This window comes from Musca vetustissima, unplaced genomic scaffold (genome assembly GCF_032173495.1).
Source record: "Musca vetustissima isolate MV318-11 ecotype Yass unplaced genomic scaffold, APGP_CSIRO_Mvet_v1 utg3141, whole genome shotgun sequence".
In the NCBI taxonomy this organism is placed as follows: Eukaryota; Metazoa; Arthropoda; class Insecta; order Diptera; family Muscidae; genus Musca; species Musca vetustissima.
The window spans coordinates 226,148-370,326 of NW_026886665.1; the positions used below are offsets into that span (position 1 = coordinate 226,148).

The window sequence follows — 144,179 nt, forward strand, 5'->3', positions numbered from 1 at the left end:
ATAATAAGGGTTAAATTCTGAATGTAAGGTGTACTGTACAATTTTTTTGCCGATTTTGATAGATTTTACAGTTTTTTTCAAAAATTTTTATCAGTAAATGATTTTATCGGTGCATAGTTTACATAATTTAACTAAATTAAAGAGTTTTTTTTTAAAAATTTTTTTAAAAAATGCAGTAAATTAAAAAATCACACAATGTTTTAATTATATGGCCACTTCAAAGTCGATGTATTTTCATAAAAACCGTTATTTATGGAAAAATTGCATGTAATAATTTTCCATTTTCACACTACATCTCTTAAGTGCAGTATATCGAAGTGTTCTGAATTAAAAAATTTTCAAAAATACTTCAAACGAATCGAGGGCTGATCAAAAAATGTTTACCATAGTAAATGTTTTAATTCTGTGACCACCACTGTATATATAATTAGAACTAAAGTAATTTTTATATAAATAATTAGAACTAAAGTAATTTTTAGTACTTTTAGTACACTTATAGGTCAAATTTCCAAAAACCCTTTTGTACATCTTTCTCACTTTCCATCAGTGACCCACATTCCAAATTTCAGACTTCTAGCTCTTCGCGTTCACATAATACAAATGGTACCATATTTGGTACATTTTAGTACATTTCGTACCCTTCTAGTTCTAATTTCCAAAAACCCAGCCTTATCTCACGCCTACACACCAACAACAACCCACACTCAAAATTTCAAGGTTCTAGCTTCAGCCGTTTCGTCTGGGCGATGATCTGTCAGTCAGTCACTCACTCACTCACTTAACACTAAGCTCTTTTACATACATATATAGATTTTTTCAACACAAAACTAAAAACGCGAAAAATGAATGAGTGGTTATGATTTCTTCCAAAAATCCAGTAGGGAATACCATAAAATGTTTGTTTCATTCATAACAAAGTAATTACTTCCTGACGAACGTGTTAAAAACTTAATTTCCATTTCAATTAAACTTGAATATATTTCAATTTATTTTGAATTTATTTGACATTATATTCAAAACAATACACACACATAAACAAAATATGTATTTGGATTTGATGTAACAAGCCACTTGAGAAAAAATTGTAATCAGTTGGTAGATGTGCCCTACCTTGTAATAATTATACCATGTAAGCATTTTTATTTCAAATTGTAATTGTACTACGTTAAATCGTGGACTAATGTGATTAATCTTCGAACAAAACAAGAACATGTGTACTTTATAGGACATTAACTGATTGTTTTGAGGATTTATCTACGGAATGACAAGCGTAATATATGATTAATACTATTACGGAAGGCATAAAACCACAATCACATCGAATACAATATTTATTTTTTCTTCTTAAAAATTTCAAATAAAAATGCTCTCACAGTTTAAAGACAGACAGCCCAGATTTAATGCAACCATGGCTGTTGCTCTAGCATAAGTGTGTGTGTGACAAATTTGACAAACACCACGTTTTGGTCTGAGATCGTTATATTGAGTACAACTGAGTACCATCGTTATATAAGATACATAGCGTAATCGCAAAATCGATTAATCGTTAGATTTGTTTGAAAAATATACCACATATATAAACCGAACACCAATATATTTTAAACGGAGATAATGTTCGGTGAATATTTAGCTGATCGAAAGATCAAGGCTTTTGTGCGGAAATTTAAAAGACGAAATATTATTATAGAATGAAACCAAAAACACGAAATGTTTAAAAAGAGTGCTAGGTGCTAGATTAGAAAATCGATCGCCGACACATAATAGAAAACACATATAATTTCTATTTTGAATACTATATAGGAAACCACAAAAAATAACGCAATCTTCTGCACATATATAAGGATAAAGGACTTTGGGTATTGTGGACTAATTTTTTTTTTTTTTGATATTGTCGACGTAACAACGGTAGAAATAAAAACAAAATATAAAAACAGGATATGGATTGCTTCGGATTTCTATTTACTTAAATCTTGGGTAGCAAATAAATACAAATGCATTTAAGGATACCGTCCCATTTACGGCATTTTAATGGTCCTAGCTTCATTTTCCAATGGAACCAGCTGTAACTTCGCATATCGAGTTTTCAGAAGACAGATAAGTTTTTAATATGAGCTCACGTTTCCAACTAGTCCCCATGAAAAGGTCCCGCTTTTTATATTAGTCCACAATACCCTACATTGAATCGTTTTTATTCAAAAATAATGTCCGGCTTAAAAATAAATAAACAGTAAAACTCACCGATTCTAATTACATCTACACGTATATTTTTGTTATAGAAAATAAAGAACCAGATAACTTATTTATATATTGCTACAATAATTTTCAAATCACACCTTTACAATCAGTTTGTTTTCTCTAATTAGTCTTGGCTCTTGGATCCCAGCACTTTTCACAGTAAAGAAAACTAGTAAAAATGTCAAAATAAGATTACAATACTTCAAATCAATCAAATCGATTTTGACCCACTCTAATATCTGAACTATGACAATTATATATAGTGAGCAGTGTCACTCAATAATTAATTATAATAAATATTTTTCAAAATTGTTACTTCGTTATTTTTGCCCAAATTTAATACTCCCGATACTCGACTTTAACTAAATTTACAGAAAAATTGGCTAATGTTAACCACCAAGTAATGTCTTCCAATAGCAATAACTACGAATCGACGGAACCCTCAACCTACAGATGCAACCGAAGTCCGATGCCACAGTATCAATTTGGCAGTCGACAACAGGTTACTAAAACAAGCAGGAGTACAGACTTCAATAAACCAAGTTATATTTTTCAGATATGTCGTCAATACAGCCGACAAGGAAGGGCCTTTGATCCAAATCTTGATTTGGATGCTTACAGCAATTATCAACGAATTCCGACACAATCAAACTTAATGGGTCGGCCGTTCGATGTATTCGAAGAGGTTGAACGAGATAAACTGATAACATTACAACGAGCCAGAGCGGCCAGTACAAGCAGAAATCCTCCGCAAACCATGGAGCGACCAAGTTTGAAAGTGGGTTACGATAAGGCGACAACAAGGTGTCCTCGAAATAATTATCATCGTTTATCCGATGCCAGAGTAAGAAACGTTAAATGAATTTAGTTACTATACTCATATTACCAGATGACATGTAATTGCACAGACTAGACATATGCCTGGCTTCCATACTGGTGCGGACAGAGATATTCGGCCAAGTGTGGCAGATTTATCAATATCGCAGTCTACGAAGCGACCCTCTGATGCACGTCGTATTAATTCCAATGCACACGCCCTACAATCTCCAGAAGTGGCAAGGCGTCGAGTTAGCAGCCTACCACATTTCTCACCAACAGCTTTCCGGCACCCGTCACATTCATTTGGGAAAACGGTAATAGTTGAACAAGCCATCGCCGCGTCTTTTAACCTCGAAGCTTCTATATTGTTCCTATAGATATTTGGTAAACAACCACCACCCACCTCCGATAGGGCTGAGGACAGTTTTTTACATCTGATCGACGAAAAGATACCCCCGTCACAAGATACCGCGCCATTGCAACCTTCGGTGAGTACCGTTGCAGCTAATTGTACTTCTCAAGGATGTAATGTATTCTTTCCCAATGTCCGATAAGGTCAATACAAAGGCAACGGGGTTCGGAGAAGCGCCTATGAAAGTAGTGAGTGTGCAGTTAGAATCACTTGAAAAATGTATTTGATCTTTGATTTTCAGAATATGGACGACACCAGTGTCAGCGATCTAACATTCGACGCTCCGAACGCGGATTCCACGCATTACCCCAACCTTTATGAGCTAGATACCAAATCGAAATCGAGACCCGAGAATTACCATACACTACCACCAGTAATATGTCGTTTTGTTTGTCTTTCTAGATTATTGTGTTTCGGTTTATGATTGTTTATGATTTCCACCGATATTATGAAACTGTAAGCGTCATTAAATGTTTTTTTTTTATTCAGGACCAGTTGACCGAGCTGAAAACTGTGCACTTGCCACAATTCCCTACTGTCCACAGTGGAAGACAACAACATCGGGCCGATAACAATGAATCAGTAATAAACGATGTAGGTAAAAGACCCAATGACGGCTAAAATTTTTGATTTTCCTCCATAGATAGGGACGCCATCACGACCCAAAGCCCAACAATTCCACTTTTAAAGCTTTAACTTGACATTTAAGATGTGGAAATATGGCAATTGTAGAACGAATATTTACCTCGAAACGACATTCTTCTTTGAATTCTAGATATGTTCTTATATTGTTGCAGAGCCCCAAGGAAACCGGAGCCAATGCTTCAGTACCCGATAAATCAATGTGGCCAAGAAATAACCGAACTTCGGCGGTTCCAGATATGGTAAGTGGAAAAAACCATTATAAACAAATGCCTTGTGCAATTATTTTCGCCGACACTTATTGCAACTGAACCATTTCATAGGGTAACTGTCCTGGAGTTTTGTGTATGAACAGGCATTGTTTGTCATTGTCTGAGGTGGTCCTTCAGAAACAGTGACAAAATAGCTTTTTGCATTAATCAATTTGGAAATTACGTATACTTTACTCAAATCCATATCAATTTCAAAATTTTCTTTTCAAAAAAGGTTTAGATTTTTATCAGTTCTAGTAATGATTACAAATAATATATATTCATGAAAATAACTGTAAATGTTGATAGTATTGAAATAAATGACGTTTACTACATTTTTTACATTTTATACAGGTATATGACATTTCCGACGTTTACACAGGTAGTCGAAAGCCTAAAAATTCGTCACACGGACCATCTCTGGTCATTATATTAAAATATATGCTTTATTTAAATATATACTAAAGTAAAGAAGGCGTAAAGTTCGACCAGGCCGAATATGTGCACTGACAACAACCCGGAAAAGGTTTACAAAACTCACAGGACAAAATACTACTGCGGCTAAACAGCAAACGAAACCACAATGGCAAATTATGCCGATAAAACATTCAAAATGCCACAAATATATTATATATGTTTGGCAACCTACAAAACCCCGCAATGCGGAATCACAGAAAATGTTACTGAAACCTTTAAAATACCGAAAATGGAGTGGTAATCATGGATGCTACACCCCGAAACACGAAGCAATATTGATACTTTTTGTAGAGGGATTTTGTACCCAATGAGAATATAAAATATCAGATTGGTGCCAATTCGGTTGGAAAACGTTCCCAAACTTCCCATTATTCATCGTTTTCGGTAGCAAGATTCGCTACCCAATGGGACCAGAAAATCCAAATTAAAATCGGTTGAAAACGGAGCAACATTCCATATATTAATATTGACATTCCGTTTGTAACCCATTGAAATAATCGATACCCAACATTTTCGGTATTTTGAACATGTTTTAAGTAAATTATGGTGGAGGGTATAAAACATAATATTTTTTACACTTGTTTTTTATATCTTCTCAGAAGTTTGTAATCATTATTTATTTATTTATTTTTTTAATAGCTGAATTGGTTTTCTATATTATTTAAAACAATTTATGCCTGTAGTTTGCACTCAAACAAATATTTTGTATTATTTGTTGAGTGAAAAAACTGTATAACAGAAATGTTTCCTTTACAGATGTCCGATGGTATGAATGGTGGGACCTCCTTGCGTTTTCACCGTGAATCTGATTGGCATAAATCGCCTAACCCAAATTCATTTATGGATTGCTCCAAGTCAAAACGATGCAGCAGGGTGCAGTTTGGAATTTCCATTCCCGTGGACGGTAATATGTTGTCCTTCAATTAGTATAGACATATGTTTGGTGTTATGTAATTAAAGTAAAACAAACGAGCCACAAATTTTGACTTTACAAATTTGATTCGGCCTTTTGCGTTCATCGACATTTCCTAATTTTGGGTCGTAGTCATCATGTTTCCCAATTTGTTGTTAAATTTCTTGGCCTATCCTTTTATAATTATGTTGACTATCGTATCCTTTTGTGTTATTATAGAATTATGAGAAATGTTGATTTACCACTGTGTAGTAGGTTTGTGATGTGTAGATCCTCTCGGAACCCTCAGTTGTTGTATCCGAGGTTTTCGTCTGCAATTTGTGAAAGATCATTTGTAGTTAGAGTCGTAAGATCGTTGAATCAGCTCCCTTTGAGCCTTCGTAAGTTTACCTCTTCCACTTTTGCTTATAGGAGGGAATTGTTTGTGCATTTGTCTCGTATTTGATGAAGTTGGCTTTGAAGAAATCGCTGATTACAGGTTGCATAATGTTACTTCGTTTTTTTTTTAATTTTTGGCTAGGGAGCCATTTTTATTGAAGTTCGTTAGCATTTATGTTGCATAATGTTACTTTGTTTTTTTTTTTAATTTTTGGCTAGGGAGCCATTTTTATTTAAGTTCGTTAGCATTTATGTTATAGATTTATACATATGGAATTTAATGTCTGTGGTTCTGATATTGCTCTTGGGCTCGAGAGGAATATATAGTATATTTATATGTATGATTCCTTAAGCTTCTTTTCCCCTCCACTTTGTTGTTTGGAATCTGTTATGTTAGGGGTTTGCATTAAATTTCATTATGTAGAATTTTTTTTTACTGTTATGTATTTTTAATTTATTTAGTTTATTCTTTGTTTGGATTTTTATTTTTTTATATATAAGTTAATATAAGTTATTGGCCATGCTGGCTTTTTTATATTACATTGTATGAAATAAATGAAATGAAATAATCATAAGTATTTTTTGCTTAAAAACTCGCCTAGCTCGTAATCCCCAAAAAGCGCAACTTCTTAAGAACCAAACCGAAAATTTGGTTGATGATTCATACTGCCCAGGCATAATGCAAGCAACAATCGATGGCTTAGAGAACTTTAACGAGCACTCTTGGAATATAACATTGAAAAATGCCGAAACATTTTCTGGCCTTGATGAAACCTATGAAGGTATGGTGGATCAAGATCCCATGACATTGCTTGAAGCATTCGCAATACGAGTTGATAACGATCGTTCTAGGACTACACACAATGATGACCCCAATGTCAGGTATGTAAGCGAGATGTGTTTACGTTATTGGAATAATATTCATATGTTTTTCATTTAAGTATCCAAAACTATTTTTCTGCAAAATTGCCGACAGAGTTGAATCGGTCAGTTAAAAGTCTGCTACTATCAGAATCCCTTGCGCACCTCCACAATTTGGAGAAATCCAATGCGTCATTGTTAGAGATACAAATTCAGAAATATGAACACAAGTTGCTAGCATTCAGCCCCGAAATTCTGTGCGTCTCCTACATAGGGCATACCGACTCAAAAGACGAAGGCCAGATCAGCAAGTAATGTTCGACTCGGTCATAAATTAAATATTATAGCATCTTATCATAAAAAAATCAGTTACTTCTCAAAGCACAATAACCTGGAATGGAAAATAAAAGCTACATTAAAAAATATATGTTTAAAGGTAAATTTTATTTGAATTTTGTCTGTAATGATCGAAGTTTTTGCAATGAAAGGGAAAGCCAAGAGAAAAACCTACGTACCCGCCATTATTTGATTTGATTCCAATCTATAATTTATACATATGACAAGTTATGTTTTTAAAAAAGATCCAACAGGAATATTTAGTACGCCTACAATTCGAAATTGTTCTTTAATTAATGTCCTCCTGTATTCAATTGACTCAATCTGCCTGCTGGGAAAGTTTTGAGAAAACAAACCATTCTTTATGGCATGACCCGCAATTTCCAGCATTTTCATAGGTGTTGTACATGTAAGTGACAATGGCTCAGTTAGAGGAAATATGTAGTAGCGATAGAAAAATAAATTTTATAGATTTTCATTCATATTTTTTAATTTTTTTTTTTTTTGAGCATTCCAAAATATTTCCTTTTTAAAAAATATTTTTATGTAATTTATATGTTCTGTTTACATTTTTCTGTCAAATGACGTTGACACTAGTATAACTTACAACAACAAATTTCCATGTGGTTGTTGTGTCGTTTATTGTACAACAACACTTGCTGTTACCTTCTATTGTTAGTCCTGATTTATATTAGTCGAGTTTACATTCGGCAATTTTTATCGTTCTCTTTTATTGAAGGTAACAGCAAGTGTTGTTGTACAACTTGAAATTTGTTTTTGTAAGTTATACTAGTGTCAACGTCATTTGACAGCAAAATGTAAACAAACAAATAAATTATATTGAAGCAATCCACTATTCTAAAACAAACTATGAATTGATGTAAACCTCATTTACCTTATTTATCCAACTAGATTTAAGTCTATAAATGCAACTCTAGTTTGAATTTATAATGACAACAATGTAAATAATCTTAGAATCTTATCGATCTTTTAAGAATGTTATCGATAACGATTAACATATTTTGTAACCCAGAAAAGGGTATAAAAGAGCGAAGGAAATACTAGAAGTCGCTCATTAAGCAATCTCCATTCAAACACGATACATCGTATCCATCTGATAAGATTGCTTAAGAATAAATACCCTAAACCAACTCATTCCGCAATCTCCATTCAAACACGATACATTGCAGTATCCATCTGATAAGGTTGCGCTGAATAGTAATAAAGTCGGTCTTTAAAAATAATCAAGTCGTGTATTCATTTATGAATCGCTACAAATTGCGTAGCAAGGTATTGCAGCCCAACGTTTCATCGCTCAACGAAAGGTCTTCTACATTGACGCCCAACGAGAGGCCTGTTTCAGTGACGCCCTACGATAGGTGTGTTACATTGGCGCAAAACGTTGGACCTGTTTCATTGACAGTCAAAGAGGACTCTTCTACAATATTTATTTTGAAAATAATATATTTTCGAATCCTCAAAATATAATTTGAAAAACATGAATGAAAATCTTTCAAATTTATATTTCTATCGCTTCCAAAACTTTCCTATAATAGAGCTATTGACACTGATTTTTGTAACTTATATGAAAATGCATTGAATTGCGAGTTATTCAATGAAGAACGATTTGCTTCCCCAAACTTTCCCAACAGGCAGATTGAGTAAAATGAATACGGGAGGACATTTAATAAAGAACAATTTCGAATTGTATGCGTTCCCAATTTTCCTGTTGGGTGATTTTTAAAAACATAATTTGTCAAATTCATATTGACACTAGTATTACGTTGGAATCAAATCAGCTGGGACTTGCTGTTACCTTTTATAATTGTACCATGACTAGGCAATTTGATTTCAAAAATAGTATTTTTTTTTTTTTTTTGACAATATTCTGAAATTACTGACACTACAAACAAAATTCACAAAACGAATTGCCAGAAAATTGTCGGTACGAGCATTCCCCTTGGCCCTCTACCCTTCAAACAAAGACTTGCCGCAATTAAACTCGCCTAATATAAATTGGGACTTATACCCAAGGTGTATTTAATAATATTTAATAAGTCTTGATTTATATTAGGCGAGTTTACTTGCGGCAAGTCTTTGTTTGTAGGAGAGAGGGGCAAGGGGAATAGAAATGAAAAAAAATTGCTCGTACCGACAATTATCTGGCAATTCGTTTTGTGTATTTCGTATTTGTTGACATTTTATATAGTTTTTAATGTGAAAAAACAACAAATAGAAAAATATTTTGGAAACCGAATTTCCTTGTATAAACGCATGAAGCAAGTTCAAAAGAGAACGACAAGAATTGCCGCAAGTAAACTCGTCTAATCTAAATCAAGACTAAGAGACAATCATATGGTTTTAAACTTTTTTCTTTATTGTTTGTAAAGTAAATTGTCAAAAACATTTTAAATATTAGTCCCAATTTAGATTAGGCGAGTTTACTTGCGGCAAGTCTTTGACTTTAGGAGAGAGGTGCAATAGAAATGGAAAAAAATTGCTCGTACCGACAATTTTCTGGCAATTCGTTTTGTGTATTCGTATTTGTTGACATTATATATTTATTTAAATGTGAAAAAAACTATTGACATCAAATGAAAACAAAAATATTCTTGAAACCGAATTGCCTTGTATAGACGCATGAAGCGAGTTCAAAAGGGAACCATAATAATTGCCGCAAGTAAACTCGCCTAATATAAATCAGGACTTACATTTCGATTTCAAAAGTTGCCCTTAACTTTAGTCTTTTTTAATAATAAAAAATCAATAAATCTACATTCATGAGGCGAACGGAAAGAAAACCTAGGCTTAAATCAGTTATAACCCCGTTCGTCGAATGATCCACATATTTATTGTTATGTGTGGAAATCTGTCCATAAATTCCTGATACTCATAAAATGGAGGAGATTATGTTAGCCTATTGGAATCGGTCCATTGGTGGTTGTTACAATTCTCGGCGAAGGTTAAATACGCCTATGGAAAGCTTTTATACGGTCAACACAATTTCCATGATTTAGTCTTTGGCCGGGGATTTATGTCTCTCAATTTTCTTTAAGAAGGCAACAAGATTGAAAGACACTACTCCATAGAAAAATAGATTGTAATTCACAATATAAACAACATCACAAGGAGCCATGAGCTGCATGTGGGAAACTTATTTTTCACTGACCTAAAACCGCCAGTAACCCAAGAATACACAAAATCATTAATTATTCCTCAAAGAACATTTCTTGACAAAAATAAATTAATAATTGTTTTTGTTTATTTTTGTCAAAAACCGATTGTCAGCATGACTATTTAATTTCTATAACAACAATGTTGTTTTTGTAAAATATTTGTTGTTGTATCTGATGCATACACCTTATTAAATACACCTTGGTTATACCCAAGGTGTATGCATCAGATACAACAACAAATATTTTACAAAAACAACATTGTTGTTATAGAAATTAAATAGTCATGCTGACAATCGGTTTTTGACAAAAATAAACAAAAACAATTATTAATTTATTTTTGTCAAGAAATGTTCTTTGAGGAATAATTAATGATTTTGTGTATTCTTGGGTTACTGGCGGTTTTAGGTCAGTGAAAAATAAGTTTCCCACATGCAGCTCATGGCTCCTTGTGATGTTGTTTATATTGTGAATTACAATCTATTTTTCTATGGAGTAGTGTCTTTCAATCTTGTTGCCTTCTTCAAGAAAATTGAGAGACATAAATCCCCGGCCAAAGACTAAATCATGGAAATTGTGTTGACCGTATAAAAGCTTTCCATAGGCGTATTTAACCTTCGCCGAGAATTGTAACAACCACCAATGGACCGAATGGAGGAGATTATGTTAGCCTATTGGAATCGGTCCATTGGTGGTTGTTACAATTCTCGGCGAAGGTTAAATACGCCTATGGAAAGCTTTTATACGGTCAACACAATTTCCATGATTTAGTCTTGGCCGGGGATTTATGTCTCTCAATTTTCTTGAAGAAGGCAACAAGATTGAAAGACACTACTCCATAGAAAAATAGATTGTAATTCACAATATAAACAACATCACAAGGAGCCATGAGCTGCATGTGGGAAACTTATTTTTCACTGACCTAAAACCGCCAGTAACCCAAGAATACACAAAATCATTAATTATTCCTCAAAGAACATTTCTTGACAAAAATAAATTAATAATTGTTTTTGTTTATTTTTGTCAAAAACCGATTGTCAGCATGACTATTTAATTTCTATAACAACAATGTTGTTTTTGTAAAATATTTGTTGTTGTATCTGATGCATACACCTTATTAAATACACCTTGGTTATACCCAAGGTGTATGCATCAGATACAACAACAAATATTTTACAAAACCAACATTGTTGTTATAGAAATTAAATTGTCATGCTGACAATAAGTTTTTGACAAAAATAAACAATAACAATTATTAATTTATTTTTGTCAAGAATTATTCTTTGAAGAATAAATAATGAATTTGTGTATTCTTGGGTTATTGGCGGTTTTAGGTCAGTGAAAATTAAAGTTTTAAGTTAGTTTTAAGTTTCCCACAATTAGCCCATGGTTCCTTGTGATGTTGTTGATATTGTGGATTACAATCTATTTTTTCTATGGAGTGGCTTCAAATCTTGTCTTCTTAAAGAAAATTGAAGGACATAAATCCCCGGCCAAAAACAAAATCATGGAAATTGTGTTGGCCGAATAAAATCTTTCCATAGGCACAAGCACCAAGGGGCTGATTCCAATATAGGCTAACATAATCTCCTCGATTTTATGAGTAGCTGGGAGTAGCAGACTTCCACACATAACATAAAATATGTGGACCAATCGGCGAACGGGGTTATAACTGAGCCTAAATTTCGTTTCCGTCCCCCTCTATGAATGTAGCTTTCTTGAATTTTTATTATTAAAAAAGCCTAAATTTAAAGACCATTTTTGAAATCGAAATGTAATATTGAAAATGTTTTTGACAATTGACTTTACAAACAATAAAAAAAAAGTTTGAAACCATATGATTGTCACTTACACCTTATTAAATACACCTTGGTTATACCATGAGTCTATGGTTGGTGAAGGTCTTCGAAATTACACACATGTATTGGATATTGGATTTTAAATATTGAAAATTTTCCACATTTGTGGGATATAAACCCAAAGAAGTGGGACAATCGGTCCCATCTTCAGACTTGATCTAGGCTTGTTAATGGCAATAGGTTGTACAAAGTTTGTTTCACATCGGAAAGTCCGTTCGTATGATATTACAAAACTACTTTTTAGCACTCTCCAAATTGTCTGAAACGTATTTGGCCCAGAGTAACGTGGGGTCTAAAACCAGTACAGTAGATATCGGATATAAGCACATCTCATATAAGAAGAAATCGCATATAAGAACGATTATCAAAAGCACCGAACTTATACTTTCTTATATCCGATAATTCCATATAAGAAAAAAACGCATATAAGAAAGAAATCTCCGGCTTTTTTTGAGTTTCTTATATCCGATATCTACTGTATTCCGATGAGACACATTTTTCCTGTAGCAAAGTGTATGTACCCTCATCATCCATAAGGCTGAAGGTTTATTTATCAAAAAAATATATATATTTTGAATTTATCTCTTAACTTTTCAAATTTATTAGCGTTGCTTAAAAATAGTGGTGTGCAAAATAAAGAGTAAATGCTCTTAGAGTAAATGAGAAGCCGCCATATGAAATGACTTACTAAAAGAGAACGCAGAGAACGACCTTATTGATACATGTAAACAAGGGCACCAGTTCCCATGCTTGTCCAGCATTACTTAAAAAGCACAACTACAATTTTCAGTTTAAAATAATCAAACTTCTTATACAACAAAAACATTAAGAACTACACAAAAACAGAAAATACACATTAACTTCAAATTGAACATTGCAAATTAAAAAAAATGTTTTGAATAATTTGTGTGTTTGGTCATAAAACAGCTGATCCAAAAATGGCTGAGTTTGCAAAATCTTACTGCATACAATTCTTTCAGTAAACTCCAGTAAGTTTGTTGTTGTTCAACTGTTAAACTTGCTCTATCACTTGACTCTCTTTTACTGGATTTTTTTGGGTAAACAGACAACATTTAGTAACATTTGGTAACAATTGTTACCAAATATCGAGTAAACAGTCAGAGCTATTGAGTAACAAAGAAGATCAGGAAAACGCGAGAATAAAACTAGTCTCTCTAATTGACGACCAACAAACTTGAGTATAAAGATTAAAAACGGCACCCAACATCTAATTTACGAAATAAAAATAATAAGCTGACCGAAAAATTATACGATATGAACATCCTAAATGTATATGAGAAGAACAAAATAATGACATGCACAGCAATTGCGCCACGAATTTACGGACTACCCAAAATACATAAGTACATACATGTTAGACCAATATGCTCATCCATTAACTCTCCAACGTATGAGCTCTCAAAATACATGGTGGATATTTTAAAGAATTTAACTAAAAATTCTATATACAACACTAAAGACGCCGTGGAAATGAAAAGAAAAATTAAAGACATTAAGATTGATAAAGACGAAGTTATATTATCCTTTGACGTTATCTCGCTATTTCCTACTTTACCTATAATACTTAAATTTTACTCTAAGCATCCTAGACGAAAAAAAATAAATACAGCCACAAATTTATTCAACAAAGTACTTAATATAAGCGACGAACAATTCCACCAAAAGAACAAAGAAAGCATACGCAATATACTGAGGCAAAATGATTTCCGACAGAGAACTATTGACGAACTACTAAAAACACCCAAGCACAAGAACGAAAAGAAGAAAGAAGAGGAAAAATCATACAAAACATTGACTTATATACCTGGACTGTCTGAGAGATTACGTAATTCGAATATTTAAAACAAGAATAATTATCAATTAGCCTTAAAATCTAAGAATACCGTCAATAGCCTGTTCAGCAAAACAAAATCAAAAAGGAAGACAATTGCAATGTAGTATATAAGATAAAATATAATGGGACAAATCCAACGTATGCCAAAAGGTATATGTTGGTACAACAAAAACTAAACTTAAGACGAGACTTTCTGGATATAAGTCAGATCAAAACTCAGACAAAGGCGTAGACATATTGACACAGGAAAAAAATATAAACGACGGTTCACCCTAGAAATGTTAAACATAATAAATTCACCTAACGATAAGAGAATTTTTTTAAAAATCGTTTATTAACAAAATTATTTACAGTGCAAAATATTAAAGCAGCTTGGACAAAAATAGTGGGTTTTCTGAGATTTGCTCGTGCCTTTGATCGTTCCAGTTCTTCTCTTTTATTTGCGTAATAGATCGTAATAGATATCGGGGTGAGAGTACCGAAAGAAATGTAAACAGACATGCGGTAGCAGAGCACGCATCTTACAGTGGCACGGGTGACCTGACGAGGATTTTGCTGTAAACACGCGTGACAGTCAACGTGTTAATAGAGAAATGTTTAATTTCAATTGAGAAACAATTGTAATCAGTCGGCAGCAATGCCCTAATAATTATACCATCTACCGCATTAAATAAATCAAGGCCCATGCAAAGTCGAACTGTAAGAAACGTTAAGGTGTGATCAAAGAAATTAACCGTTTCATGTAACCTCGCCAAATATAGCACATATATGGCAGCGTTTTTCTAATTCCCGAAACACTCCTGAAACATTTGATTTTTTACGGTAGAAGAAAATTATTATTGGTCGACTTCGACTTTTAAAGTGGGTTTATATCTTACATTTGCAGTTGTGTAACAAGTGATGATCGGACGTACGAAAAGGCTCTAATTTGGCATTTTGAAAATTTGGAGGCTGACATATTTCTGCGCAAAAATGTAGAGTGAGTTGTGTATTTCCTGAAAATTTATTAACAGCATTTTTAACAATTGTTGTTAAAACTTTTATAGAATTGCAATACAGTAGAGTCTCGCTAATCAAATATAAAATGGGGAACAACTCTAGTTTAGTAAAAACGATCAGACTTTTCTAAATTTTTTCCAGAGGTAGGTATTTTTACCCTAATTATGGGTTTTTTTTGGGGGCGTACCCGGTTACCCGGTTATTTGACCCGGAAGTTCGGGTACGGGTACCCGGTTATATCCGGTTTATATAATATGGGTATCATTTTAAAGGTTATAAAATACCTTTCCATTGAGTGGTAATATGATGGGGTTATCTCAAACCATTTTGGAGATATATTCAAAAAACTAGGTTTTGGTCCCCGATTTTTTTGAGAAACTCCCTAAAAGTCGAACTTGGGTCCATTGTAGTCCCTCTCCATCCCAGACTCAAATGATAGACCACGATTTGCCCTTTCCAAAACGGTGCGATATGTGGCTCTATCTGTTGTGGATCAAAAGATATGAACCTTAGAACCCTACAAAAACAAGAAAATTCTGTCGCGTAGCCGGTGTTGGTATCTGTCCATAGGAGAAAGTCTTAAATCCCCGGCCGAAGGCCGGCTACACAAAAAATATTCTATTTAGAAGGAGTTTCTGTTGCGTAGCCGGTGTTGGCATCTGTCCGGTGATTTACGACTTTCTCGGTTATATCCGTAGAACCGGATATAACCGGGTACCCGTACCCGAACTTCCGGGTCAAATAACCGGGTAACCTGGTACGTCCCCCAAGTAAAAAAGATATCCCCATAATTAGAGTAAAAATACCTACCTCTGGAAAAAATTTCAGAAAAATCTGATCGTTTTTACTAAACTAGAGTTAAGCCTAAAAGGGTAATTTTTTTACTAAAATAGGTCAAATGTTAAATGATCTCTTTACTGACGGCGTCGCGAAAAAATACTACACTGCACTATAGGTAATTTGCCCTGTTTTTGAGTCAAAAATTAATAACAGCGGTTTTAAACGATTTTTTGACTTTTTAAATGATGCATATGTACAAGAAAGATAAAACGCAGATTTCCACAGTAAAAACCGGATATAACGAACAACGGTTATAAGCAACTACACATATAAGGAACAAAGCAATTTCTTTCTCAGATATTTTTATTTGTTGTCTTATACACAACAATCGGTTGAAAACGATTAGGGTAGTAAGTTAACAAAATTTCGACACCGCGGTTAGATTTTTAAAGGAATAATTATTACAATGTCGTATGTTTTTGCAGAATGCATTAATAACGATTAATACAGTACCCATTTATACTCCTTAAGGACATTAATATGTAAAAGTGAGATAAAACCATGCTTGCTACAGTCGAACACGATTATAGTAAACACTGGATATACTGAACAACAATTTTTTCATATGCCACTTTTTTATTTTTAATCAATCCTGAAAAAAGTAACTTTTTGATGGTTTATATTCTAAGATGAACTCAAGCCCGCCATTTCCTGTTCTCCACTATTTAGATTTTTTCTCATAATCTTTCCTTCGACAACCTATTTGCGGTTTAAGAGTCACGTTATTTATTTTGTAATCAAAATTCGTGTGTATTTTTTCGCGGAAAAGTTCTATCTTCCTATGACATTTGGTCCATCTTGACAAATGCATGCAAAATAACCAATTTTCCTATTTTAATTTGACGTCCATATTGTTGTTATTGGCAATTTTACTTGCGAGGACGTTGTCAACATCAATATGTTTCCTTGCTTTTATTTATTTTATCGAACCAAATATTAAAAATATTATTGTTTTTTATTCTGAAGTTCCCTACAAAAAACTGATATATCTTGAAAAACGCAAAAAATCGCAATTTGAGACCTATTGGAATCAATTTAGAAGGCTTTCATTAATATATTTCTGTTGTCAAAAGATCAGACAAATTTAAACATTTTAGTAAAGGTCTATCTAAAATGACTTATGTGTAAAAAATAGACACATATCTTTTATTATAGTCAACTATGTAAATTTTGAATCGCTACACAAACGTATTAACAAATATTATATATTAAATAAACAGCACACACCACCGTTAAAACTCTCCATGTTTAATTTTTATGTTTGTGATTTGAATTTAGCGGTTTTAACCGTTTTAAAATACGCTTGATTTTTTAATTTTTTTTATTTCTTAAATTTTATTTTCAAAGTTTAGAGTTTGGCAACGATTTTCACCGCTTTTAAGACACTTTTACGCAAAAAATCTTGCAGATTCATAAAATTTGTCATGATTTCTTTATAATGACATCAAAAAAAGACTTTATTTTCCAAAATTGAAAAAATGCATTTTTGCCCAAAAAACTGTCCAAATTACCTACAGTGCACTGATAAGCAAAGCAGTCAATGCTCATAATTCTAAATGTTGGTTCGTGCAAGTCTACAATACTTATACAAGAAAAAAACCCATAAAAAATAATGTCTCATCATAATCCGAATTTCATAGTCAAATAGAGACAAACAGTCCGGATTATAGAATACACAATGAGTTGTGAAATGCAGACCGGATTAGCGGATCCAGATTATCCGGTTTTTGTTTGTTATGTGTGATCATTAATACACAATCAAAATCGTGTACAAAACCTGAAGGAAATCTGGGTATGGTCTACGGTGACTTTTGTCTACAAGTATGGTCCCCATGATGCAATAATAAGGTGATGCACCAAAACAAAAACATTTGTTTTTGTCTCGACCATCTGTCAAATTTGTCCATATAATATTTCACATGGTTGGCAACATTGCACATCGAAGTAAGTATATTTATTGAGTCTTCTTCTTTCTATAATAAAGATTTACAAAGCGAATGGTTAACAGGGTATGCTTAGAACTATTGTTGTCTTGTTCTAACTTAATGTTGGCTAATATGAATACGCTACTTGCGTGAATGACGAGTAGAATGCTAAGAATAGCAAAATAATGAAAGCAAAAACAAGAGGCTTGCTCCCGGCCTCAACTATTACGAACAGAGCGAGAATGTCTGTAGATGGATAAATAATAAAATAAAAACAAACATAAAAACTAAATAACATAATATCATAAATATATGAAAAAATTTTAAATATGAAAAAATTTTAAATATTACGTTAATTAAAATATCACAGTTGTGTTGTACTAAGTTATTAATTCGAACGCTCAGGTACATTATTAGAGCTTATATTTTAATGATATTTATATTAAAAAACATTATCCTCCGTGATTTCCAGGTGCAGATTTTTTGTAGAAATTTTGCAGTGAGTAGTCGTCGGAGTGATCATCCGGGGGTTCATTTAATATCCCGACTGGAGATAAATATGATGTTTCTGCCCACGATATATGCTTTTCCGATTGGTATATATTGTTCATTAGTACGTTTTCTTGTATTTCCAGTTTTTCAACAAACCTCCTTTAAAGATTTTGGACATAATTGCAAAACGGAACAACCCGAGCAGTGTTGTATATGATGGTATTGGAATATTTTTTTTCATGACTGCTGTAATATTTGTTGACACATTTTCTTAAGATCTTTCTTTCTAGAATTTCCAACTCTTTGGCCACTATTGGTGAAATAGAGAACCAGATTGGGAATCCGTACACATTTTCTTAAGATCTTTCTTTCTAGAATTTCCAACTCTTTGGCCACTATTGGTGAAATAGAGAACCAGATTGGGAATCCGTACACTAAGACAGATCTTATTGCAACCTTGTAGAGCAGTAACTTCGTATTTTGCGGTAGATATTTGCTGTTTAAATAGTCGAAAATCTTGGCTGTTGAACTTCATGAGATTGGTGAAATGAATACCCAAGTATTTCAAGGAGTTTTTAAAAGGTATTTCTATTCCATCTAATGACAACTTCAGTAATTTACTCTCTGGGACTACGTATCTAGGGCATTTACCAGAGACGTTTCGAAAACATATTGCCACGGATTTTTCAGCATTGATTTTGATACCCCATTTCTTGTAGTATTCATTGATGAGTTGGAGATGAGCATTCGCGCTTTGCAAGGCATTTATAGGCGATTTGTCATGGGCGTATATTAAGCAGTCGTCAGCGTATAATATTGCCTGGGAATTTAGGTTTATATGAGGGAAATCATATAGAAATATATTAAAAAGGTATGGAGCCAAGATACTTACTTGCGGCACCCCACTTTGTACTGTACCCATAGAAGATGATGTGTTATCAATGTTTACTAAAAACCTTCGTGATGTGAAGTAGCTTTTAATCAATTTGACAATATATGGGTCTATACCAATTTCAATTAACTTATACAAGATACCGACATGCCATACAGAATCAAATTCTTTCTGAATATCTAAGGAGATTGCGACTGTGGATACTTGGTTCCTTAAATTTGATGTTATATCACTGTGAAATTTCAGTAATGCATGTTGAGTGGAATGAGCAGATTTGAACCAAAATTGGTAATTTGAAGTTGGGCTTACTGTGAGTCCGATTTCCATGTTTTCCTTCAGAACTGATTCAAATAACTTCCCGACGTTAGAAAGCAGTGATATTGGCCGAAAGTTATCCAAGGTGTTGGCATTTTTTATGTTCTTCTTTATGGGCATAATTTTTGCTAATTTCCATTTGTTCGGGAAATAATGCAATTATTAAAAAGGCATGCAAGGAGATTAATATTAGAATCCGGGAATTTTTTGATAAGGAAATTAGAAATTTCGTCTGGACCACTTGACTTTTTTCGGTTAGCAATCGCAATAATGCTTTTTATCTTTTCAGGTGACGTGAAATGGAACGAATTTGGATTATTCAATGAATTAAAATGATCATCAAAGGAGTAGATATGCGGTGAAGTGGAATTGGTACAGGATAATACTCTAGAGTTAATATCATCTACAGGATTTGTTGGTAAAACTTCTTGGAAGATTGCAGAATAAAAATTTTGAAATTTATAAGCAATTTCGGAGTTGTTTGTTATGGTGTCATTACCAATTTGGAGTTTTTGGCAAAATGATGATTTGCTTTTTCCAGTGATTAGATCAACTTTTTTAAATGCGGATGGTCCTGGCCTAATGCTTTTCAATTTGTCAGCAAACGATTGTGCAGATTCAATATTAATAATTTCTTTGATGATAACTCTGAGTAGTTGTATTTGTTTTGAGAGAATTGAATATTCGGCGCTGATCCTATTTCCTGTGCGGTGGAAAATCTTCTTTAACTCCTTCTGCCACCTATGTTTAATTTTAAGAAAATGTTTTGCTCTATCGGATAGAGGCGGTTTGTTGATCTTTATGGCAATTTTTTGAGAATGGTTATTATGAATTCTCAAAACTTCGCTGTTAAAGTCTTCTATGACCGAGTCTATTTCTGCATTTTCAAGGTTTCTATTGATTGAAGGCATTGCATATGATGTGAAATTGTCTAGGTCTGTACGAAAATCATTCCAATTTGTGTTTTTATACGAGGTGAAAACCTTTGGTTGTCTCGAAATCAGATTTGTGTAATCAAATGATAAAGTTAGTTTTATTGGGAAGTGATCTGAGAATGTTGGAAGTGTTTGTATGCTGTAATTTTGGATCGTATTATCGATCAAATTTGAAGAGATTAAGAAATGGTCCAAGAAGGAGGGACCGTTAGGATACGATGGTGATGTGTCACAGAGACGAGTGACATCCAACAAATTGTCTGCTAACCATAATCTTAAGGTCTTACCATTTGAATTCTCATATGAATCACCCCACAATGCGCTTTTGGAGTTAAGATCTCCACCAAGAATAAATCCATCGAATTTATTGCAATGTTGAAGCAACTTATTCAAGTCAGAGGTTAATCTGTTCACAGGAAAACTACAGGGTATGTACACAGAGCCAATTATGTACTTTGAGGTGTTGTTGTTTCTGTTTAATTCTATTTGAATTAACAACGTACTAATTCCCGTGTCATTTAAAATGATTCTAGAAAATTGGATATTCTTCTTTGCAAGTACAGCCACCCCAACAGGAGAGTTGTCGTAGATAAAATTGTATCCATTAATCCATACCTTTTTGTTGGATCTTAAATGACATTCTTGGACAAAAGCAAAATCGATTTTCTCGCAATGGAGCATATTTTCCAATTCAATTCGCCTACTTGCATCAATAAGTGAGCGCACATTGAAAGTAAGGAATTTTAAGCACCTATGGTCCATAAGTAGCTTTTACTTTGCCAGCGTCATAAGCTTTATATGCCGGGCAGCCTTTCCAGTTAGCTGGATGACCTGGTTTGCCGCAATTCACACAGAACGGATCCGACGTATCTTCAGCAGTCCGCTGGCATTCTCCGGGTTGATGTTTTTTTATCGCATTTTACGCAGTTATACTGAAAATTACAGTTTCTGGAGATGTGTCCCCAATTTTGACATCTGTGGCATTGAATGTCACCACCTTTTTTCTTCGGCTTTTCCCAGCTGACAACTTGTCTATTTAATAGTGTTATGTGAGTAAGTTCACCAACTTTTTTCCCTGGTAATAAATACACCAAGAACAGGCCAGTATCATAGTTTTTCTTGATAGACATTGGGGTTTTGAATTTTGTGACATTTGCAACTGTGTTTGGAGCCAGTATGTCCAATTCCTGTTTGACTTCCTCAGGGTCCGAGTTTATATGGAGTTTTCGAATTAGAACCGACTCTTGTTTCTGATCTTTTGGTGTAAAAGAGTATGAATTAATATTTTTCGATCTCAGGATGGCCATCATGGAGGAATGTACAGCTGGATCTCTAAGATATATCTTGCTTTTTGTCTTATTTACGCGAGGCCTTCAGCGACTCAATCAGCACGTTTATGTTCACATTAAACACAAAAATGGGGGGGCACCAAGAAGTTTTGGTATTGGGTTTTCCATCTCTGGATTTGTTTGAATTGGAATTTTCAACAACAGCAGGCTGTTCTATGTCAGCATCTGCTAGAGCACCTAGAATTCCAAATCGGTTTTCATCCTCAGGATTGTGGTTTATTAAACGTTCCTTCAAGTCGGAAAAGTTTATATTGACAGGCGATAAAGCAAGTCGTTGTCTTTTGCGCTCATTTTGATTGCATTGTTTCGATGTATGTTGTGTTTTTGTTGTTGCCAACGCCGGTGAAGAGGTATTGGCCTCAGCTCTATCTGTTCACTAAACTGTACCATATTTGGTACCATTCTGTACTTTTCCTACACTCCCAGAGTAACCTAAGTTGCAACATTCAGGATTCGAGTTCTACCCGTTCACCAAAGTCCAAATTGTACCAAATTTTTTGGTTGTCGTACCCAAAGTACAAATTTTCAAAAATACCTCAGTCATGCCCTCCAATAACAACCTTAGGTCCACATTTAAAGATTCCATCTCTATTCGTTCAGATCCAAATAGATCCAATTTGTACCATATTTAGTACTTTTCGTACTCATGAGTTCGAATTTCCAACACTGTCTCAATCCTTTGCTATAAGAGTAATTTTATTTTCAAATCCATCCATCTCTATCCTTTCACTCAAATCTAAATTGTACTAAACTTAGCACCATTTAGTACAGATAATTACGTATTTTTAAAACTACCTCATCCTACACTCCAACCTTATTTTTAAGTCCAAATATTAGGATTCCCGCCCACACAAAAAGAATTGTACCATATTTAGTACCAATTAGGTCTTCTCGTATCCATAAGTACGAAATTCCAATACTTCCTTAATCTTGTAATTTTAATTCCAAATTTACGTTTACTATCTCTATCCGTTAACTCGAATCAAACTTGTACAATTTTTTTACCATTTAGTACACATAATGACGAATTTTAAAAAATTACCGACATATCTCAATTCTGCACTCAAACTGTAATATTAATTCAAAATTTCAGAATACAGCCCTATCCGTTCACACATTTGTAAGCTTTTCGGTACCATTTAGTACTTTTTGTTTCTATAATTAAACATTTCCTAAACTATGTCAATCCTACACTCCAACAGTAATTTTAATTAAACAATTCGGGAGTCCAGCACTATCCGTTCACACGTAATCAAGTTGTACCAAATATAGTACTATTTAGTAGTAGGTAGGTGACATGCTTCCATATCTCAATTCTATATTCAAACATCAACCATTAGTCCAAATTATTGGTTTCCAGCTCTCTCCGTTCACCCAAATCATAGTGCCCAAGTATATTCACACGCATTGTTATGCTCTTTCAGTCAGTCGTTGTTTCAACGAATGAACACTCTCCGCACTCTAGAAAATCAACGAAATAACACTTAGGGATAAAAGTGTTTCAGTATATTTTGGATTTTTATTTTATTATTTAAAATCCATGTTTAAAAAATTTTAAAAACAACTGAAAAATTGCTGTTTTTTTAAGAATTAAATATTTGATAATTATCGTAATATTTAATATTATAATATGATTATTATCTGGGTATATGCTACTTTATAAACTTTATTTGATGTTTGTGACATATACAATTTGTAATTCATATAAAAACATTTTTAATAATGCTTTTAATTTATATAATAACAAAAATTACATCAATAATTTTTCCGACCCCAAAAATGTACACACAATTTTGTTCAGTACTGTTCTGTTTTCTCTCACACATACTAACGCATTTTAATTTTGGGCACCTATGACCCAAATCCATCTAGTGCCGTTTAGTACTTTTCGTACACATAAATACGATTTTCCAAAGATGTCTCTATAGCTCAATCTACAACAGAAATCTTAATTCCAAATTTCAGGTTTTCAGTTCTATCCTTTCAATCAACATCCAAATTGTACTAAATTTAGTACCATATATACCTTTCGTACCAAAAAGTACGACTATACTCCAACAGTCATTTTAATTCCCAATTTGAAGACTTCAGCTCTATCTGTTCACCTAAATCCAACTTCCACCAAATTTAGTACCAATTAAGTACTTGTCATACAAATAAGTACGATTTTTTAAAGCTAATTCCGATTATCAAGATTCCATCTCTACACACTCAACTGAAGGTAAATAGTACGGAATTTAGTACCATTTTACACTTTTTATACACATAAGTACGAATGTCTTAAACTATTTCCGTACATCAACACCACTTCCCAACATGTATTCCATTTAAAATGTCAAGATTTCAGCTATATATGTTCAATATATATACAATAGGAACTAAATTCAGTAAAGTTTAGTACCTTTAGTACACTTATATGTCGAATTTCCAAAAACCCTTTTGCATATCTTTCTAACTTTCCATCAGTGACCAACATTCCAAATTTCAGAATTTTAGCTCTTTCCGTTCGCTAATAAAAAGGGTACCATATTTGGTATATTTTAGTACTTTTCGTATCCTTCTACTTCCAACAAAACTTCCGGCATACCCTGATCCTACACCCCCATAATGATTCCAAATTTAAATGTACTAAATTTAGTACACGGTAGTACGAATTTCCAATACTTCTCACTAAACCCACACCCCCACAGTTATCCTAAATCCAAGTTTCAGAATTCCAACTCTATCGGTTCATCCACAATTCAATTTGTACCAAATTTCGTACACTGTAGTACGAATTTCCAAAACTTCCTACTTAACCCAAGCCTACACTCCACAGTGATCCTAATTCCAAGTTTCAGAATTCCAACGCTATCGGTTCACTCACAATCCAAATTGTACCAAATTTAGTACACAGTAGTATGAATTTCCAAAACCTCCTACTTACCCTAACCCTACAACCCCACAGTGACCCTAAATCCAAGTTTCAGTATTACAACTCTATCGGTTCACTCACAATCCAAATTGTGCCAAATTTAGTACACAGTAGTATGAATTTCCAAAACCTCCAACTTACCCTAACCCTACAACCCCACAGTGACCCTAAATCCAAGTTTCAGGATTACAACTCTATCGGTTCACTCACAATTCAATTTGTACCAAATTTAGTACACTGCAGTACGAATTTCCAAAACTTCCTACATACCCCAATCCTACACCGCCACAGTGATCCTAACTCAAAGTTTCAGCATTCCAGCTCTATTGGTTCACCCACAATTCAAATTGTACCAAATTTAGTACATAGTAGTACCAATTTCCAAAACTTCCTAAATATCCCAATCCTACACCCCCACAGTGATCCTAAATCCAAGTTTCAGGATTCCAACTCTATCGGTTCAACTACAGTTCAAATTGTACGATATTAAGTACACAGTAGTACGAATTTCGAAAACTTCTTACTTACCCCAAACAGAGATGCTAAATACAACTTTCAGGATTACAACTCTTTCGGTTCACTCACAATTCAAATTGTACCAAATTTAGTACACAGTAGTACGAATTTCCAAAACGTCCCACTTAACCCAAAATTTCACCCCCAGAGTGATCCTAAATCCATGATTTAAGATTCCAACTCTATCGGTTCACCCACAATTCAAATTGTACCAAATTTAGTACACATTAGTAAAAAATTTTAAAACTTCCTACATATCTCGATCTTACACCCCAACACTGATCCTGACTCCAAATTTCATGATTCTAGCTCTATTGGTTCGCATAAAATTCAAAGTGTACCAAATTTAGTACCATTTAGTACCCATGAATATAAATTACTGAAACTGGGTAAAAAAATTCCAAAACTACGTACATTCCCAATCCTATACTCCGACGGTAATGTTAATTTCAAATTTCAGGATTCCAGCTCGATTTGTATCTCCAAATTAAATTTGTACCAAATATAGTATCATATAGTACTTTTCGTACACATGAGTACACGCTTTCAAAACCATCTCCTTAAATAGACTCTACATCTCATCCCTAATTCGCATTCCAAATTTCAAGTTTTTAGCTCCATCAATTCACATGCTACGAAATTGTACCAAATTAAGTACATTTTAGTACTTTTCGGATATTTATAGTTCGAATTTCCAAAAACCCTTTGGTACATATATCCTACATTCAGCGACCACCAATCCAAATTTCAGAGTTCTAGCTCTACCGGTTCGCCAAATACAAATGGTATGACATTTAGTACTTTTTAGTACTTTTCGTACCGTTCTAGTACGAATTTCCAAAAACCCTTTTGTACAGCTTTCTAACTTTCCATCAGTGACCCACATTCCAAATTTCAGAATTCTAGCTCTTCCCGTTCGCCTAATACAAAGGGTACCATATTTGGTACATTTTAGTACTTTTCGTACCCTTCTAGTTCGAATTTCCAAAAACCCAGCCTTATCTCACGCCTACACACCAACAAAAACCCACACTCAAAATTTCAAGCTTCTAGCTTTAGCCGTTTCGTCTGGGCGATGATCTGTCAGTCACTCACTCACTCACCCACTCACTTAACACTAAGCTCTTTTATATATATAGATAAAACTAGTTAATAAAATTTTTAAACCAATTTATAATATTAACCGGAAATTTTGGAAATCCAGATTAACGACATATTAATGTATTTTGTTTATACATCTATGAAATATGTATCCAAGGGCTTTAAAACATGTTTCGAGACATGGTGTATTAGTGATGCTCACCAGAACTTCCTAATCAATAACTGATAAATTTATTAAAATTAGATCATGTTTATAACATACGTATATTAGGTACTTGTAATTGTACAGATACCAAATATGTTACATTTGCAAAAAAAATAAACTTCAATATGATGCTGAATGCATATATTACTTTATTATTGTCTAAAAAAGAGGAGCAGTAGAGAGGTATACTTACAAATAATGCGTATGCAATATATAGTCCCACCACCACATATGGAAGTATAATCATTAATGATATTCTAAAATATATTACAGAACTCCATCATTCGATATAGATCACTGAAGTAGAAAACTATTAGCACATGATTACAGACTCCCATGTACACACATTTGTATGGAAATTCAAACCCGTGTTGGCAAATATGTGGTAAAATATGCAAAAATTCTGTCGTTTATTAGTTTTTGAATTGTTCTTCGGACTGTTACCAATAGATAATGAAATGCATTCCCACCGGCAATAACTTCCCGCTACCTTTTTAGACGCCAACACTATCAAATGGTTAACTAGAACTAACTGCAAAACAATCCAATACAGATTTGATAAGGTAGCCGCATCGACACAGCTGTTGATACAATTAGCTGTCAAAAATGTTGTAATTGTGGAATGTGGATTTACGAAATCCTGAAAATGAAATATGGTTTTTTACACTGACTTTGAGATCATTTCAAATGACTGTCAGCTAGTATTCTTTTACATTACACATGTCTTAAGTAGCTGCGATTTATGGACAGATTTCCACACATAACATTAAATATGTGGCCCAATCGGCGAACGGGGTTCTAACTGATTTAAGTCTAGGTTTCCTTTCCGTCCGCCTCTATGAATGTAGTTTTTTTTGAATTTTTATGATTAAAAATCCTAAATTTAAAGACAATTTTGAAATCGAAATGTAGTATTGAAAATGTTTTTGATAATTTGCTTTAGAAACAATCAAGAAAAAAGTTTGAAACCATATGCTTGTCATTTACACCTTATTAAATACACCTTCATCAAAACCATGGCATAATTATTGAAGGTATTCTCATGTCTTAATATATATAGTCCGTTTGTTTTACTATTCTTTGTCCTGAGTAAAGCTTTCATTGAGGATGTCTAAAGATAGTACATTGAAAGCCATTAATCAACGATGATTCTGTTTTATTCATACTTGCTTCCCTGCGTATTATTAAAAAAAGCACCAACATGTTTGAAGTTGGACTTTATAAAAGCCCCATACAACTCACTTTCTGATTTTAGATCTTCCGAAAATTTTAAATGTACGAAGTGATTATTATATTGCCATCGGAAGAACGTATCTATCCAAGGCAGAAATAAAAATTATAAATTTTGAAAATAAAAGTACAACAAGAAAAAAATGTAACATATGATAGCATGAGATTCAGCGTAGAACTATCAAACTAGTTCTCTCCATTCGTTCTCTTTTACTGGACGTAGGGGTAAACAGGCAATATCCAGTATCATCTGGTAACTATTTTAACAAATATCGAGTAAACAGACACAGCTTATGTATCCATACTGAGTAGTTTCGTAGTAGTTGCGTACATGGCACAATGAATAGGTAGTCCATTTAGCACAGCTGATGGCTCGATTAACTGTCAAAATTCGCAATTTCTATTTGAATTCCATGTGCAATGTTGCCAACCATGTGAAATATTATAATGAAAAATTTGACAGCTGGTCGAGACAAAAACAAAGGTTTTTGTTTTGATACATCAACTTATTATTGCATCATGGGTAGTCCATTTAGCGCAGTTGATGTCTTGATTAAATGTCGAAGTGGGTAATTTCTACTTGAATTCGATGTGCAGTGTTGCCAACTATTTGAAATATTATATGGAAAATTTTGACAGATAATCGAGACAAAAACAAAGGTTTTGACAGAAGGTCGAGGCCATGATGCAATAATAACAAAACAAAAACCTTTGTCTTTGTCTCGATTATCTGTCAATTTTTTCCATATAATATTTCAAATGGTTGGCAACACTGCACATGGAATTCAAGTAGAAATTACCCACTTTGACATTTAATCGAGTCATTAGTCTCGACCATGGCACAATAAATAGGTAGTCCATTTGGCGCAGCTGATGTCTCGATTAACTGTCCAAATGCATAATTTCTACTTGAATTCGATGTGCCAACCATATGAAATATTATAAGGAACAATTTGACAGATAATCGAGACAAAAACAAAGGTTTTTGTTGTGATTGCACATCGAATTCAAGTAGAAATTACCCACTTTGACAGTTAATCAAGACATCAGCTGCGCTAAATGGACTACCTATTCATTGTGCCATGGTCTCGACCAACAATAAATAGGTAGTCCATTTAGCGCAGCTGATTTTTGTTTTGACACATCAGCTGTGTTCCCAAACCTGCAATATAGTACTATATTGTACTAGTTTTGCAATTGTTGCTAGAAAAGCGTTACTTTACGCCGAAAAGTAGGAAAAATTGAAGTTAAATTTAAGAGAGTTAAAACCAAAATGGCGTTCTCTTCTCCTATTTTCTGCAAGACCAATTTGACCTAGCACGAAATAGTAAATGTAGTAAATTATGAATTTGACATTTGATTGCCAGAGATATACAGTCCGAAATAAAGCATATGAAAGTTAGGGCTTCAACAAAAGGGACACACGCATAGACTAGTCCTCGGTGAACTGATTACAGTGATATGGGGAGAAATTCATACTTCCCGAGATATGGACCTTGAATGTTCGGAGAGTATGTTGTTTTAATTAGCCGTATCATTTTAAAGGTTATGGTTTGTGTTATATAAGTAGATGAATATATTGCGTAGCCATGTATGAGCCTGTCCATATGTGAAAGTGTTATTCTTAAGTTCTCTTAAAAAAATACCCGTTATAACCTTTTAATGATACCCATATTGCCTTGGTGTAATAGAAAAAGGGTTGTTTTAAACAAAATATGTTCCGAAATTTTAAGGCCAATATCTCGGGAATTATGCATTTTCCCACATGAAATGTATATCACTGTAATCCGCACAAGGAGGGCTACTTACGGTAATCATTTCAAAATGATCCGAATGGAGCCCTTAAACTTGTTCTAGTTCGCAAAATATCTACCAATTTCAATAGCATTAACATTATGGGAGCGTCCAGCCATGTAAGTCTTTCCGGGCTTGGAGTCGTCGGAAACTCCACTTCCGAATATTCGATAAGATTTTCCTCTAAATTATACAAATAAAAAATAAACAATAAATATTTATATTATCAAAATCAGGCAATGGACTCCGTTTAACTTTTTTTTTTTTTTTTTTTGTGCATTAGGTTTCTGTAGTCTTTTTTTTTTTTTTTTTTTTTGTCCTTAACAAATGAAATTTTTGATTTTGAGGTTTCTTCATGTTTTAACTATTTTCCGTTCCTTTACTTTTTGCGCAAATCTTGTATGTGAGAGTAATTTTTGATAGTTCGCTCTTTTACTAGCTTTACTATCAAAAAGTACGGGAACGAACCTATCACCTTATTATTGCATCGTGATATATATTTTCGTCCATGTTTGATAAAACATAATCGAATACATCTTGGTTCACACCACCAGTTGTGGGTAGATATTTGCTTTTGTACCGAAGTACCGATTATCAAATACAGTACGAAGAAAAAACTCAGAAAGTATTAGAAGGAAATACGAGCGTGCGAATAGAACTAAAAAATTAATTGCATAAATCAAACCACAAAACAATGGTAGATGCAGCCAGGCAGATGTTGGACGAGTTAATGGGAAGGAACAGAAATTTGCACCCATCAGAGGCTCCGAAGGTAAAACTTAAATAACACGTCAATCAACATTTTACAATTCCAAATCGACGCCTAGACTGCATCGATTCTAAGTTTGCAATACATACCTACATCATGTCAGGGCTTCATGGGAAGACAAAAAGGGCACAACGTTCGTTTTGTTTTTAAGAAACGTGTAGCAATGCAGACGCGTTTTCTATCTTCAGGTCTACTTATTTCATAATATTCATATATGTGTATTACCGCAGTGCATTTCCATTTTTAATCAATCGCCTTTTTAAAACTCTATTCCAGGCAGTCAACTGGGAGGATCCTGATGTAAGTTTGAGAATATAGCTAAGTTAAATGGAATTAGACATTGTGCGCTTTTGTATCATTTGCAGCTTTGTCAGTATTTTTTGGTGAAATTTTGCCCGCACGAGCTATTTGTTAATACTAGAGCCGATTTAGGTCCATGCGATCGCATTCACGACGAGGAAGCTAAACGCCAGTACGAAAAAGCTAAGCCTTCCATTATCAAAAAACAGTACGAAGATGAGTTTCTATATTTCTGCAATTCAATGCTCAACGACGTGGACCGTAAAATACTGAAAGGTAAACAGCGTTTGGCATTAATACAGAAAGATCACGGACCTTCGTCTCACTATTCTCGATATCGTGAACAGCTGAATAATTTAAATGCCCGAATAAAAAAACTTCTTGCGGAAGCAGAGGAGGCAGGCACGAGAGGTGACGTTGATCAGGCGAAGGATTTAATGATATTGTGTGAACAGTTGAAAGACGAAAGAGACCAATTGATGTCACAACAGGAGAATAGCGAAAAGGAAGACAAGTCCGAGACATCGGAATCGGACCCAAACAAGGCATCTTCTCAATCGCCTCCCAGGGATTTGAATGGCACAGATAAATGTGCGACCACTGATGCCCACAGTGCAATTGACGACGAGTCATCATCGAATGCTGCTAGTCAGAATAATTTGAGAGCATGGATTAAAGATATAGGCCATTTGCCTGAAAAACAAATGGAAGTGTGCGAAGTGTGTGGTGCCTTTCTGATTGTAGGAGATGCTCAGCAACGGATTGAAGATCACCTAATGGGAAAACAACATCTTGGATATTCCAAACTGCGGAAGGCCGTCGAAGAAATTCATTTAAAGCGGCAAATGGAACGGGCTGCTGATGATGATCGTAGAATACGCGATGAACGTTCCCATTCTTATCGTGGATTCGATAGCGATAAAAGACGGTAATATCGATCTATAATATATGTTGAACTACTCTAGTAAAATCAAACTTATATTTGGTTTATAATTTTGATATTTCTAGAGAGCGTGATGTAGATCGGGAACGTGATTTCAATCGCGGTAGTCGACGACAAAGCGATCGCCATCGACGTAAGTCTAAATGTCCCCACTTATCACGGTGGTCGTTGTCTTGACAAAAATAGTGAGTGTAACGCCGTGTTCCTAGTAGATTAAAATTGATATTTATTAAATTTAGCTTAGTCGTTAATGTTGATAACACAGAGAGAAATGACAACGTCTACCGTAATAAGGATGACTGTTTCATGTGTAAGATGAGTACAATATGCTATGTTTTAGGTCATCACAAATCTCACCGTCGCCGTTCCCATTCGCGTGACCGCCATGACCGACGATACAGCCGAAGTCGCAGCCGCAGCCGATACTAATAACTTTGGAGAAGAATTCCCTAACACCTGAGGTACACTTCCCTTATCTTATATCAAAAATAATACCAATATGATTTCAAACAAATCATAAAACCAAAATAAGAAAACAAAACATTTAATAATCTAATATCACAGATTAAGAATATCGATGTAACACATCATAGAAGGTGAGTGTAAATATATTAATACTGTATATCAAACATGCTCCCCTTTTACACAGGCATAAACATTTACAACATATATATATAGGCGTTGTAGTGCCGGTTTTGATAATAGAGCCGGTGCGTGAAATGTTATTTTTTAGTAGGGGGAGTAAATTTTTTCATAGGTCAATATAAACTCCCACAAGGGAATTTTTCATTTGACAATGTATGTCTCTTATACTTACCAAGTTCTTCGTTCTGCATTTTGCGTGTATGGCGGAAAAACGGCACCTTTTCAAAGAAGTAGCAATGTAGGCATTTATGCTTTCAAATCAAACGGGAAATTGTATGCCCGATGTTATAGTAAAATTTTCCAACAACACAGTGAAAAAAGGCACCTTTCCAAACAAATAATGTAGGCAATTAAGCTTCAAAACCAAACGGGAAATTGTATGCCCAATGTTATATCATATATTTTACCAACGACGTTTAGTGTTCCTAAAAGGTACATTGAACTGGCTCTTGTACCAATATGACGATTTACAGAATGTATTATTTTTAACTGAGTAAACAAGATCGTGAAAAATAAGGTAATTAAATGTTGAACTAATATTTGTCATTTTTGAACATTTTTGGAAGCAATTATTTAGGTATTTAAAAGGATATCATATATGTATATATAAATACTGAGGGAATCATTACCAAATTTGAGAGAGAAAATGTTGTATATTTATCTTCTCCACATACTACAACGATGTGAAGGTAACAAACATGTTATTCTTAAAGTCCCATATTCTAAACCCTGACTACACATTTTTGTTAATAATGTATTCCATATTGATCGACAAATTATTGGAATTATAAAAAATTAATGGATTGACGGTTTCAAAGCAGCAACATTACATGTGGTCTGCAATCATATACGAATCTATTATTATTTAAATTCCAATAATGAGAATTTAAGAATTATTGAAATTGAGTTAATTTTGTTGATGACAACACTAATGGATTTGTATCAAATTTTAGTTCGGATTTATCTCAAGAAAATAATATATTGTGAAGCTGCGTTTTGGATACATAAACAAAGAACATGTGCGCCTTTGAACTAGCGAATGTCTTATCCTCGACATAAATGCACGGACACCGCACAGGTAACTTTCAATAGAATATAATTTGCCACTCAAATAAACGATGATAAAATAAACATGAAGAGATTTGAAACGAAATCGTCTCTACGGACTGGACTAATTAAGAGGTGAATGCTTTATTTGTATTGCTTTTCTCGTTAGCATTTTGTAAAGTTGAATTGATATTAAAACACTTCTGTAAATGAAAAAAAATAAATAAATAAGAGAATAAATACATATTACATTATACTTAAATATAACTAAACGTAGCCTGTGCATTGTGGCTGGATACAACGTCATTAACAGAATGTAAGTAATATCTGTTGTTTTGTGGCCAAAAGTTTTATCTCTGTCTGTTTACACATTGTTTGGTAGCAATTTTTCTCAATATTACAGCATTTTGCTGTTTACTCCCAAGTCCAGTAAAAAATCGGAATTAAGGGGCTATTTTGAAAGTTTGAACTTATTTGTTAAATTTTTTCTAGTAAGATATTTCCCATACAAATTGAGGCATTTTAATCAATTGTTAATTTTAAATATGGGCCGATTTCAATAAACTTTTTTTGTTTATAATTGTTAAAAGAATAATATTTAAAGGTAAATTACGTGTAATTTTACGAAACCTTACTATACTTTACGATATACTTTGAATATTTTGCCACCATCAATCAAGGCAATCAAAGAAGAATATTTAATAATAAAGTAGGGTAAGTGTACCTGTCGTCGGTGCTTTGGGGTTTAAGTATATCCAACTTTGTTGCACATATTTGCATTATATTGCATTAAGGTTCTGTTTCCAAAAGTTGGTGACTTATCGATGCAATAAACAATCTTTGAATAATTTTGTATTAAACAACTTAAATGCAGAATTATTCAAAAATCTCAAGAACTCTTGAAGATATAGCCGATTTATTGTGTCAGCAAGAGTGATTCCCAAACTTTAAACGCATTTTTCTCGAAGCAGTGTTTTTACGAATGGCGGGCACGATAACTCAACAACTAATAATCCAATCGGTTCCAAATTTTTACATCTTTTTCTGGGAGTGTATAGCTATCGTATGAACTAGGATAACGCCAATCGGCGAAGAACTTCCTTTTTTAACTTAGTTTGTGGTAAAAAATAGGCGAATTTAAAAAAATCAAAGGTCCGCCATTTTGTTAATTTTCGAACGAAGCCAATAATCCTTTGAATATTTTGCCACCATCAATCAAGGCAATCAAAGAAGAATATTTAATAATAAAGTAGGGTAAGTGTACCTGTCGTCGGTGCTTTGGGGTTTAAGTATATCCAACTTTGTTGCACATATTTGCATTATATTGCATTAAGGTTCTGTTTCCAAAAGTTGGTGACTTATCGATGCAATAAACAATCTTTGAATAATTTTGTATTAAACAACTTAAATGCAGAATTATTCAAAAATCTCAAGAACTCTTGAAGATATAGCCGATTTATTGTGTCAGCATCAAGTGACAGCAAGAGTGATTCCCAAACTTTAAACGCATTTTTCTCGAAGCAGTGTTTTTACGAATGGCGGGCACGATAACTCAACAACTAATAATCCAATCGGTTCCAAATTTTTACATCTTTCTCTGGGAGTGTATAGCTATCGTATGAACTAGGATAAAGCCAATCGGCGAAGAACTTCCTTTTTTAACTTAGTTTGTGGTCAAAAATAGGCGAATTTAAAAAAATAAAAGGTCCGCCATTTTGTTAATTTTCGAACGAAGCCAATAATCCTAGTTCATACGAGAGCCAGACATATAATATTTCTAACACCCTTGGAATTTTCGGATTCCATATTCCAGTGAGGAGATATCATGCCCGCCATCAAAAATAAGGATTTTTCTTTAATCACCGAAAACAAAACACCAACAACCAAATTTTGCAAATTATTTTTCTTCTTTCAAGATTTTTCAAGATTTTCAATGGGCTCAAATCAATACCAATGCTTGTTAAGGTTTGTAACTTTGCACATATATAATTGAAGATTTAAAATAGAAGAAAAATAATTTACCAAAAAATTTGTTTATTGTTTTGTTGTTGTTCTTTGTAATTAAAGAAAGGTCCTTATTTTTGATGGCGGGCATGATAACTCCGCACTGGAAGATCGGAATCCGATGTTACAGTGCGGCTCTCGTATGAACTAGGATTATTGACTTCGCTCTAAAATTAACAAAATGGTAGACCTTTGAAAAAATATTTTTGGAAAATCGCCGATTTTTGACCAAAAACCAGGTTAAAAATAAGGAAGATCTTCACCGATTGGCTTTATCCTAGTTCATACGATAGCTATACACTCACAGAAAAACGTGTAAAAATTTGAAATCGATTGGGTTATTAGTTTTTGAGTTATCGTGCCCGCCATTCGCAAAAAAACAAAATGTTGAGAGAAAAACGCGTTTAAAGTTTGAGAAGCCCTTCAGCCGTCACTTGATGCTGACACAATAAATCGGCTATATCCTCAAGAGTTCTTGAGATTTTCACTTGAAATTTTTTAGGGACATTTATTAACTAGTGTATATTCGAATTATATCAACAAAATTTTCGACCCCGAGAATGGGGGGGTCCCCTTAAGAGATTTGGTATGAAAATAGAAAATTATAGCATACTTTACTGCAGTTTTTTTGAAAATTATTTTTAAAAACTAATTAAATTTGTTAAAATAATTAAACTAATCGCCGATAAAATCATTTACTGATAAAAAATTTTACAAAAATCTGTAAAATCTATCAATATTGGCAACAATTTGTACAGTACACCTAACATTCGGAAAATCACACATAATATAGAAAATAAAGGTCCGAATGAAACAGAAATTGCTAGAATTAGTAGAAAACAAACTTATTAAAATAAATAAATAAAATAATAAAAACTTAAAAAATTTGGAATAAACCTAAAGGAGCGATTCGATTTCGAAAGTCTTTATTGAAGAAGGCCGCAATATGTTTGCTGGTCAAAAAATGTTTGCCGTAGAAAATGTTTTAATTATGTGGCCACCACTGTATATATTATCTAGTTCTTAATAAAACTATGCAGAAAATAAAAAAAAACAAACAGAAATCCCAAAAACACGGAAATAAATCGTATACACTCACTTTTGCACGTCTGGGTTTTATGAATAACTTGACGAAAAGAAATACAAAAATACACTTTTTTGGTTTTTATTAATTTCAAATTAAAGACAAAGTGTAAGACACGCTTCTAAGTTGTATATAAAGTAAATTGATACGTTTAAACACCGAACTATGCTTCGTTAGTACTCGTCAAACCTGTTAGTCGGTGGACGGCGTGAAAAGCCCTTCCCAACATTGATTATAGACCCAGCCAAAAAAAAAACCTGTATTATCGAAAAAAAAATTCAAAAATAAAAAAATCTGGATAAACCTAAAGTTGAACAGTGGTAGACAGGAAACGTATGATCGATGAAAACTAATTCAAAGGCGCAATGTGAAGCCGATGTAAAAAAATTGACAATCACCCTTATTACGGTTGGCGTAGTCGTGTTTAAAATTTGGCACTGTCGTATTTATACGGTATTATGATAGTCGTTACAATACCCCAAATTTGTCGTGAAAGATTCTGTTGACGACAGCATTAAAAAAAACTATGAAAATAATTTTAACAATATTTACTGATTAACTGTTACATTAGAATTTATTTTATTGCATTTCTCAATTTTCATAAGAATTGCACTTGCAAATTTTTGGGGACGAACTAATTTTTTGTACTGAGGACTTCAACCGCTTTAAATTTATACCCATATTGTCTTAGTAAATTTTAAACATCATGAGAAAATACAAGGGTCATAGTGTCATTTTGAGGCCCATTCTTATCGAGCTCGCGGCGTAATGTTCTACCTAACTAGAATAAAAACATGTTGTCATGTAAAATAAGATACCTTTTATTTAAGTTTACTCAATTAACCCATGTGTATATTTAATATGGTAGCGTATCGCTTCCCGTGGGTTTCGCTTAAAGTCCGGGTCTTTCAATAGTTTTTCAAATGCTTTAACTTGACGGGCAAACTTTTCCTTCTTCGTTTTTATCTTTTTCTTCGTGCTTAACTGTTTTGGGTCCTTCGATGTTGCATCCACTGCCTGAATGCCTGTTTTCAAATGAGACTTTTCTTTGGACAGCTTCATTATTTCCTCTAATGATGGCAAGGCATCCTTAAGAACCTTCAAATCGCCGACTATTGCCGTTTTCTCCCGTCTCCTTCTCTCTGCGTCCTCCTTCTGTTGTTGTTTCAACAAAGCAAATTTGTTCAGTAATTTGTGGCGCTTCTGACTAAATTTCTCCTTTTTAGATATTGTGTTTTTAAGCAAACCTTTCCTCTTCTCTGCAGCTGCTGGCCCAGCTTCCTCCATCTTTTGTCTTACTTTTGTTTCTTTAAGTTTCTTGTTCGTGGGTTTGCCCATGATTTTCAGAAATCCACTCTTATCCAAAGATGCAGGTGAATTTGTTTGCACGTTATTTTTCCGATATACCCAAAACACATTGAAATGTATTTAGAATGTCACTAGAAAGAATATTTAAGAGCATTCACTGAAAAATGTGGCCCGCGAAAGACCGGAGAATGAAGGAATTTAAGTAATGTAAATAAGTGAAATGTAAGTTGACATACATGGCCCAATAATAGCTGTGTCTGTTTACTCGATATTTGACTGGATGTTGTCTGTTTACTCCAAAGTGTAGAAAAAGAGAGAAGTAGTTTAACAGGGGGGTTACTCTGTATTGCGTTGCGAAAGCAAGTGCGATGCGAAAGCTAAATGCGTTAAGAGTACAATTTGGTACTCTGTAACGTTCACGCAAACGCATTCGCAAACTAAATTGAAAATAGGGCAACACTGTCGCCACAAAGTAAACAATAACGAAGAATGACAAAAGGAAACGTCAAAAAATTGTAAATGAAAACATATTTTTGTGTGGTACGAGTGTTTTTTTTAAACAAAAATGATGAACGAATTAAAAGAAAAGAATTTTATGAGATCTATCAAATATACTCTCCGTAAGTGACCACGGGTATGAAAATATAAGTACGAATTATGTGACGAATGTTTTCAAATATTTAATTTTTATAGATTTATATAAAATGTCTCAATAAAGATTCGTTTATGTATTTTTTAAACGCTCGTCGTTTCAAATAGATCCACAACAATTCCAACTCCAATAAAAGAGGCCGCTGCTTTGAAATTGCTTGGACAATGTGGTTATCAACACCAACCTATAAATATGCACACATAGTTTCACATTCTATATAAAAAAATAATATATTACTTTTTCCAACCACCGACATCTTTTACAGGAGGTCAATTTGAATTGAGGTCATCAGACAGTTTTGTCCACAAATTGTTGGCGCGTTGTTTCGCATTTGAACTCTGAAACTGTCCATTTGCCAAATCACTGTGTTGCCCCATAAAATCTACTGAAGTTAGGAACTGACGTTGCTGAGCCTGTAACTGTGATTTTTTTGCATTTTACTTAAAATAATTTACAATTTATATATAAATAAAACGTTTAATGGAGCTTACTTATATGTTTCGCTTCCTATGCGTTTGCTATTTTGTTAACGCAAGATATTTGCGCTTAACGAACGAGTTTGACATTCGTTTTCGTATTACAGAGTGCAGTGATGCTACATTTGCGTAAAGTAGATGCGAAAGGAGATACGAAAACGAATTAGAGAGTACCAATTACGCGATGCGTTACAATTTTTCTCACGCATCGCAATACAGAGTAGCCCCCCAGTTCTACACTGAGAAATTACTGATGTTATAGTACGTTTACATTTAACCAGATTTCGTTAACCCAGTGGGTTTCAATTGTCATTTCCTTTGCATATATGTCAAATAAATCCTCATAAAGTAGGTTAACCCGGTAAAAAAGTTCTAATGTACAAGGAGTTTTACTGGGTAAAATTCTTCCAGTAAGATTTATCCAGAACACAAACTTACTGAGTAAAACGACATTTACATTAGAACTTTTTACCGGGTTAACTTTACTTAGTTGGCTTGTTACAGAACGGCTGTTCCATAAGTCGAGCTTAAAAAAGATTACCAGATGTTGTTTTCTACTTGGTCTTTCCATCTAATTCGTGGCCTTCCCCTTCTACGGGAACCATCAGTAGGCTCATTTTTATATGCCTTTTGAGCTGGGGCATTTTCATTCATCCGCACAACATGGCCTAGCCACCATAGTCGCTGCAGCTCAATACGACTGACTATGTCGATGTCCGCGTATAAATTGTAAAGCTCGTGGTTGATTCGACGCCGATATTCACCGTCGACGCAGATCGGTACGTAGATCTTTCAGAGAATTTTTCTCTCAAACACCCCAAGAGCTGCCTCATCTGCTTGCGCAAGTACCCATGCCTCAGATCCATATAATAGCACGGGTAGTATCAGCGTCTTGTAAAGTGTGAGTTTGGTCTGGCGGTAGCTGGCCTTGTTTCTAAACTGCTTACTTATACCATAGTAGCATCTGTTGGCCATCACAATCCTTCTCCGAATTTTAAAACTGATGTCATTCGTTTTATTTATGGCGGTACAAAGGTATATAAAGTCTTTAACTACCTCGAACCTGCAGTTCTCAAGTTCCACAGTTGGTCCGAGTCTACTGGACGTCTTGCGCGTTTATACCATCAGCTTGGTCTTCTCGCCGTTTACTGCCAGACCCACTTTGGTAGACTCCTTTTAGATTTGTTCAAAGGTGGTTGTTACCGCTCGCAATGTTCGACCCATTATATCAATGTCATCGGCGTAGGCGAGTAACATGTGTTGTTTGGTGAACAGAGTGCCATTTCTGTTCAAATTCGCGTCTCGTATGACCTTTTCCAGTAGGATGTTAAAAAGATCACACGACAAACTGTCACCTTGTCTGAATCCTCGTTCGGTATTGAAGGGCTCCGATAGGTCCTTTCCTAATTTCACTGCTGACCTTGTGCCACTTAAAATTATCCTGCATAGCCGTATTAATTTTGCAGGAATACCGAACGCAGACATAGCTTTAAACACCTCTGAACGGATAGGGCTGTCGAATGCGGCTTTATAGTCGACAAATAGGTGGTATGTGTCGATGTGTTTTCGTGAGTCTTTTCCAGGATTTGGCGCAGAGTGAAAATCTGGTCAATGGCGGATTTGCCAGGTCTGAAGCCACATTGGTATGGTCCGATGATGTCCTTGACCATTGGCTTCAATCGTTCACACAGCACACTGGATAGCACTTTATATGCAATGGGAAGGAGACTTATTCCTCTATAGTTGGCACATATCGTCTTGTCTCCTTTTTTGTGCACGGGACACAGGATGCTGAGGTTCCAATCATTGGGCATGCATTCATTTAGCCAAATTGTGCTAATCAACTGGTGCATGCTCCTGAACAGCATCTGGCCACCATTCTTGAATAGTTCGGCTGGTAACCCATCAGCTCCTGCTGCTTTGTTGTTCTTGAGCCGATTAATTGCTTTTATGACCTCATCTTGGCTAGGTGGTATACACTCTATACCATCATCTCTTATTGGTTCTGGGCTATATTCTTCATCGCCACTATTTGATACTAGAAGCTTTTCGAAATGCTCCTTCCAGATCCTCAACACGCTGTCTGTATCTGTCACCAGGTTTCCTTCTTCATCTCTACAGGAGGATGTGCCTGCACCAAAGCCTTCGGTTTGGTGTTTTATTCGTTGGTAAAATCTCCGGACTTCATTCTGCCTCCTGTACATCTCGATTTGCTCACGCTCACGTTTTTCTTGTTCTTTCTTCTTTTTTCTGAAAATACGTTTCTCATCTCTCCTTTTCTCCCGATAATTCTCCATCACGTTACGTGTTGCTACTGTCTGCAGGGTTGCCCTATACGCTGCGTTTTTCACATCAATAGCATTACGACACTCCTGATCGTACCATGGGTTTCTTGGTGGTGGTTTTTGGTACCCAATTGTTCTTTTTGCTGCAGTTTGTAGGGAGTGGGCAATTCTTTGCCATTGTGCTTCAATACTATTATCGGGACAAGAAGTGCTTTCTTCATGCAGATGGGTAAGTTGAACGGAGTAGGCCTCGGCTACCTGTTGTGTTTGCAGCTTTTCGACGTCGAGTTTGCGTGTTGTATTAGATCGCACCTTTGTTGCAACATTAAGACGGGTGCGTACCTTGGCTGCCACAAGGTAATGGTCCGAATCGATATTCGCTCCTCGTATCGATCGGACGTCTAAAACACTGGATGAATGCCTCCCGTCTATCACAACATGATCAATTGGATTTCTCGTTACTTGATCAGGAGAGATCCAGGTGGCCTTGTGTATATCGAGATGCTTGAATCTGGTGCTGCTAACTACCATGTTTTTTGCTGCCGCGAAGTCAATCAACCTCATGCAGTTGTCGGATGTTTCTTCATGAAGGCTGAATTTTTCGGCTTGCGCCTGTTCTGTACAACGTGCGCACATTCCAAGTGCAGATTCGCAGATTGTGGTCCTTTATACGTTCGCGGGGGTCGTCAACATTAGGGGGTTTGGTTTTCTTTTTCTTAGCTTTTTCATAGTAGATTGGGTTTTCCGAGAGTGGGCAACTAACCCGATGCCTCAACCCATTTTTTATAGTTCTTATGGGCGAAGCGGCACATATTAGCTCACTATTTCGTCGGGTGATGAGAATAGCTCCCCAGGTGGCACCGCGGGGAGGTTGGTGTCCACAATTGAGATGAAAGAGGGACCAAGATAAGCCTGGACTTCGCCATGTTAAAGCCAATCAGAGCCGTTGCTTGGTATCTATCATCCCCTACGCCACCCGGGTTAACCATGGTACAATAATACAAGGTAGGGTAGCTTGAGGTGAATAACAAAAAAAAAACTATGTACGTGTGGCCTATTCTGCCAAAAATAAAATAAATATACGCAACAAGTGTTTGTGTTTATTTGACATTTTTTCAACACAAAACTAAAAACGCGAAAAATGAATGAAAGGTTATGATTTCTTTCCAAAATCCAGTAGGGAATACCATAAAATGTTTGTTTTAATCCATACAAAGTAATTACTTCCAGACGAACGTGTTAAAAACTGTATTTTCATTTCAATTTAACTTGAATATATTTCAATTTATTTTGAATTTCAAAACAATACACACACATGCACAAAATATGTATTTTGATTTGATGCGTTAACTGCAAGGAACCAGCCACTTACAACTCATATAAACTTAATGATCCTTGCAGTGCTTTTCAGGCAATAACGAAAGCGGCTATGATATACGACGGTTAGTTAAATTATGTTGGGTTCCAGGAAATAGCAGTATAGAAGGGCAGGAGTTGTGGCAATCACTAAAGCCGCTGAGATATACGATGGATAGTTAAATTATGTTGGGTTCCAGGACATAGGAGCATAGAAGGGTATATGATAGCCGATGAGCTTGCTCGTGGGTTTTCGCAGTCGTCCAATTTACCGTTGAGTGGATTAATGCCGTCTCTGTGTGTGGTGGAAAAATCACAAATACTCTGTAGGTGTCAATCGCTAAGTGGCAGAATGCACTTTCACTATCTTTCCTCTACTACTTTCTAGGATGAGCACAATAGGCAAACTTAACCTATTTTAGTCAGATTTCAAGTCAGTGGTCTCCCGACGATGCTACGTTTATTCTTTCGACAGGTTATTGTAAAAATAAGACCAAGATAAGCATAGAAGAACGTATGATACAATTATTCAAGGTAGACCATAGCAACCTATAAATTAGAATTTGTCATACTGTGGCTTGTTATGCCAAAGTCATATACAAAATGTGTGACTGTGTGTGTAATGTTTTATAAAATATAACAAAATAAATTCGAAAATCGCTTTGTTTGAAGATGAATTTTAGAACAGTTGTAAGAAATGTATGATTTGTGAATGAATCAACATGTAAATCATATCCCAAACTCGATATTGAAAAGAAAACCTGACATTTCATTCAGTTTTTTCGTTTTTGGTAAAATGTTACAAATATGTCAAATGTAAAAAAAATCGCTTTCACATTCTCGCCTTATTCTGAATGCATAGGGTGGCGCAAAAAATGCGAGATGGTGGTTCATGGTACAATTATAAAAGGTAACAGCAAATCCCAGCTGATTTGATTCCAACGTAATACTAGTGTCAATATGCATTTGACAAATTATGTTTTTAAAAATCACCCAACAGGAAAATTGGGAACTTATTGAATTCGAAATTGTTCTTTATTAAATGTCCTCCCGCATTCAATTTACTCAATCTGCCTGCTGGGATCATTTGAGGAAGCAAATCTTTCTTCAAGGAACAACTCGCTATTCCCAGCATTTGCATATGTGTTACACCTATATATGGCAATGGCTCAATTATAGTAAAGATGTGGAAGCGATAGAAATATAAATTTGATATATTTTCATTCATGTTTTTCAATTTTTATTTTATGGATTCAAAAATATTTCATTTTCAAAATAAAAATAATTTGATGATAATTTGTTTGTTTGTTTACATTTTTCTGTCAAAAGAGTTGACACTAGTAGAACTTACAATAACAAATTTCCATGTGGTTGTTGTATCGTTTGTTGTACAACAACACTTGCTGTTACCTTTTATTATTATACCATGATGGTGGTTGAAAAAAAGATTTGTGTTGCCATATTGTAATTTAAGTTTCCCCATTGTAATTTAATTGTGTAATATTTTTCAATATTTTATTTTTTGATTTTTTTATTAAAAATGTTTACTTTTTATAGTTATTTAAATGCTTGGTAATTAAATGAAAATAAATTAAAGTTTAAAAATATGGCAACCTACAATATGGCATGTGAAACAGCTGTTCATTGTTTTGATGCAATTTGGTGTAACAACTACAATAGACTACAAATAAAAGAACTTTTTTTATGATGGCAAAAACACAACGAATAATGGGAAGAAATCTGCGATTGAATTAATTAATTCACAGTTAATTTTTTCACTATATAATTGTGTGCTTCTTTTATTTAATTTCGATATTTATTTCCCCAAATTCTTAAAGTGGCCAGTTATGTTATGATTTGCTCCTACTCCTTTATTTCTTCTTTCAAATCATGCACACGATAATTTAAAAAATATATATATATTTTGTAGCTTTATTTTTGTTTTTGTTTTCATTCATTTTCGCTTTTTCCAATTGGCACAGATGCAGATACGTTCCTTGCGTATTTGTTTATTAGATAAAATGATGACCAATCATATTCTGAATATTGCATAGGGAGATTTATCGCATGTAAAAATGTTTCGCTTTCACATTCTCACCTTATTCTGAATGAATAGGGAGAAGCAAAAAATGCGGATTCAAGTTTTCGAAAATGGTGGTTGAAAAAAGATTCGTGTTGCCATATCGTAATTTAAGTTCAAATTTGTGTTGCCCCGTTGTAATTTCATTTTGTGATATATTATATATAGTTTCACTACATAATTGTGTGCCGTCTCATTTAATTTCGATATTTTATCTATCCAAATTCTTAAAGCGGCAAATTATGTTATGATATGCTCCTTCTTCTTGATCTTGTCCTTCAAATCATATTCAGGCTAACCAGGCAAATATGGATATGTGCTTTTTCCATATATATATATATATGTCCACCACGCAAATATGGCTATACAATACACAATTTTGTGACACCATTTTTGGCATGAGAATTTCCATTAAACATTTTCAAATCAAAGAAATCACTACCCATGGATGTAGTGGAAACATTGGGTACAGCTCTTGTTTGACATTCCTACTAAATTAACTGCTAAACACAACAAAGAAAATAATATGTAAAATTTAATGCATTTTATTTAAAAAAGTCCGATTACAACATTGTATTGAATTAGAGAAAAGAAAAACAGTAATGGTGTTTACCAATAGAGAACTTTTTCGCTACGAACATGAAAGATATTGCGATATATTTTATGACATAATGAAACATTATACATTTCTTTCTAAAATATCATTTGAGTCCGAATTTAACACGGGTTTATGTTTGAATGAGATAAAGTAAAGGTAGATGCAAACATATTTTAATTGAACTACATCATATTAACATTAAATATAGCATATCTTAAAAGTATACATATTGGTGTTGTCCTTACAGTGTTTGTGGTTTTCCAAGAAAAAATGTTTCCATTAAGAATAAACACACTATATAATACTATATACTCGAATTGTGTAGCAGTTCACCACACATTCACTACATTGTTTTTTAAGTTTGTCATTGCTGTATGAAGTAAAATATTTGGTTAGCTTTGTATTTTTATCAGTTATATTGCATATAAACACTAATAATTATAAGTGGGTACGTTCTGTAGTGAGAATTTGAGATCTATTATAAACATATATGATTTCTTGTGTGTTTATTTAACAGTTAAAACTCATAAATCTACTAGAAATTTACGTCCTTGGTAATAAGTTCTCTATTAGCAAGTAAAACACACTACTAAAATCGTTATCTCGTCTCGTGTAATTACTGTTGATATTGCAAAGTGACTACATGATGAATATTTTTCCATTCAGCCGGTTATATATTCATAGCCTTTTCGGAACAAATTTTATTATTACGCGATATTTTTTGAAAGGTCAACAGCATCTTATTCTACTGATGTTATAAATTTGAATTTGTTTTTTTTTTAAAATACTTAAAATAGGATGTTATGAGAATAAAACTAATTAAACACGAACGACTCATGTAGTATTGGATTCCAAAGCAAAGTCCTTATTTGTTAAGCAAGAACATCAAGAGACTGTAACGAAAAAAAAAACACACACACACAAATTTGAATCAATATCAAAGGCCAATATACTTTTATTTTACCGGAAATTAATGCCTTTATTGGACAATAGGCGGTTACATTCGTTGCTATCAGGCAAAGGTAAAAGGTAATAATCACTCTCTGTACTCTGTAAAGCTCATATATTATTATAATCGGCAGATTAGTTACAATCATATTTTTACCTGTTCTGTAAAATCATGTTTATATATTTGAGTTCCAACTTTCATGTCAGAAAAGGGTCCCTTTAGAGCAAAGAAATGTATACTCATTGGAGTACTAGTTTTTGATTTCAAAATAAGCTAAAATATATACAGGTTGAATAGCATAGGTCTTAAATGGTCATTGAAATTTGTTACCTGATAAGTAATATTACGTTCATTGGATTGATGGGGATCCCGTTGACTATTATTGATTCGTGCCTTCACCACCCACTGATGATTGAATGCAGAGAAGCGAGCGGTTTCATAAAAAAGTTTATGGACGTACTCGTCCGTACGATAGGGTTTCATTTGCAAATCTAAAAAGGTAGATATACTGTGGGTGTTTTAACGTGTTACACATTTTGTAGTTATTATTTACCGTTGAATATAATTTTTTCATAGCTTAAGAGATCAATAAGCGTGTTGAACATTTTCTTTTCCTCTTTTATTTTGGCATCGTGGGACTCAAGTGCTGATATTACTTCATATCCAGATTTATTTGGGTGCAAGCAATTTCGCTCGTGCTCAGTAGCTGGCGGAGAAAAATATAAATTGATTTTCAAATTAATAATATATATTTGCATACAAAATGTAAAATTGGTCTGAAAGTAAATAAATTAAATCAATTTGAGTATTTTTGGACTGAGAAGAACTGGAACCAATGTATCTAATTGGAAATAATAGGCCCACATTAGACGCATAGTCCACATTATCCAAAGTTACTCTAATATTTTGTCAACATTCAATTCAATTTTAATTTATATCGTCTTTGTGAAGAACATTTGGACTATTTCAAGATTTTAAAGAACATTTCCAAGTAATTTATCTTAACAAATATTAATTGTGTTGTGTTTTTAAGGCCAAGGTTTATTCATGAGGTTAACAGGCAGACCTTAGTCTTCTCTTACTGTCAATAATTTAATCGCGAATTACAAACCAGAACAGGACAAAGACTCAAAATGTCTTTCAGGAAAACGTAATGATAGTAATGTAAAGACTTCGAATTCGCTTCCCCGTCAACCTTATGAACAATGGTCCAAATATCAGGTTATCCAAAATGCGAATTCGTTCATCTATTATCAAAAGTTGTACTTGGAGCGAAAATCGTATTTGGAAATTATTTTTTATTTTTCCCATTGTTAAGCGCGCACAACACAAATTGGTCACCTCACAATATTTTCAATTGTTTTTTTTTCAGATTTGAAATACATTTTTCATATTTTAACAAATTTATTTATAGGCATTGTTATGAATAAACCTTGGGACAGCTGTTGGTAACATTATATGTTACAGCTCAAAATGTAAAGGACAAAAATTAAAACATTCAAAATGAGGAGGACTAAAAAATTCTCAAAATGAGGAGAATTAAACATTTGGAGGACTTTTATGGCAAGATTTATGATTGAAAATTATTGACTCGTCTTCTATAAAAAAATGCCGCTCTAAAAAATGATGTTAGTCCTTTGTTATGTAACGGGAATTTCAACCAAGAGATTTTGAAAAATTAAGGTCTTGATATACATTAGAATACTAAATAGCTAAGATTATATTTTCCGTTCTATAAAAAATATATATTGGGCTTCTACAAGAGGACATTTTAGTTTTTATGTAAGAAGTTCCTTTGGTATAATATAAAAAGGAATTTGGTTTTAATATAAGAATAATCGCAATGATATCTAAACGTTGGCCCGTAATAACACATTTTTGGCTAATAAGTGTCCCATTGAAATTCTCAGACGGCAGTTTTTTTTTTTTTTTTTTTTGGACTGCCGTTCTAATGACAGACATATATTCTTGTTTAGAGTAATTCTGAAAGAGACAATGCCTGGCTCTTTTCCTAAGGGTTTGGTATTGATCGTGTGATTTGGTTTGCCACAGTCCCATGTGTATTAGTCTCAATTTAGATTGGGCGAGTTTACTTGCGGCAAGTCTTTGTTTGTTGGAGAGAGGGGCAAGGGGAATAGAATTTCAAAAAAATTGCCCGTACCGACAATTTTCTGGCAATTCGTTTTGTGTATTTTGTTTGTAGTGTCAGTAATTTGAAATACCAATCCAGAACATCGTCACAAAATGTAAAAAAAATATTTCAAAAGAGAACGATAATAATTTCCGCAAATAAACTCGCCTAATCTAAATCAGGAATTAGTGATTTCTATACAATTTATAGGATTTTTGTAGTTTGGTGATTTGTTGGTATGATTCATGTTTCGGTCTAGACGTCAATAACGACAGCTTGAACACAATTTATTCTTCAAACAATAAATTTAACAGTCAATGAAGACATCGAATTCGCCTCCTTGTTACCTTATGAATATACCATTAGATATATTAATAAAACAATAATGGGGCGTCTTTCAGAAACCCAAAATCTTCGACAAATCTTCTATAAATACGAAACATTCGACAGGCTTCGACAGCTTGAACCCATCTCTCTCTTCTAATTAAATTCGACAGAAGATCTAATCGTCTAAAAAGTTATGGTTCCATCCCAATGGCCAATTTCGATGTCGATTATTTTTCTCCTTTTTTTATTTTTTCAATTCTATTTTTTTAATTTTTACTGCGATTTAAAATTGTTGTGACATTTAATGTTACAATCACCGGGTTTGATACGGTTACCTTACTAATATACCTTGGAATAAACCTTGGAGAACAATTTGCTTCAAAATGTACATGACAAGGCGAACCAATTTGAATTCGCCTTGTGTATGAAATTCAACATTACTGCATTCGAAATTAACACTTTTTATTTCAGCAAATTTTTTGGTACCTATTATATTCAAAGTTCATATTTTTGAAATGAATAATTTTCATTTTTTATAAAAACATAAAAATAATTAAATTATCACCAAATTAATATAAATTTAAACCAATTATTATAATCATAATTGTAATCCGGTATTGTGAAAAATTTGCATTCCATTCATTTTCGCTACATTTCCCTTATTTAATAAAATTATAAATTGGAACCGATTAGATTAATAGTTCTTGCCGTAGCTTGATGCAGACACAATAAATGAATTAAAATATAAATATCGATTTTGTTTAAACCGAGAATGGGTGATCTCCCATTCTCTTTTACAATTTGAAATATATGTCGGTTTGCACTCACTCTCATGATTAGGTCCTCGCCATTGACAGCCAATACGTGAATATTTGCAGTTAGTCGGGCGTTCGCAGCATTCGTATTGTTCATGACGATCCAAAGACTTGTAAGGAAACTCCTTATTGCAATACTACAAAATATAAAATTAATTAAAGAAATTATTAACTGCCAAACATTTTTAGCAATACAAACCTGACACTCGCTCGGAAGTTCAGATGCCGCCTTTTCCACTGCCAAATTACGAGATGCTGTGCTTTTAGATATTTCAACGCGGCAGTTGGGACAAGTAGCAATTTGTTCTCTTAAACTGCATTTGAAAAGTGTTAATATATGAGGAAAGGTATAATCTTAAATCACTGAAATAAATTACCGAGCATCTGCCAATAAATGGGTGAAACAAGCTGCGCACATAAGATGACCCATTTGACACTGAAACATACGAATAAATTGAATAATTAAAAATATAGTAATAACATTTTATATCGGTATACAAATTAAAAATACCTGCAATTGAAAGAGAAGAAAAAATATGATATTAATTAAAATGGTTATCATTACTGTAATAAAGAACACAATATGTGCCCCAAGGCTTGCGTACAGTGAGAAGGAAGGAATAAAAAAACACAGGTTTCAGATTTCACAGAACAAATTTGGTTCTATGTATTTATTGATATTAATAAAAAGTACAGTGTAATACAACAACAGCGTACAAGGCATACAAATAGGATCGAATTGTATACTAAAACTAATAACATACTTATTATCAATTGTTGGTTTATTTTACAGATACTCGATTTAAATTTGATCATTGATGAAATAATTCATAATTTTATTTATAGTGCATTATATCTTCAATACACATATATAATAAATTTAATATATATAATCTATAATATACAAACACCACCCATCATTATTAAATTAAAACAATGCTTCCAAAACAATAATCTGTTACATTTTTTATTTTCGCTCCCTTTGTCAGCTAATAATACGATCTTTACACACAATGAACATACTACGTTAGCGATACACTAATGTTGAACCTCTTCACTACGGTTAAAGATTTTGTTCTGTCGTATAACTTAGTCAGTGTTTCAAAATAAACGCTAATCTCAGGTACACTCAAATATTGAATCGTTATTTAGTATTATTCATTTAACTTTTTATTTAAATATATTTTTATTTGCCTTAGCCTTTAGAATTATAAAATAAATGTATTTAATAATTTCTTGTATTTAATATTATCTCAGTTTTTATTTATGCTGCATTTTTATATTTCTTTCCCGATAAATATCAACGATTTCATATTTTCTTATAATTCATAAAACCACCCGCACAGAACAGTTACAACACTAAAGTATTCCGATTGTAGTGTACCTGGGTTGTGAATAGTACATTTTAGAAATCAACTGTTATATTTACTCATAGTTTATTTCGGAACAGACTTACCATAACAAAACCTATTAACAAGATAGCAAACCCCTATTGAATTCATATTAAAGGCCCGAAGAAAGGCCAGACATTAACCCGCGTAGACAACCTGGGTATACAAACAAAAACAATGTTTCTTTTTATTTATTACGAATGAGGAACAGGCATAACCCAAAGCAAGTAAACGAAGAAAGAGATAGAGCTAGAATAACAAGACCCAACACATACATCACAAATACCATATGTTTTAACATCGCCCTTGCCCCAGCTGTGCTGCTGCATTCTATTCTATATTTACGATACTATTCTGTTTTGTTGTTTTCCTCAATTGTCGTACCTATTCGTAAGTATAGGAAGATAAACGTTGGCGATTGTAGATGTAGTGGTAGATGCATTACTGTCGTCGACATACTCAATGGAGGAGATTGTTAATGGAAAATTCAATAGCTACTACATACATCAACCCAACCAATATACATACGACGTAATACAAAATAGGCTGGTACAGAACTGCAATGGAACAGGCGAGGAATCCCTTTGTGTGTATATTTGTCGATTCAGTATCAATGCGATGTATTTGTAGAACATTTATACCTACTGCAAGATTAGAACACAAAGAATATGTGGCCATATTATTCCCTACCCTTTTGCCCATGCTGAGATTTACAGTTTCAAGGAAATTATGTAATGAAATGAACCTTTCACAAGTCATTGAGTTTAACTTAACCCACATATGCCGATTGTATTACACGTAGTACGGCCGTCATGCTAAGGGTTTACGGTTTGTTAATTTTTCTAATGAGCTTGCTGAGGGTCTGCAGACCATACCGCGTTGTTGACCATTAAGATCTGCGGAGCCTTAGAACTCTGATTAACAAATCTAACGTGCAGTAAACACAGTAGCTTTACAATAACAGGTTCACTGCATGCTCTATCCTCGGCATATTCGGGTTAAACAAAACGTATCTCACAAATATGTTTATAAAAACGCATCTGGGATCAGAAGTTCAAAACTTACCTGATACATTGCAGTTTTTGGCAAATCCAAACAGACGGCACAGCATAAAATTCCGCCTAAACGACTTTCAAGTTTCTCACAAACCGCTGATGGGGGTACCGACATCGAGGAGGAAGTCGATGGATTATCTAGCATTTGTTTTTTAGTTGGGGGTTCATCAGAGGGTGTGTTAGAGGCACCGCCACTGTTTGATGCACTATTCGACTGCATATTTGCCTGTTGTGACAAATTGGATGTCGAAGCGGTAGTGCTGTTATCACTTAGAATCTCCGCAGCAGCTAAAAGAGGAATAATGTTGGTAGTCGAAGATGGTGGCTGCTGTTGGACAGCACTTGATGATTCGACATCGGCCATTTTTAACTAAAGGAAAAACTCAAAATCTCCACCCAATAACTGGCCCCTGCGCTTTGTAGTTGTTGCTGTTGATGGTCTTTTGTTCTTCACTATTACGAACAATTTTCTTCGCTTCTTTTCTGACCTTTATTGCTCTGTAAATCAAAATCGATTTTCCTAAATTTCACACAATAACAAAACCACCACGAATATTATCTCCCTTTATGCACCTATTAAAATCCCACGGGCTAATTGATTCACGAGCAAATTAGAAGCCAAGTTTATAATCTGAAGTGTTATTCCTAACTACCCGTCCGTTTCGACAAACGATTTAACTTCGTTCTATTGCGTTTGAATCACACCTAGAACGATGCCGTTCGAAAATGACTCTGACGGCGGCATTTCTTTTTTAGTATAGTGAACGCTGCGAATAGGGAAGACAGGAGAGAATAGACGATGAAAGCCAGACCGAAACGAAGTTTACGAACAGAACAGACCAAGTATGAAGCAAAACGCCATTGCACTCGGCATGTTTAGAATGAAGGCAAAGACGAAAGAACAAAAAAATCATAATTAACAGCGTTACCTAAAATTCAACGAACTCTGTCCCATTTCCTTGTAACAGGAGTAACAGCGATAAATAAATATGTTCTGTCATAGTTGAATAATTTCAACTTTGTTTTACTTTTGTGGTGAAAAACGTCGAACGGGTAGATGAATTTTAAATGACATTTATATTAGGATTTGTTTGACAAATAAGTAATGGAATTGACAATTAAAACCCACTGGGTTAACGTAAAATGTAAACGTAATATTAAACTCCTTGTACATTAGAACTTTTCACTGGGTTAACCTACTTTATGAAGATTTATTTGACGTATATGCAAAGGAATTGACAATTGAAACCCACTGGGTTAACGTAATCCGGTTAAATGTAAACGTACTATTAGGTAAAGCTGTTAAACACATGTGTTCATATGAATGTGAAAACGGGTTTAGTTTTACGAAATCCACTCGACGTCGAATGTCAATTCCATAGCGTATACATCAAATAGAATCCACTGGTTTTGTGAACAGGACTAATAGTACGTTTACATATAACCGGATTTCGTTAACCCAGTGGGTTTCAATTGTCAATTCCTTTGCATATATGTCAAATAAATCCTCATAAAGTCGGTTAACCCAATAAAAAGTTCTAATGTATATGCCGTTTAACGTGCCGTATACGCTATGTAATTAACGTTTAAAATTGGGTGCATTTAGTAGTCTAAACTCGCTATAAAAGTACATTTACACATGGTACAGTATTTTTCGGTTAATTGCACATCAAAATTTGCACACATTTTTGTTCAATTAACCGAGGAACCAATTATCTGAACCCGCTTAATTGAATAGTTTGTTCAATTACTAATATTTGGAACTACTAATGGTTAAAAAAAAGTCCAATATCAAATACAAATTACGCTTTTTCGCAATTTTTCCTTAGCCATAAACATATCTTTTGAATTAGTAGAGATACCACCTAGTCTTTTTCACAAAATATGTCAAATATGTATGTAAAAAAATGGCAGATTATTTTTCAATTATTATTATGCAATTAACCGGTGAAAAGTAAAAGGAAATTTATTTTTGATGACATGAATTTTAAACCAATTAAGCGGGAAAATCAATTAACAGGGTTTAATTATTGTCCTATGAAATATTTTTTGCCCCAGCATGTGGTTCAATTAAGCGTGGAAACCAATTAACCGTAGGGTCAATTAACCGAAAAATACTGTACAATTATTTAAGGTAGGCCACAGTAACTTTTAAATTAAAATTTTTCCATACTTCGGCTTGTTATGCCAAAGTCGTATACAAAATGTGTGACTGTGTATGTAATGTTTTGAAAAATATAAACAAATATTTTCTAAAATGGCATGTACATTAGAACTTTTTACCAAGTTAACCTCCTTTATACGGCATTTACATTAGAACTTTTTACCGGGTTAACCCACTTTATGAGGATTTATTTGGCATATATTCAAAGGAATTGAAAATTTAAACCCACTGGGTTAACCAAATCCGGTTTAATGTAAACGACCTTTTATGAGGATTTATTTGACGTATTTTTTTTTTATTTATTTCATCAGATAATACTAAAGCCTCCAAGGCCAATGAACAGTATTAACATCATAACATAATCCTAAGTAGTAAATTATAACTTAACTAACAAATTTTCAAATATATATCATATAGGCTCCCCAGCCATAACTACAGATAAAAAAATAATAATACAAATAATGGACATAATAGCAACAACATAGCCAAAACTTAAGTATCAGAAGCTTAAAAAACGGAATAATATGATTAAAGAACCAGTACTAAGATATGATAGGACCAAAGTGATTCAAAAGTTTTAAACGAAATGCATTATTGGTTTGTGAAAATGTTTTTAGTTCAATAGGCAGATAATTCCATATACGGGCAACACGAACAATAAATGATTTCTCAAAAGTGGAATTGTATATTCTAGGTATAAAAAGCTGAGTATTTCTCGTGGACATACCAAACCTGAACATATTCGCCAATAAAAGAGGTACACCCATTTTTACTATTTTGTAAAAGGCATATACAACCCTAATTGAAACAAATTGTTCAAAGTTCACACCCAAGAGGCTCTCCACATAACTTGAAATGTGCTTATGACGTCTAACTACATAGACAAAACGAGTTATAGTATTGACCACACGTTTTAACTTTGAAGAAACCCGTTCTATTGTGCCAGACATAACTTCGACACCAAAATAAATATGAGGCATTAATAGAGCATATGCCAGCCTTCTTTTAACCCAAGTAGGAGGGAATATATTCGTAGAATATAATCTACGAATGATGCTACAGATTCTCCTTTGGACCAAATCTACATGAGTCTCAAACAAAAGCTTGTCATCCACTAATACACCTAACATTTTGTGACAATTAACGAAACCGATTCTTTGTTGACCAATAAATATATTGGGTTCATACAAAGCATTACCAAAACTGATTGCTTTAGTTTTCGATGGATTAAAACAAAGCATGTTCTCAGAGCACCACTGTTCGAATTGAGCAAGGGATACATTGATTTTACGTTCAAATGATAAAGGCGAATCATTAATGCAACTAAAGACAAGAAAGACATCATCAGCAAACAAGAGTGGTTTACAATAAACATCACAAAAACACTCCTGTAAACTATTCACATATAGAATAAAAAGTAGAGGACCTAACACAGAACCCTGTGGTACACCACTTGTAAGTGAAAGCTCATTCGAAACATTTCCATTAAGAGATACAAATTGAGATCTATCACGCAGATAAGATCCAACAAGTCTACACGCAGTAGCAGAGAAATTGAACTCTGAATTAAGTTTATGTAACAACAAAGGATGAGAAATTGAGTTGAATGCCTTCGTAAGATCCAATGACACAACTATAGAATTAACATTTAAGTTATTTCTAATAACATCCGTCACATATAGTAGTAACCCTGTGGTATTGTGATTTTTACGGAAAGCAAACTTACCATTATAAATGAATCTGCTCACATTTGTCAATATTTGCTCTTTCATAATATGTTCACATATTTTCGATAATACCGGGAGAATTGAAATAGGCCTTAAATCATCAGGACTTTTGACAAGATGGCACTTTGGCAATGGTACGACTCGAGCTTTTTTCCAGAGTAGCGGAAATATAGAAGAAGTCAGTACAGAATTTATCAAATCAAGGAGAATGTCAGAAATGTAAGGAAAGATTAACCTTAAAAAATCAATAGTAATGCCATCAACACCAATAGATTTTGATTTAATTTTGTTTAGGACCATAGCAATGTCATTAACATAAACACAATTAAAAGAAAAACTATTCTCCGAATCACTGAAAATTTGTGAATTGAAATCAACAAAAGATGAGTTATCAAAAACAAAAGATCGATTTACAACATTAACGTCAAGCTTACCAACAATGTCATCATCTCCCATAAATCCAGATCGTTTCAAAAATGTCCACAGAACAGTTGAACCCATAGTGTTAAATTTCTTCGAATAATACCTTCTTTGCACCCTTCGAATGATAGATTTCGCTTTATTCCGATATTTACAAAAAATTGTGTTCATTAACATAAACACAATTAAAAGAAAAACTATTTTCCGAATCACTGAAAACTTGTGAATCGAAATCAACAAAAGATGAATTATCAAAAACAAAAGATCGATTTACAACATTAACGCCAAGGTTACCAACAATGTCATCATCTCCCATAAATCCAGATCGTTTCAAAAATGTCCACAGAACAGTTGAACCCATAGTGTTAAATTTCTTCGAATAACACCTTCTTTGCACCCTTCGAATGATAGATTTCGCTTTATTCCGATATTTACAAAAAATTTTCCAATTTTCGGAAGTTTTATCTCGCTGGTATGCTGTAAAAGCCAAATTACGAAGAGACTGAGCCAAAGTAATCTCATTAGACTTCATCCAATCATCACCAGCGCTTATTTTCTTACGAACTATGGGAACAAATTGAAACAAATCAAAAATCAGAGAAGATATAACAGAACACTTAACATCAACGTCAGCAACAGTCAGCAGATTAAATCAAAAGCAGATAAATGCATAAAAAAGCCATCTCAATCAATACGGCTAAAGTCACGATATTCAACATAATTACAAAGCGCACTTACACTGAAGTTTAATGAGGCAAAAATTAACGAATGATCAGAGATTGCAGGACAAATAGCCTGATCCGAAAGATGAACCATAGAACTATTACTAACTAACATAAAATCAATCAAGGAAGACGAAGCATGCGAAACATCATAGTGTGTTGGTTTAGAATTGTGTAAAATTGGCAGATTTAAACGAAAACACGCTGAACGGCTTATCAGGGATTTTTGACTGTCAAACAAATTACAATTAAAATCGCCAACAATAACTATATTAGAATACCTTAATAGCAAATCAATATGAAGTTGTTCAAACGCAACAAAATCACCAGGAGGAGGAAGATACACAACACCGAATAAGATTTTGACATCACCTGAGAGAAATTCAATAAATAACGATTCGCATTTCCCTATTTCACAACATTTAAATACAATTCTATGCTTTAAGCCATTTACAATATAAAGACCAACACCACCACCTTTTATATTCCTACGATCACACCTCACGAATTTATACCCAGGTATATCAACCACACGACTAGAAATATCAGACTTAAGCCACGTTTCAGAGACACCAAAAACATTCACACAAGAACCAGAGATAACGGACTTAAGCTCACAACATTTAGTAGAATTCATAGAAGGCCATAAACTTCGGCAATTTAAATGAGCCACATTGAGCTTCCCATCACAAGATTTCAAAACCGAGTTTATATACACATTGTTGCTTATCACTGTTCCAAAGTTTGTATTAGAAGACATCAAAAGTGGAAAAAGTAGTTAAAGCGGGGAACACTATATATAAAAATAACACATTATTACTACTATTTAAAAATTTAAAATTCATTAAAATCATTTTCTTCAACACAGCTGATCAAAAATTCAATAAAAAAATGAGATCTGGTTAAAAAAGTAAACTAAACTACAAATACAATACATGAATATCCGGAACTATCAGGAACTCAATTCTGCACTCGGCTTGCATCACAAAGTAAAGTTTCGCATTGATTAGCATCATATGTAAGATTCCTGCCATCCGGAAACATAAGCCAAGCTCTAAGCTTGTCAGCATTCAAAATTTTGAATTTCGTAACCACATTTTGATGACGAAGTTTCTTGCAAATATAGTTTAAATGTGCAGCTGCAGGAGTGAAGTGGTCATTAAGGTACACACGATTGCTCAAGTTACCCCCTAGTCCATCAAGTATATCAGATCGGTTTAATCTCTTATGCAAAATATTGCCTTAATTTTCAAGAGCAACAAATTTGGTTGCAGCAGACTCTTTAAAACGTTGAACATTCTCATTGCATTTCTGAATATCCGACCGCATCTCTGCAACACAAGAAGTCACTTCATTCTTTAAATCTTCCAGTACTACTATCATGGCGTTTTGCTGGGTTTCATAGCTAAGCACAAAATTATCCAGTTTTTCGTTCAAACTATTTATCTTCTCAATTACACCAGAATTGTTTGCATTGTTACTGAGGTTAGGTTCACAAGAGGCACAAATGTAGGCAAACGATTTTACAGATTTTAAAACATGTAGAAATTTGTCATAAATATCTGCACATGATGCATGAATCCAGTTTACAGGCTTTACATAAAACGCTGGCTTGTGTCTTGGTAATAGATTCATCACAAGTTTTACGAACGTCTACTCAGGCATAGGGTTCACTAGTCCAAACACTAGTCACTACAATAGAATAGACACTTTAAACCCACTGGATTAATGAAATCCGGTTTAATGTAGACGTACTATAAAATAGATTTGGTTATAGATGAATTTTACATCATTGGTAAGAAGAAATTTGTGATTTGTGGATGAGTCAATATCTAAAACATATTCCCAAATCGATTTTGAAACCCTGACATTCCATTCATACATCCCAAGGTGTATTTAATAAGGTGTATGCATCAGATACAACAACAAATATTTTACAAAAACAACATTGTTGTTAGAGAAATTAAATTGTCATGCTGACAATAAGTTTTTGACAAAAGTAAACAAAAACAATTATTAATTTATTTTTGTCAAGAACTATTCTTTTAGGAATAATTAAAAAAATTGTGTATTCTTGGGTTATTGGCGGTTTTTAGGTGAATGAAAAATGAAGTTTAGAATAGAATAGACACTTTAAACCCACTGGATTAATGAAATCCGGTTTAATGTAGACGTACTATAAAATAGATTTGGTTATAGATGAATTTTGCATCATTGGTAAGAAGAAATTTGTGATTTGTGGATGAGTCAATATCTAAAACATATTCCCAAATCTATTTTGAAACCCTGACATTCCATTCATACATCCCAAGGTGTATTTAATAAGGTGTATGCATCAGATACAACAACAAATATTTTACAAAAACAACATTGTTGTTAGAGAAATTAAATTGTCATGCTGACAATAAGTTTTTGACAAAATAAACAAAAACAATTATTAATTTATTTTTGTCAAGAACTATTCTTTTAGGAATAATTAAAAAAATTGTGTATTCTTGGGTTATTGGCGGTTTTTAGGTGAATGAAAAATGAAGTTTAGAATAGAATAGACACTTTAAACCCACTGGATTAATGAAATCCGGTTTAATGTAGACGTACTATAAAATAGATTTGGTTATAGATGAATTTTACATCATTGGTAAGAAGAAATTTTTGATTTGTGGATGAGTCAATATCTAAAACATATTCCCAAATCGATTTTGAAACCCTGACATTCCATTCATACATCCCAAGGTGTATTTAATAAGGTGTATGCATCAGATACAACAACAAATATTTTACAAAAACAACATTGTTGTTAGAGAAATTAAATTGTCATGCTGACAATAAGTTTTTGACAAAAGTAAACAAAAACAATTATTAATTTATTTTTGTCAAGAACTATTCTTTTAGGAATAATTAAAAAAATTGTGTATTCTTGGGTTATTGGCGGTTTTTAGGTGAATGAAAAATGAAGTTTAAGACCTGGTCGCGATTAATTTTAAGTTTCCCTCATGCAGCCCATGGCTCCTTGTGATGTTGTTTATATGGTGAATTACAATCTATTTTTTCTATGGAGTGGCTTCAAATTTTGCCTTCTTAAAGAAAATTGTATGTCCTTCAATTCAATCCCCGGCCAAAGACAAAATCATGGAAATTATGTTAACCGTATAAAATCTTTCTATAGGCGTATTTAACCTCCGCCGAGGATTGTGACAAGCACCAAGGGGCCGATTCCAATATAGGCTAACATAATCTCCTCGATTTCATGAGTAGCTGGGATTTATGGTCAGATTTCCACACATAACATAAAATATGTGGACCAATCGGCGAACGGGGTTATAACTGAGTTAAGCATAGGTTTCCTTTCCGTCCGCCTCTATGAATGTATTTTCTTTAATTTTGTTATTAAAAAATACTACATTTTAAGACCATTTTTGAAATCGAAATGTACTACTTTACAAACAATAAGGAAAAAAGTTTGAAACCATATGATTGTCACTTACACCTTATTAAATACGCCTTGATCAGGGATGGTCCGTGTGACGAATTTTTAGGTTTTCGACTGTCAAAAAGGTGTAAACGTCGAAAACGTCATATACCTGTATAAAATGTAATAAACGTAGTAAACGTCATTTATATCAATATTATCATCATATACAGTTATTTTCAAGAATATATATTATTTTTACATATATCTGACTATTCCTTACAAGAACTGATAAAAATTTCTAAATTTTTTTGAGAAGAAAATTTTGAAATTTTATATCGATTTGAGTAAAGCATAAAAGTAAAAAAGTAAAAGCGTAATTCCCAAATTGATTAATGGAAATAGCTATTTTGTCAAAACCCTAATGGATTTAGGTAGGTTTCCGACGTTTCTGACGTATGTATTATACGTCGGAAATGTATGTCATTTACGTCACTGTTTCTGACAGGCCATCTCTGGCCTTGATACACCCTATTTGTTTGCACATACCCTTATACCATGTTCTGACGAGCATTCGAACAACGTAGTTCGCTCTCAGAATTACCTGCATGAATTAACCCGTTCATACAACACTATTCTTAATTCATGTCATCAGAATTTTTTTTTTTTTCAAATATGTTTTTTTCTCCTTTTACACCGAAATCTCAAATGTCACACATAAAAATTTGGAGAATTTTTTGTTTGAGTTTCCACACATTTGTTTCTTGTTTTGTACGATAATTAGAACCAATGGGAAGGAAATGCATATTGCATTATGTAGAAAACAAAATTTACATCCTGCTGCATATATAAAAACTATAGAATTTTTTACTTTTCATTCATCATTTTCCATTTTACTGAAAAAGTTTGAAAATTTTATAAATATTTTCATGCTTTCAAAATTAATTTATTTTCGATAAATACATTCAATTGTTAGGGATGGGACATATTTCTTCGTTATTTAAAGAGTGATTCGAATTGAACAATGTACATGTTCGCTCAGACAATTTTGTATGGGGAACTAAGTAATTACTTCATAATTAAGGGTCGAGCAACCAGTGAGAGAGCGAACAACGCTCGTCTGTACATGGCATTAATCACGATCTAAATCTCAATCAGCTGACGTTTGAAATCTTTTTATAATTTGAAAAAAAAAATAAATAAATACTTGGTAAACACAACTATATTATTAATATTTTTATTTTCTTTAATTATTCATTGACGTTGCATCTCATTGGTGTCATGATTTGGTTCATGAAATTAAATAAATCCTGATTTATGATGGTTTAAATTTGTATGATAAATAATGGTAAAATTTGCTGATAAATTGTCAATTCGATTGCACATATGTCAAATAAATCCTCATAACCATGATATAACAATATTGTTACGTTCTTGGATTTTACTTAATCCCGTGTAGACGTTGTTTTATTTTCCCAGTAAAACGCGGGTTCTTTCTGATTACGATTATTACAATGAGTTTATTGACACACTTTACCTTGCACTTCACTTTACAGCTTTACGTTACTTGACGGTTTCAATTCGCGATCTGATTCACAACTGACTAACTGCCTTGCCATTCCCCCTATTTATATGAGCCCTGCCTGTCGCTACAGAAGTTTCTAGACGATCTGGTAACACCTAGACTTCGAACAATCTACCAATGGAACAAACACATACAAACTTACATTGAGTGAACAATAACAACAACACATATACAGGCGAGGGAGTAACGAAGAAAGAGGAATTAAGCGAGCATCAATGATGACGTTTAACAAGAATTGTACGTCAACAACAAAATAGAAAATGAAAGAGGAAATGGAAGGATGTAGAAAAATCTATACAGTAGTTGTTGTTCTAATAAACTGCGTAGTAGAAATTTACGTTACAATTCAAATTCTTAAATTAACGGAATTCATCTAAATTAACTTAAATCTAAAGTTATATTCGTAACAATATTTTTTTATTTATTAAAGATTCATATTATTAAAGATTCGTTAGCTAAAATGCAAAAAGGCGTAACTAACAAAAAATTTAAAATTGACTTTTTGAATGAATATTGTGAATGTCAATAAACTACATGTGTTGACAAAGTTTTACACGTCTGCGGCCAAAAACCAAAAAGACGTAACTACAAGGTTTATTTAATAAATGCAAAAATGCGTAACTAATATAACATTATTTATAGGCCATGGAAACAACCACCTTATTAATAGATCCTGGATACAACCATGGCACAATCCAAGATCTATTAATAAGGTCACCAAGATAGCAATCGAAATCGGAAAACAGCTGTTTTTTCTCAAGTCTAATGTCAAAAATTTCGACTTTGTTTACGTTTTCATAATGGAAGTCAATTCACAATAATGCATTTTGACAGCAAACTTGAGAGGTATCGATAATCAGCTGGTCTCCCTTGGTGACCTTATTTAAAAACTGCTGTTTTCCGATTTCGATTGCTATCTTGGTGACCTTAGGTTCGTTCGTTTACTCAATAATTTGTACGAATTTGTACAAATTATTACAAAATGTTGTTCGTTTACCCAAAAGTCCAGTAAAAGAGAGTGAATTGAGAGAGCAGATTTGACAGTTGTGTTACTGAGTATTTGCAAATTCTTACAAGGAAAATTTACTCAGTAAGAATTTTCTTGTACCATCAGCTGATATTTAATCAGCTGTTTTGTTATGTTTTGTAAACAAACAAAAAATTGTTCTCAAGAAAATTGATTGTTTTGTGAATTTTATTTTGATTTTGTATCATTAAATACCAAAATGGATGAAGAAAACGCAAGTATTTAAAAATAAGAGTAATAAGAGTAATTGGCGAACGATTTTTTAGGTTCCAAATCGAAACAAAAAAGTGTGCATCCCTAACATGTCTGGAACACCATCGGTTATGTCCACCCCCATATCAATTGCAGATACAGGAATAACAGGTCACAACCCTTTTAAATGTTTATGGGGAACAAACAACATCAATTTTCCGCTTGTTATCCATTTTTCTAATAAAAATGCTGTCTTATAGTTTGCGCCAATTTGTTTGTTGTTTTAATCAGCTGTGTCGAAACAATCTTTTTACTGGATGTTGTTCGTTTACTTTTTGCAGTTTTCTCTCTTGAAAAGGAAAAATTCGTATTTACTCTCTGCAAATTCTTACTGAGTAAATATTACTGGGAAAGTAAACGAACGAACCTCTTATTAATAGATCTTGGGGTCTACGATCCGAAACGACCCGAGTCTTACTCGGCCAACGTCTGTCACCTCAGCCCATTGTGTAAACACAATAAGGCTGCTACAACAACAACCATGGTACAATTACTCAAGGAAGGTTATCTTTTTAAAACAGCTCCAAATTTTATAAAATTTAAAATTTTGCCTTTAGTTGTACTTTTTATTTTCATAAACTTAAGCAAATTTGACAACAATCAATTTATTTTGTTTGGGTTTATACATTCAACTTTTGCAAGAAAGTCTGATGAGGGGAAGGAAAGAAATTCAAAATAGAATCGAAGAGAGCAGCATTTGCTTCACTTACTATAATCAGAATATTTTAATTTTTGGAGATATTAAGCAATATGCGATATATAATAGCATGAAATATGTTTATTAAAATTTATTATTTTGTATCTGATTTCTTAACTCCAAATTGTGAAACATATATTTGATTTCTAGTGTATTTTACTGGATATTGTTCGATATTTTCAATTTTTACTCAGTAACCTATTAATAATTTTTCTGATGTATTTATAGAACTGGAGTTAAGTTCGTTCTCACTTTATTTTCATTTGCTAAAGGTATAGCAAAGCAATACTAAACCCATGAAAGTTAATTAATAGACCCGTATATATGTTACCTTCTCCTAAAAATGCCACCATATTCTCCCATTCTCTGTAATCCTGAATAACTAATTTTTTCCCATAGCGACTTTCTTCGCTTTCAAAATTTATTCAGAATAAGGAAAAAGGAATGCGAAAAAATCACTGCAAGTTGTTTTTCAGAATAAGTTTTAAGGAAAGAGCGAATAAATTCACCGGGAATTGATGTCGATTTATTAATTTTTAAATTGAATTTGCTTGACATAGAATTAGCAACATTGCACGCATATGCACAAAACATCCCAATTAATAATGAAGTCAGTGAATGAAGTTCTAACACATATGTATATAGCAAAATGACGAAATTAAGAGTGTACCGTCAAATATTTGGGTAATGTATCCTTTAGGTTTAGGAATATCCGTCAATGGAAGCCGAATATTCTCTCACAATTCGACACATGGTATTCAAACATTAAGAATTTGTCTGCACAGAAAACTCATGTTGGAAAAATAAGAAAATAAAATATCCGAAATACAGAAATTGGCCTAGTGGTACATAATACAATTTTTTGCAATTTTTGGCGAACAAAGCCAACCTGAATAAATTCGTATACCCGATATGAAATTGTTTCGTTTTTCAACATTTTTGAAAGAAAGTACCGCATTCATTTCTTTCAAAAATGTCCAAAAATAAATAGGCGTTATAGCGTTTGTGCGAATAGTTTATATCGTTCGGAATGAAATGAACCACGCTTATAGCGTTTTTTATAGGATTGGAGAAGGAAACTGCAGACCTGCAACAGAGCCTACATTACATTATCAACCAATTTGTAATTAATCAAGCAAACTTATACCTATCGTTAATAAAACGCCTTTTAGGTACTTATATTAGCTTTATTTTGAGTTCAGTTTTCTATTGCAAATGAAATCAAATTAAGCTAACAACGGTACGAAGGGAAACCAAAAATATTACATAGAATTACAGTATTTTAAAATTAAAGATGTTTTGACGACGAATTTAAGCTTTCATGCCTTTATTAAACGTAGTAAAACGTATAGTTTCTTCGTTCTTGCTATTTTTATATTAATGTAGGTATGAAATATGTATTATCTTCAATTAAGATAAAACGTAAATGCGAACGCTGCAAAAAGTAAACCAATAGTCTTCAACCTTACAGATAAAATTGAAAATCGTCAATTCTAGTGGGAAATAATATAAATATATTCATGGTGAATTGGAAATGTCCATGTTGTCCGATTTTTCGACGCTGTCTGATTTGCGAATCTTTGAGTCAACACTTGATCTTGTGCTCTTCACATCGTCTTCGATAATAGTTTTCAACTTGCGATCAGCAGGAGTGCGTGAGCGACGTTTCGACGAATTATTATTATGAGATGCTTTGGAGGTAGGAGGCCCAATATCTTTGCTGCGGCTAGAACGAGAGCGCACTGAAGCTGGTGATGGTGAAATAGAGCAACGTTTACTGTGGGATCGGGAAGACCGCGATGTCCGTTTCTCTTCGCGTGTGCGATGGGATCGTTTACGGTCACGAGAACGTGAACGTTTTGTGCGCGAACGTGAACGTCGTGAACGTGACGAACTACGACGATGGCGAGAACGTGATCTTTTGCTACGACGATCGCGAGATCTTGATCGTCGTTTCGATCTAGAACGCGAACGGCTCTTGCGCCTAGAACGGGAACGCTTATGAGATCGTGATCGCTTACGGGAACGGGACCGTCTTGAACGTGAACGTGATCGTCGTTTAGATTTACTTCGTGAACGCCTTCGCGTACGAGAACGCGAGCGTTTTCGTGATCGTGAGCGATGTGAACGCGAGCGGCTTGTACGGCGATCCCTGGATCGTGACCGGGAGCGGGACCTACGTCTTTTGTCCTTTGCCAACATACCGATTACAGGATCTATTGCAGCTGATATCATGTTTTGCGCTTCTTTCACAATTGTCATAGCTTCTTCTATCTCCTTCTGAGCTGCTTCATTCGACTTGGCTTCTGGTTTTACAATAGCGTCTGTCGAGTGATACACACTAAGATACCCACCCTTAAATTCGTGGCCGTGCATCTTCAAAGCGTTGATGATGCTAGGTTGATCGCAGAATTCTATCATGCAGTAGGTCTTGTTGTCCTTTTCAGCCCAGCGAGCATATTTAACCTCCCCTGCTCGTTGGAAATAATCCATGAGGTCATCTAAACGCCACTCGTTTTTAACATCACAAACCAAAATGGTACGTCTTATTTCTTCAATTTTGCGCGAATCATAAAATGATGGCAGAGCGGGATATTCCGGCAAGTTATTCTCCACCAGTTTGGGATCGTATGTTTTTATAACCTAATGATACAATGCCGTTTTACTACATATTAAGAAAATATACATAATTCCTAACATACCTGCTGAGGCGACTGCCCCTCAATTCGGTTCACTACTTCTGGAGGAAGCTTGGAATCGGGCTTTTGCAGACCTGGAACTATAGTCCCATTCTTTGACATTTCCAGTGCCCTATATTCCTCCGGAATAGCCAATACTGGTATGACGATCAGAGCACGGTCAATAAAAACCGTGTTCGTCAAATGTTGTGCCACCGCAACACAGCTACTCTCGAAATATTTCACATAGCATATGCGTGATTGCACAGGGCATGAGACATCGCGCACAGTTGGATAGAGACGGATTTCCTCGATTTTCCCAATGTTTCCAAACAGCGCCTGCATCTGATCCTTTGTTGCTTGTGGTGCTATATTTGTGACTTGTATCACGCATGGCCCATTGCCACCAGCCATGTTGGCTTGTTCCTTTCTATCGCACCAGAACTGAAAATTATTATTCAAGCGTCACCAGAGGAAAAAGTTTCCGACGCGGTAATTTCATAGAATCTTCTTTTTTCAAAAAAATCTGATTTTCTTTTTCAATCGGCGTATATCGACATGTACTCTTTCTTCACTCGTGCAAAAAAACTAATAACGCCATCTTGCCATCTTATTAGTAGCAGGGATGGAAAATTCAGCACAATAGTAATTTTTTCAGTACCTTTATACCCAAAAAATTACAGTAGTAACACCGTGACCATTTCAGTACCATTCCAATCCTTATTAAACCATGATTTTATTTTTTTGTATTAGAATTTGTTATGGATTTAACCGACAAAAGTATGCAGATAAAGATATTGATGTGATTGTAATGTTTCTCTTGAAAAAAAATGAACAGGTTTTCGACTGATAATTGTTAAGTTATGATTAAACTTACAAACATTACGAGTTCCAATTTTATATATATATATGTTTGTCAGATACCCAATTTGGCATACTCTGTGCTACCTCCTGAGGTAGGCAAATTGATGACATTCCTAGTCGTCGAGATTACTTCAATAATTTCAAGAGCACTTTGGAACTGAAATTCATGTTAGTTTGGGGTATATCGACGTTTGAGAAAGAGGTAGTGAAATTAAAATTAGTCAATAGCATAAATATTCAAATGCAATCGAAAGAAGCAAGAATTTTCACGTTATTACCATCACAAAGATACACTAAGTGATATCTTGAAAATCGATCTTTATGAAACTGAATAAAATGTTTTTTTTTTTTGTATTTTCTTGAAAAAAGTACTATTTTATTAAAAAAAGTATTCTTTTGGTACCTTTTCACATTTTTTATTTTCCATCCCTGATTAGTAGGGATCTATAAAATACAGGGTGCTCAAAAATCGATTAATAGTTAATAGCAAAGAAACATCGATAACTTACATATGGTGTGGTCGCGCACAAAAATGGTAATTTCATAGAATCTTTTTTCCAAAAAATCTGATTTTCCTTTTTCAATCGGCGAATATCGACATGTACTTTTTCTTCACTCGTGCAAAAAACTAATAACGCCATCTTATTAGTAGGGATCTATAAAATACAGGATGCTAAAAAAATCGATTAATAGTTAATAGCAAAGAAACATCGGAAACTTACATATGGTGTGGTCGCGTACAAAAAAGAGAGAACATTCTGCGAGTACTCGCTAGACCGTTTAAATGTGTTTATTAAGGGCTACGCAGAATGTTTGCATTGAGCGGTTTTTGTTATCGCGTTAACGCACTCAAAAAGTTAAAATATATTTAACTCTCAAGGGCTAAGCAGAATGCTCGCGTTGAGCCATCCGTCGCGTTATATGTTATCGAAAATACAACAACCACAAGGAAACGATAACACAAACGCATATGTTTCCTTGTGGTTGTTGTATTTTTGATAACATAAAACGCGACGGATGGCTTAACGCGAGCATTTTGCTTAGCCCTTCATTACTGATAATGATCTCTCACTTTTAATTTTTCAAGATTTTCAAAGTGCTGTTAAATCAATACCAATGCTTGTTAAGGCATGTAACTTTGCATATATATATTTGAAGATGTAAAAGAGAAAAAAATAATTTACAAAAAAATTTTGTTATTGTTGTTGTTTTTTGTAATTAAAGGGCATAACTCCTCACTGGAACATCGGAATCCGAAAACTCCAACGGTGTTAGAAAGAGTACATGTCTGGCTCTCGTATGAACTGATTATTGATTGATGATTATTAACTTCGCTCTAAAATTAACAAAATGGCGGACTTTTAAAAAAATATTTTTGGAAATTCGCCGATTTTTGACCAAAAACCAAGTTAAAAAATAAGGAAGTTATTCACCGATTCGATTATCGTTATCGATTGGGTCAATAATTTTTGAGTTATCGTGCCCGCCATTCGTTTAGAGAAAAACGCGTTTAAAGTTTGAGAAGCCCTTCAACCGTCACTTGATGCTGGCAGAATAAATCAGCTATATCTTCAAGAGTTCTTGAGATTTTCACTTGAAATTTTGTAGGGACATTCTTAAATTAGTGTAGATTCGAATTAAGTCAAAAATGTTTTATGTTTTCAATTTACTCACACTTTATATGGGACAGAGGAACGTGTACAGCTTCTCAATTAGAGTGTGTAAGAGATATTCATATGAATTTTTTACACAACATGAGGTCTATTATAGCGAACAATCGTGCATCATTAACTCGAAAATCACGTTTTTTGAGCTATGCCTGTCTTGTAGCCACGGTATAATAATAGAAGGTAACAGCAAGTGTTGTTGTACAACAAACGATACAACAACCACATGGAAATTTGTTTTGTAAGTTATACTAGTGTCAACGTCATTTGACAGAAAAATGTAAACAAACATAAATTATATTTATTTTGAAAATTAAATATTTTCGGATCCTCAAAATAAAATTTGGAAAACATGAATGAAAATCTATCAAATTTATATTTCTATCGCTTCCAAATCTTTCCTATAATTGAGCCATTGCAACATATAAGTGTAACACATATCAAAATGCAGGGAATTGCGAGTTATTCAATGAAGAAAGATTTGTTTCCTCAAACTTTCCCAACAGGCAGATTGAGTAAAATGAATACGGGAGGACATTTAATAAGTGTGGTTTTATATTTGTCTGGATCGGGATCGGTGTTGAGAGTTTCTCTCTCTTGAGAGAGTAATTAAAAAAACAAATTGTGTTTAAGCACCCTTAATTGTACCAACAAATGTTCTGATGCGGCTACCTTATTAAATATGCCGTGCACCACTGGGGCTTTTTGATTTATCGTTCAATGTTATCAATACAAAAATCGATTAATCGAGTATTCGAATTTGCCTAAACCTCATTCGTAAACAACACGGTTTTTCTCTCTCCCACAGCATTCGTAAACTTTCCCTTATACCACTTTGAGCTCTTCTTTATTGGCAATTTTGTCTTCTCCTCCCATTCGTAGCAGGTGGAACGTTTTTCATTTTTGCTTCTGACACGACCCATTCTGTATCTGATTGATTGACGGATAAATTTTTCATTATTTCAAGTAAAAAGAAAACATATAAGTAAATAACTAGAATAAATGTAAGTACAACACACGATTTTTACATTTTCGCACGTATTATAGTGCACAAATTAATTTAAGTTATTTACGCACTATAAATGGGTCGTGAGAATTTTTTATTACAATGGGTCGTTTTAGAAAATAGAAAAAAAAATATAATTGTACTCTTTCCAATAATATCTGGTAAATATCGGGACTCGACTCTGGCGTATCCAAAAGAAAGAAAAGAAAATATTACGTCCTTGACACATTTGAGAAAAATTCGTTAATTAGAGTATTCGCGAAGCAAACATCGCCAATACATAAAAAAATCTAGATAGATATTTTTTCGTTCAAGTGTTGAACAGCCTGAGAAGACATGGATTAATTGTTTCAACTGGGGCTTATGCCATACTAGTACCAAATCCAATTGGAGTATTTAATTAATTGGCATTTCAGAAGAAAATAAAAAAACCAAATATTTGCTGCGACAAACCGGACAATGTCGGACAATGTAGCCAAACGTATGTCGAAGAGTTTGACTATTAAAACAGCATCCCCATCCACGTCAACAACAGATCGAACGATGTCACAACTAGAAACAAGGGACATAGCCGTAAGCGATGGTGGTGGCGCTGGCATCAATAAAACAAAATTTGTTACAATGAGAAAATTAAAAACCATTCATTCTCATGGTCAGCAAGAAGTTCCTGCACCGTCTACTCTAAGCACTTCCTCACTAACAAATGATTCGGGAAATCCCACATCACCCAGTTCTCTGTCGTCGACATCACCAACATCGCCTACAACTCAAGATTTGCAGGGTTCGGCTGATTTACGGCAAATGAAAAAGGATTGTGACCCACAGTTTTCTCGATTCGCTGATTACTTTGTGATATGTGGTTTAGATTTGGATACTGGTTTAGAGCCGGATAGATTTGCTGGTAAGATACGAGACTGACGACGTGCCCTTTGGTGGACAAATAATAATCCTGTTTTTTTAGGTGATAATTTGCAGTGCTCCCCACTAGATCGAGCATATAAGAGTAAGCCGTTGGCACATTACCCGGAGAATGTGCCATGGAATCCCTTTGATTCACACGGAATTTGTATGGTAAGTTCAAGTTCAAAGTCCCTGTAAATGCTAACAAAATATCTAGTAATAATTACGTTGGTCTTTAGTTGTCGCTGCCGCAAGGTTTACGCTTTCGGACGCAAAAGCATAACATTGAACCAAAGTTTCATTCCTTTGCAACAACTAGAGAAGATGGTAAGCGCTGTTATGGATTTAGTCTTGTATTTTACGAAGAAATACGCAATAGAGACATATGCAGTGCCATGCATACGCTACAGGTAATCCACATACGTACGATAGAATTGGTAGTGACGCAATTACAACTAATATTATTGTTTTGCAGTCCATGTTCATTACCGAACTATCCAATGGACAGCAGACACATTCGTTATCCCGAATAAAAGATAGTCCCGTTAGCAGATCTTTGCCTCGTCATTTCAAAGTGGCTGGCCAAGCGCCACAATCAGCACAAAGTTATTATGATATTACAAAAGACAAACTCTATGTTGCCAAAAGTATTTCTTTGATATGCCAACAGCCGTACGCGTTTGCAGCTGAGGTGTTCTTAAGAAATCTATATAAGTATGTGTCCATTATCCTTTTTTTGTATTAACATGCAAATGGTAACGCTTGTTTTTTTAGATGTCTTCCGCGCCAGCCGGGTCCTGGTATAAGTCTCGAATCATATGTCTACAATATACTATACGAAGTAATGTTGCCACAACCCGGCAAATCTATTCGAATTTACTTGCCTCCATCGGAAGCACATTTGCCGCCGATAGCTTTAACGTTACAGAGACCGGATGTACCTTCAGAACTGCCGTTGCTGGATTTTTCTCTTAGATTACTCTTCACTTACTTGGGTGTCGAGTGCGTTATACAACTACTTACATGTGTTTTACTGGAAAACCAAGTTTTGCTTCGGTCTAATGGTATGTATTTGCGACCTCAATTGATTATATACGATATGTATTTAAGCGCTTGATTATAGATTACCAAAAACTAATGGTTGTCGGCGAGTGTATAACTTCAATTCTCTTTCCTTTCGTATGGCCACATGTATATGCACCCATTCTACCTGCTGCTCTGCACCATTTTCTCGATGCTCCTGTGCCCTTTGTAATGGGTTTGCATGCCGAATGCGAGGCAGCTAATAAAATTGGCTCTGAGGCGACACTTTGTTTCGTGGACATTGATAAGAAAATCATACAATTACCAGAAGAGTTGCCAGTTTTTCCACATAAAATGGATTTTATGGCAGAAATCATTTCAATTTTAGATAAATTTGAAATAGAGAGAGATCGTATAAATGAACCTAACCTAAGGAATGGCTATACTCGCGACCCTGACGTTATGATGAGTAGTTGCACACTACCGAGTGGCTTGCAAGCCGCACGCAGGAGCAAAGAACGTTTTCAACAACTACAGGAAACGGTATATACATTAGGTTCTTCTCCTGAAGGTAATAACCACGGCAATTTGCATTATCAACCACTAGTGGCACATCCCTCGAGAATTGATCATGTTCCACGCATCGCAGATTTTCTCAGAAGAAAAAATGTACGACCATCTTCTCCAATATCAGCCGTGGGTGATTATGTCGATGCTTCCGCATCTGTACCTTCTGCAATGTCGTCACCAACACGACCACGCAACAAGGATGTTAAATCGCAGGCGCTACAACTAAGTCCAGAAGAGCAATATTACCAGGACTTGCGAATTAATAATGCTTTACGCGAAGTTTTCCTAAATCGTTTCGTGCATATGTTTTTCGCCTACGAATTTTTCGTCATTTATCCCAACCAGGACAGAGATGAATGGTTAAGCAACCGGGAGACTATACAGAATTTTGACAAATCTTCGTTTCTATCAGATCAGCCGGAGCACCACAGACCATTTTTATCGCAATTTTTGGAATCTCAAATGTTTGCTACATTAGTTGACAACAAAATACTATCTATATGGGACAAAGAACCGGATCCTAATCTAAAAATGTTTGATCAAAGAATTAAACTTTTAAGGTAAGTTTATGATTTGGTTTAATTAAAAATGTATTAAAAAAATAAACGAGAAACTTCGCAATGCATCAAATAACATGAGAAAAATAAATGCTATAGAATTCATATCCGCGGTAAATTTCATACTCCTGTCCCGCTTTGTTCTGAGAAAGCACAATATAATTTTTGGATTTGTTTCCTTGCTTTTTGAGATAATTGGAGTTCGGTTCAATAAATTAAGAACAAAATGGACACAAAAAGAAACGAGTTATTATGACGAATATTCTACAAAAAAAATCTCATTCGATGTATAAAAATGATCACGTTATATTTCCGAACTTCAAGCTATAATCACGTCAAAAGTTTGACAAAGCTATACATTCTTGGAATTTATTTCGGATGAGAATGCTAGAGTATATATTTCATATTTGCCAAACAATCGATGTCTTCTGCTATTTAGCGATTGACATCTACAGAGTATATGTTCAATTATTTCTTACTCTACCTCATTCTTACATAAACGGCAATAATTCACTCCATTGATATCCCATTTGATGTCCCACAGTAGCTCGTACGAATTTCACCAATGAAGTAGCCAATAGGAGGTCGTACAAGCCCCCCAATCTGTCGATGTGACTATTACCACTGTCTCGTTTCTGGTTTAAAATTTTTCTTTTGGATTCGTTTGGCTTTTTGTAAGTCCCAATTTATATTAGGCGAGTTTAGTTGCGGCAAGTCTTTGTTTGAAGGAGAGAGGGGCAAGGGGAATAGAAATTGAAAAAATTGCTCGTACCGGTAATTTTCTTTCAATTCGTTTTGTGTATTTTGTCTGAATTAAATTAGGCGAGTTTACTTGCGGCAAGTTTTTGTTTGCTGGAGAGAGGGGCAAGGGGAATAGAAATTGAAAAAAATTGCTCGTACCGACAATTTTCTGGCAATTCGTTTTGTGTATTTTGTTTGTAGTGTCAATAATTTGAAATACCAATCAAGAATATTTTCAAAAAAGAAATATTTTTGAAACCGAATTGCCTTGTATAAACGCATGAAGCAAGTTCAAAAGAGAACGATAATAATTGCCGCTAGTAAACTCGCCTAATCTAAATCAGGACATACTAATATTTATCCAGAATAACTCGATGTATTTTAATACATTTTTTTATTTTATGAATTTTACTTATATACAGAAGTACATTTTAAGTGAAATAATGTGATATTTTGTAAAATCCTACTTCATGTTGTCTGTCTACTTTGCAAGTTTCTATCTACAAAAGTCAACGAATGTTTCCTCTGTTACGTGGACGTAGAAATGGTTTGATCTATCGACCATCTTAATAAACACAATAGTCGGGTTGGGTTTGGATTCAAAATTGTTGGTAAGTCAAGCATATGACTGGTCAGGCAATTTTAATGGAGTGCAGGTCATTAGTAAATCAAAGTTCTTCTGCAGTATACATTCATTTTAAATTTAAGTTGATATGCAGCTTCGAAGATTCGAGAAATTTTAAGTATTTCAAAATCTCTAAAAAGGTAGTATAATATTTCTTTATGTAGAATATTTCGAGAAACAAATAAAACTATATTGTGGAATACGAAGACAAGATTTAATTCGGATTTTTCAAACCATTCTTATTACATACCAATGGTGTGTTAATCGTATCTCAACACTTAGTCTTGGTTTAGATTAGGCGAGTTTACTTGCGGCAATTCTTATCGTTCTCTTTTGAACTTCTATACAAGGCAATTCGGTTTCAAAAAAAAAAAATATATATTTGTTTCAAATAGTTTTTTCACATTTAAATAAATATAAAATGTCAAAAAATACGAAATACACAAAACGAATTGCCAGAAAATTGTCGGTACGAGCAATTTTTTCCATTTCTATTCCCCTTGCCCCTCTCTCCTACAAACAAAGACTTGCCGCAAGTAAACTCGCCTAATCTAAATCAAGACTATTGGTGTGCTTTGGAGAAAAGAGAAAAAAGGGAATACGATCTTGCAGTAAATGAGCGATATGAACATGCTGGAAGCGATATAAACATGCTATGAAGAAAGATGTACTGCTTAAAATCTTCCCATTTAATAAAGAACAATGTCGCATTTTACACCTACCAAATTTTCCTGCGGGTCATTTTAAAAACATGACTTGTCATATTCACATTGACACGAGTATTATGTTGGGATTTTTTGGAATTCTTTCGGCCTGTGTTTTCATAGTGATTTGTTTATAATTAATGTCTATCTATACCTTCCAGGATAAAAACTCATAACAAATATTATATAATTACCATTTTACATTTGTAGGAAACGTCATGGAGAAAATATGATTTGTGCCACGAGCTATGAACCCTGTGTTGTTAGTCAGGAGTCTCAACAAGTCTTTGAGAAACGGCTTACGTGTGTGGACATTGAAGTAACACCACCCAGTGAAATACTGTCGAATCGTGCAGCTTATTTCCGCAGCTTTCCCATTCTTGAAAAATCTGTACTAAATCAAGAATGTACTTCGAGGTAGATTATTTTCCTTACGCTCCTATATCACAATATTTGTATACTCATTTTATAAATTATAGATACTAATTGTTGCGGGTGTACTACAATAGCATTGTTTTAGTGAACGAATGTAATTGATGACTACACTGTATGATATTATTTTTTATGTATTGTTTTCTTTTTAGTATAAATATAGAATTTAGCTTTTTATTATCGATTCCAAAGTGATCTTTAATTATGTTCATTTACATTACCTGTTATTTATTTTTCTGATATTTATTTACCATTATTTTGTCTTCCACTTAGCTTTTATGTTAATACTAATGCATAAAATAAATACCTAAAGCACGCACATGCTGGACATATTTTACTCAAATTCCTTGAAAATTCCAGAAGTAGTAGATCGCAACATCTTTCCGTGTTTGATTCTATGATCACCATTTTAGTACTTAAGAAATGGCACTGCGCAATATCAAAAATTTGAATAAACTACTTGTTGTTGATACAAAACGTTCACAGTTTTATCAACAGACCGTTGGATTAGATACATATAACTAAGGTTCATCTCCTTTTTACGGTTGTTGTTGTTGTAGCACACCTCATATATGTTGTTATAGTCGATTTCTTCCGGTATTGTGTAAAATGTATGATACTATCACAAAATCGCAACAACAAATTACGTTTTAGTATTATTTAATATATTTAATCCGAAAAAAACATTCCTTATTTTGTAGTCAGAATATTCGATAAAACTTGCGACATTTAAAAGTCGGAGGTACAATACAATCTGTAACAAAAACTTTAAAAATTGAATGTAATGTAAATTACACATTTTAGAACTAATGATACATGGAGTAAATTAGTAATGTACGTTTCTTTTTTGTCATATGGTATCCTATTTATACAATTGATATTGATACACATATTTTGCATTATTTAGACATACAGCCGAATTAGAAATTCATTTTGAGTAATTCCCAAAGTTTACGTTTTAATTACATTTGTGTTTTAATTCAGTTGTTTAACAACAATAAATAAGTATATTCGTTAGAGCCATATAAAATAAACATAACAAAAAGTGACAAAAAAAAAACTGTTCTTACACGTTAAATTGGTACCATGTTATTCAAACTGTACTTAATAGAATGGCAACCGTAATGGATATCGTCGATTCCGAATGCATAACTGTACATTTTAAATTTGAAAACTGCCACACAAATATCTCTGCCATATTCCTATATGTTTTCTAATATTACAGAGGTAACAGTTTAAGACGCGTAAAAAATGGAAACAAATGGAGAACCAAAGAGATAAACTTTGACCAAAAGCCAACAACAAATAATGCACTAAATAGGCTTTCAGCTAATCTAACCAATACAGAGTTAAGTCCAGCGTTGATCGCACAAGCCAATTGGACTTTTGTGGAGAGGCTATTGAAGGTATGTATTTTTAGGTATTCTAAGTCAAATTCAGTATGAAAAATATCACGATTCCAGGATGTAAAAAGCAAGACAAAGCGTATGCTGTTGGAGAAAATGGGCACTGAAGCGGTTGCTTTAGGCCTAAGTAAAAACGATGGAATCGAGGAAAACACGCTAATAGCATCGCTGTGCGATTTATTAGAAAAGATATGGTCACATGGATTACAGACAAAGCAGGGCAAATCTGCATTATGGACTCATTTGCAAGCTTATGTTGAGTTACAGGATACACGCTCATTGAACTCTATACCAAATAATAGTGTTAGCAATGCACATTTGAATACAAATGCATCCTCTCCGAAGGCCGCTGGAAATAATAAGATTGGCACCACTTCAAGCTATGTAACTGCCCCTGCTATGGCTTGGAATGTTATGCGCAAACGTATGGACTGTAAGTACTACATTTAATAATGTAAACATTTTAAGATATATTTTCATGTATCCTTAGTGCCTTCCATACTCTTTAGTTCCATAAAAAAGTTGTTATTCAAAAATTCTGAAATAAAACTGTTATGACACCGTGTTAACTTTTTTATGCCGCTATACCCCATTGTTTAAGCTGGAGACATGTATGGAATATATATTTTTAGATACTCTCTTAATTTTCGTTCGTAATGTTACCTCTTAATGGCGTTTTTATACCCTTCACCACACTGTGGTACAGGGTATTATGTCTTTGTGCATATGTTTATAACATACAAAAATAATCGAGATAGACCCATTCTTCCTTTTGAGAATATGCATAGGATCACTTTCTGAGTCGATTTATGCATGTCCGTCTATCCGTCTGTTGGTGTTAAATTGTAAACAAAGTACAGGTCGCATTTATGATCCGAATTGGATGAAATTTGGCACAGCTCACTTGTTTGGCCCAAGGACGAACCCTATTGAAATTGGGAAAAATTGGTTCAGATTTAGATATAGCTCCCATATATAATTTCGTCCGATTTAAGGTAAATGGTGCACCAAAGTCCCTATATATCTTTCGATTTGCATCTCTCTCCTACTCTCCCAAAAGGAGTTACTGTGTAAATATTACTGGACTATAACGCATTAGTATTTGGATATGATTTTTCCGGGCAATGGCGCTATTGTTATTTCAATTCAATTTAATTCATAAGCGAAAACCTAGCCCAAAGGGCCATGAGCGATTCCAAAAACTTCTTTACATGGACTACTCCAAAAGCTTAAAATTAACAGTATATCACTTAATCATATCATAAACAACAATACATGAACTACTCCAAAGGTTAAAAATTAATTAACGATTAATTATTAATCAATTTATAAATTCAAATTAAAACATACGAAAAATAAAAATATATGAAACTAAATATAGGATAAATCAGCTATAAATATTTAACAAATATTTTGTGTTTCATGTGTGAATTTAGTTATGTTTTTAAATACCATTTTGGTTTCTTTTCTTTTTTAGATTTGTCTACATTTCAGAGTGATCTTGATAATCCACCGAGCCCAAATCGAAGTCGTTCGAGAGATCGCAATAAATTTGTTGGTTTGGAACATTTATGCCCTCTGCCAGAATCTATAGAATTTGACGTCCGGTAATGTTTGTTTTTGGTTGGATTATGTCAACCATGATCATAATCGTATTTGTATTTTAGAAATGTCATGGCGATGGCAGACATTAAAACTCAAATTGGTTACACCAGAGCCTGGGTACGTTTAGCGTTGGAGAAGAAATTGTTGTCACGCCACTTTCGTACGCTACTGTCCGACGATGCTCTTTTGCGTTCCCTTTATAAACGATCGGCATTTTTAAGGTGTGATGAGGAGAAAGAACAATTTCTATATCACATTTTGACATTGAACACGGTGGATTACTATTCGTTCACAAATACTTATCCAGCAACGAGTAAGTTAATCGTATGCTCATGAATTCAAACGTTATACATACGCATTTTTGTATTGAAATAGAACTCCCATATCGTGTTGTTATATTCCCTTCCCGTAAACATGGTTCATACCATACGTCGAGTAATGTTTGGATAGTTGTATCGGGAACCCTAAACGAAACACAGAAGGTGCCTGTGCCAAAGGGTTCACTCGAATTTATATTCCATGTACGTTACTTTACTATTGATACTGTGTGTGCAACTAAAACTGATCTCTAATTTGTATTTTAAGTATAAAAACTTGGGTTTGATGACTACGATGCGTATTGGCCATGACAATGCAGGTCCATCGAACAAATGGCTTATAGAACATGTAGTCATGCGCAACGAAGTAACCGGACATACCTATAAGTATGTTACTATTTCCATATTTGTTTCCCATATTGAGATTATGTTCTCACTTTCGACATAGGTTTCCTTGCGGACGTTGGTTGGGTAAAGGCGTTGATGATGATTCAACCGAGCGGCTTTTGGTAGGTCAGCGAATCTCAACGAATGTTAAGGCAAGTGAAATGGATCAGTCATGCCATACGCCTCCTCGAACACGTAGCCCAAGTATTCAGCGTGGTCAAGACTTGCCACCCATCTCGGATATCCAACACAGACTAGGTAATTGTGTTAATGTCATTGTGAAATGGCACTACAAACCCAGCAGAGATCGCGATGTCGGTACACTCACCAATTTATTGTGTGGCGACGACGGCCTTGTTAAATCGCTAGAAAACGTATTTCTCTGCGGGTTTCGTTCAACAAGATTTTTTGGTCGGAATCTTTACATTTGGGACTATTTCAGTAAGTATAAGGATTTAACATTGCAAACAGATGACTTCAATCTTATCTTTGCTATAGCTAAAATCAAAGAACAATTTGAATTGTATCTGCAACAAGAGCAGCAACAATTTGATGAGTCTGGTTCTAGCATAGACTCATCCATCGGCAGCGCTAGTAGCCACCAACGGAGGGAATTAAGTGCTATATGGCGATATTACATTCAGCTTATGGATGAAATAAACAAAGTTGGAAATACCCTGGGCAAAGATGGAAAATTCCAATTACTCATATGCCTCAGCCTGAGGTTTGCGTAATCTATTTGCTGTGTAACACTGCAATTCTCATATTAAAAAAAATATTGTTTCTAATTTTCAGGGATCACTTATTAACACGCATGATTAAACCTATGTCTGTCACTAAAGTAACACAAGAGATGTATGAGGAGGAAAGTTTCCTACGTCGAAAAAATCTTTTGACCTTCTTAATACAGATTTTGGAGCCGTTGGATGATTGTCACATTATTTTGGAGAATTCCATTACTCAAGGAATTCCCTCGCAATGTTGAAAGAGCGCAATTACAATTCGAATCTCTATTCCAAAATACTCATTTACAACAGTTTTAGGTTATAAGGTTATTTTAATCATTAATTATCTTCTCGAATAATACTACAAATGGCAGCCATTACTTGCTGTCTTGGCTATATATAACACAAAAGTGTAGCTATTAAAAAAATTCACATATAAGAACCAAAGCAGCAAAATGGTATGTTCCAAATTACCAAAAATATTATATGTCCAGAGTTACGTATGTGCAATTAGCAATGTATGGTAATACTATATTACTAATGTAGAACCAAAAATTATTACAAAGCTGTAGTGGGTATAACGTATAAATGCCCCAATTAAGTACTTGAACTTGCCAAGGTAGCTTTTATTTTTATTTCTTTTACATTTTAACCAAAGATTTTGAAACAAATATATTTTAAATATTTTGTTCATGTAGATGAATTTTCCTTATGTCTTTACCAAATAAATAGATTAAGCCAATATTTTTATTTTTATTAAAATAATCTGCAAACTTATTTTAAAATGATAATAAATATGTTTTACGTTCCGAAATGTGTAGTTTATCATAACAAGGTTTATACGACATCAATATCAACTGATTAGACCATTCGGGCCATTGAATTGAGACAATTGATATTGTCTAGTATAAGCCCGTACTTTGAAACAAATTATATGGCACTCCCTACTGAATTTTTGGAAAGAAGTAACCGTTTATTCATTTTTTGGTTTTTTAGTTATCCATTGAAAACATGTTCACATCATATTGTCCCACCTTGTGTCATTGTCACCAACTGAAGCGGTTAAAATTGGTTCGCTTCTGAATAACCTAAATTCAGTGCGTTGCGTACTAAAATACCCATCTTCTCACCTTTATAGGGTTTGTTGAGCGTCCGTATTACCCAAATACGCAAGGACTTTATTTACTTGTGTATCAATTGAAAACGGCGAAAATGGATGACAACATTTTCTTAATTAACCGAAAAATGTTTACCAAGGTAGATATGGGAAATTACAAAAATCTTTTAAATTCCTTTAAGCTGAGGTTTGCAAGGTTATAACTCGCGAAATATGAACATATTGCATATAATTTAAATTCATTTCTATAAAATGAAGTGTTCTTGTCAAAATCTTAAAATATTGGTAATAAATAATAAGTTTGGTGGAAGCTGTGGTGGTGGTAATGTAAAAAAATGGGTGAAAATGTGTTGAAGCCAACGAGTTTTTTTGTGTTCGTTCCTGAATTGCGGCTAAACTACACAACGCACGCACATGTGATCAATGACTAAGTTGCAGAATACCCCATGGACAATATGGTTCTAATGTATGATTTTTCGATATAATCACTGCATCCACCCAAAAAGGATGCTGACATTTTGAAGCCGGATTTTCGGTGTTTTTAGAATTTTTCTTATAATTAGGATGCGCATCCAGATAATGGACTAAACTAATTATAGGATTGTAGAACTCGTGATTTTGTTTCGTTTGGTGTATATCTCATGAATGTGCTCACCGTAGCTTCTTTGCAATTGGGTTCCAAAGACGAAAATTTGGTGCGTAAATTTTTATAAAAAACATATTATTTGAGTCTAAAAATTAGAAAGTCCACTCAAATTCCGTGGAACCCCGTGTGAATTTAGTTTTTTTACGTGCCGGATCTAATGAGCCCATCCATGTTCAATTCCGCCCAATAAAACGGCGGATATAGGTACCTTGAATGTGGGAAAAACTGCAAAAATTTATTTTGACAAATTCGCGTATATAATCGCGTTTTTCTTCGAATTGATTTCACATACATTCATTCTTGTGTTATCATATTCGCGAATCTTGGTGAAAATAGGTCAAAAATATATCGATACGCGAATAATATGCGTATTTTATCCAAAATCGATTGTGGAGGCACATCGGCGGTTGTTAACCGATCCTTTTAAAATAGGTGTCCTTTTGTGTATTTTCATAGGAGATTGCTGAAATCGGACCCACATAAAAATCGTGTGCACGTTGCATGATTTTTAGCCATTTTTAGGGTTTTTGCATAGTAAAGTGCATCGAGCGGCACACTTTGGCACTGGAAATACTCTAGTGCAAAAAAAAAAAAAAACTTGCACTTAGACGTCACGCCACTCAGATAAATTTGTATTTACCCATGTGGTTTGTTGAGAATCTCTAAAACAGCATTTACATTAGATATTTTTACCGGATTAACCTCCTTTATGATGATTTATTTGACATATGTTTAAAGAAATTGACAATTTAAATCCACTGGGTTAACGAAAACCAGTACAATGTAAACTTACTATAAAATGGGTTCACATTTTAAATCTAGTAGATTACAGAAATATAAACGTACTGTTATTAAAACACCATAATATCTTAGTACCATGGGAACTACCCTATTGAATCTGCAATGATTTGTCATATTTGGTTACTTGGGCATAATGGACTTCCCATTTGGTTCACTATCTCTCCTACTGTGGCCAAAGAAGTGGAGATATTTGAACGTTATATCCTACGTAAATGTATAAATCAACATTACGAAAACCCGACAAAGAAGTTTTCAAACACTCACATTTATGGTAAAGCTGGAGTCCAACCTTTCTGCCAACACGCATTCTATCTCTTAAAGAAGTTTGTAGATGGGCTAGAGTCACACGAAAATCCTATTATCAACTCTATATATGAAACGGAAAAACACGTATCTTGGTCAAATTCAACATATTTATCTGCCATTGGCATTATCAACGAAAGCCTCGACATTGATCCAGACAATTGTAATGTACCTGATTTTTATAAGCCAACACAAAGAACACAAAGAGCCCACAGAGGCTAAACATTATAAACATATATATCTATATTTATAAAATTATATTTATAAATTCAATTTTTGAGTTATGCTCTTTCGTTTTAATTTATGTGTTTTGTTTTGACATATATTTTCTAAACACCATCTGTGATATTTACACATACATACTTTTTTTACCATATGTTCATCTAACATACTCGCTGTTTGATAAAGATATTAACAGTCTCTTGTTATCTCTTTTTAATTGTTATGTATTTTTAAGTTATTTATTATCTACAGACACACACGCTCTGTTAAAAAATGTTAAGGCCGTGAGCAAGCCTTGCTCTTCATTCATTTTGCACGTACGCATTTCCGTATATTCATTTTAAGCATGTAGCATCGATGCATTTAATTATTGGATTAGAATAAGACAAATATAGTTCTAAATTATCATGTCATCATTTTACTTTACATTAACCATGTTATCGAAATAAGAAGAAGACTCAATAAAAAAATTTACTTACTTACTTACTTACTTGGTTACTTGGGAAAGAACTAAGTAACTCAGGTAGTTGGTTCGCAAGTACATTTCGATTTAACAACACTCATGCAGTTGAATAATTGAATAATTTCTAATACACGATTTTGGTTTTATTTGTCAGTCGGTTGAAGTTGAAGCGTAATATTCTTAAGAATTTATTTTTAAAGAAATTGGCAATTTAAATCCACTGGGTTAACGAAAACCAGTACAATGTAAACGTACATAAAATTGATTCAAATTTTAAATCTAGTAGATTACGGAAATATAAACGTACTGTTATTAAAAACACCTTGATATCTTAGTACCATGGGAACTACCCTATTCAATCTGCAATGATTTGTCATATTTGGTTACTTGGGAATGAACTAAGTAACTCAGGTAGTTGGTTCGCAAGTACATTTCGATTTAACAACACTCATGCAGTTGAATAATTTCTAATACACGATTTTGGTTTTATTTGTCAGTCGGTTGAAGTTGAAGCGTAATATTTTTAAGAATTGGATTATTTGTTGGCAGAAAAGGTTGTTCTTAATTTGATTTTTAGTCTTGAACATACTCGTATTATAACAATAAATACATTTGCCCGATAACACAGCTAGGACGAGTTTTGCCCTGAAGGTAAGAAGAAAAACTGCACTTTACATTTTACTTGCAATGCTGAAATTTGTGGCATATGCTGAAAGGAATATTTTGTTAAGGTAATATTTTGTACAAATTGTATTTGGTTGCAAAGTGTCTCTATTCTTGGACGGAACCGCACTCTCACATAAAGGGCTCCCCTTTCTCCCTTTCCCCCTTTACCAGCGACATGTCATCCATTTAAAGAGAGATGACGTGACAGTATAATGTGGATCTTTTTCTACGAAATGGAGCGAAGTGTTTTGTGTTCAATTAATATTATGTATACTGTTTGAATGTGTTAAGAATGTAGAGCATGACGTTTGAAGACAAAGTTCCCCATTAGTCATGAGCTACGAGAAACTCATAAAAAAATTAACAACAGCTGTTTGCTCACCTGATTTGTCGGGGCGGAGAGACCTGAAAGTCGCTATGCTCTATGGTGTTTATATGGATACATACATATAAACATACATCCACATATTAGAATAACAACATATTCGTCATTGTGAAGATATGCCCGCAGATTCTATGATAAGAGTATTTAGCGCACACACTACATTCCACAAATAAATTTTTATTTTGTATCAAAAAAAAAAAAAAAAAAAAAACGAAGCAGTTTTGCATAACCTTTGATTCGCTACGGAATATACAAATCTAAGGGCTTTCAAAGTCCGGTATAGTTGTATTCAAAATACATTCTATGGCGTCGGCATTTATCAATAGAAGAAACACCCGTAGGAGAAAGTCATAAATGTCCATATCTCGTCTTAAGCAGGTCCACTAGGACCACATTATGATCGCTTTGTTCGGCTAATTAAAACCCATTAATGTAATTCTGAAATTGCGTTTACAAAATTATTTTGATTGCGTTGCCATGCATGCGCTTATCCATAGATGAAAGTCGTATGCCAAGTCCGAAGGCCGTCTACTTAAAACTTTAATTTGCTTCTGAAATTGTACTTAAAAAATGATTTGGATACCTCGGGAAGTATGTATTTCCCCATTTGAAATATTACTGTAATCAGCTCAAAATGATCACAGTGGAGACCATAAACTTTACTTGTTCCACTCTAGGTTTGATTAGTGAAAAATATACGTTTTTTTTTTATTTTTTCCAGAGTTAGGTTTTTACCCTAATTATGGCATGAAATCCTTCCTTCGTATTTTCAAGTTCTCGTCATTCTGTTTCGAAAATGTTTTTACTTCTCAATTTAATAAACATTTTTCATTTATTTCATATTAAGTTCTGTAAATCGAGAATTTAGTAAAATATTGTTTTGCCAATAATCGAACCAAGTTTCTAATTTTCAGAATGTCGAAAAAGTCATGTATTAAAGATTAAAAAGACATGTATTAAAGACTAAATGTATTGGGAAAGCTAAATTTTTGCAATCATAATTTGAAACGCATTAAAATTATACCCATATTGTCTTAGTGAATTTTAAAAATCGTGAGAAAGTACAAAAAAAAAAATTATTTGAAGGGTTTTTAGAAATATTTTTTTAATATTAACCTACATGGCATATAACTTCTTAAGAATGTATCACCGAAATTTCAAGTGAAAATCTCTATAACTCTTCAAGATATAACCGATTGACCGTTTTCGGTTCGCGCTTTTTCTCGAAACTGTGTTTATGCTTTTGGCGTGCAAAACTATTAATCAAATCAAAAATTATTAATCAAATCGTTAGAATTTGATTAATAATTTGTCTAGATTGCTTGTACCAATACAAAATGGGCTAGATAGCCTGGTAACAAGTCTTTGAAAATAAATAATAAATAAAATAAATAAAATAAATCGAGTCCATTTGTGGATAGCCTTAATTATTTACACATAACATTGATCAAATGATGATCAATGTTTGCATATGGGCACTTCCGCAGTAACACGACTTTTAGAGGCAAAATCAAAGTTTAAATTTTAAATATATAAAAAACAATTACATTTTTTTACAATTCTCCCTAAATACTTGTTTGTAGAACTTTAGGAGTACTACTAGTGGTAAACACATTTGAGGGCATCCGGTTTTTATTTTTCGACATAAAAAACACAAAAGAGCGGTCACTCACGCGACTTCAAATATACATGAGTTTAGACACCATTGCTAATAATGGGAAAACTCTGTGTGAATATTTTGAACTTTAAATATTCTTTACATGAACAAGCATTGTTATTGCACTTTCAAAATTTGAAGATATTTGTGAAGGATTTTTCTCGGTCACTCACGCGGCATTATTGATTTTGCAGTTTTTATTTCTGCAGTGCCTGCACACAAATGTGGTCTTTCTTTATGTTTTTTGCAGGGACCGTAACGGTTATAACTTATATCAAATCAGGTAAAAAAATAACTGTTATTATGTGACCTAAATAAAAAAATCCACTTTAATTATTTATTTTTTAACGGAAAAAATAAACGTTGATTTTTAACTGTTAAAAATGATTTTTATTTTTTCCGTCAAAAATAAAAGTCTTTTTGGGATTTTTATTTTTTCCGTCAAAAATAAAAGTCTTTTTGGGACTTTTATTTTTTCCGTCAAAAATAACAGTCTTTTTGGGACTTTTATTTTTTCCGTCAAAAATAAAAGTCTTTTTGGGATTTATTTTTTCCGTCAATAATAAAAGTCTTTTTGTGATTTTTATTTTTTCCGTCAGAAAATAAAAGTTTTTTACGTAAATAAACATATAGAGTTTGGTACCAGTTATATAACCTTTGACCTAATAGTCAGGGGAATGATTCTTTAATTTATATTCATGATTTGGTACACTAGACTATTTTTTAAAAATTTATAACAAATATTTTTTACCTTTGATCTTGATTACTTATGTGTACACTTATTGTAATAAGGACAGAGATTTATAAATTGTAATTTTATAACTGATTACAAGTTGTATAAACTTCTTTACATAAAAAGAGTTTTATTTCCTGACGGAAAAAATAAAAATCCCAAAAAGACTTTTATTTTCTGACGGAAAAAATAAAAATCCCAAAAAGACTTTTATTTTTGACGGAAAAAATAAAAGTCCCAAAAAGACTGTTATTTTTGACGGAAAAAATAAAAGTCCCAAAAAGACTTTTATTTTTGACGGAAAAAATAAAAATCGCAAAAAGACTTTTATTTTTGACGGAAAAAATAAAAATCATTTTTAACAGTTAAAAATCAACGTTTATTTTTTCCGTTAAAAAATAATCCTTAACATGGGAACTGAGAGTGTTTTCTCAAGATCACTCAATATCCTTAATGGGCTCCTCAGTACGAATCTATTGGTATATGACACTATTGGTGTCCCATGTCTCTAACATGAAGATTTTTTTGTTCGCATTTTAAAAAATAACTGTTATTTTCGGTCCCTGGTTTTTTGTCGTTACTTCACGACAAAACATTAAAGAAACAAATTCTTCGACTGGTTTACTTTTTTTGTACAAAAATGGAACTCTGCAACAAAATGATTTAATTATGTATGACAAGTGATTGTCAATTCAGCATGATTAAGAACATACGCTCTGATTGGGCTTTTAATCATGATTAAAAGTTATATGCATTTCGTCTAAATATAAACATGAATATTATGTAGATGAATTTGAAATAACATCAGTCACAACAGAATAAACAATCGATTTTGATATAATAAATGCTAATATTAATCGATATTTTTTTACTATGGTCTGTTCCCGTACTGCAAGAATCTACTAATTTTTACTACGATAACTCTTTTTTACTTTATGATGATTCTTGCAGTGCGGGAACATACCAATACTGTAAATATATTCCGACCTTCTCAATAAAGGCTTTCGAAATAGATTCGTACCTTTAAAGGTCGTTTACATTAAACCGGATTTGGTTAACCCAGTGGGTTTAAATTTTCAATTCCTTTGAATATATGCCAAATAAATCCTCATAAAGTAGGTTAACCCGGTAAAAAGTTCTAATGTAAATGCCGTATTAGCTTATTTTCCTTTTCATTGCAAAACTTAGATAATTATGCTAGACTCGAAGACTATAAATAACACACTTAAAATTTTTGAATTTTTATTTCAAATATTGATTTAATTTTGATACATTCGTCGGACCTTTATTTTCAAAAATAAGTTGTACTGTAAAAATTGTTGCCAAATTTGATAGATTTTACATATTTTTTTTTTAATTCCTCATCAGTACATGATTTTATCGATGCTTAACTTTACTTAATTTAACAAATTTAAAAATGTTTTCAAAATAAAGCAGTGAGTTATTTATGGAAAAATTGCATGCAATAATTTTCTATTTTCACACTAACACTCTTAAGTGCAGTATATCTAAGTATTCTGAATTAAAAAATGTTCAAAAATACTTCAAACGAAACGAAGGATTTTTAACCCAATTAATGTTTTTAATAAGGGGCCGCCACTGTATATGGCTGGCCAACAGTTAATATTATATTTCTAAGAAATTATATATTTTTCATACATTTGATTAAGTTTTGGTTTATTTGTATGTTAATGTTTGAATACATAAATAATTTACTTAAATGACTTGTATTTAATGAATATCAACAGAAACTTAAACAATTAGTAATAACAAAAAGAAAACTAATTTTTTTTACAAGTAATATGAATTTATTACCTTCCTAAAGATATACAAGTAAAACTCACCATTTTCTAAAGGCTTGGCGCTGATGACAATATGTATTTCCCTAGTGGCGTGATCGTGTTTTCGTCATAACATTTTACGAGATCCCCTATAAACTCAAGTCATAACAAACAGCAAATGTCAGTGTTCAGAGATAGAGAGGGAGATAAAGATTACAACAAAAATACTAACACAACGCAATACATCTTCGAAATGCTCAAATAAAAATTAAAATAAAAATAATTTGATAATGTTCATTGTGCACATGTACATTTTGCCCCAACTCAATTATTTTGACATTTTCCGTAGTAGGTTTGTTTGTTTCTTGATTCTTGCAATACAACGTCAGAACCGTTTGTCCAAAGTTCGGAAATATATCTTATATTTGCAGGAAAATAACATACACAATTCACATTTGTGATCATTATAAACAAAACAGCAAATACCGACCGCATTTCGTTCGCTGTTTCTCGCTCACGTGAGTCACTGTGACGACAAAATGTATGACGTGTACATTATGTTTTGCATTTGAATTTGTTTAACCAACAATAAGTAAATTAAAATAAAAATTCACGTTGGTGTTTTAATACCCGCTAAAATCAGCAGTCATCAGTTTCGTGGCATTGACGTTCGCTCACTCTCTGAATTTTTCTCTGTGAGCCAGACTATCCTCTGTTGCCAATTGCCAGCAAAGCGTAGAACGTAAGCAAATATTTCATTCTCTTCAAAATATTATGTTTTTGCTTTATCGCACAGTTTAGGCGACCTCGAAGTTGTGTAAAGAATACAGTCAGATTCGTTATTCTTTTAGGTTTTTGTAAGATGACAAAACGTGGACTTTAATTAACTTTGCAAGCAAGTGTATTTACAGAAATCAACGTATTATTTTATGTAACCGACTCTGAACAAAGTAAGTGCTGCGAAACACGTAAAATTATGATTTATTTCGCTTTTCGGATATACACTACACATTTTTTTATAGATAGGCTAATTGTTCCTAATATCGGCATGTAACAGAAATCGGCATTAACTGTATTTAAGCTCAAATATCTTGTAACTAAATATGAAAACTTCCTTGAGAAATCTGTCTGTGTAAAATTTAATGAAGTTAAGTTGATTTATTAGGCCACTAGCCACATTTCACGTTTGCTAAGAAATAAATAGAGGATATGTCGATTTTAAAAGACTTTTTTTTCTTAATTGTAAAGAACGTTGTAGTTCTTAACATTTTTGATGCCACCTTTGAAAAAAGTGGTATTCCTATAGACGGCATATGGTTGGAAAATAAGTATTTCGTCATAATTATTAGTTTAAATTGGCAAAATATTAAATAAATATTCTATTTATTTTTCGCATTTTTAATTTTTGGTTTTTTTTTACAAATACTTTTTAAGTCTTTGGTAGACGTAGATTTGCTGCGATTGCCCGTACATAAATTCAGTGCGTTGCGTACTAAAATACTTACCTTCGCACCTTTAGTCCTGATTTAGATTAGGCGAGTTTACTTGCTGCAATTCTTATCGTTCTCTTTTGAACTTGCGTCATGCGTCTATACAAGGCAATTCGATTTCAAAAATATTTTTTTTTTTTTTTGTGACAATGTTCAATTCAGTGCGTTGCGTACTAAAATACTTACCTTCGCACCTTTAGTCCTGATTTAGATTAGGCGAGTTTACTTGCTGCAATTCTTATCGTTCTCTTCTGAACTTGCGTCATGCGTCTATACAAGGCAATTCGATTTCAAAAATATATTTGTTTTTGTGACAATGTTCTGGATTGGTATTTAAAATTACTGACACAACAAACAAAAAACACAAAACGAATTGCCAGAAAATTGCTGGTACGAGCAATTTTTTCCAATTTCTATTCCCCTTACCCCTCTCTCCAGCAAACAAAGACTTACAGGGTTTGTTGAACGTCGGTATTACCCCATGGTACAATTATAAAAGGTAACAGCAAATCCCAGCTGATTTGATTCCAACGTAATACTAGTGTCAATATGAATTTGACAAATTATGTTTTTAAAAATCACCCAACAGGAAAATTGGGAACGCATACAATTTAAAATTGTTCTTTATTAAATGTGCTCCTGTATTCAATTTACTTAATCTGCCTGCTGGGAAAGTTTGAATAAGCAAATATTTCTTCAAGGAATAACTCGATATTCCCAGCATTTTCATATGTGTTACACATATATATGGCAATGGCTCAATTATAGGAAAGATGTGGAATAGATAGATATATAAATTTGATAGATTTTCATTCATGTTTTTCAATTTTTATTTTGAGGATTCGAAAATATTTCATTTTCAAAATAAAAATAATTTGATGATAATTTGTTTGTTTGTTTACATTTTTCTGTCAAATGAGTTGACACTAGTAGAACTTACAACAACAAATTTCCATGTGGTTGTTGTATCGTTTTTTGTACAACAACACTTGCTGTTACCTTCTATTATTATACCATGGTATTACCCAATTTTACTATTTTTTTGATATTGTAAAGGAAAATTCGTTATCGTAGTAAAAAGTAGTAGATTCTTGCAGCCCTACCTAAAATTCAACTAGCTCGTTCGACGTTTTTCACCACAAAAGTAAACGCACAAATTTTCAAAGTTGAAAATTTATTTCAAGTTTATTTCTCGATTTTGTTTAGCTCGCTAAGAATTGAGGCCTCGACGAATTGAGGGTAGTACGGTCGTACAAAACATTTCAATCTCAATTTATTTCATAAACGAGAATCTAGCCCAAAGGGCCTAAGCAATTCAAAAAACAACAAAATATTGACTACTCCAAAGGCTTAAAACTAACAATGAATTATCTTAATAATATATTAACGTCTATTTAGATGGAGGGGTTCAGAACCATTGTAGTTCAAAAACATGTTTATTATTATAATTAGATTATTTGATGTAGCGACCTAGCACATAAGGCCAAGGACTACAATATTATATCTACTCTCAATCACTAATTACAATTTACAGGTTTAAATATCTTATTATAATATCACACTCATCAATATAAAAGAAATATAATTTATTATAGCTATAATTATTTAAATGTTGACATCAGTTATGCAATAAAAGCACAAATAATTAAACAAAATCCATGAATTTTAAGAGGAATTGATGTTGAAATAATCATATAAATGAGTTCGATAACATTTTAAGGAAGAGCTAAACGTTTTAAGAGAAGGCGGTAAGGTGTTGAAAATTCTAGAAATTCGCACAAAAAGGCTTTTTCCAATAAAGGACACAAACGGGGAACAAGTATTTGTATGTTTCTAAAAGATCTAGAAAACTTAAACAAATCAACTACAGAGGAGGGAGTCTGAGTTTAGGTAATGTTGTAATATAATGTCATATACATTTTCTGACAATATATAAAATGTAATAAATGCTATTGATGTTGCCTTTGACCAGAACTAAACGAACATACAAAATATTGTGATATTGGTTTATACATTTTTGATCACAAAATAATGTACAGATGGACAGGTACACAGATACGTTAAATATTGAATTTCAGTTGCTACAAGAACAGGGATGGTCCGTGTGACGAATTTTTAGATTTTCGACTGTCAAAAAGGTGTAAACGTTGAAAATGTCATATATGTTAATAAATGTAAACGTCATATATGTCAATATTATCAGCATATACATTTATTTTCAAGAATATATATTATTTTTTCATATATCTGACAATTCCCTAGTAGAACTAATAAACATTTCAAAATTTTTTTGAGAAGAACATTTTGAAATTTTATATTAATTTAAGTAAAGCATGCGTAATTTCAAATTGATTAATGGAATAGCTATTTTGTCAAAAACCTAATGGATTTGGGTAGGTTTCCGACGTTTCTGACGTATGTATTATACGTCGGAAATGTATGTCATTTACGTCACTGTTTCTGACAGGCCATCTCTGTACAAGAACAAAACAAAACAAGTTATACCCTCAAGGAGGACAATTTTAAAATTCAGAAAAAAAGATATGGAGAACCTTTGAATGCCAAAACGGAAGGTGTCCTTTTACAATATTAAATGTCAAAATCTTCGAAAAATGGCGTTGTCCGTACTGGACCTTTTGTAAAATGTAGATCAATATGATCAATTCTTATTTTGGTATTTAATTGAACATTTTTGTTAAATTATAAGCAAATGAAAATTTGAAGTTTTCGATTCGGTCTTTACACCGTTATTACTGATATTTAGATCCATAGGTAATCCACGCAAGTAACTTGTAATTTTGGTGTAAAACAAGAAACGTTTGAAAAATGAAACTCTGATGGCGGTAACTAGAATAGTGCTGTATGAACGGGTTAATTGTGCAAGAACATACTTGTGAGGCGAACTACGTGGTTCAAAGGCTCGTATACCATAAGTGTTTACAAAACGTCATTTGAAAATATGGCAATGTAATTTATTCAAATTTTTTTAATTTCGTTTGAATTTCTGAAAATTCAGAGTTTTTGTTAAAAGTAAAATTAGTATCGATTGTATATATGTACATAATGCCCTTAAAGCCTTTTTTGAATCATATACGAATTTTGAATGTATAAACATTTATGCAATAATTCAATGAATTAATTAAATCTCAGTATTTTTATAGTCCTAAAATATTTAATAGCTATTAATAATAGATAATGAATATTTCGCCTTATTTGTTTTTTTTCAGATAGCGAAAATAATGCCAATGATGAACGACAGTAGTTTTTGAATCTTTTGGCGGAGCAATACCATAACGTTAATATAATTGAAAATAATCATATTTCGAAAATAAATATTTTCATTCAAACAAACATATATACATAATCTGTTTATCAGTTTGCACAGAGCGTTATATTCAATTGTCCTGTTTTATTTACATCTCTTTGAAATGGCAATGGCATCATCCTCTATAATTTCGAATAATGCAATAACACAACATACTACACCAGTAACAGGAGTTAACGGTACTGCTTCTAATCCAACATTAAATTCTGCACATTTGACACGCAAGCGTTCGTACGAAACCGCTTTGACAGAAACTGTATATAACGCCAACCAAATTGAGAAAGAACACAACGCAACAATGAAACCTCCTTCATCCTTAAGTGAATCCACGTCAACAACAGCATCTCCCGTAAATACAGTGGGTGGATCAAAGGATTACACGCGCACAGTCTCGCAAAACGATGTCGATGACAATGAAAATAATGGTAGCAGTATTTCATCGGATAAAATCACAGCGGAAACATCAGCCAGTCCGGTTAAAAAGAAATACCTAGCACCAAAAAATTTGCAAAATCTACCAAGTGTAAGCAGCGGAACTTCGGATATACAAGTTAGTATATAAATTGATTTGTTTTAATTACCTTGCAATTTGTAATAGGAATATTTAATGAATAGCTTTGAAAATATGAGTATACGAAAAAGTTAGTGATTGCAAAAAATGTTAAAGTAACCCACTCTAATTTGAAGTTTACAGAAGCCCGCCAGTTTTTATTTGAAACGTTAAACGCGAATTTTCCATATTTATATTCAATATAAAGTTAAGAAATATATTCATATTATCGAATACTACTACCGATACATTTCGCTATACGAATTAAGAAAAACATACATCACCAACTACTGACAACATTTTCAGCACAATAATTTACAAATAATCTACCCGCAAACCTCAACATATATACCAGTATATATTGGAGGACGTTCGTCCAATTTAGATGTACATATTTTTAACAAATATTTCTGAAAATGTAGCTTGTATAAAAGCCATAAATGACCATCTTCCGGTTATCTGTGAAGGTAATTTAAGTGCACGTACTTCGACCAACCCTTATTACAACTATAATAAAGCTGACTGTTTCCGATTTAAAAGTTTTATTACTAATAAACTTTCAACTTCTGAACTTCTTCTGTTATGTGCTGATACAAATGAAATTTATGCGAAGGTTAAACTTTTAATATAATAATAAAAGGTTCAGAGACGCTAGTGATCGTTTGTAAATGAATCGCCTTAATAAACAACAAAGCCTTAAAAAAATTAGTACCACTTAATAATATTTTTGATACAAATCAAAACCAAACCTTTAAATATCTCAATATAAGCCAAAAATTGACTTAAACCATTTTCAAAATATTGTCACGCTTATGTATCCTCTAATAAACTCCTAATATCCAACTTTTTTTCTTATTTTACAATATAACATGCAGCTACTTTTTGTATATTTATTATACACATTAAAAAGAAATGAAAAAATTAACATTTGAAAATTCCACTACAAGATCCTGAAGCATAGTATACACATATATATTTATTTACTACAATGTTAATACTATAATAAATATATATTTATTGGCAACGTTCATCAATCAATTAATTCTTTATTGAACTCCGACTGGAATGAAAATAGGTTATTCATATTTGTTTATTGGCAATTAAGACCTATTGATGGCTTGATTGGAATATTCAATGCTTTTAAATGATTGGAGTCATGGTATTGCGAACATTAAAGAGCAACGATTAAACATGGGATGTCCACATGACGACTTGTTCTTTAATTTCCATACTCTGTTGAAATACCGAACTGGTAATTTTGCCAGAAATAAAAAGAAGTTTGCTCTCAAATGCGATTTTAAAACCAATCTTGTGTATGTAAGTCGAATCTGAGACAATTTAACAATGTTTGACTGTATGATACGGACGGACTTTATTGATGGTATAATGTAAACATACACATACACGCCCATATCTAGATCGTCAAATATGATTGCGAAGACCAATTTACTTAATTGAAAGAAAACTGGAGAACGGCTCAATAATTGAAAAGGGAATTGCCTCGGCATCGTTAAGAAAACAAATGCGAGAAGCATTATGGTTCAGATTTTGAGTGTAGAATCAGTTTAATTTTTATTTGCTTTTAGTGACTGCAACAACCAGCAACACTTCTTTTCGTTTCCACTCGGTTTGGAAATAACAACACCCAACTATAATTTCGATTTACATGTAGCAACATTTCTGCCAAGTGTCATTAAAATATACATTAAAAGTCTGTTTTGGTTTTAATATAAAGTACAAATTTCCAAAATGATGCTGAACAAGATCAAGACGTTACCGCTTCACATGGACTTCAATGAATACGTAAATACACAGATATCCTTGCTTTTAGAACATATGTACATCGAGTTTGGAGTTATTCCAAATTATTAATTTTTTGTCTGTCGTATTTTAGCAATCTTTACATACCTATTTTATGACCATGCCAATTTATACATAATTTATTTATTTCGTTCTCAGACCATTTGTAAGCCAGCGCCCTTTTCCACCGATGAAGAAGCAGTACAGGAACGCGAGCGATGCGATTACACACAAAAAATTACATACCAAATGGCTCGCAGTGGTCAATCGAATAGACGCGTACGCGTCTACGCGGATGGTATCTACGATCTTTTCCATCAGGGCCATGCTAGACAACTAATGCAGGTAGATATTTCTGCGACGAAAATACGTAGTGGTTTTGAAAATGCACACGTTTTCTCTTATAGGCTAAAAATATATTTCCTAACGTTTACCTAATTGTTGGTATTTGCAACGATCAACTCACACACAAAATGAAAGGCCGAACTGTTATGAATGATTTTGAACGGTACGAAGGTGTACGGCATTGCCGCTATGTCGATGAAGTAAGTTCGCTTCCATTACATTCCTTGCTCTATGGATTTATCTGAAACCTAATTTTAGATTATTGCGAATGCACCTTGGACATTAACCGATGAATTCATTACTGCTAATAAAATAGATTTTGTAGCGCACGATGACATTCCATACACAGGCGAAGGAGTTGATGATATTTATGGCTGGCTGAAAGCCAAAGGCATGTTTGTTGCAACTGAACGCACAGAAGGTACGTACGACTAGGTGTATATTACCTTAAGAAGTTTCAAATTGTAGTTCAACTCTTTGTAGGCGTTTCAACTTCCGACATTGTGGCGCGAATCGTTAAGGACTACGATTTGTACGTCAGGCGCAATCTCGCACGTGGTTATTCGGCCAAAGATTTAAATGTTTCGTTTTTATCGGAGAAAAAGTTCCGTTTACAAAATAAAATGGACGAACTGAAGGACCGTGGTCGACGTGAATTGACAAAAGTTAAGGGAGATATAATCACGAAATGGGAAGAAAAATCGCGTGAATTCATCGATGCTTTCCTATTATTATTTGGGCGTGATCGTCTTAACACACTGTGGAACGAATCCAAGGGAAAGTTAATTCAAGCATTGAGTCCACCAGGAAGTCCTAGTGGTTCGGTGAATGGGGACTATCTCGAATATGATGATGATGAATATGACGACGTTTTGGGTGACGACGAAGAAGCTGACGATGGGGCCGCGTCCCGAGGCTCAAGTGATAATTGCCCAGACCCAAATATGCACATGGAACATTCTCCGCGAGGTAGACGCACTTATCACCGGCGTGTGGTAGACAGCCCCACAATGCTGCCCAAATCTTCTCAGCCCTCTCTGGACGATGATGACATCGAATTCGAGCGTCGAAGTAACTAAATTTATCCAAAGATGTTACATCGCAACACCGATATACTCTGGCTAATTTATTTATTTAATAATTTCCCTGAACCGAGTTTACTTACATTAAATCCATATTGAAAACAATTGCGTCCTTTTCGAACGGGAGCATAACCTCTTCTTAAAAACTGTTTAAATGTCCCTCTTTTGTATATGCTATATGCATACGTGTGCATAAGACCACTACATTTGATTGCATATCCATGATTTATAGGAGAGGAGATTACTTTTATGCGTGTGATCTAAATGCATATACTTAAAATAAATCCTGAACCTTTTAATGGTGAATTATCTATTTAGGTGTATTACGTGCTACCAAATGATAGCAACTGAAAACTCTTTGATTTAAGTTAGCTTCAAATTCTATTATTTTTTAGAAAATCCAATTTTGTTTGTATGTGGGAATAATAATAATATATATATTGATGGCATTACTTTTCGAAAACATACATATACTATTTATTAGATTTAGTTGTAAATTTAATTTATTTTACTAATACGTATTTATATTTATAAATTCCACTTTCAGTTTCTATTATTTATCTGAAGTCTTTCGTTTCTTAGGTACTTTAAAATCTATGAAAATTTCCGCATTGTACATTTTTATATGATAATAGTGGGAATGTACAATACACATGGATATTCTCCTGTATATTATATATATTCACACATATGTAAATCGCCTATTCTCCTGATTTTAGTTATATTGAATAAAAGGAAAAAATCTATTTGAAATATAATTTTGCAAAACATCTTCCTTTTGCTAAATTGCGTTGACTTTTTGATTCAATTAACTAATTAAATGATATTTAAAGGACAAGTAAAAAATATAATAAGAAAACAAATAAAGTATATGAATTGGGAATAAATCGAAAATTTGTATCAATATTAAAGCAAGAAAAATTTGAATTTCTATGGTAAGTTGGAATTGATGTAAAAAATTAACAGCCTTATTCTGGATATCTCGCATGTACAAAAATTTTCGCTTTCACATTCTCGCCTTATTCTGAATGAATAAGGAGACGCAAAAAATGCGAGATGCGGATTCGAGTTTTCGAAAATGGTGGTTGAAAAAAGATACGTGTTGCCATTGTTTTATAAATGCTTTGTAATTAAAAGAAAATTAATTAAATTTTGAAAATATGGCAACCTACAATATGACATGTGAAACAGCTGTTCATTTTTTGTTGTTTCATAATTTTTATTTAAGTTTTTCACTGTTAAGCGGCTCATTAGGCAAATTTGGTTTTTCTATATTTTTTTTTTTTTTTTTTGAGAGACAGATCCTCACCCAAAATGTCTGTTTTTCGCCTCCAAAATGCATCAAACTCGACTTAAATATTCATTATTACCTTTATACATTCCTTGGCAATATTTGGTTCAGCAGGCATCATTATCAATAGGATTTCCAAAGGCATTTCATTTTCTGTTTTCCAGATAAACATTTGCTTACTATCATTTATAATATTCTAAATCGTCATGGAATAAGTATTGTTAATATTTTTCATAATATTTTTAATATTTTTCATAAAAATATTTATTATTTTGTGCGAACAATTTCTCATTCTCCGAGAATGCGAAAAAATTCACACAAAAATTTTGTTCAGAATAAGACGAAGGGTATCACGTGGAATTGACATCCAGAATAAGGCTGTAATTGATTGCGTAAAGTTCATTAAGCAAAATTCAAAAAAAAAAAAAAAAAAATACAAAACATACATACATTTTATGTACAGTCGAAATCCCTTATAACGATATATAACCGCCGAAAGTGGTCACTATAAATGATATTAAATTAAGGACAGAAATTTTCTCGGGATTGCTCTTAATTAAAATTTGACTGTATTTTTTAATTTTCTTTAAAATTTAACAAATTGCTAAATACCTTAAAGCACAATTTCTGTTCGGACAAGATTTTTACTTTTTTACTTAATTTATATTCTAGATTTTCTGCAATATAAAAAATCTCTAATTGCGATGAAAAACCCATGTAGATATGCAAATATAGAGTAAGTGATGAAATTTGTGGTATAGGATGGTAATGTGGTATAGTCGCTCTTTTTGTAAACTGAACATTTTAAAATAACTGAAACATGTACAGTAGTTTGCTGTTCTCAAAAAAAAAAAAAAATAGCAATGATCTGATGATTATCTAAATCATGTTCAGAACAGTTAGAAAAAATTCAACTTTGCATGAAATTGACTATTTTCGTTTGAAGTTTAATTTCTTTCTGTAGTTAGTCCCAATTGAGATTAGGCGAGTTTACTTGCGGCAAGTCTTTGTTTGTAGGAGAGAGGGGCAAGGGGAATAGAAATGAAAAAAGTTGCTCGTACCGACAATTTCTGGCAATTCGTTTTATGTATTTCGCATTTGTTGACATTTTATATATATTTGAATGTGAAAAAAAAAACAACAAATAAAAAAATATTTTGGAAACCGAATTGCCTTGTATAGACGCATGAAGCAAGTTCAAAAGAGAACGATACAAATTGCCGCAAGTAAACTCGCCTAATATAAATCAGGACTTATGCCATGGCATAACACAAGGTACCTTGGCACAACATATTCATCAATGTAGCAGATAATGTGGTGTATATTAATGGTCTGTTCCCGTACTGCAAGAATCTACTCGATTTTACTATTTTCTTCGATATCATAAAGGAAAATTTGTTATCGTAGTAAAAAGTAGTAGATTCTTGCAGTACGGGAACAGACCATAAGTCTTCATGAAAAAATCCAGTACAAGACGAAATGCCATTATTTTTTAATTTCACAACCCTTCAATTCAAAATTTTTAAACATAAAAAACTCCATACATCGGAAATACAACAACCACAAGGAAATGCGTTAACGCACGCAAAAAGTTAAAATATATTTAACTCCGACGTGCAACGCACATAATTCCTTTTTAAGTTAAAAACATAAATAAAACCATTTATTATATTCAAAATAACCATCGATAAACTATTATGGACATTTTTTTATAAAAATATTTAATATTAAAAAATTCGTACAAATTGTTGTCACGTTCTCTTCATCCCTTGCATTTAGAAAAAATTGTCTATCTACCAAGGCCAGAATGAATGATGGTATCATATAACAGCAACTCACTTGAGAACGAAAGTTGGAATCTGCCTCCTGAACATTAATTACGTTTGGAAATATAACGATGCGGAATTTGGTGACCGATTTACTTAAATAACACGGCTATACATAGACACAAAACTGTTTTTTGTCAATGACATAATTCTCTCCCAATAAAGCTAAAACACCAACACTGTTGGCCCTTATTACGATTGGCGTAGTCGTGTTGAAAATTTGTCACTGTCTTATTAATACGACAAATCGCTATTATAAAAGCAGTTACAATACGTCAAATTTGTCGTGAAAGATTCTGTTGACGACGGCATAAAAATAAATAGGAAAATATTTTAAACATCGTTTTTTTTTACTTCGGTAGAAAGCAGGGAAGACTATCAGCCTTATTCTGGATATTCGCTGGGAGATATCTCGCACATACAAAAATTTTCGCTTTCACATTCTCGCCTTATTCTGAATGAATAGGGAGACGCAAAAAAAGCGAGATGCGGATTCGAGTTTTCGAAAATGGTGGTTGAAAAAAAGATTCGTGTTGCCATATTATAATTTAAGTTGTAATGTGTGTTGCCATATTGTAATTTAAGTTGTAATGTGTGTTGCCCCATTGTAAATTAATTGTGTAATATTTTTCAATATTTTATTTATTGATTATTTTATTAAAAATTGTTACTTGTTATTGTGGTTTAAACTTTATAACAATATAAATGTGAAATATCAAGAATCCGCTTTATAAATGCTTTGTAATTAAAAGAAAATTAATTAAAGTTTGAAAATATGGCAACCTACAATATGAAATGTGAAACAGCTGTTCATTGTTTTGATGCATTTTGGTACAACAACTACAATAGATTACAAATAAAAGAACATTTTTTTATGATGGGAAAAACACAGGCACATAATTGTGTGCCTTTTATTTAATTTCGATATTTTATATCTCCAATTTCTTAAAGTGCCCTGTTATGCTCCTATTCCTTTATTTCTTCCTTCAAATAATGCAAAGATAATTTTGAAAAAAAAAAATATTTTTTGTATTTTTTTTTTTTTTTTGTTTCATAATTTTTATTTAAGTTTTTCACTGTTAAGCGGCTCATTAGGCAAATTTTGTTTTTCTATAATTTTTTTCTTGAGATACAGATCCTCACCCAAAATGTCTGTTTTTCGCCTCCAAAATGCATCAAACTCGACTTAAATATTCATTATTACCTTTATACATTCCTTGGCAATATTTGGTTCAGCATGCATCATTATCAATAGGATTTCCAAAGGCATTTTATTTGCTGTTTTCCAGATAAATATTTGCTTACTATCATTTATAATATTCTAAATCGTCATAGAATAAGTATTGTGTTAATATTCTTCATAAAAATATTTATTACTTATGTTTTTGTAGTCAACTCACTTTGAATTTATTAGCGAAAAATTTCGCACAAAATTTCATCTCATTCCCCTACTCCCTGTAATCCAGAATACCTAATTTTTCCCCAATGCGGATTTTTTCGCTTTCGAACTTCATTCAGAATAAGGCGAAAGCGAGAATGCGAAAAAATTCACACAAAAATGTTGTTCAGAATAAGACGAAGGGGAAGAGCGAGTAAATTCACGTGGAATTGACATCCAGAATAAGGCTGTATAGTTTTGGATCTCGCCACGGATCCTCATCAGTTTCCTGTTTTTTTCGGATTTTCTCCCCAATGAGCATTTCTTTAGTGCCTGACTTCTTGGTCAACAATGCATTTATAATACATTTCCCACTGCTATGTGCCGTCAATTAGCGACGAATGCACATTACGTCGCATTCGACTACGCCTACGAGAGCTGCCGTGCAATAAGGGTGATTATTTCTTAACAATAAAAAGACAACAATTTAGTTAGGTGTTAGTTTTATTTCAAAACAAAAAATAACCAAAGTTAAACAGATGTATTCATTTTCGTATTTTCATTAGTAGTTCAATTACTAAAATTCATACCGGTTGTGAAAAGGGGAACCATTTTCTTCCCCTTCTTAGATTTTTTATTACCCGAATTATCAACATTTACCATGTTTTTATCAGATGATTTCTTTTTAGACAAAGCTTGAGCCAGCACATCCCCTAAATTTGTATGGAAACTATTCAAAATAGAACCTTCTTCATTGTCGCTAGTTTGAGACATTACGATATTTTTGGAAACATTTGACACCGGCTTAGCTGTTTTCCATGGACCGATTTCCTGCTGACAGTGCAAGGCAATGGAAGAGTAACTAGAACTGCCAACACTGCTTGTACTAATTGTCTTCTTGCGAGATCCTTTAGATGTAGAAGGGATATCGTCCGTCGGATCCGCAATGGGGGACAGAGGTTCTTCGAAGCCACACTGTTATAAATGTAATTTAATTTAATTAACATGTAACATTTGATGGTGGATTATAGTTGCGATTAAAGTTTGTTTTGTATAAATACTTACTATTGGGAATTCATCTGCGGACATTATGTTAATCGCAGCTGCACTTGATATTAGTTTCCCCATCTGACGGTCGTTTATAGCATTAATTTGCTTTTCACGTTCCCGTTCTTCCCGCGCTTTTCGTTGTCGTTCTTTTTTGCGATGAACAATGTCCGCTTTGAATGATTTGATAACATCCTCTGTGACATACGGTGGAAGAAGCTCAATTTCCACAACTGAGAACTCACAAGTTAATGGTAGGTGGCCTAAACATGTAAATTTACGACGGTGGTCCTCATCCATTGAGTGTTGTTCTTTCTGCAAAATGCGACCTTCAATCAGAGGAGGACCTTCCGACAAACTACCGTAATTAGCTTGCAACATCTTCACATTCAATGGGTGCAAGTATACATTTTGACCATCAGCAGCTTGATAAAAGTAGTAATATCTTCCTGAAGACTGGTTCGCTTTCCCGTTACTTTCAGTTGCACATTCCCCATTGTTTAAAACGGAATCGTCACACACAATATCAGTGTCGCAATGTTGTATTTGTAGTTCACTCGATTGTACAACATTTTCATCATCTTTTATTTCTCCCAATTTTTCTGACCTTTCCGTTAACAATTCTATGGCTTGCTGCACAAAAACAAATTCTGGACACGATTCATCCACGTTTGAAAGAAGCTCGGAACGCTCTCTTTCCAATATATTGAAAATATCTGCACGTCTGGCTAGAACAAACTTTGAAAATAACTTGTCTTCCATTGGACTTGACACATACGGATAAAATTCCGAAGACTTTTCGTCCTGCCAGTTTTCATATTTTTCAATTAGCAGTGATCCCTTCTTTCTACGCATCAAGCGAAATGTAATCTGAGAACCAATATTGTACGACGATTGCTGTACAATGGAAGCACTTTTCAAATCTCCAACATGTACTGCATCGTAACAAATTGGACATTTCCGCCATGTTTTGTCGCTCAATGATAAATAATGGAGTACACAAGTCCAGCAGTACACGTGGCCACAACGTGTGACTTTAGCTGCAACAGGTGGGTACAGACAAATAGGACATTGAGGTTCGTCAGAAGTTTGAATGTTAATTTGTTCAATCAAGGACCAATCTATCAAACTGTCAGGGGAATCGTTAGCTTTACGTTTTGCTGATGCTTTTATGACGAACTGGAAGCTATAAATATATACCATATTTTAAAGAGATACACCTACTTTCAACTTGTCCGCAAGAAGACTTACTTCGCTTGTATGAACTGTTCTTTGTTGTATTTATGTTTTTTTATTTGTCCATGGCGCTGTCCATATGAGCCACTTGCGCCCACAGCTCCATCGTAGTAGTCAACTTCACGAGGTGTATAGTAGAAGTTAAGTAAGTGATTCAAGTTCTGTTTCCTGCATCCCGCCGAATAAACAGAATTGACATCATACTTTCGGTTCGATTCAAGACCGTTTGCCCCTTCGTCGGAAGATGGTGCGGCCAAAGATTCCTCTGCAACTAATCTGGAGGAGCTGGGAGGAGGGCTAACAAATTCATGATTGATGTTGCCATTAAAGCCACGAGCTCGTGGACGTTTGTCCACATTAGGACGAACTTTAGCAGCAGTTTGGGGCGGTTGAGTTTTATTGTTATTGCTGCGAGAAGATGCCAGGGGATTTTCACGTCGTCTAGAATTTTTAGGAAAGTTTTTAGCTGGTTGTGGATCTGAAAAAGTAAACGAATGCGGAAATTGAATAGGTTACATACGCATTTGATATTATTAGCAGACACTGACCTAAACTTTTCTGCCGAACACAATCAGTTCCTGAATTGGCCGTTTTCGCATAGCCAGACCTTGAAAAATATTGTTTTTTGTTGTTGTCCATCGTTACGATTAATACAAAAATTGTGTGGTGTTGGTGATGATGATATAAATGCGCAGTGCTTATCGGGCGCAGACGATCTAACAAGACACTTGTCTCCACATGGAGTTTGTGAAATTAGACTTTTAAATGTATTCATTTTTAGTGAGCCATGATTACAATGTACACCCGAGAAAATATATCTTTCTTTATAACGTCGATCGATGCAATAAGCTGTCGGGAGTCGAGTTTCAATATGTGAACAATAAAAAATAATTTCGTTTCGTTGCTGTCGACACTTCGCTGCTGCGATCGTGGATTTTGTCCCTTCTACATATAAACGTACCACCAATCGATACTCCAGCTTACAACACCTTTTAGATTAAGAAAAAAATGAAATAAAAGGAAAAATTGCCGATTTTCTTCTAAATCCACGAAACGAAACTAGTCACGAAGTCCAAACGACATCCAAAAACGAATCGCAAAATAGTGCTGTAACAATATCCAATATACCGATACCAAATACTTCATTGTATTACCTAATGCAGGGTTCCAACGTAAATTGTTGGTGATTGGGTTAATATGTAGTAGGGTGCGTTTAGACCATGCCTTCTACAGTCCTACCTAAATTTCGACTAGCTCGTTCGTCGTTATTCACCACAAATGTAAAATACATGTATTTATATGACAACGTTACCTAAAATTCAACGAGGCGTACAAAAATATTTAACATCCCCACTCTGACACAATTTTTGTACGGCCGTATTACCCAAATACGTCGAACCCATTTCTCTTAGCGAACCAAACAAAATTAGGAAATTATAAAATTTGTTCAAAGAATATAAAATTCTTTTTGAAAAAAATTATATTTTTGTATATTTTGTTTCTATTTTCAACAAAAGAAAAAACAAAACTACGTTCTGTCATAGTTGAATTTTTTCAACTTTGAAAATTCGTACGTCGACGTATTTCGGTAACATTCATATGAATACATTCATAAAAGTATAAAGATAGGACAATTGATACGTAAACAATTTCCAACAGATGGCTTTTTCTCTGTTGTTACGATATCATAACAACAGAGAGAACAATATTAAACGTTTTTAATGCTATATCTTATGCTTATTAAATAAAAACATATATTTTGAGTGCAGATCTCTGATTTTATTTACATTTTTTAAACACATTATCGCGTATTGGTGTTTTTATTGTTAACATACCTCTGTTATACCTGATTCCCCCTAGATATTTTTGTATAAACTATTTGTCAAAATGCATTTTGTCGAGTCTTTACGGCTTTTATGTCTTTGTATGCAGATGTCACGAAGTTTTTAAAATGCACCCACATAATAACGTTCAAAATGTTTTAAAAGTGTTAACATATGGTCTGTTCCCGTACTGCAAGAAGCGTTGCTAATTTGGTACTTTTAGGAGAAGAGATGCATTGTCAAAAGTAAATTTGTAATAGGTGGTAACTGCAAAACTACAACAAATACAACTCAACAACCAACAAGAAAATTGTTATTGTATATAACACTAGTGCCAGTTTGATATGTCGAACAATGTAAACAAAACAACATAACATTTAAACACATATATAAGGTGACCATACGTCAATCATCTCTTTTAACTGTCTGTCATCTATGTATGTATGATTTCCATCTGTTGTTTATTTCTATAATCTGTCATCTTTAAGCGGTTTACACACTAGCACTTTTTTCTTTTATGTATTGGCCCGTCTCCTGCGAGTATTAAGGGCTAAACAGAATGTTCGCGTTGAGCGTTTTTTGTTATCGCGTTAACGCACGCAAAAAGTTAAAATATTTTTAACTTCGAAGCGCAGCGCACAATAATTTCAAGCGTTAGTGTTATCGTTTCCTTGTGGTTGTTGTATTTTCGATAACACATAACGCGACGGATGGATCAACGCGAGCATTCTGCTTAGCCCTTTATAGCGCCACCGCCAAACTAGTACTTTTGAATGACACTCTTGCCAAACATTTTGCTCGTTTGATTGTGTGGCCTCTCATGTTTGCCATTCATCATGCAGCCACAAAAATATTCATGGTTGATGTACAGTCAGTAATCGTAAAAAAGTGCCACTCATTCTCTGTATATGTATCTATGTTATCGATAAGAAGAAGTTACTAAATACATTTTACTTTAATTTACAGATCTCCCATCAATCAATCTGACCATGTCCAATATACAGTTTCTTAGACTTTTCGATTTTTATATACTTTGATTTTTGCCTTTGACTAATGCGATGTACACACTAGCACATTTGAATGACACTTTTGCCCAAATTTTGCTTGTTTGATAGTGTGACCTCTCCTGTTTGTCAGGCAACCACAAAAATATTCATGGTTGTTGGACAGTCAGTAACCATTAAAAAAACTGTCACTCAAAAGTGTTAGTGTGTACACCGCTTAAAATGTCGACTTTTCGATCTTTCTTGGTTTTTGATCACAAAGGCCTTGGTTATGACCATGATCCAATAAACAGCAATTTTGGAGTAAAAATTTTTTTTTACGTTTTCACACAATCGAAAGCATTTTGACAGCTCGGGTGAAATCATCTGGCCTTATCGGGCGACCTTATTATTGGATCATGGTTATGACACAATTGAAAGCATTTTGACAGTTCGGGTGATATCACCTGGCCTTGGCGGACGACCTTATTAATGGGCCATGAATGGAATGTCTTTATTTTGAAACAAGGCAGATTTAATAAACCAGCATTAGCCCAGCTGTTGGTACAAATAAATGTCGAAAATGTTGGTGTAATTTAAAACCAAAAGGTTAAAAGCAGAATTATAAATGAAAATATCAAAATTATGAAGATCTTGTTCGGCAATACATTTATTAACATTTTCTAAATGCATTTTTGTCAACAAATTTAATGAATCGGGTTGTTTTGGCATAATATGTTTGACATATCAATGCACCACATCAGTTGTTGCAGAAATTCGTCTATGCGGCTACCTTACTGATTGTACCATATTTAGAAATATAAACAAACAGAGAAGAAGAAATAAATGATATTACGATTGTGTTGGACTTTGATTTAGTGTAAATCAATACGCTTTTCTTTTGTATTTATTATTATTATTATTCGAATTCTTATCAAAATGTTTGCCAAGTAACCTCTTTGGTTTTGGACTTTAACTTTTCTCCATAGCAATTCAAACTGTTTTTAAGAAGAGCGCATCGAATGGACTTTCGCAAAGCACGAGCGCGACAACCTGAAATTGTACGCTCTGTACAAAAAGATGCAAAGTATACGGGTGAACTTTCCGAGGACTTTTCCGACATATTAAGACTGACTGGACCGCGAAACTGGATCAAGTACAACTCCTTAACGAAATTGCTAGCGGAGATATCGTATCATGGGTTCGCTTCATTGAATAATTTGCAAACGCTTGGGGAAGAGTATACAGGAATAATACAGGTCGACTCTGCGTATAAGCAAATTCCGTCAAGTTTGGTAAGTTAATAATTGTTAGAAATATTTTTTTTACAGTATGGAATTTGATCACCTTATCTCAGTTACAACTTTCAGCAATCATATTGGAGTTTGGTGGAGATACAGTGTATCTAAAGGTTCTACAGAAACTAGGAAAGTATGTGGAAGAACACGATGATATTGTACCGGAAGCGAAACAAAGGATTAAGGCTATTATACAGTTCATGCAAATTTCACCATCATACGTCAAAGCCCTGCACAAATCCCTGTTTTATTTACGCTCTGATAAGTATCAACTATCGAAACGCCTTACAGGTATTAATTATGTGCTTATTCGACACTGGCTACAACCTGAGTTTTCGCTGTACGGTTACAAGATATTGGGAATTGTGACATTTCTACAAGTAACATTTTCTGCTGCAATAGCTGCATTTGATACATGGAAGGAGCATAAGAGAAAACAATATGAAGTTTCAAAATCAATTAAGCGTTTCATCCAAAAGGATTTGTATACGACAAGGAATGACCGGCTAAATGCTCCACAATGTATTTTATGTTTAGAACCGCGCATGGCTCCCAGCCTGACACCCTGTGGTCACTTATTTTGCTGGAACTGTCTTCTAGACTGGCTGGATGAGCGTGATGAATGTCCGCTATGTCGGGAAACTTTAAAAAAATCCCAAATAGTGCAATTGCAAAATTACTCGTAATAAGAGCAAAAAAATAAAATAATTTGTTAATATCAAGTACCCGTAATTTCCTTTATTTTTGTTTTTTTAGGAGTGATATTTCCATTTGTACTCATATTACAGTAAAAATTGGAAGGTATTTTCAACCTTTTCAAATAGTGCCCATGGTACCAAACCCAGCTAACAATTTTTGCCGAGAACTCTGATATCAGATTTTTCCGAATTCTCTACAGTTTTTTTTTTGAATATTTGCCGAATATCTGCACTTATTCTGCAAGGGGAACTTATTTGTGTGTGTTTTGTTTACAAAAACACATTTAAATGACGCGTCAAACTATAATGAAAAGAAGAAGAAAATTAAAATTTAAAATAAAATTTCCATTTACTTCATTCTAGTTTTTTCAGAATTCATAAGAAACACAAATGTTCCTTCCGATTTTTTCCGACAAAACTTTCCGTCACACAATTTTCTAAGTTCAATAACCAAAAAATTATACGTAGATCAATATAGGGCTGTAGTTCATTTAAAAATTGGACTATCATGCGATTTTTTGTAAATTAGTCTATACGGATTTGAGCTAGATGTAGGAACTCAAAATTATATATACATTACTTTAATGTATGAAAACATTCATAGTAATTTCGTTATAATTTTCGAATGGGTTAAACTTTTTAAATTATTTTTTTATAGTCATCTAATTTATGTGTTCCCAAAACCGTGGTACTTTATTCAAGATAGGCTATAGCAATTTATAAATCACAATTGTTATGTTATGCCAAAGTCATATACAAAATGTGTGGCTGTGTGTGATGCTTTGAAAATATATATTCCAAAATCCTTTTATTAAATACTAATTTTATAACATGGTTAGGAAGACATTTTTGATTTGTGAATGAAAGTCATATTTCCAACCCAATTTTGAAAAGAAACCCCGACATTCTATTCATTTTTCGTCTTGTTGCATTTCGTTTTATTTATTCTGTCATTATAGCCCAAGGTCTATATAAGGTTGGCCAGTAAGCAAATTCATATAGAAAACTTAAGGGCCCCATACACTAAAGGGTCCCGTGCATTTATAGTGTATGGGGGCCTTAAATCCTGCCGTCATGCCAATGAACCACTTTGTGTATATGTGAGATTGACTAGTGTCAATCTCAAAACTATTTTGATTTTCTTCATGCATTGTGTGTGTCACACATACATAAATAAACTTAAAAAAAATAACACATACTATGATGAATGCTGTACGGCATAAATAAAGAGCACAACACAATTTATAATTTTGTAAGATAATTTACTTGAGAATGTTCTTTAAAATCTTGAAATAGTCCAAATGTGCTTCACAAAAACTATATAAATTAAAATTGAATTGAATGTTGACAAAATATTAATATTTTCGTTTTGTCCTCTAAAGGGCCCCATACACTATACATCATGCCGTACAGCATTTATCATAGTATGTGTTATTTTTTGATCAATCACTATTCCAAAAAATCGATTGTTGTCCCAAAAATTGCATTTTTAGTCGTAAATTCAGTTGTATTTTTATTCCGTCACAATTCTATTATTTTTGTACACAAAATTATTTACTCAAAACTTTCAAAATGAATATTATTCACCAGATTGATTTAAGATGTGACGAATGCGTGTTTTATTTCTTCAATAATCGTATTTGTTAAAATAAGATATCGCCTGGTAGTGACTTTTTGATACCCAAAGGAAATAAAATACTTGTATGAATGAGTATATGCAATTGCAATAACAATAATTAATAACATATATTATGCATACAGATTTAAACATTTAACGCTAAACAAACATAAAATTGAAGTTACGGTTAATACTAAAAACATTATTTAGTTAAATTGTAACAATAGTTAATTTTTCAACAATTTTATTGATTTACAATCTTCGATTGTTTTTTGTGTAAAATATGTTGTTGATAAACTTTGTTTAGGTCCAACAACGACGTCTGGGAAAATTTAAGATGACACATATCTGTAAAATTTCAAATTAACACAAAAGTAAGCTGACTTGTCTCTTATTATATTATATGTGGTAAATCGCTGAAAAACTGGGTTTTTTGTATAGTTCCACGCCATGTTGTTTCAATTGCTTTTTGATCACTTATAACAGCTTTATTTGCTAATTTAACAAATGATGACATTTTTTTCCCCCCAACACGATTTATTAATATTTTCTGTAATAAATTTGTATCTAGAACGGTGGCAAAAATTATGATCAAAGGTGTATATTATTACCAATTAATCCCGAATTTCACCTTCTTTTAGAAGTTTTGCATCAACATTTTTAAAATCATCGAAAACATAAAATGACAGCTATGGCAACAATTGCAATTCTTTTTCTATGGAAGTGGGCATTATGGAATGTCTTATCTCATTCTCTAGAGTAATTACTTGCTCCGTAAGTGATTTAATTAACATCTGTGTGGCCATTTGATTTTTGTTAAATTCCTTTAAAAAGATTTCCATGGTTTCTTTTAGACTATTTATTTCAATTTGATGTTTATAAACACTCCGACTTTTAACATCGTCAAGATTTAAGAAAATTACATGTAAGTATTGCATAAAAATTGCTTTAGTTTTTAATTTAATTTTTATACCTTTCACCACTCTGTGGTACAGGTTATTATGTCTTTGTGCATATGTTTGTAACAGGCCATTTGATTTTTGTTAAATTCCTTTAAAAAGATTTCCATGGTTTCTTTTAGACTATTTATTTCAATTTGATGTTTATAAACACTTCGACTTTTAACATCGTCAAGATTTAAGAAAATTACATGTAAGTATTGCATAAAAATTGCTTTAGTTTTTAATTTAATTTTTATACCCTTCACCACTCTGTGGTTCAGGTTATTATGTCTTTGTGCATATGTTTGTAACAGGCAAAAGGAAACGAGATAGACACATGGTTCCTTTTGAGAATATGCATAGAATCACTTTCTGAATCGATATACACATGTCCGTCTGTCCGTCCGTATGTCCATGTTAAATTGTAAACAAAGTACAGGTCGCATTGATGATCCGAATTGGATGAAATTTGGCACAGTTCACTTCTTTGGCCCAAGGATGAACTCTATTGAAATTGAGAAAAATCGGTTCAGATTTAGATATAGCTCCTATATATATATATATATTTTCGTCCGATTAAATGTAAATTGTGTGCCAAAGTCCCTCATATATCTTTCGATTTGCACGAAATTTGGCATGCCGTAATGAATTAGGTCTAGAATGATGTGTGTCAAGTTTCCTGAAAATTTGTACAGATTTAGATAATCTCCCATATATATTTATTTATTTACTAGCGGGCCCGGCAAACTTTGTCTTGCCTAGCAATATTGTTGATGTATAATTTTCGGAATTTTACGTTTGTTTATATAACCTCCACCATAATGTTAATGAGTGAGTCGGTGGATATAAGGTTATGAATTATTGAATTCGTGAAAAATAAATTTAGATTAAATTTAAGTTTCTGTAACCTCCACGATTTGAAATACAACTTTGAAATTTGCACATACATTTCTACTACTTATAAGATATTTGGTATTGAAAATGTTCAACAGAATTGCTTCTTATTTAATATTAGCAATACTTATTGAGCAGAAAATCTCTCTAATTAACAAAATATTTACCCAAGTATTCGGACAGCTCCCATATAACTGTATCCCTTAATATTCGGTATTTGGCTGTAATTTTATATTCGCCCAAGTTTCCAATTATCTCCCATCTAATAGTACCCCAAATTTTTTGATGCTGTGGGGGATTTTGACACGTTTTTAAATATAATCAGCTGTTATTTGGCATTTGGTTGTTATTTGGTAGAATGAATCCCACTAATGTTATCCATATTGGTCCACTCTTTGAGGCTGCTCCGATATAACGTTACTAAAAACATTCGATATTTTGGGGAGTTTGTTCCAGTGTTTTAACCAAAGTGACTGTAATGTTTTTTTTTTTTTTTTTTTTGGATGATCAAAACCTCTTTACCAAAAATTATCAATATTGGTAAAAGTTTTCGTGTAGCCGAATTTTCTCATAGAGTTGTCCTAACGTATTAAAAAGGAGCCATATATATCCCGTTTAATTTTCGGCATGTTAAATTTCTTACCCCCTTTTTCCAACCTGTGTGTCTATAATTTTGAACGTTATTCTTCAAGAGCATGGACAACCTACTACCTAATAGTGTTGAAACATTGTATTCATATAAATGTCCCGACAGATTTAAGGAATATACATATGAAAAGTTCGATCTTAACAATATATTTACATGTTATTAGATCTCCTAATTTAATCTATCGGTAGTTGACATATTGTACATTCAATGATACTGCTCAATTATTTATTGAATTCAAACAAAAAATTTTCAATACAATGTCAATCCAATTAAAAAAAATATTTTCAATAATTAATGTAAATGGTGCACCAAAGTCAATATATATCTTTCGATTTGCACGGCATAAGTTTCGTGAAAATCGGTTCAGATTTAGATATAGCTGCTATATATCTTTTCTTCCGATTTTATGTAAATTGTATTCTAAAGACCCACAGTTTGTCCGATTGCCACACAATTTGGTACAATGAACTGAAGTTAATATATGTTCATCTCTCAAGTATCATTGAAATCGGTTCACATTTTGATATAGCTAATATCAGGGACGTACGCAGGGGCCGGCCCGGGCCACCCGGTAAATTTATGTTTGCAACAGCGAATTTTTTTTCATTTTGTACTCAGAAAGTGATTCTATACATCAATTGACTCGAAAATATTTAATAATAATAATAATATAACTCAAATTACCTTGTTTAATGGTTGACATTTCATGATAAATCATTTGTTGACTATTGGTATGATCTAAGTATATTACATTTTCTGCATAAAATATATATGTATATATATACATATATATTTCAGAATTCATGTTTGCAGTTTGTATTATAAAATATACATTTATTCTTTGTGTCCATTATTGAATTTAAGGGAAAGTCGTCAGTAATATTTTTCCGCATTTTTCTATATTATTTGATACAGCAATGAAAAAGGTTTCTGGCCGAAGATTTTTTATAATGAAAATGTAGTATTATCAACAAATTTTTATTCGATGACAAATATTTATAGAACGACAGTTAAATTATGAAGCTATTGAATTTCCATCTTCTTTCATTTAACTAAGTAGTTACTGCAGACGATCGAAATTGGATAACAATTCATTTGTTATTGTAAAATTACGAAGTATTACTCTTTTACAAAAAATAAGTGTCGAAGTAGATAATTATTTGAAGATGGAGTTAAAGACTCACTTCCAAATGCTTGCAGGGGTATAGTGTATGGGGCCCTTAACATAATTTTGTATATATGTATAGGTTTCAAAATATGATTTGGCAGCAAACTTAATACTTAATACTGTCCGACCTTATAAAGGCTTTGTTATAGCCCACAAGGTAGAGCCAAGGCCTATATAAAGTGGGCCAGTAAGCGAGTTCATATAGAAAACTTAATTTTTTTTTGCCGAGGCGAAAACTAATTTTTTTGCCTTTAAATAAAAAACACAGCTAAAAAATAACACAATTTAAATTTGTAGGATAATTTACTTGAAAATCTTCTTTAAACTCTTAAAATAGTCCAAATGTGCTCCACATAGACGATATAAATTGAAATTTAATCGAATGTTGACAAAATATTAATATTTTCGTTCTGACCTCTAACATAATTTTGTATGTATGTATGATTTGACAGCAAACTTTATACTCATCTGTGCTTACTGGCCTACCTTATATAGGCCTTGGGTAGAGGCATGGTACAATTATTCAAGGTAGATCATAGTAACTTATAAATTACAATTTTTTTCTTACTGTGGCTTGTTATGCCAAAGTCATATATAAAATGTGTGACTGCGTGTGTAATGTTTTGAAAAATATAACAAAATATATTCGAAAATCGATTTGTTTGAAGATGCATTTTACAACATTCGTTGAAAATATGTCAAATGAAAATAACGACTTGTTGCATTTGTTTTCATTTATTCTGACATTATTGAGGTGTATTTTCTGCTTTCTGACAAAAGCTATCCTACCTTGTGAATTCAGTGATAGTTATTTTTCGTAAAACAATTTTTTTGCATTCCAACAATAATTTCAAACACAACTTATTTTCTTTCATATATTTCTTACAACAATGGTTTTATAATTTTCCGTAAAATGGCCTTTGAACATGCCCAGTAAACTCCAGTAAAAACTGAGTTTTTAACTTTTGGCTTCGATTTCTCAAAATGTCAAATGGGCTAATAAGATAACGAAATTAACTGTATTTTTCACCATATTAATTTTTGTTATGTTATTTTATGTTTTAATAAATGTTGATTCATTTCTGAAGTATATGAATAAAATACATATATATTTGAACATACACTGTAAAAAACCATGCCGTTCAAAAATGCTAAGCCTTGTTCAAAGCCTCCCCCGTTGGACTTTGACTTCGTCCATTAAAATAGTAATAAAATATTTATATTAAGCTTAACGTTATATGGATATTCATTGTAAAGGTTACATATTAGTTAAAATTTATAATTTATTAGTTAAAATTTACAATTTATTAGTTAAAATTTATTTATTAGTTAACCCTTTCAGTGTCAAAAAAATTGTGTCGGAATAAAAATCTAAAATTTTGTATTTAAGGGGACCCCCCCATTCTCGGTGTCAAATTTTTTTTGATTTAATTCGAATCTACTCTAATTCTAGAATGTTCCTACAAAATTTCAAGTGAAAATCTCAAGAACTCTTGAAGATATAGCCGATTTATTGTGTCAGCATCAAGTGACGGCTAAAGGGCTTCTCAAACTTTAAACACGTTTTTCTCAAAACGAATGGCGGGCACGATAACTCAAAAACTAATAATCCAATCGGTTTCAAATTTTGACACGTTTCTCTAGGAGTGTGTAGCTCTCGTATGAACTAGGATAAAGCCAATCGGTGAAGATCTTCCTTATTTTTTTAATTTAGTGTGTGGTAAAAAATAGGCGATTTTCCAAAAAAAAAATTTCAAAGTTCCGCCATTTTTTAATTGTTGTGCGAAGTCAATAATCCTAGTTCATACGAGAGCCAGACATGTCCTCTTTCTAACACAGTTGGAATTTTCGGATTCCGATGTTCCAGTGAGGAGTTATCATGCCCGCCATCGAAAATATGGACTTTTCTTTGGACCCAAAAAACAACAACAAAACAACAACAACATTTGTTTTTAAATTATTTTTCTTCCTTTTTAAATCTTCAAATATATATGTGCCAAGTTACAAACCTTAACAAGCATTGGTATTCATTTACCAGCCCATTTAAAATCTTAAAAATAAAAAATCGAGAATGGGGGGGTTCCCTTAAAATCATACAAAGGGACATAGTTTAGTAAAAATAGCAATTGTCATTTTAACCCTCGGCCAGTTTCGTCTGTCTTTCAACAAAATCTAAACCATCAATAGTAACGGTTCATAATTGCAAAAAAAGAGAGTACTTTTAAATGTCGAATATATTCGTTAAAAACACTGAAAGGGTTAAAATTTATAAGAAACCAAAAATTATAAAATAAAAACATTTAAAATATGTGCCGTAGCTATCTCTCTGGATATTCAAAAGGCTTTCGATTCCGTGTACCACAAAGGCATAATCTAAAAATTAATCCAACTCAACATTGATCCATTTTTGACGAAAATACTCATGAATGTGGATAGGAAAGAAAAAATATTTTTTTGACCGATAAATTTCCTTTATTGTTCATAATATTCATAGGTTATATATATTTACATTTTCAAATATTTAAATAAGTTTGTAGATGTCTCATTTCAAACAATATATATATATATATATATATACCGAATGAACGGTATATTCAAGATTCAATTGTACGGTTAATTTATAATAGCAATATGGTATTGATACTCAATTTAATATTCTCATATAAACTGTACGATTGAATATTTGTTTGCGTTTGCGAGCATCGAAGGCTTTGCGCGCTGATTCCGGTGAGTCAAATGCAACCCTTGCATCACCCGTTGGTTGACCTACGTCATTGAAACGACGTATAATATCTTCCGACTTCAGTTCGAATCCATGAAAGAAATTCAAAATATCGGACAGCTGTGCCTTATATGGTACATTTTCCAATTCCAACACACAACCGGGGCGGCAAAATCGCTCAGGCAATCCATTGCTGTCGCTGGACTCATTCATGTTGAAGCGATTGTTGTTGCTGTTCGAATAGTTAATGTCATTCGTTTCGAATCTGCTACTGTTGTTCCCACTGATTCGATAGTTTAAACTGTTATTACTATTATTGGTCATCCCATTCCATTCTAGATTAGGGTTCATACTATTACCAACATTCATGGCAGCAGCTAGACTTTTTAGGTCGGAAATCTTTATGCCGTTGCCACCGGGGATATATCCGAGAAATGGTTTGCCCAAGCGGTTGGCTATTTCTTGTGGTGTTATCGGAAAAACTCGTAGACTTCGACTCATAAATTGTATATTATGGAAGCGGTTCACAGCGATTTCAGCATCACGTGATCTACGAAACTCGACAATAAATTCGCCGGTAGGCAATTGTCTATCATTGCACAAGGGTTCTATGTGCTTCAAAGCCAGATTAGCTGTTAATAACAGTTGAGCAACGTCATTGATACGGGTAGCATAAGGACAATTCTTCAGTATTACGAAATTTTGTTCAATGCTGTTCGGAGAGGGGCTTGACATTTGCTGATCGTTGAAGTTTGGATTGAAGTTATTAAAATTAGGGGATCCACATACATCATTCATCCCGGTATCTTTTTGTGCCGTTGAAGATGAGTTAAGATGATTCGAACCCTTTCGTAGACGTGGATCTTTATTTCGAGCAGCCTGGGTCGAGTTTACGGGATTATCGAAATCGAACGGACTTTGGTTGCAGCTATTGCTATTGAAATTTTGAGAATCATCATCACTGTGACTCTGCATGATATTATTGTAGGCTCCGTACATATCAAACTTGTTTCCGGTTCTTTCATCATCATTCTTATTACTGACAACTTCGTCAATTAATTTATTAGTTCTCCTAATGAAGTCCTTTGAATGTATATCGCCTGTGTTAGACCGGGTGTCATCCTCTCCATCACTTTGCGTCAAATCCAAACTTATCACTTCTTTTGATTTTGCAGCTTCTTCCTTCTGCCTACGTCGGGTTTCTTCCTCGGCTGCTGCCTGTTCTTCCTTCATCAGTTGTTCGTTTGCTAGACGTATTTTCTCTTTTTCTCGCTCCATTTCTTCTACGGATCCAGGTCTTACTCGGAGACGTCGGTAGCCGATTTGGTGATGAGCCTTATCCTCGTAGGCAGACAAGGCATCTTCTTCGCGCGAGAAACGAACGTGTGCCACGAATTCACGTCGATTTTCTGGAGACGACAGTAACAGAATGTCATAAAGGGAGTATGAACTGAACATTTTCATAATGTCCTGTTCCGTTGTTAATGCCGGTATATCTTCAATATATAAAACGCTAAATGGTTGCATGCTGGAATGACCTTTGAATGCATTTACCGACATTTCACGAACAACTGGTTCCGAAATGTAGTCACCTCTGCCACCATTCTGCTGTCTATCACGATTGTGCCCATCCGGGTGGTAGTTGTCTGTAATTGATTCAAACTCCTCCTCCGATACCGCCTCTATAGCAACTGACCTATTTCGAAGAAGCTGATTGTTCCGCGACAAAGCTCTAACTACACACGCGTGTTTGGAGAATTCGACATAAGCCACACCAATTCGAAGGCCATGTGCGTCATTGACCATTTTGATACCATTGTGGGGAATATACAAGCCAACACAAAATTTACGAATGTCGCTGTATGTGGTTCCGGGACACATATTTGAAATTTTAATACATCTCGTCTTGCTAGGATCAGATTCCCGAGTACTGATGTCATCTTCTCTAGGGGATAATGGAGACGATAGCATGTTCCTATTAGACATGACCTTCTGACTACTGACTATACTGTTTGCTGCAGCCTGGGCAAATAGGTTGGGGTACATTTTTTCATACGGATTTGTGTCGGCAAAGACAATAGGCTCCTGTGGTAGAGTCGCTGCTTCTGCTACGGCCACGGCTTCATTCGATTTTTTCTCTACAAAAATACCTGGAATAGCTGAACTACTAGTTGTTGTCAAACTATTTGCGGAACTAGCTGGTGACTCTGTACTAATGGCAGCGGTGTAAGGGTTTTGTAGGGCAAACGCTTTATTGCCATTGGAGCCACTCAGGAAATTACTTAGGCTATAGTTGTTGGTCGACACCACGGAATTTGGCCCTTCATTTGTTTCTTCTACATCGTTATTTGCTGTAGCGGATTTTTTATTGGTGGCAATGTTGTCTCTGCTATAAAAATTATTCATAGTGGGATAGACACCATTGGCTCCCCAAGGCGGTAGCGAATTCGAGTTCGCACTGTGGTTATCTATGTCATAGTAGGCTCCTCCTTTGCAGTTCTTCTGAAGATTTTTTGACATTTCATATGACCGGTCGTAGTTTTTGTCCCGACTGCGATCTCGACTATTCGAACGACTCCGATCGCGACTTCTGCTTCGGTCCCTGCTCTTTTGATCATCTCGATTGCAGCGATCACGTCGTCGGCTGAAAGAACTACGTTCAGAAGAACGCGATCGTGATCGTGAACGCGATTTGAAATCTTCGAATACCGATCGATTGTCGCTGTTCCTTGCAGATGCCTCGTCAGCGTCGATGATGTTTCTGGAAGGACCGGCGCCGGGTATTAGAGATATACCGGCTTGTTGCTGGTAGGCAAGAAAAGAAGGGTTAACTGCTGTTAAGGGATTAGAAAGTATACTTTGTAGACTATTAGCTGTAATTACGGGTGGCTGTGGCTTGTTCGCCATTGCCAATTTCGGGGCAATGACGTTAGGGGCTGCTTTTGGTCCAGCCACAGCAGAAGACACTAAGTTAGAGTTTTGCAAAGCCCGCATTGAGTGCTGTCTGGCAGTCTCTATGACTTTTTGCATCTCTGCTCTAGACGATAGTAAAAGGCGAACTTGGACACCATTTATAGCTTCACGGTCGTGCATCATAGCTTGTCGGGCGTCTTCGTCAGTGCTGCAAAAATTTAAAGACACTTGTTTTATATTCGTATTTATGTTGAGTCAAGAGCACACATTCCATGCGATTTTAATGTTAATCATTGGCGTAACACATCCGGTCATATTTTATGTAGTGATGCCTAACATAATGAAAATGGATCTAAAAACTTTTGATATTTCTGTATACTGTATATGGGCAATATTGCCATTTTTTTAACATAGCTGAAGCTTAGGTTCTCCCTTTTTTAACTCGGGAATTACATTAGTATATGAAAAAAGTGAATAGTTTTGGGTTAATTGATCTATCGTTGCAAACTGTTTATGATATTGACCTCCAAACTTTATTTTGGTGGATGCTGTGTCTACTTTAATGTAAAAAATGTGTTAAAACAGGTTGAGGCGAACCAGTTTTTTATGTTCTCTATCGATTTATGATTAAGCCACTCATTTTACGGCCTTCGTGTCAAAGTAAAACTAGAAGCCAACAAAATGGGGACTACGCCCCTTATGTATCATTTTTCAATCCTCATATCATTTTTTTTAACTGCATCTACCTTTAAATGATGCTGAAATTTTGAAGCTCAATGTGGACTGTTTTTTTGGATTTTTGCTTCTAGTTTTAATGCGCAAACAGAAATTTCTAAAAATCGATTATAAGATTATTGTAGTCGCGAATCTGAGGTGTAGGTGAGAATTTGATGCGATCAAATTTCTAAAAAAAACCTATTTTTCGGGCCAAATTTTTAGATCTGTAAACTGTATGATATGGGTAACCGCGATCAGTAAGGTTTTTTACGTTTCGGAAGATATAAAATCTTCTTCGTGAAAATCCATCCACTAGAACGGCGGGAACTGTCTTTCCAAAAACACGAAATTTGGCAAAAAAATGTTTTTGAAAATATCGCGGATTTAATTGCATTTTCTGTGAATAATTTCCGTTTCAATAAATGACCTGTTACGGATTTTGTACTTTTGCGAAAAGAGAGCATTAAAATTTTTAGCCGAAAGAGATCTCAAAAATAAAATGAGCTGGGTCTTTCATGGTTCTTAATGGACCGCATTGAAATCGGTATAGATCGATGTATTTTTTTAGGGTGCACACCGAAATCGGATGCGCGTTAATGGCATATGGAGTTTTCGAAATTATACGCGTTTTACGTTCCTGGAAACTGCATGCGCATCAAATGATTTTGAGAATTACGCGATTTAGACGCAATTTAAAATGTATATTTAATAATATTATTTAATTTTAAGATTTATTCCTATTTATAGAACCCCAAGATTTATCGAAAGGGTCTTGATATAATCCGCTTAACACAAAAAGTTATTATTTTTATATATGTCAAATTTTCGGCGAAATTTTGTAAAATAGCAGAACAACACCAACATTTTTTTCTGAAATTTCTTGTAAAAAACCTAAAAAATAATTATGATGACATTATCTCTTCGAACAAAAACAAATAATTTTCCTCAATATCTTTTTTTGTTGTCGCTGTAATTTAGAAACCGCTACACGGACTTGTGAGATTTTGATATCATTTGATTCATCATGGTGTTTAGATTATGTAGATATTTTTAAATTAATTTTTAGGTGTGTGTATGTCATTAATATAATGAAAATATTGACGTAATCTCCTATATTTTTAATTATTTTTCTCATATTTCGCGAAGATGTGCAGCTTTTTCCCGATTATCATAATGAGTTCATATTCTCATTTTACGGAGGAAGATATATATCAACGTTTTTCGTCAATACAATAAACGGTGTAATTTTAAGATTTTTTCTTATGCCCAAAATTAAAACCTCGATAACTTTTGCGCGCATCAACCAAAAATTTTTACGGTTTCGGAGTCAGAACATTTTTCTCTATATGTGTACCAACAAAAATCATTGATGTACCACAAAAACAAAAAAAGCTGTTTTTTTTTTTTTGAAAATGGAATATTAAAAATTGGCAATATTGCCCATATTGTATTATGGGAAACGCATGAGAACCAAATAATGTAGACGAAGTACTTAAGTCTCAAAAAATATATACTTTCCACAGAGTATCTCCAAATATGAAATAAATTCAGCGAACTATTTCCGTGTAAGATTTTACCTGTATATTTTTTATATTTAGCTGCTTTTCGAAAATGTTTCTGCAACATCAACAATATTTGTTGATTCCTAAGGAAGTCAAACTTGATCTAGGCTAGATAAACATAATAGGTTGTGCAAAGTTTGGTTTACAACGGACATTCCATTAGCTTGATATTGGTATTATAAATATTGAAAATTGTGACCCTCTGTGGGGGAGGTACTAGAAAGAGTGGGCCAATGGGTCCCATCTTCAAACTTGATCCTGGCTTGATAAAGATAATAAGTTGTAGAAAATTTCGTTAAAATCGGATAGTTCGTTTGCGTGTTATTATAAAATTAATTTAAATTTTTAGCACAATTTTGACCATTTTGTGGGGGAGGTGCCAGAAGGAGTGGACCGATATTCCCCACTCAAAAAAAAAAAAAAAAAATTAACATGGCAAACCCACATCATGGCATACTGAACAGTCAATGTAACCAATGTTACCCGAAGTTACTTTACATATTTAAGTTTCAAGTTTTCTTTAACTATTTGCTAGACAACATATACGGAGCATTTTTAAACATTTCTCTGGGATTCTTTTGTGTAATTTAAATTTAATAATGTATAGAACCATTTTAGGCATAGTTGCTTCAAAAATCAATATTTTCAGACTAAGATATTAGAAGAAGTTACATCTGTTATTGGAAAATCGAGAAAAAAAACCAGTGAGCGGAGCAGTATAGTCGGACGGGGCCGACCATACGATACCCTACACAACTATCACGGAAATCTAACTTTCTGCTGATTTTTATTCCGAGCTTGCAATTTTTCGTGATAGTTGCACCATCTTGCCCGATTAGAGGTCAACAGTACAACTTCCTTACACCACTGCTCTTGGATAAGCTATCAACTTCTCTATATACGCTATAGAATACAAATTTTGTCATTTTTCACACAAAAGTCAGGGTCCATTTGACCCGCTAAATATTGACGATCTTTATCAAAATAGGCATGCTTATTCCTTGGCCCAATCCCTTTCTCCGTGTAAAAATTCGAGATGCTTGGGCCATAATTGCGGCCTCTAGAGCGACCAGAAAAATGGACAAAAATAATGTTTTTGGTCCATTTCATCCCCTAAATATTAAACAATCTTTTCCTAAAAACAATATGGGTCTTCATTGGCCAGAACCCATCCTACATGCCAAATTTCGTGAAGATTGGTCCATAACTGTGGCCTGTATCGTGTTTACAATTATAATATTATTATAATATCTATAATATTCAAATACACATTAATCCCAATAATTCGTGTTAAGGCAGATTCTTTTAATACTAGATCGTATAATCAAATAAACAAATTGAAGAAGTTTTAATAAGCACCATTCATAATTTTTCAAAATATGAGCGTAATTTTCACTAGAAAACAGTTTTTTAATTGGAATAACTGGAAGTAATTCGACATTAACTATTTATTTTATGTAAGATAGGTACAAAAAGGTAGCAAGTCTGCTAGGATGCCCTGTGTGGAAATGTAATAAATTTTATCCAACTCATTTATTTTTCCTTCTTTTTCTTCAGATGTGTATTACATTTTTTGTCGATTTTAATAATCGAGAGGACTACCTTACTGCTACTGTCCATGAATCCTTGTGTACGTATGAGTTCTGTTCTGTTTCAGAACCTGAAAGAATCTACTACTTTTACAAGTTTTGGACATTTTACATGACTGTTAAAGTTTATAGTTTGAAAAAAAAAACAAACAAAATTATTTTTATTCGAACCAATATATACTGGCACAATACCATTTTTTTTTTTTTTGAAAGACCTTATTTAAAGGTCATGATCATGGTATAATAATAGAAGGTAACAGCAAGTGTTGTTGTACAAGAAACGATACAACAACCACATGGAAATTTGTTGTTGTAAGTTATACTAGTGTCAACGTCATTTGACAGAAAATGTAAACAAACAAAGTATCAAGAAATTATATTTATTTTGAAAATGAAATATTTTCGAATCCTCAAAATAAAATTGAAAAACATAAATGAAAATCTATCAAATTTATATTTCTATCCCTTCCACATCTTTCCTATAATTGAGCCATAGCCTCTTATATGTGTAACACATATGAAAATGCAAGGAATTGCGAGTTATTTCATGAAGAAAGATTTGCTTCCTCAAACTATCCCAGCAGGCAGATTGAGTATATTGAATACGGGAGCACATATAATAATGAACAATTTCAAATTTTATGCGTTCCCAATTTTCCTGTTGGGTGATTTTTAAAAAGATAATTTGTCAAATTCATATTGACACTAGCATTACGTTCGAATCAAATCTGGGATCATCAAGCTGGGATTTGCTGTTACCTTTTATTATTGCACCATGGGTCATGATAGAATTCTGCATTTTCTATTCTGTTGTTGTGACGAAAATTTCTTTTAGAAAATGTTATATATTTTATAATACTTTTTCAACAAAAGTATTTCTTGCATTTGAACGTCATTGTTATTAGGTTCGAAGCTAATTCAATGCGTTCCGTACTAAAATAGCAACCTTCTCACCTTTATAGCTTTTGTTGAACGTCCGTGTTACCCAAATACGCAAGGATCTTATTTACATGTGTATCAATTGGATACGGCGAAAATGGATGAAATCAAATTTTAATTGATCGAAAAATGTTTAATTTTATAGAAACACAAATTTTCCAATGACTGGAATTATATATAAAAAAACAGAAACAAAAAATATAATATTAGGTCATCCAGAATTCCTACAAAAATGCAACCTACATTTATTTACATCTACATTTATTGTCGAACGTTATTGTTGTGGCGAAAATGTGTTTTAGAATATTTCGTTTATATTATATATTTTTTCAACGCGAACGACAAATTTTTGTTAACCATTTATTTATTTTTCACACTATTTAATATAATGTTATTGTGTATAGGTTTCAAAATATGATTTGACATCAAAATTAATACTCAGCTGTCCTTACTGTCCCGACCCCGACTATCAACAAATATATAACAACAAAGACCAAAATGACATTCTTTCTTAAACTTTTTATTGGAGTAATTTGTGCGAGTAAAAATGACAACTAAGAATGCCTGCCTTGGCTGTTGTAAGATAGATACCAGGTAGCCGCATCGGCGAAATGGGAGCATTATTTGTTTGTTCTTCAAACAATAAATTTTGACAATGAAGACTTCAGCTGGCCCTACCGGTTAACCGTTTTAATTTTTAAATATTTGTTTAATATCAGAAAATCACAATTTTATGAATTAAAATAACATTTAAAATCCATATTTGTAATCGCAATAAAATGGCGGTGAAATTAAACATTTTTGGTCTGTTCCTGTACTACAAAAGTCCACTACATTTTCTTCGATATCATAAAGGAAAATTCGGTATCGTAGTAAATTCTTACAGTAATTATGGTTATTTTTTTGAATTTAACGGTTACCGTATTAATATACCTTGGACTGTTGTGGTGATTTTGGTGGATTGTCATATAATTTTGACATTTTTACAAGTTTTCCGTACCAAAACTTTTCGTATCATTGTGTACTTTGAGAACGATTTTGATATTATTCCCCTTTACTAGCTTTACTATTGAAAAATCACTGGTACAGAACGCATGTATTATTGTAACTAACAAAAGCATAATTGTGTAGGAGAAGGCAAAAACTGTTTTGAATGAAAACTATAAACATGTCAAATGAAGACTTTTTTAAGTTCAGTTTTAATGCACTGACAGATGTATTCAGATGTTTTTCAACTATTATATTATTATTATAAACCCACTTGTAGTTACGTCTTTTTGTTTTTTTTTTTTTTTTGTTAATAGAAGCTCCTATTTTGACCGCAGACATGTAAAACTTTGTCAACACATGTAGTTTATTGACATTCACAATATTCATTCAAAAAGTCAATTTTCAATTTTTTGTTAGTTAAGCCGATATGTGCACACACGAAAATTAATTTTTGTGATCTCAATGAATATAAAATATTGCCTTTAGTTTAAATACCTTTTTACGATAATTATTACCATTCCATAGAAATATTATTTATATTTTCTAATAAACATATGCGAATTTAACATTTTACTTTTTTCATTTCGCATCAGCGAATCCCCTTTATAAAACAACTCACCATTATTCATTACATCCGAAATCGCGGCTGCATAAAATAGATTCCAGTGCAGTTGGAAATGTAAAAATCTTAGGAAATTTACCATCCATAGATTCTGGAATTGAGTAATAAATGGTGCCTAGAGAGTTACAAGATATACTTGGAAAACATTGATAAATTGATAAAGAAAATGTAGATGCAATGTTATATATGTACTGAAATTCGCCTTCTGGACGACCTGCTATTTGGAACTCTGAATAGTTTTATATACATGCTGAGAGGAGTACATTTTATTACCTACTTAAACACACAGAAAATAATCAGGTATCAAGCCAAATAAGTTTTAAATATTTTAATACTCTTTCTGATTGAATACATATTAACAACTAACAATTCAAAAACTTGTATGTAGCTACTTTAACCACACTATTTTTTGGACCGTGTTGATATGACTCGAATTTCTCAAAAGCCTGATAGTCTAAGCCCTCCATCTTGTCAATATTTCAATGTGTGGAGTATTCACCTTCAGAAAGATTTCCTTAAATATTTCGTCATTTTTAAACACAGAATGACAAATTAGCAATTCTTTTCTTCATCAGCGTCGAAGAGGACATTGAGTAATTCAAATATGCCAATCTTCATGTGAACCAGTAGAAATATCCCATCCAAAGGATTTCTTCAAATACGACGGAATCGGCCGCAACTTCATAACCATTCCATTGATTCCAATTGTTTCGGAAGCCACATTAGCCACTAGAATTTTCAGTTGGACCGAAAATAAAAAATTGAGCTCCGTCTTGCCAATTTGAAATTTAATAACTATATTTAAAAGGTTCATATTAAATAAAAAACATTGGTTACGTGGTTAGTTACGTAATAAAATTTATATCAAGGTTCATTCTCCTTCCCCGCAAACCCCTTCATTTCGCATTTGTTCAGTGTTGTGCAGACCTAAATAGAGAGTTAGTTTGGTGAGCGTAGCTGAGAATTTGTCACCAAAAATATCATAGGAAAGAGAGAACAAATGAGAGTACGTTTATACGCTATTCCATTTACGCTAACGTATGATTTTGGGATGTTTTGAGCATCACTGCATTAGTTAATGTTGTATACCTATTTTTGCGGTTGAGAGTCAATTTGACTTATTAAATAATTTGCGCTATTAACTTTTTAACCATTCCACTATCGGCACGATTCCAATCTTTTGGCAAAAGCCAATTTTAGCTAGCGATGTGACGGTTTTAAAATTGCATGATGCCAAATTCAAAACATCATATTTTTTCGAATATAATATAATTTTTTCGAATATAATCGTCCATGTGACATGTTCCGAGAGTTTTTGAATTCCCATACTTTTTTAAATTCCCATGTTGTGCAAAATGGTGTGCTCAATTTCGAGCGAAAGTGCGGCTCGAAAGCATAGCTGTGTTCAATATGTTACGAAATGTGTTCAATAAAAAACATGGTAAGCCTGCTGGCTTATTAACTGCCCTGGTTTCTACCAGAAAAAGTCTAATGATACTGGAACGTGTTAAAATAAGCATTTATGGATATTTTGAGAGAAGTTGGTCCTTCCATACACAAGGGTACCATACCCGAAAGCCTGCAGTAAGCAGCTACCTTAAGATTTCTGGCTGTTATTGGGTTTCAGAGGGTAGTGGCAAATGATTTAAAAATAAGTGTTGTTCGCACAACAATGTGTAAAATATTGTGGAGAGTAATGAAAGTCCTGGAAGACAAAGTGTGTGCAAGCTGTGGACAGCTGCAGACCAGGAGGAGCCCTTTTTCCGTCGATTTTGCATTTGGTTTTCTTGATATTGGACTTTTATTGTTCAGAAAGAATGTACCGAATACAAGCATGCAGTGACATCAAATTTTGTTCATATTAGGATTGCACGGGCAATGACAAAATGTCGTGGTTCAATGGATTAACGAAAGAATTAACAATGATAACATAGTGCAAAACTACGAAAAAAATTATTTAAATCGTTTGGGTTTATACCGTTCCTCTAATTAAGCCATGATTCACATTAACTGGTCTTCTCATCTCTTTCATAATGGAATTTAAATTCATGGCCATATCGAATTGGACTCGTATGTATATACATATGACGTCCCCAATACTTACCATACCATATATATTCTCAAGCTTAATGTCATATTTTAACATACCTAAATAGCTTAAAATGGATTAGTTCAGCATTAATTCACCCTTTAATTACTTTAGAACATTTTGTATGGTGTTTGTTCGTTTAGTGGTCCAACTTTCGAAGTTCGAGTTCGTTTTTTGAACACTGGCATTAATATGTGAAAAACAACCTATCACTACAAATTGCCTGTATGCATAAGCCATTTTGAGTTGCTACTGAATCAAACTACCTGTAAAAATTTTATAGATTATGTCATATAATATGTAACAAAAGTTAATACAGCAATGTTATAAACTCATTAGATGCACATATACATATATGTATAAAACAGACAAACATACCCTATTTGTGATTACAAACAATTGTCTAATATACGTATATGTATACATAATTCTATTCGATCAGCAGAGTTGATCCATCTATGTTTAAAACTTTTTAAATTTAAAAGCAGGGCAACTCCCATAGGTTGCTTTGCCGGATTTTGTGAAATTATTTTTTACTAAGATAGATTTTTCTAGTTTGCGTAAAACTTACTTCATATATATATATATATATTCGTAAAACTAATGTTAATCAAAGTATGTAATTTATATTTTGTTTCTTTAAAGTTTGTGAAACATCATATCGATTTCCAGCTTCTTCCTCTTTCCGTGTAAAGGAAATATAAACAAAACTAACAATATAAGATGTGATATTTTTTAAAATAATATAAATAAATGAACCATACCATTTGGGGTTTTGGGTATTTTTGCGAAAGAGAATGTTTACTTGAAAGTAGCGAGTACGTGATTCATTTCATCCCTGGTTGTAATTTTTTGAAAATTTTTGCGACATAAAACATTTTCTGGATCATTTCTTGTGTGATGTGCCAATTTTAAAGTATTTTTTGAATTTTATCAATACGATACTCAAATTAGTATACGTGTTAAAAAATGTTCACATTTGCTTCCTCTAACAAATTGATATTCCGATATTCATAATTATATATAAAATAGAATGGAGTTATTACTGTTTCCCATCTACAGTATCCATTTTCAAATTCTTGCTATCCACTCATATATATATGTAAATTGCGGCACGGTCAACAGTAACATTTTCAAAAGCAAGCCCTCTTACATGGGAACTTTGACTTCTGCAGAGTGATTAATATTTGTCATAAATCGTTATTATTGCAGATAGCTCAACGTTATACACAGAACATTATTATATTATATTATGGCAAATAACTTTAGTGGAATAGCTACCGACGTAGTTTTTATTACAAAATGTCACAGGTATCCAGAAATTTAACGAAACAACACAATCGGAGTAGAAATATAAGCCGAGTACATTAAAATCGATTTAAAGGAATGTGCTCTTGTATTGAACTTCCTTATTAGTAGGATCTATTAACACTGTAAGAAGCTATATATTATACCTGAATGCAATGAAAGCATCACCCATTTCTCCGCCGACTATGTGAACGCCGCCATCCGGAATTGATAAACCTTTGAAGAACTGACGAATATCCAAAGCATTTGCCGACCATGGTAAATTTTGCAAACGAATGATTACATTCATCTTAATATTGTTTGTGTCAACTTTTGTTTTTCAATTGTTTTTTATTTTCAAACTGATAATGAACAAAGAACTAAATATTTGCTTTTTTCGGGCCTCACTTAATTCTAGCTCTCCAAACTCAATTAATATTTCACATCGAGGGAAATGAATTTGAGTTAAAAATGCTCACATTAGCTTTGTAACCATTAAGTGATCTTTGCCAAATCTGAAAAAAAAGAAACAGAACAAGATACAAAAAACACATTATTTACATATGACTAAAACAAATACAATTACAAATAATAGTGTTTTCAAATTTATTAATTATTTATTATATTTCGAAAAATTCTTAAGTGGTATAAAAATTTATAAATATGAAATGTCACATTTCCTTCAATATATATTTGTTTTTTCCTATATATAGGTATATATGTATGTAAAATTACAAAAATGTTCTTGTCAAATTCTTAAAATATTGGTAATAAATAATAAGTTGTGTGGAATCTGTGATGATGGTAATGTAAAAAATTGGGGGGGGAAATGTGTTGAAGCCAACAAGTTTTTTGTGTTCTTTCCTGATTTGTGGCTAAATTACAACGCACGCACATGTGATCAGTGACTAAGTTGAAGAATGCCATATGGACAATATGATTCTAATGCATGATTTTACGATATAATCACTGCATCCACCCAAAACGGATTTTAAAGTCGGATTTTCGGTGTTTTTTGAATTTTTCTTATGATTTTGCTTCGTTCAGTGTATATGAATGTGCTCATGAATGTGACGAATGAATTAGTATAATAATATAATATTTTTATAAAAAACCTATTTTTTAGTCTAAATTTAAAAAAGTCCATTCAAATGCCGTAGAACCCCGCGTGATTTTAGTTTTTTTACGGGCCGAATCTAATGAGCCCAGCCATGTTCCATTCACCTGTTAAATGAGATATTGAAACCAACCTTATTGTTCGACTGTAGTTATTTATGAAATTTATTTATGAAATATTCTGACTTAAAAACTACATAAACTAATCTAACTTAGCCTAATATTATACACATAACAGCTATCAATTCTCACAGTGAACATGGGGGTTGCGTGTATTTGTTTACATCAAATGGGCGCACCAATATTCTTGTGTGTGGACTTCTATTAATTCTTTATTATCAGTGCACACACAGATTTTGTGACTGCATTAGCCACTTATCAAATGCACAAATGTGAAAGGATCATAAAATAAAAAGAATGAAGACGATCATGTTCATATTTTTACGAACATTCTCCCGGCCGGAAAATATTATTCTAGATATGTTGTGCCCGTGGGAACTGATTGCTTATATGAAGTTGATTCCTTATATAAACAGTTTTTTAATATAAATTGGACATTGAAAATATAGATATTATAAGTAAAATATGATATGAAATATAAAATTCTTTAAATTGAAGCGATCGCTTTTGGATTGATTGCAGTTCCTTATATCTCGGCAGGTATCGGTGGGCTGTCTCCATCTTCACTTTCTTTTATTTCACTTAACTCCCCGTAATTCCTCTCGGGTGTGCCTCTCCGCTTTGTTGCACAATTTGTTCTGGAGCATCTTTAGCAGAATTACCGGTTGCTGTTTGCCTTTCTTCTGCCTCTCCAACTTTTCCCCCAGCCTCCGGTTTAACATCTGTGGATTGACCAGTTCGAGGAGCTGCTCTTGTTCTAACATACTTGGATTTGTGGTACCACTAACAGCACTTTGGGTAGCAACTTTTGCAGCTGTCATTGCCGTGTTGGTAGCAGCCAGGGCAACCTGTTGTATTTGTCCTACTACGTTTATTGGGGAAATGAGGAGAAACTTCATGAAAGCCACCACCACCTCCAGGTGGTGGCAAATTCAATAGAACTGGTGGCTGATGGACTATTAAGCCGTGGATTCCTGATGCACGTTCGCCATGTAAAATGTGTCCACCACGACGATAGCCAATGATGTATCATGGGGACAGGTGGACCCCGTGGCGGATCTCGCTCACGCCATTCCCATGTCCAACCACCAGGTGCTAATTTTTCGAGTGCTTCCGGTAAATCAGGTTTGTCGCGTTCCTGCCAGGCAGCTCTGCCGGATTATGGTTTTTTGGAAACTTCAATTTGGCCCTCTTCAACATCCCCGTCGGTTTTCGAGGCATGAGATGCTCCTGGTTCCTCATTGGGCCATTCACGTCGACTTTCAAACCAGACTTTTCGTTTCCAATCCGAACCTGGACGTATCTCGGGTGTGCCTCTCCGCTTTGTTGCACAATTTGTTTTGGAGCATCTTTAGCAGAATTACCGGTTGCTGTTTGCCTTTCTTCTGCCTCTCCAACTTTTCCCCCAGCCTCCGGTTTAACATCTGTGGTTTGACCAGTTCGAGGAGCTGCTCTTGTTCTAACATACTGGGATTTGTGGTACCACTAGCAGCACTTTGGGTAGCAACTTTTGCAGCTGCCATTGCCGTGTTGGTAGCAGCCAGGGCAACCTGTTGTATTTGTCTTACTACGTTTATTGGGGAAATGAGGAGAAACTTCATGAAAGCCACCACGACCTCCAGGTGGTGGCAAATTCAATAGAACTGGTGGCTGATGGACTATTAAGCCGTGGATTCCTGATGCACGTTCGCCATGTAAAATGTGTCCACCACGACGATAGCCAATGATGTATCATGGGGACAGGTGGACCCCGTGGCGGATCTCGCTCACGCCATTCCCATGTCCAACCACTAGGTGCTAATTTTTCGAGTGCTTCCGGTAAATCAGGTTTGTCGCGTTCCTGCCAGGCAGCTCTGCCGGATTATGGTTTTTTGGAAACTTCAATTTGGCCCTCTTCAACATCCCCGTCGGTTTTCGAGGCATGAGATGCTCCTGGTTCCTCCTTGGGCCATTCACGTCGACTTTCAAACCAGACTTTTCGTTTCCAATCCGAACCTGGACGTCTGACATAGCCAGGTTCTCGTTCCCTTTGGATATAGATGTTCAAATTCCATTTCACGTATTTCTCGTTCCGAAAGCCATGGTTCACGACCGCCGACTTAAGAACTACATAAACTAATCTAACTTAGCCTAATCTACACACAACAGCTATCAATTCTCACAGTGCAAATGGGGGTTGCGTTCATTTGTTTACATCAAATGGGCGCACCAATATCCTTGGCAGGCCAATTCATGCCATTAACCGCATATATATTAGAACTTTTTACCGGTTTAACCTACTTAATGAGATTTAACCTACATATATGCAAAGGAATTGACAATTGAAACCCACTGGGTTAACGGAATCCGGTTAAATGTAAACGTACTGTTAGTCTTCTCTTGCTGTCAACATTTAAATCGTGAAAAACCAACCAGAACAGGATAAAAACTCAAAATATCTTTCATGAAAACATAATGATAGTAATGTGCACATATATTTTAGTTAGAATAAAAATATTATTTGTTTATTTATTCTTTATACAATAAATTTGACAGTCAATGAAGACTTCGAATTCGCCTCCTTGTTAACCTTATAGTTTTAAAGCGTGCAGATCTTTCCTCCAATTGAGTCATTGACATATGTAGAGGTAACTCATACAAAAACGCTAAAAATAGCGTTGAGAATTGCAATTTTTCATTGCAAAGGGATTTGCTGCTTCACATTTTCCCATTAGGAAATTTAAGTAAATTGTAAAACAAAGTACAACGAACTTCTGTTGCGATTTCTTTGATTTGACAATGTATAATTGCCAAAGCGCGGTTAGTACTCTTTTAAATTAACATAATTGAAATTCTCATGCAAATTCATGTTTGTAAAACCGGTTCCGAAAAAAATAAACGCCAATACTATATTTTTCCATCGTCAGCAGAAGCGGAGGTTCACCCCTTTATAACTCGGGAACTACTTAAGCATATGAAAAAAAGTGAATAGTTTTCGGTTAATTGGTTTGTCGTTGCAAACTGTTCATGATATTGACCTCCAAACTTTATTTTGGTGGAAGCTGTGTCGACTTTAATGTAAAAAAATGTGTAAAAACAGGTTAAGGCGAACCAGTTTTTTATGTTCTCTATCGATTTGTGACTAAGCCACTCATTGCACGGTCTTCGTGTCAAAATAAAACTAGAAGCCAACAAAATGGGGACTACGCCCCTTATGTATCATTTTTCAAAATTTCAACTGCATCTACCTTTAAATGATGCTGACATTTTGAAGCTCAATTTTGAGTGTTTTTTTAATTTTACTTCTAGCTTTAATACGCAAACAGGAATTTATAAAAATCGATTATAAGATTATTGTAGTCGCGAATCTGCGTAATTTGATATGTATTTTGTGTATGTAGTATGCACAGCTTAAGAGTTATACTCATCCGAAGGTGCGAATTTTGTGCGATCAAATTTCTAAAAACCTATTTTTCGGGCCAAATTTTTAGATCTGTCAACTGAATGATATGGGTACCCGCGATCAATAAGGTTTTTTACGTTTCGGATGATATAAAAGGAGGGAACTGACCTTCCAAAAACACGAAATTTGGCAAAAAATGTTTTTGAAAATATCGCGGATTTATTTGCGTTTTCTGTGTATCATTTCCGCTTCAATTAATGATCTCATACGGATTTTGATCTTTTTCGAAAAGAGAACTTTAAAAACATCAGCCGAAAGAGAGATGTACGCAATTTATCTCAAAAATAGATTGTGCTGACACATCCATGGTTCTTAATGGACCACATTGAAATTGTATAGATCGATGTATTTTTTTAGGGTGCACACCGAAATCGGATGCGCGTTAATGGCATCTGGAGTTTTCGGAAATTATTCGCGTTTTACTATTTTTTGGGTACTTCAATGTAATGCGCGGCACATCTTAGCCGTCAAATGAAATTTCGCAAAATATATACGGATTGGAAGATAAACTTCAGTACTTCCTGTAAACCGCATGCGCATCAAATGATTTTGAGAATTTCGCGATTTAGACGCAATTTAAAATGTATATTTCATAATATTATTTTATTTTAAGATTTATTCCTATTTATAGAACCCTAAGATTTATCGGAAGGGTCTTGATATAATCCGCAAGGCGTATACTTATACACAAAAAGTAATTATTATATATGTCAATTTTTCGCCGAAATTCGGGTAAAATAGCAGAATAACCCCCAACATTTTTTTCAGAAATTTCTTGTATACAATTAAAAAAATAAATATGATGACATTATTTTTTTAAACCAAAAACAAATATTTTTCCTCAATATCTTGTTTTATTGTCGCTTTGATTTAGAAACCGCTAGACAGACTTGTGTGATTTTGATATCATGTGATTCACCATGGTGTTTAGATTGTGTAGATATTTTTAAATTAATTTTTAGGTGTGTGTATATCATTAAAGTGGGCCACACACGTCAAACATGTGCGTTCGATCGGTGTGAAGCTGTCACGTCAAACGGATCCACAAAACTTTATTTCGTATTTATTTTTTGAAGCGTGAAGATGGTCAGCGATAGTGATGACGGAAAAAAGAACAAATATTTTTATTTAATATAAATTTATTAAATAATTTTATTTTATTCCGGGAAAATATATTTACTTCCCAAACTGTACGATATGTGTAAAAAACATCAAAAAATATTTCAAAACATTTTTTTTTGCACATTTGTGACATTGTCCGCTGATCCGCACTCCACGAAATTTCATAACAAATGAGAAAATATCCACACACCAGACCACAGACGTCAAACATGTGCGCGTCACACAACGAAAAATTAAAAATTTTTAATTTCTTTCGATCGGTGTGCGCACCACCAAATCCGTTTGAACACCGTACCACACACGTCAAACATTGCTTCGATTCACACCGATCGAACGCACATGTTTGACGTGTGTGGGGCACTTAATATAATGAAAATATTGATGTAAATTTTTTATTTTTCTCATATTTCGCGAATATGTGCAACTTTATCGTGATTATTATAATATATCCATATTCTTATTTTACGGAGGAAGATATATATCAACGTTTTTGGTCAATATAATAAACGGCGTAATTTTAAGATTTTTTTCTTATGCCCAAAATTAAAACCTCGATAACTTTTGCGCGCATCAACCAAAAATTTGATCGCGAACGGTTTTGGAATCAGAATATTTTTCTCTATATGTGTACCAAAAATCATTGATGTGCAACAAAAACATAAAAGCTGATTTTTTGAAAATGGAATATTAAAAAATTGGCAATATTGCCCATATATATTTTTTTATTATCGTATTTTTTATTTCAAATATGTGTACAAAATTTTTCTGCTGGGTCGTCCTACATAAATCAAAAATGTGATATCAAACTTGACACCAGTTAAACGGCATTTACATTAGAACTTTTTACCGGATTGACCTACTCTATGAGGATTTATTTGGCATGTATAAAATGGAATTTACAATTGAAACCCACTGGGTTAACGAAATCCGGTACAATGTAAACGTACTATTACGATACAATCAAATCAGCTGAGTATTGCAGTTAACTTGTATAATTGTACCTTGGCAATTATTGGGTATTTATCGGGTATTTACCAAAGTATTTACCTAAGTCTTTAAAATATCATAAAACAATCCATTCTAAATCATTTCTATCGATTTAGAATGGATTGTTTTATGATACTTTAAAGACTAGATGATGATGTTGTATTACCGGTTCAATATAGTAAATACCCACATATACATACGAGTGAACCATTTTACAGTCGAGTACGCATATAACGAACTTTCTTTACAGCGTACACATTTACTGTATCACAAAGAAGATATTTCACTATGTGTGGAAGGCACTCGTGCCTCTGAAATTCGAAAAATTATTGAATAAAAATTGCAGGAATATGGATTATGTTTTGAAAGCGTAATTGACGAGACTCAATTCTAATTATTGATGATGCTGTCTTTAAAACATTGTGCGATCAACTAAATTCCACGAATAATTCAATTTAACAGAAATTACTAGAAACGGTAGAAGCTAGAATCAATGACCGACGTGACTCAGTTAATTTGGGGAATACGGGTGTGCCAAAAAAAGTCAAAAGATATTTATGGTAGACAGTTCAATGAAGGGGATGATTTCTAATCTAGTAGTGTTGAAGATATACCAAAGGTAGGCAACGTTAACCCTTTCAGTGTGTTGAGATTTTTGGTGGCAGCTGTGGTTTTGTCTTGCGCAAACTTCGGCTTTTATTCCACAGAGTAATGTGTTATGTGTTTGTACTTAAGTTGGGTGATCATGTTTCTCCTTATGTCAAAGAGTTTCTTGGTAATTCGTTTGATGATTTCCTTAAAATCAGATGTATGCTTTTTTTCTATAAGGTTTACAAAACCCAAACTCCTTCCTCAGTAGTTGAACTTTTTTCGTTCAGTAGGTCTGTGAGAAATACTCAAATCCAAGTGCCTCGTTTGAACCCATTGTTGGAGAAGTCTTTCCATGTAAGGGTAGCTCGGGTGTTCAATAGTTTGCCACAGGTTCTCAAAATATTCAGTGTTTCGTTAAAATGCTACAAGAAAAAGTCACTTCAATATGCAGATGTTCATGGATTTTAATGTATATATTTTGTTAAATATTTATAGATGATTTATCCTATGCTTAGTTTCATATATTTTTATTTTTCATATGTTTTAATTTGAATTTATGGATTGATTAATAATTAACCGTTAATTAATTTTAAGCCTTTGGAGTAGTTCATGTATTGTTGGTTATGATATAATTAAGTGATATACTGTTAATTTTAAGCTTTTGGAGTAGTCCGTGTAAAGAAGTTTTTGGAATCGCTCATGGCCCTTTGGGCTAGGTTCTTGTTTATGAAATAAATTGAAATTGAAAATTGAAGGGGATGATTTCTAATCTAGTAGTGTTGAAGATATACCAAAGGTAGGCAACGTTAACCCTTTCAGTGTCAAAAAAAAAAAAATTTTGTCGGAATAAAAATCTAAAATTTTGTACTTAAAATCGTATGAAGGCACAGAGTTTAGAAAAAAAGTAATTCTTATTTTAACCCTCGGACAGTTTTGTCTGTCTTTCAGCAAAAACAAAGACATCAATTGTAACGGTACATATGATAACCGATAATTTTGCAAAGGAAGAGAGTAATTTTAAATGTCGAATATATTCGACAAAAAAACTGAAAGGGTTAATAGTTTTGAAATTAAATTAAAAGGGTACAATGACGTGGAATTTCAATATTTTTATAATTCTAATTATTTAAAATACAAATAGACCATTTCTACACATTCGCATTTTTATTTATAAAACTTGTAAAAAATCCCGTTAATTCCAGGGAACCTGGGGATGAACGTTTTGAATTCCCGGTTTTCGGGGAGTGAAAAAAGTCGGGAATTGACTGCCTTAACATCAACGCCCGACAAAACGGAAACCAGAATCTTGAAATTATGCATTTGTTGTAGATCGGTTTTAAGACGTAAGCGTATGATTAGATGGTGTTTTTTTTGAAATTCTTACTATGCGGAAAGGTTAGGTTTGGCTATAATAAACGAAATATTGCATACGGCAGTACGAGTAAAAAAAATATTCATAATTATTTTCGTAAATAAGTACAAAAGTTATTAATGGGCTTTGCAACTAGTTTTCGGAAATTAGTACCTTAATCTTTAATTTAGTATGTAACTTTCATTATTATAAATAAAATGCTATGTACAAATATTTTGGCGCACTATTATTAATAGGATCTAAAAATGTTAAACGAGAAGACTTTTTTAAATTTGTTATTAGTAATCAGGAAAAAGTTGTTTTATGTACTTCTGCCTATATTTAAATTGTATGATATGTATGGCTAAATTTGCATTTATTTACAAGTATCCGCTTTCTGCTGACAAAGTAGCGGTCATATGCTAGTCAACTTATAGACCAGAAGAAAACGACTTAAGACCAAATGAGGCACAATAACGTCAATTTATTCTACAACGAATCGTCCAAACTTCTCCCACCAAACTATTAATATGGCTTTCAATCAAAAAGTCATTATCAATTTATCGTTGCCCAAGAACAAATCAAATATATAAAATTAACAGGAATATATTAAAGTAACAAATTGCTTTTTATCGCGAATTTGAAGAAATTGTTGTCACACATTTTGCAAGTGGTTTATTCAAAGTTTTATATATAGGATAAATGAATGTGAATTCGCAACATTTCATTACTTGCGTCGAACACGTAACACCGAATTATGTAATGCATACTCTATCGGCTAACAATTGTTTTTTATATTTCATTGCCACATAAGGTATCCATCCCTATCGAAGATAGCCTCCCACAATTTTTTTATTCCGAAGATGTGAAACTTTTTTTAATTTTCTCCGATGGGTTCGAGTGAATATAATATAGACCATGTTAACAGAAATTATCCGATGTGAATTTAATGGGTATCTTCAGCGAGAACAACAATTTATTTATCTGGGTATTTACTATTGAATCGTTAATACAACACCTTACACCCTAATTCCGGGTTTCTGTTATAAATAGCCAAGTATTTACCCAAAAATTGGGTATATACTCATTAACTGGCGAACCACTTGACATTGTTGGCTCACCTGTTTTAAATGTAAAAGCGAATACTGGGTTCAAGTTTTGATATGGCCCCATATAACCATACCTCCCGATTTAATATATTTTTTGTCTATTAGATACACTTTACGATCGAATCGATGAAGGTCCACGTTTTCTGTTAGCCCCCATACAAAGGTACCCCTATTTGGCTCAGATGGATTTTATATCAATATCAATACAACTACTGATATGGGAAATGATATAGCTCCCATATAACCTTCCGATTTAATGTATTTTGGTGTGTATTAGACACATTCTACGAACAAATTGGCTGCAATGTTATCAATTTTTTATTGATTGGATTGGAGTTAACCGGGCCAAAACATATGCAACACTGACGGATTTAAAAATATCGTTATTTTAGTTATCATAGTTTATATTTTTCGCAGTTCCAGTATTCTTGAGTGTTAAGAGGTAATTTTAATAAAACCACCTAGTATAATTATTCAGACGTAATTCTTATGAATATTGAGAAATGTAATAAAATAAATTCTAATGTGACAATTAATAGTAAATATTGTTGAAATACAAATTTAAAAATATTTTTGTTTAGGTTTTGCTGTTATCCATGGCATAATTACAGACGGTAGTCTCATTTGCGAAATTAATAATGACAACCCTTTTTAATTTGGAACTCATTTATCAATTTCAGATTGTTTTAATAATAAATTTCATAAAATTGTATGCATGTCTATTGGCATATTTTTTATAAAATAAAAATGTATATTTTCTAAAGATTTTAAGTATTTTAATATGAACAATTCTATTCATAATTGCATATAAATATGCATGATATGTACTTACTTATATTTCAATCCGGACTTGCGGTCAATAAAATGCAATGTAATAAATAGCTGAATTTTTTGATCCACATTGTTCATAAGCTATATCTACAGATGCTACAACTTATTTTTATAGATTATAGAGGCTGGGAACTTCGAAATATTACACATTTTGTAATTATTGAAGGAGGATATTTTCATTTAAATTTTGAATGCAAATTTATGAAATATTTACAAATACTGTAATTGTAATTATTTTCCTTTATTCTGTGAAAAAATCAAATCAAAAATTTTACTAGACAATATAACAAGGTATTGCATTGGAAAAGCTACGCCTAACTAACTATCTGGCAGGCGTAATTTTTACGAATATTGAGAAATGCAATAAAATAAATTATTTTGTAAGTGTTAACCCTACGATCAATAACCGGGTACATTTGTAATTTTTTTAATAAAAATGTTTTAAAATGTTCATGTTCAAGTAGGAAGGTTTCTTTTTAAGGGTCCATTGTATGTTAGGTATTCCGAAACGTGGATCAACTGCTAAATTGCAACACTAATTACTGTTTTCGTCCAAAGTCAACTACCAATTTTCATCGAATTTCGATGGATACTAATGAATTTAAATTTAAAAAGGCGAATTTTTCAAATGTTGCGCCAGGCTTCTCGGGCTTTTGAACCACACAAAACGGCATACGCGTTTGTATCCCTCAACATGTCTTTAGTTGTGAAAATCATAAAAGAGTTCAATGCAATAAATTCAAAATAAGATGTTCATCGATTTCTATGACCAATGCCTCATTTTCTTCAGAAGTCGGGGGGTTTAAAAAAATTATACTTTTTCCGTTTTGGATACGCATGATTCAAAAAATAAAACATAATTTCCAAATGGATATTGCCGACATTCAGCAAACGAGCGTTCGCACACACATTACGAACTAGTACGAGCACACAGGAGCTATGGATCATTGCGTTGGCGATGAATTCTGCAATCGCCAATGACAACGAACGATCGCAAATGCGAACTCTCAAACAACAACAAACGTTCTTGAACGCAATTGTAGTTGGACATGTGGGATAACAATAACACTTTCTGTGCACACTCATTCATTCGTTGTGTTTGTGTGTGTTTACATTTGTATGATCTTTTTGTTTGTTGTTGTTTTTAGTGGTGGTCGCGAACATTCTCATTGATAAATTGAGAGTAGAGTTGGAAAACGAAACGAAAAGTATGAAAAGGTACCTTACATTTCACTTCACTTCAAATGATTATAAATCATAATTATCAAGAAATATTGACCAATATTTATACCAGTTATTTGTATAAAACATATATATTATAATTTAAGCGTAAATGAATTCACGAATAATAAAAAAAAACAAATTTTTGTCTTGTTAATTTTGTTATGTAAATTGGTACTTTTTGTGAACAAAAAGTAAGCTTGTTACAAAATTTAAAATATCACAACTCTAATTACTTTCATTTTACCAATGAGAGAGAAAAAACTCTCATGACAACTGGTGTAAAGTACGCCTTACAAATGAACGTTCTTCAGCAACGAACGCTCTTGAAAGATCGAGTCAACGACGCTTGCAGCAAAGTTATATCGTTCGTGGATTTTTCGTACAATGCGAACTTCCCAAAATCATACGTTAGTGCAAAAGGTTAGAAACGTACTCTCATTTGTTCTATTTTCCTAAGCGCTCTTTTACACTATTCGTCATGGGCATTTGTCACGAGAGTATTTCTCTCTCTCTCATTAGTAAATTGAGAGTAGAGTTGGAAAACATTGCCACAGGTAGGACCAAAAAGTACGAAGAGATACCTTAAATTTTATTTCATATGATAATAAATCATAATTATCGAGAAATATTGACCAATATGTATTAAATGTATAACGGATAATAAAAAATATACATTTTGTTTTGGTACATTCATGTAAACAATCAAAAAATTTTGGGCGTAAACAACCAACAATTTGAACGCGAACGGATTCAAAGCCGAGCATTTTTCCAAATCTATGTACCAAAAATCATTGGCTGTATTGCCCATACTTATACAAATATAACATATGCACTGCATTCCACCACCTCCATTCCTGATTATTTTCCCAATTGTTTATGTTAGAAATGGTTAATTACAATAAATCAGTCTGCACCGTTTATTAGGCCAAACCTACTTAATAGGCTCACCATGTTAAACTAGTCGCCATTTCCGTATATCAACAAAAATACAATAGTCAATTGGTTGTTGTTAAAAACCAGTTTGAAACAATTGTCTAAAAGCAATGAGGACCGAATATTTACTCTTACCTACACGTCTGTCAACAGCAGAAGTCATCATCAAAAATACCAGTCTTGCTACACAATCATCCCAAAACCAGACGGTTATAATGTACATAAACGTATGTCCTCCTATTATTTTATGCGCCAATGCTGTTAGTTGGTCGCTATCCCCCTGTTAAACTAAGAGTTTTTTCATATTTTCATCAATTTCCCTCTCGTAACAGTTTCCATGGGTTGGATACACGACGAGAAATATATAAATCATGCCCCGACATTTATTTTCAAAGTTCAATAAACAACGCGGACCGTGGCGGTGTCTTATTGTTTGGTAACGCTAATACCCTTGTGTACACTTGAATTTTCAAATTAATAAAATGTATATTGTGAGTACTGCAACATGTAACATTAGTCTTGAAAGTGGCAAAGGCTCTAGTAGTGATTTATAGTGTTTTTTGTCTGTATTCATGTGGTCACCAGATTTAATATAATTGGATACAGCCTAATAAGATTGTACTTCCTAAACCTGCTGAAAAGGTTATAAATCGATTTTGATAAATAACGAATCGTGATTATGAAATTCGATGGACACAATGTATTCGAGTGTATGAGAACAATTAGTCAATTGTTTTAGACAAAACGCCAATGAATGATAACACGATGTTCCAATGGTTATAATTATGTAATAAAGTTTAAAATTAAAATAAAACAAACATTTACAAAATTATAGGACTATCAGCCTTATTCTGTACATTCGCTAGGGAGTGACTTCTCAATTGAACAATGTTTTTTGAACTTTTGTTATTGATTTTTCTAACAACGACTTTTATTTTTTATTGTTATTTAAACTTTTTAAAACAAAAATTCGAATTCGAATTTCGCCGTAAAACTGATTTTTTATAAAAATAAATACAATGTATGAAAATGTGGCAAAATGCGCGGCATGACGACAGGAACTGCATTGGAGTGAAAGAAATATCAAATAATTGGAATTTATCTGCGAGATATAATTAATTTGCAGTTTATTATTTCATTACATAATTTTGTGCCTTTTTATTTAATTTCCATATGTTATCCTATTTATATTATTCAAAATGATAAATGAATAACTACTATGGGGATATTTTTCATGTCCACCAAGGGGTAAGGAAGGCTTTTGTTGCGGATGTCGCCACTGAAGGGAAGGCTTTTGTTGCGGATGTCGCCACTGATCCTCATCAGTAGGATTGGCGAGTTATTGGGGATACCATTTAATTTTCTTATTGCAAAATAGTCAGGAGTAATCCCAGTTTGTTTATTAGTGGGGGAATGGAAATACGACGAAGATCGTGTGCCCAGCATTTCGCCTATGATATAAATTCTGCAACTTCAGTATATTTTTGCTTTATTTCGCAGGTACATTGTGTCTTAATAACAACTTGGTCAATAATTGTATTGACATCAGCAAACATATTTGACT

The 144,179-nt window shown here is 33.4% G+C and overlaps 10 protein-coding genes across 10 annotated transcripts in view; 5 read left to right on the top strand and 5 right to left on the bottom strand.

The window, feature by feature from the left end:
• Window positions 1-30,368: 30,368 nt before the first annotated feature.
• LOC133334144 (luc7-like protein 3) lies at window positions 30,369-31,939 on the top strand. The gene is made up of 5 exons (XM_061542440.1): window positions 30,369-30,490; window positions 30,764-30,787; window positions 30,853-31,715; window positions 31,796-31,863; window positions 31,917-31,939. Exons 1-5 carry the CDS (start codon window positions 30,413-30,415, stop codon window positions 31,937-31,939), a joined length of 1,056 nt encoding a protein of 351 aa, XP_061398424.1. The 5' UTR covers window positions 30,369-30,412.
• A 5,402-nt stretch (window positions 31,940-37,341) lies between these two features.
• LOC133334145 (ribosome biogenesis protein SLX9 homolog) lies at window positions 37,342-37,848 on the bottom strand. The gene has a single exon (XM_061542442.1). The coding sequence runs from the start codon at window positions 37,846-37,848 to the stop codon at window positions 37,342-37,344; it is 507 nt and encodes a 168-aa protein (XP_061398426.1).
• An 8,264-nt stretch (window positions 37,849-46,112) lies between these two features.
• Window positions 46,113-52,297, bottom strand: LOC133334146 (zinc finger TRAF-type-containing protein 1 homolog). The gene is made up of 9 exons (XM_061542443.1): window positions 51,944-52,297; window positions 49,865-49,923; window positions 49,687-49,801; window positions 49,501-49,624; window positions 46,768-46,920; window positions 46,545-46,705; window positions 46,371-46,487; window positions 46,230-46,315; window positions 46,113-46,158 (listed from the first exon to the last, which is right to left on the bottom strand). Exons 1-9 carry the CDS (start codon window positions 52,295-52,297, stop codon window positions 46,131-46,133), a joined length of 1,197 nt encoding a protein of 398 aa, XP_061398427.1. The 3' UTR covers window positions 46,113-46,130.
• A 13,156-nt stretch (window positions 52,298-65,453) lies between these two features.
• On the bottom strand, window positions 65,454-67,052 carry LOC133334159 (probable splicing factor, arginine/serine-rich 7). Its single transcript, XM_061542456.1, has 2 exons — window positions 66,639-67,052; window positions 65,454-66,579 (listed from the first exon to the last, which is right to left on the bottom strand). The coding sequence occupies exons 1-2, from the start codon at window positions 67,026-67,028 to the stop codon at window positions 65,455-65,457; spliced, it is 1,515 nt and encodes a 504-aa protein (XP_061398440.1). The 5' UTR covers window positions 67,029-67,052; the 3' UTR covers window position 65,454.
• A 3,558-nt stretch (window positions 67,053-70,610) lies between these two features.
• Window positions 70,611-80,403, top strand: LOC133334147 (DENN domain-containing protein 5B). The gene is made up of 16 exons (XM_061542444.1): window positions 70,611-71,052; window positions 71,113-71,222; window positions 71,291-71,461; window positions 71,527-71,765; window positions 71,826-72,115; window positions 72,175-73,204; window positions 75,482-75,688; window positions 76,929-77,109; window positions 77,167-77,542; window positions 78,587-78,716; window positions 78,777-79,027; window positions 79,090-79,235; window positions 79,300-79,418; window positions 79,480-79,859; window positions 79,917-80,142; window positions 80,214-80,403. Exons 1-16 carry the CDS (start codon window positions 70,611-70,613, stop codon window positions 80,401-80,403), a joined length of 4,488 nt encoding a protein of 1,495 aa, XP_061398428.1.
• A 13,432-nt stretch (window positions 80,404-93,835) lies between these two features.
• Window positions 93,836-97,506, top strand: LOC133334148 (choline-phosphate cytidylyltransferase B-like). Its single transcript, XM_061542445.1, has 5 exons — window positions 93,836-94,282; window positions 96,242-96,427; window positions 96,490-96,627; window positions 96,686-96,848; window positions 96,911-97,506. The coding sequence occupies exons 1-5, from the start codon at window positions 93,836-93,838 to the stop codon at window positions 97,504-97,506; spliced, it is 1,530 nt and encodes a 509-aa protein (XP_061398429.1).
• A 5,068-nt stretch (window positions 97,507-102,574) lies between these two features.
• LOC133334149 (E3 ubiquitin-protein ligase RNF10) lies at window positions 102,575-105,690 on the bottom strand. Its single transcript, XM_061542446.1, has 4 exons — window positions 105,642-105,690; window positions 104,303-104,765; window positions 103,070-104,237; window positions 102,575-102,979 (listed from the first exon to the last, which is right to left on the bottom strand). Exons 1-4 carry the CDS (start codon window positions 105,688-105,690, stop codon window positions 102,575-102,577), a joined length of 2,085 nt encoding a protein of 694 aa, XP_061398430.1.
• A 2,425-nt stretch (window positions 105,691-108,115) lies between these two features.
• On the top strand, window positions 108,116-109,077 carry LOC133334162 (peroxisome biogenesis factor 10). The gene is made up of 2 exons (XM_061542458.1): window positions 108,116-108,388; window positions 108,451-109,077. The coding sequence occupies exons 1-2, from the start codon at window positions 108,116-108,118 to the stop codon at window positions 109,075-109,077; spliced, it is 900 nt and encodes a 299-aa protein (XP_061398442.1).
• Window positions 109,078-117,003: 7,926 nt separating this feature from the next.
• LOC133334134 (uncharacterized) lies at window positions 117,004-130,135 on the bottom strand. Its single transcript, XM_061542431.1, has 2 exons — window positions 129,957-130,135; window positions 117,004-120,202 (listed from the first exon to the last, which is right to left on the bottom strand). The coding sequence occupies exons 1-2, from the start codon at window positions 130,097-130,099 to the stop codon at window positions 117,004-117,006; spliced, it is 3,342 nt and encodes a 1,113-aa protein (XP_061398415.1). The 5' UTR covers window positions 130,100-130,135.
• Window positions 130,136-132,758: 2,623 nt separating this feature from the next.
• Window positions 132,759-144,179, top strand: part of LOC133334135 (uncharacterized) — a 12,563-nt gene continuing 1,142 nt past the window's right edge. The window contains exons 1-2 of the mRNA XM_061542432.1: window positions 132,759-132,944; window positions 144,116-144,179. The exon at window positions 144,116-144,179 is cut by the window's right edge and continues 1,142 nt beyond it. Coding sequence (XP_061398416.1) covers window positions 132,759-132,944; window positions 144,116-144,179 — 250 coding nt within the window. The remainder of the gene's footprint in view (window positions 132,945-144,115) is intronic.

Bases quoted from the DNA above. Each gene is read 5' to 3' on its own strand.
- LOC133334144 (XM_061542440.1), top strand. From the start codon at position 30,413: ATGGTAGATGCAGCCAGGCAGATGTTGGACGAGTTAATGGGAAGGAAC. The intron at 30,491-30,763 runs GTAAAACTTAAA...ACTCTATTCCAG, and splicing joins ACCCATCAGAGGCTCCGAAG to GCAGTCAACTGGGAGGATCC. The intron at 30,788-30,852 runs GTAAGTTTGAGA...TATCATTTGCAG, and splicing joins TCAACTGGGAGGATCCTGAT to CTTTGTCAGTATTTTTTGGT.
- LOC133334145 (XM_061542442.1), bottom strand. From the start codon at position 37,848: ATGGGCAAACCCACGAACAAGAAACTTAAAGAAACAAAAGTAAGACAA.
- LOC133334146 (XM_061542443.1), bottom strand. From the start codon at position 52,297: ATGGCCGATGTCGAATCATCAAGTGCTGTCCAACAGCAGCCACCATCT. The intron at 46,921-49,500 runs GTGAGTGCAAAC...TTTCTCCGCCAG, and splicing joins GCGAGGACCTAATCATGAGA to CTACTGAGCACGAGCGAAAT. The intron at 46,159-46,229 runs GTAAAATAAAAG...TTTTCGTTACAG, and splicing joins AATAAAGGCATTAATTTCCG to TCTCTTGATGTTCTTGCTTA.
- LOC133334159 (XM_061542456.1), bottom strand. From the start codon at position 67,028: ATGGCTGGTGGCAATGGGCCATGCGTGATACAAGTCACAAATATAGCA. The intron at 66,580-66,638 runs GTATGTTAGGAA...TTGTATCATTAG, and splicing joins AGGGGCAGTCGCCTCAGCAG to GTTATAAAAACATACGATCC.
- LOC133334147 (XM_061542444.1), top strand. From the start codon at position 70,611: ATGTCGGACAATGTAGCCAAACGTATGTCGAAGAGTTTGACTATTAAA. The intron at 71,766-71,825 runs GTATGTGTCCAT...TTGTTTTTTTAG, and splicing joins TTCTTAAGAAATCTATATAA to ATGTCTTCCGCGCCAGCCGG. The intron at 79,860-79,916 runs GTAAGTATAAGG...TCTTTGCTATAG, and splicing joins TTACATTTGGGACTATTTCA to CTAAAATCAAAGAACAATTT.
- LOC133334148 (XM_061542445.1), top strand. From the start codon at position 93,836: ATGGCAATGGCATCATCCTCTATAATTTCGAATAATGCAATAACACAA. The intron at 96,628-96,685 runs GTAAGTTCGCTT...ACCTAATTTTAG, and splicing joins ATTGCCGCTATGTCGATGAA to ATTATTGCGAATGCACCTTG. The intron at 96,849-96,910 runs GTACGTACGACT...AACTCTTTGTAG, and splicing joins TGCAACTGAACGCACAGAAG to GCGTTTCAACTTCCGACATT.
- LOC133334149 (XM_061542446.1), bottom strand. From the start codon at position 105,690: ATGGGTTCGACGTATTTGGGTAATACGGCCGTACAAAAATTGTGTCAG. The intron at 104,766-105,641 runs GTGGGGATGTTA...TTACTTTTTCAG, and splicing joins CGTACAAAAATTGTGTCAGA to ATCCACAACCAGCTAAAAAC. The intron at 104,238-104,302 runs GTAAGTCTTCTT...ATATATTTATAG, and splicing joins GAACAGTTCATACAAGCGAA to CTTCCAGTTCGTCATAAAAG.
- LOC133334162 (XM_061542458.1), top strand. From the start codon at position 108,116: ATGGACTTTCGCAAAGCACGAGCGCGACAACCTGAAATTGTACGCTCT. The intron at 108,389-108,450 runs GTAAGTTAATAA...ACCTTATCTCAG, and splicing joins AGCAAATTCCGTCAAGTTTG to TTACAACTTTCAGCAATCAT.
- LOC133334134 (XM_061542431.1), bottom strand. From the start codon at position 130,099: ATGAATGTAATCATTCGTTTGCAAAATTTACCATGGTCGGCAAATGCT. The intron at 120,203-129,956 runs GTATAATATATA...AAATTTTTGCAG, and splicing joins GATGCTTTCATTGCATTCAG to CACTGACGAAGACGCCCGAC.